Source organism: Siphateles boraxobius, unplaced genomic scaffold (genome assembly GCF_051911475.1).
Source record: "Siphateles boraxobius isolate OS27281-9 unplaced genomic scaffold, OSU_SipBor_1 7, whole genome shotgun sequence".
Classification (NCBI taxonomy): domain Eukaryota; kingdom Metazoa; phylum Chordata; class Actinopteri; order Cypriniformes; family Leuciscidae; genus Siphateles; species Siphateles boraxobius.
The window spans coordinates 11,509,264-11,627,074 of record NW_027509197.1 but is presented as its reverse complement, the minus strand read 5'-3'; the positions used below and the strand labels follow the sequence as shown (position 1 = coordinate 11,627,074).

The following is a 117,811-nucleotide window of genomic DNA, read 5'->3' as shown; positions in this document are numbered from 1 at the left end:
TGTGTGGAATAGTTATTACACTGCTAAAACTTAAAAAGGTAAGTGTTTGTTCTGCCTTACAATTTTAAGTTTAGTCAACTCAAATATCCAAGTCACTTTGTACAATTTCACATTTCAAGTTGACTAAACTTAAAATTTTAAGGCAGCACGAATACTTATTATTATTATTATTTATGTTTTTACAGTGTATCAATGTATCTGCAAGAAGTGCCCTCAATGACAAGAGGCAGAGAAAGACACAAATTTATCAAATTACTTGCCAGAGGAAGTTACAAGTCTGTTTGAGGGGCGTTTGTTTATTTCAACAAACTCTCCATCATGCCAAATCGACCTCTGTTCTGATGCCATTATTGTATGCATGTCTTTCTGCATGTTTGTGTTCATGTGTGCGCATGGTTTTTGTGTTTTTTATTCATTATAGAGCTCCAGAGAGATCAGAGGGTAAAGGGGAATTATGCTCATGAGAGATCTGGTCGTGTCTCAGGGATCTGAAAGACACATACCATCTTTACTAACTTTTCATCACCATGACAACCCAGATGTGCATTTAGTCAGTGATATCTCAGAATTTCCTTTACATAGTTTGAAAGTCTGCACAGAGGACGGAGGTTATCCCTAGTTACAGCAAAACACGCATAGAACTTCCGTGACAGGAATGCTTCCTAAGTTGTTGAGTCATTTTTCTTTCTGTCATTTCAGAGGAAAACTCCAACATATAAAAAGAAAGTGGCTGAGGTTTTTGGGCGGAAGTTCCTACACTGCCCTACACCCCTGAGATTTGTGAGTCAGAACAGAATCTGCTAGTGGTTTGCGAATGGGCTATGGTCTGTCCATTCATTCTTTAACCCTCATGTTCTGTTTGGACTACCTTCACTGTCTTATGTTTGTGTCCCAGAGACCCCAAAAATGAATTTGCAAATATAATTTATAATGCATTTAACCAGACATTTTTTAAGTTTTAAACCTCTGTTACATCTAATGCAATTGTCAATAATGTCTGTTATCCAATTCAGGGCCGTCAGTATGGTGGTGCAACTAGTGCGACTCCTGCTTCGTGAAAGGACAGAGGGGGGCACCACACTCCCATTCCCCCCAGAGGGCGATCGTGAACGAGGGGGAACTCGCACTGTCCCATGCCTGAAAGGGTATGCTATGAATGTCTGTTTGGGTTAAATTTGACCATATTGTGGCAAAATACAGTAAAGTTTTAATCAACCCCCATTGCAAATCAGCTTCATTGGCAAAATTTACAGACTTTCAGCTGTTTGCAACGAACAAATCAAACAAAAGTAATTGAAATAGCTCAACACAACACATGTTTCAAGTGGTTTCCCCAAATTCAACTGAAAATGCAACTTTTAATGACTAATACAGTCTCAAAATTATTCAGACCCATGAACAGAATCCATCACAACAGCACATATCTGCAAAACAGATGTTGTCTCAAGCACACCTCATGCAACTAATCAAGGGCTTGATTAGTCGCACCAGGCCAGGTGTGCTTGAGCTAGAACACTTGAAATATCTAAACTGGCTAGGTTTGTTGAGTGTCACATTTGACTGCATGTTAAAAATATGGCGAAGTCAAAAGAATGGTCCAAAAAGTTAAGAGAAGACTTTCACAAATAAGGAACAGAATACAAAAAGATACCGAAGGCACTAAATGTTCCTAGAGACAGAGTTGGAAGCATAGTTTGCAAGTTTAAAGTTAAAGAAACAGTGGTTACACTACCTGGACAGGGCAGAGAATGGAAGCTATCAATGGCTGCAACCAGATTTCTGAGAAGGCAGGTTCAGAAAAACCCTCAAGTGACTGCAAAATACCTGCAACAAGACTTGGTGGCAACAGGCACTGAAGTCTCAGCTTGCACTAGGTGCATACTAAACGCATGCCAGAACTCTAAGATGTAGCCTATACCACTACTGACCACAAGAAAATTCAGCTCCAATTTGCTCAAAATCATATAAATAAGCCACAGAGGTTTTAGGGTTCTGTTCTGTGGAACAATGAAACAAAACTGGAACTTTTCACCCCTATGGATCAGTAGTATGTCTGGAGGAAGAAGAATGAAGCATATGCTGAAAATAACCCTCTGCCTACAGTTCAGCATGGTGGTGGCTAGGTGATGCTCTGCGGCTGCTTTGCATCCTTTGGAACTGGAAACCTGCAGCATGTGGAAGGCCAGATGGATTCATAGAAGTATCAGGAAATCCTAGGAGAAAACATCATGCTGTCAGTGAGGAGGCTGAAGATTAGTCGTCATTGGACCTTACAACAGGACAGTAAACCCAAGCATACCTCAAATTCCACCAAGGCTTGGTTGCAGAAGAAGTTCTGGAAGATTAAACAGTAGCCATAACAGTCACCTGACTTAAACCCCATAGAAAGTCAATGATGGGATTTGAAGAAGGCGGTTGCAGCATGCAAACCCAAGAATATTACTGAACTAAAGGCCCTTGTTCATGAAGAATGGGATAAGATTCCTAAGAAACAATGCCAGAAGCTGGTGTCTGGTTACACATCTCGTTTGCAGCAGGTCATAACAGCAAAAGGGTGTTCTACTAAGTACCAAAGATGCTTGCCATCAGTATCGCTGCTAGCCATTTTGGTGCCCTAAGCATAATTCCTTTATGATGAGATGATGTAAAAACACGTTTATTTTTGCCAGTTTAACTTTAACTTTTTAACGCGCAATCCAACGGACCACTGAGGCGACGGCGGCACCATCGTTACTTTCTAGAGCAATTAAATAGGCTACTCTTGTTCCACCTGTTTTGTTATATACATCCCTAAAAAGTACCTAATAGTATATCTATCCTGAAATAATATCGGCATTATAATTATTATGACTATGATATGATGATTGATTTTTCATTAGGCTATTTTTGGTGCCCCCTCATCACTTGGTGCCCTGCGCACAGTGCGTGATGCGCGTGGTGGGAGCGGCGGCGCTGCTTGCCATGAAGGGGTTGAATAATTTAGAGACTGCAGAAGTCATTGAAATTAGCATTTTCAGTTGAAATTGGGGAAATCACTTGAAATATTTGTTGTCTGTACACTTTGGCAATAAACCTGATTTACAATGGGGATTGAATAATTTTTATTACAACTGTAACATTTTTAAAAAAAAATTAAGACCTAAACAGAAGTATATTAGAGCAGTAAGTCAAGTCTAGTCACCTTCATTTATATAGCGCTTTTAACAATATGGACTGTTTCAAAGCAGCTTTACAGTGATAATAGGGAATTCAAGTAACAGAGATTGTTTTTGCTTTACAGCAGCTCTAGAATAAAGTTATTGTCCAGCTAAAGTTAGTTTTGATTGATTCACTTCCGTCGCAACGATCATTAGTTATTAACCTCTCATGACACCGTTCGAAAAGAAAATTCTTAAATGTGATCTGTCCGCTCATTTGCATAAAACAGTGCGCGGTGGCTCTGAGAATTTTTTATAACTTCCGCGTAGCCACGTGAATCGGAATTATCCCGACAATGTTTTATCAGTACAGAGGTAAAGGGAAGGAGGCCTTCACAAGGGAGAGACTAGTTGACACTTCAGGACTGCGTTGTCATTGTGTCCAGGCGCAGGTCCTTCATCAGATCCGGATCTGGCCTGGATCCGGCGGACTGCGGTAAACGTCGGGATAAACAGAGAGACAAATATTAGCATAGACGCAATCCTTCTTATGATGTACAAAGTACATCAGGATTTATGGTAAGTGTTCCCGGTTCCGGCTGATCTAAACTATGCAGCCTAACATTGAATTATAGAAGTCTATAATGTCTTATGTGTATGCTAAGCCAAAGAGATGTGTTTTTAGTCTAGATTTGAACTGACAGACTGTGTCTGCTTCCCGGACAATGTTAGGAAGATTGTTCCAAAGTTTTGGTGCTAAATAGGAAAAGGATCTACCGCCAGCAGTCAAATTTAGAGATCGCAATAGACGTGAACGAGTATAATGCGTTAAGAGCTCGCTCAAGTACTGGGGAGCTAAACCATTTAGTGCTTTGTAAGTAATCAGCAATATTTTAAAATTTATACGATGTTTAATAGGGAGCCAATGCAGTGTTGACAGAACCGGGCTAATATGGTCGCACTTCCTGGTTCTGGTAAGAACTCTAGCGGCTGCGTTTTGGACCAGCTGTAATTTGTTTATTAAGCGTGCAGGGCAACCACCCATAAGAGCAGTACAATAATCTAGCCTTGATGTCATGAAACACATTAACTAATTGTTCTGCATTTGTCATTGAGAGCATATGACGTAATTTAGATATATTCTTTAGAAGGAAAAATGCAGTTTTACAGATACTATTCATGTGACTTTCAGATGAAAGATTGTTGAGCGTGCAGCATGCAAGACATGCTGTTACTTTCAAAAGTAACAGCATGAAATATTGTTGATAAGACAAAAAGTTTCATTGTGATACTTTTGAGTATCAAAAGCATCAGAAATGTTGACTTGTTGAACATGGGGATTAATAAAGAGAGGTTTCAAATATATTATATATTATTCATTTCTTACAAAAGAAAAGTTGCACAACACACGGGGTGGAGTGAACAAACTGCAAATTCAGTGTTTTGCAACAATGGAAATGTTTTGTGGAAAGAGGAATGGGCGGAGGGGAAAACTGCTCAAATGAGGCCAGGGTGAATCCAACACCCTGCTGAGATGATAAGGTGATCCTTTATCCCTGAAGAGAGGCGCCTTCACCACTGATCCCAATCTCATCCCAGACAGTCCTCTTTCACAAAACAATGGTTGGCTATTTTTGTCCTGGCAGATGATCTGATATAGACAGGTCACTTTTACCCAGCACTACACCTATACCTGCTTTCAGCTACACTTAGTCCACCATTCCACCAGAGCTGCAAGCACAGCAAAATTAAGTTTGAGAGGAAGGGAAACAGTATTTGGCTGTGTTCTCTTCTGTCCTGTTTAATGAGCCTAAATCATCTGCAGATAAAAGCATGGGAGGCAGTTCTTAGAGTGCATTACTCTGGACCGACAAAGTAATGTTTGTCTATCTAAGGCATAAATCACACAATAACACTGATTAAGACTTTTTTTCTTTTTTATCCTGGATTAACTTTAATACCTATCACATATACAAGAACATCTTAACCTTATATAGTAAGGTGCTAAATGTAAACTGACACATGGTTTAGAGAAAAACATTTTACGAGAAGCATTTGAGTAAGGCACATTGAACATAGAAGTTGATATTACATACAACAATACATAACGACTCTTTCAAACTGTTTTATTTATAATTCAACTCATGCTGGCAAAGACAGCTTGCGCTGTGCGTATTGTGAATCGCTGGTGCAAACTGATCAATGGCAACTATAAATTAAAGTTGTGTTTAAAGCCCTAATTGGTGTGTAAGTACTTACTTGCTTGAGATTTATGAGTTTTTGGACCTTTAAGGAAAATCTAATCTTGTTAGTTCCTGGCATGTGGTATGGAGAGTTCCTTTATATGTTTTTGTTTCTCAGACGTTTCCCAGAAGAGTACTGCTAGATATCCCTGGGGGTTGATTTTAAAGGATAGTGAGAAAGATGCATTTCAGGAAAACTGGTATATATTGTAAAAGAAAAACAATGAGATTTTGAAACCGATAACAATAATTCAGTACAGACTCAGGCACACTAAACCCTATAAACTACACAAACCTTTGAAATGAAGGATGTGCATGAGTGGAACTATTACTCAGTGCCATAATTCAACCAATGTTATGTCATAGAACAGCGTCTGTGGGCAATTTGAATGGAAATCCTGAGACATGGATAAACACCTGAACGTCATTCCAGATGGTGCTGGGAATCTGCAGCGCTAGTAATGAGAGAATTTCCTTGCACTAGAAAGCCAATAGTGTAGAGTGACAGGCATCATGAGGAAAATTTGTGGAGTTCTTTATTGCTATAGTAATCTGAATCACTACATTTCCATCTTCAAAAGGATTCGTACACCACCCATAGGGTTGGAAAGTTGGATGAAGCTCCCAGAACGAATTTAATTCAAAATGACAAAAACATGGTTTATCTTGTCAATGAATCTCTCTGCGTCATTGTAAAATTAGAGAATGACATCATGTTGTCAACTGTTGTGGTGTGAGATAAATCATAATCACCCATCACATCTCTCCCGGCTCTCTCTCCTGTTACCGACCTCGCTAAACCACACCTCCCCCTCCACATCCCCCCACCGCCCGGGTCGGGGAGCCAACCGGCCTGCAGCCTCACCCCCTCCATTCCTGGAGAGGAAGTTAGCCTTTCCATCTGCGCCCCCGGCCTGTGGATCACTTGGAATTTAAAAGGTTGTAAAGCCAGATACCAACGGGTGATCCGCGTGTAGGTATCCTTCATAGGGTGGAGCCACTAGAGGGGTGCCTGGTCCGAACAGAGGGTGAATTCCCGTCCCAGGAGATATTATCGGAGGGGGAGAACGGCCCATCTGATGGCCAGACATTCTTTCTCAATGGTGCTGTACTTAGCCACTCTCTTAGAGAGCTTGTGACTAATGAACAGCACAGGCCATTACTCTCCCTCTATCTCCTGGGACAGGACCGCTCCCAGCCCCCTGTCCGACGCGTCATTCTGCAACAAAAAGGGGAGAGAAAGTCAGGAGAATGCAATAGTGGGCCGCCACATAGAGCAGCCTTTACCTGGGTGAAGGCCTGCTGGCACTGCTCCATCCACTGGACCGGATCTGGTGCTTCCATTTTTTTTATTCATTTAGCTGACGCTTTTATCCAAAGCGACTTACAATTGCTATATATGTCAGAGGTCGCACGCCTCTGGAGCAACTAGGGGTTAAGTGTCTTGCTCGGGGACACATAGGTGTCTCACAGTGGGTTCGAACCCGGGTCTCTCACACCAAAGGCATGTGTCTTATCCAATGCACCATCACCACCCGTCCGAGGAGATATTCCCGTCCCGTGAATTCCCAAATATCAACATTTGACTGCTGAACTGGGTCACTTTTTTGGACCTCATTTGGACGTCTATTACAGGTTTAGGAAATTTACATGATTAATATGCAATATTTTTTTTTATTTACAAATATCAACATTGTTGCTTCCTTTCTAGTGAAATCAGTCTGCGGGCTGGTGAGGTCCGAATAATTTGGTACAAACCTTCTATAATATCCCGCCAGCCCCAGGAACTGTCTCACCTCCTTTTTGGTCTTGGGCCTCTGATAAGTTGCAACTGCTACAGTCTTATTAATTTGTGGACGCACTTGACCATGACCCAAGTGGAAGCCCAGATACCTGACCTCCACTCGCCCAATCGCACACTTCTTCGGGTTGGCCGTGAGTCCGGGCACTCTCAGTGCTCTCAGGACGGCCCGCAAATGCTCCATATGATGTCATTTTCATTGCTATAGATCAGCGGTTTTCAACAGGTGAGGCGCGCCTCCCCTGGGGGGTGCCAAAGAGCCACAGGGGAGGCGCGAAATCGAAGAAAAAAACTCTGTATGCAGCTCTATTAATATCGCAGGGCTTAAAGTATTCCGGCACTGTGCCGGATCTCCGGCGTGCGGCCGTGAGGAAAAAAAGAAAAATTTTTTTGGGAACTTGCATGAGGTTTAATATTTTCATGTCAATTTTTCACCTTCCAATCATATGAGACGATACAAGCCTATCAGAAGCAGAGCAGGGCAGGTCCTGGCAACACAGTGTGATTGAGATCCACACGTCTCGTTAGCGTCGTTGGTGAAAGCATGAAGCGCAAGTTCATGAAGCCTGGGGATGATGTCCTACCCATGGGCGTAATTTCCTATGCGAACAGGGGGGACAAGCCCCCGTCAGTCTGGGGTCAGGATCAGGTCAGGATAATCATACTTTATGTCTACACCTGTTGATGTTAGCCTTACGTTGACTGAGGTAATGTTAACATACACTGCTGGTTGGTAACTTCAGACTGTTAACGTTAGCTAAATATTTAATGTAGAACATTCTGTGTAGCTTATTAAGCCTATTAACTTAGCTGTGTAGGTCTACCATGAAAACGTGTCCACTTTAAACCACAGCATTTTCTGTCATCAATGTATGACAAGTAGTGCTGTCAACGTTAACGCATGCGATTAATTTTTGTCCAGCTTTAACCCACTAAACATTGGATGTCGGATGGACGTGCAGATCATGTCTATATTGGGTCCGTCGGTCCATGACCAATTCTGGACATCTATTCGACGTCCAAACTAGGTCCACTATTTGGACGTCCAACCATGACCCAACTTGGACGTCATTTTGACGTTCAACATTTGACCGTTGAACTGGGTCATTTTTTTGGACCTCATTTGGACGTCTATTACAGGTTTAGGAAATTTACATGATTAATATGCAATATTTTTTTTATTTACAAATATCAACATTGTTGTTATCAACATGATTAATACATATGAATACAGATTATTTATAATTATTTAAGATCATTTTCCAAAAACTCCATTTGATTGTCGCAGCATCAGGTGATAACTGGAGACGCATATAAAGGTGCAATGCAGTAGCTCAAACAGTAGAGAGTTGGCACTTGCAACGCCAAGATCATGGGTTCGATTCCCAGGAACAGGGATGCAATGTAAGTCACTGTGGATAAAAGCATCTACCAAATGCATAAATGTAAATACATGGTACAGTAAACATGTCCTCCACCCTTTTGAAACATGGGACTACAGTTATAGAAGTTACTAAAATTATTCCAAATTTGATGTTGAAAAGACGTCCACAAACAACCACATTTGGTCCCAATGACGTCCACATTAGACGTGCGAAAGACGTCGAATAAATGCATCGCCTGGCGTTAAAAATCAACCCCTTCAGTGGACCGAAATTGGATGTCCAAAAATTACATAGAGAATACATCACTCTGACGTCACATTGCGCAGTGGGAACGTGTTAAAATATTTAACGATATTAATGGAGATTCTGTTCTTTCTGTCATCCTTTAGCTAGGGTTATATGATCACGCTCTTATTCACACAAATGCTTTTAAACCATTCAAGTGCGACAAGACAAAATATAACGCGCTGTCAGTGAATGTCCTCATGACACACACACACATGCACAAAAAGACGCCCGCCAGTATCGAGTTCTCTTTCGCGCTTCAACGAACAATAACACACACATTTATGTCAAAATGTCCGTTTTGTCGAGTATCTTCACAAGAACAGTTTTAAATGAGTTAAATAAAATCTTAAATGGAAGTAAAGAGTAGTGAGAGAATGAGATGCGTGAGATCCTGTCAGCAGCGGCAGATCTTAAAGTGACAGCAGCCACTAATTCTCTCTGTCAGTAAAGTTATCGAAAGAACAGAGAAAATTACTCACTGCTCTTGACTAAAGAATGCTTGTAGCTTTAATAAGGATTTATCTATTTTTATAATTTATACATTTTTAATTTATGCAGTGCAGACTTTTATATTCAATTTCTATATATTGCATACCTGTTAGACATGAAAGGTACAGGTAAATATGGCATTTATTATGGGTTTAAGTGAGGATTGTTTTAAGTTAACTTAAATTAAAAGTTGTTATATTTTTTGAAGCCAAATAAAAAGCGTTGAATCAGTATCAGCTGAAAATGTTATTGATGGAAAACTCTTCTCCTTCCCTGTGCAAATCCTAGAATATTTGCGATTATGTCTTTCAGCATTAAAATTTTACTTTTTACGTGTTTTGTTATGCTCAGTCTTATTAATAATTGTCAAGTCACCCTAATATAAACATATTCTCAGTGGTATCCCAGAATTGCAAACGTTGACTTCTAAAGTAGGCATGAAATGAAAATTCACTCTTTCTATTCTCTAAATGCATGTTATAGATCTCATTGTGAAGGATTAATTTATTTTCTTCAATAAAAAGATTTCTTACCTTGTATTTTTATAAAAATTTACAACTTGATTGTCCGTTGAAACGAATGACATATGCTGCCGTTCTCCAATCATTTTGTCTGCTCAGACCCCACCCTTTAGTAAGCTTGCATTTGGATCTGCCTCCATCCAATCAACAACTGATGGATAGAGCCAAACTAACTAAAACTATCCACATCCAACTGTGAGAGTTTTTTTATTTTTATTTAACCTTTATTTTAGCAGGTAGGCCGATTGAGAACAAATTCTCATTGACAACGGCGACCTGGCCAAGATAAGGCGAATAAATGTGCAAGACAACATAGAATTACATAATACGTACACATAACACAGAAGTGCATTTACAAATTAACACAATGTGAAACACAATACAGCAGTACAGGATCAAGAAAACAGAAAAAGGTGTATATGAATCCTGTTGAGCAGCATAGCTAAGGCACTAGAAAATATATTTTAAAATGTTTTAAAAATACAAAGTACAAAAAATATATATATAACATTTTACTGGATATACAAGAATTACAGTGGGTCTATCAGATAGGTCATTTGAGTGCATGATTTAGGTGACCACGATTATGGGAAAGAGCATTTGAAAAAGTAGTACAAGAAAGTCAGCAGGTATGACAGTAGTGCAGGTGAAAGAGGTCCACTGTGTAATACGGGCACAGGATAAAGTAGAAAAGTTGAAGATAATTAGCAGGTACATAAATCGGACAATTGTTCAGAGAGGAGTAATTTAAAAGCAGCTGGTGATATGAGTGTTTCAAGTTTTAGGGTTTTTTGTAATGCATTCCAATCATTGGCGGCTGCAAACTGGAAGGATTGGCGGCCGAATGTTGTGCAGGCTTTCGTAGTGACTAAGGCGATATACCTACTAGATCGTAAACTGCGAGTGGGTAGAGCAATGGTAACTAGACAGCTTAAGTACAGGGAAGTTTGAGAAAAGCAGCTAAATATATCACAGAAAGATCTCCCTAAATATGTTTTAGGTTTAAGGGACTAGGCCATTTTGTGTCCTGTTATAGGGGTGCCATGTTGTAGTGGGCATGCCATAAGGTCTTACAAATGCCATGCCAATAAATCATACAGAGACAATATTTTACATGTCAGACCTTATAATAAATGTGTTACCACCCAGTTTTTCACAGGTCTATCAAATAAGTATTTAAATAATTATTTTATAGTATAAATTATCTGTTGCACCATAGGACAGTTTTAGGGTTTAGCCTTGAAGACTGTTTCCCATATGTTTGCACAAACTGAGGACAAAATGACTGTTATTCATATAAATTACATGTCATGGAATTTCTTTGCATAGACACCCCTAAACACATTTGATTACAAATTCCATGGACCAATTTTGTGTAAAATGCTGTTATATGTGATTAGCTTTTATACATGATATAAAGTTTACTGTTTTGTTGTGTTTTTTGTGTATATCCAGTCATCATGGGTGTAAACGGCGATCTGTCTCACATGGCATTCGGATCACCCAAGGCGGATGTTAATACCAGGTGTACATGGGAGGGCCTAGGGGTCCTGGGCTTACGGGCCCACCATGTAAAGTGGCCTCGCCCACCTGTCTGTAAGGCCTTACTTAAACCTTCTTCCTGTTTAATTTATTACATGTTTCGTAAGATGCCTGCAGATGAAAGCCTCCGATATATTTTATCACCATCTGTTTGATGTGTGTGTGTGTGTAACACTGAGAGATGTTGAAAACAGACTGAGGTGAGGTGTGGTTGCTTTCTGATAAGCATTATTCAGTATTAAATTCAGGGATGGTACTGTGGTAGTGTGGTGTAGGGGTATAAGGTCTGTTTTTAGGCTCGAATCCTTCAATGGCAACCAGAAACAATCGCCATTGTCTTAAAGGGATAATTCACCCAAAAATTAAAACGTTGTTTAGTTTACTCACACTCATGTTATTCCAAACTCTTGAAAAGAAAAGTTCTATAGAACCTTCAAGGGTTCTGGCAGGTGCTTAGAAACGTTTAAGGCCAATTCATGCTTACCGACAGACACAGACCAATGCTGACAGTCACCAGAGTACAACATGCCACTTGTCATATAGTTTTAATTCATTTTTAATTTCAATTCAATTGTATGAATTATGCAGCTCTTAATACTTTATCACTAGAAAAAAAAATCAGTAGTAGACAGTTCTCCTTTTTAGCATAAATGTTTTTTTTTTTATTGAGTCAAGAACAACAGGGTTCTATACAGAACCCATTCAACCTTTTTTAATAAGAAATGCAGTAACTTTCTTCTGCTGAAAACAAAAGAGCATATTTTAAAAAATTGAAACATTTAAATCAAATTATCCTCTATTATGTTGCACAGGAGAGGGTATGTCATACAAGTTTGGAACAACATGGCACAAAACTGAATATTTGGGTGAACCATGCTTTTAAGCGAGACACGTTACTTCCAACGATTCTCACTTATGACAGTGAGAATCTGAAGTGTCGTCTAAATGATTTCTACCATTATAATCTTCCAAAATCATAAAGACTGGCCTTTCTATAGTGCCATTTTTATCCAACTGTAAAAAAAAATAATAAAAAGGAGAAGTGAAATTTACTTACACAACTATAACATTTATCATTATTTATTGCTGACGTGGTTACAGTGAAATCAGTAACAGTCATGTAAAATGACTTGAAACAACAGATGTTGTGGGCGTGTTTGCAGTACCTGATTTTTCTAATTGCTTTAGTAAATCAGGCACTAAAACAACACAGATGACCTATTATCATTGTCCCTTGTGCAAACACTTGCTCCAGGGGTGCTGTTCTTGTGATAAGAGTTCATTAGCAGGCTTAGACTTACTTAGAGTGAATAAGACCAACTGTCCTGCATTTCTCAGTAAATGCTTTCAGCTTGTGTGGTGTCCCTTTTCAAAATCATGCAAGCAAATATGCAGTTTAGATAAACATTTCCATGGTCAAGAACTTCAACACTCTCTTGTGGGGGTTTAAAACTGGAATAAATAATAACGCAAATAAAGAAGCTTGAAGGTTTAAAAACAAATCTGGGATTTGTAACTAGAAACCCCTGGTAGCCTAGAAGCCAAAAAACACACATCTGAATGACCACAGAGCAATGACCGCGATACAACAGACCACACACTAATGCAGTTTACACAATGTGCATACATGGATTAACAATGGTTTTGTCATTGCTCCATTGCTGTACATTTGCTTATGTTTGAGTGTATGGGCTAATGAAGTCCTTGCTATGATGCTAACTGTAAGCATTGCTCTTTATAGATGTTTTTTTATTTTAATTTTAACTTTTAAATTATGTTTCAGGAATTGTCAAAGAATTTTCATGAAACATTACCTGAAGGCTTCATCATCATTTAGGTGAGGTAGTGAACGCAGTTAGCAGGGAACATTCTCAGAACTGTGGCTAACATTCTGGCAAGGTTCTCTCCAATAACGTTAATACAACATTCGTTTAAAGTTATCTGGTCTTTAATAATGTTCTTACAACACTGATATTTACACTAGCTGGATGTTTGTTTAACATTTTTAAATATTAGGCTAATGCTTTTTCCGTAGTATGCTAAAACGCTAAAATTGGAGGGGACTTTTATGAGGGAACGCATAAAACCAAGAAAAGGTTTTTAAAACATAAAAAAGAATTATGTTTTGAACATTTGATGAACATTCTAAAATTATGTTTGCATAACTTAACGGTAATATTATTAGAACATGTTTTTGTTATCTGGGATAAAGTACAGAAATTGGTCGGAAATGCTCAGCATCGAGATATGCAGGAGTGAAGTCAGCTGAAATGGGCTATCAGGTAAAATAGGCTAAATAAGGTTGTAGCGTCGTATCTCTTTAAATTTTTCGATCACAGCCAATCACAATAACTGATCTTGCATTGTTTCTTCAACACTTGTTGACATGTAACAATAGTTTTGATTGGTCTGAGTTTTTTTAATGGGGGCAGCAGGGCAGGGCAGAGTGTTACAGGAAGCTTGTCAGAGAAATTGTAATGTAAGTGAGCCTGAAATTTCATTCATCACTAATAAGGGTACTAAAGCAATTATAAATAAGCTTACCAACAAAGCAAAGGTTTATGAACAATGTTTTGACATGCTTTTTCAAATAAAAAAACTTTTAATTGAAAAAAGAAACGTCGATTTTCAGCTAAAATGGGCACACACACACACACACACACACACACACACACACACACACACACACACACACACACACACACACACACACACACACACACACACACACACACACACACACACACACACACACACACACACACACACACACACACACAGACAGAAGAGAAGGGAAGGGAAAGAAGGGAAGATGTCAGTACAACCAGTGGAGAAATTACATAATGGGGGGTGCCAAAGGAAATGTTAAAGTTTTTTTTTTTTTTTGTCAAATATGTTCTAATCTTTGACAAATAGTTTGACAAATATTTGACAAGCTTACACACATACATGCACACAAAAGACACTAATGCACAGAAAAACACACCTACTGTATACAACATGATCAGTTCATTTTTAATTGCATTTTTTTTTATTAAATATTTGTTCAACTTTCTAATGAAATACATTCATGGTGTTGCTATAACACACTAAAGACAATAGTGTCAAATAACTGTTAAAAATAAAATGATTTCAGCAGAAATTACTTGTGTTGTTGTCTTTTTATATTGGCCCATTTTAACTGAACAGCTAGCCCATTTTACCTGAATGTTGTGCCGTGGCTCAAGAAGGCACCTGCTGATACTCTAACTCTCATCATTTTAAAACAATTATACTTTTTCACATTTAAAAAAGATACATATATTCAAGAGACCCATAGCTTATAAAAATATCAGTAGACAACATGCATATAGCTTCACTTATTTGCTTATAACTTCACCCTAAATAATGTGAAATGGGTGAGGACATACGTGTTTTCTAAAATCACCCTTTTTTGTCATCTGCTTATTTTCACCCATTTGCTGATTTTTCCTTTTTATTCCCAGGAAACAGCCCTCTGAGTCTATTTACTCACAGACCCAAGTGGATCCCAGCAGAGAGGAGAGCATCCACTGTGAATATTTGTTCTTTTAGTTTGTTATAAACAGCAAAAGGAAGAAGGGGAGGGAGCATTCTGACACTGTATGTCACGTTCTGACATGCAAATCTGATCGACCGCTGCAGATAAAGCCGGGGTGGGTTATATGAGTCCCGCTCGGCTCCCCTGAGGAATAAAAAACCTTTTCTGGCACATCAGCATTACCGCAAACTTCAAGGGCCAGTTCGGGCGCATCTAGATAAGCGCTTTGCAATTGCTGCTCCTCAGGGGATGAAAATGCAAGGCAAGCTCAACAGGGACTCCACCATATCAAGTTCCTGCTGCAGGGGCATTTCCGGTGAAACATAAACAAACTTGGTCATTTTTTAGTGCAAATTTGACTTTACATTTAATCTTAAAGAGATACTTGTAGAGGTTCAGAATAACTTGAGGTTGCGAAAATTATGACAGAATTGTGATTTTTGTATGAACTATCCCTTTAATACAGAACTGATAAGATACCTCCTAAAATGCTTTCAATTCTGTCATATTTTTCGCAGCCTCGTGTCATTCTAAATCTGTATAACTCTCTTTTATCTGTGGAACATAAAAGAAAACATTTTAAAAAACTGCTTTTGTCAATACAATGAAAGTCAATGAGCACCAGTGTTGTTTTGGACTCCATTGACTTTCCTTGTGTGAGCAAAAGGGGGTCATTTTCAAAATATCATTTTTTGGGGGTGATCCACAGAAGCAAGAAAATCATACAAGTTTGGAACTACATAAAAGTGAGTAAAGTCTTTTTTGTCTTGTAAAATCGTGATCCACCACAGTTGTGTGGCTTCTACTCTTTAAAAGAAAGCTATTCAGTGTTAATAACTTGCTTTAGTGAAGAGGAAATTTCACTTAATTTGGATTGTATTCGTTTGCTTTGTGCATTTCCCATGCTGAGGTAAATGGGCCTCATAAATCTTTTTAAAATAAAAAAAAAAGCACTTTCTCACATCAGTCCAATGCAGGGCCGTGATACATAGTCCCCGGGACAAATTATGAGGGTGGGCACCTACCCCCCTTCCCCTCCCCCAATATAATAGGCGATGTAATGACGCATTTGGTGGGTTCACCCTAGTCGAAGGGCCCAGGGCAGCATTTCCTGCTCTCTGCCCTTCATGAAGAGGGTCCAATTGATTCATACATCTTTTTTATTTTTAACCACCTTTGCATTACTAAATGTTTGATCTCTCTGTGAAGGAACTTAATTATTCATGCTCTCCTCAGGCTGTGGAGTTCCCCATGTCTGACTTAGGTGAAGGCTAAACCTCTTTTAGGGAACATTGAGATTAATCAAAAGGTCTTTACTGTAAACTGCTAAAATGAGCGATTGGATTACAAATCCAGAAAGAAGTGCAAAGGGTGAAGAATTAAAAAAAACAAAACAAGAAAGAACAGATCTACAGGCTTAAAGAGAGATTTTATTGTGTAAGATGAGCTATGAGGTGGTTCTCAGGGGACATAAAGAGCGGAAACACATAACACTTCATATCCTTCCCAGAGAATGCTGTAATTACAGATGTTTAAAGTCCATTCAACAAGGGATGAGTCGCTACATGTTAAGACACAAAGTGACCTGCTAAGAAGCAGGAATCTCTCTCTCTTTCTCTCAGGTTCTTTCTTTCCTCAGTATGTCCTCTGACCTTGACTTGCCTGACAAAGCCATGTTGTCCAAATGGGAAGCTGAGCAAAGATCAAAGGTCAACACACTTATGTGATAAATTAGCATCTGGACACTCCTTTAAAACCAACCTGTAAGCGCTTTAGCATTTAGAGTCCCACATGGAATCCACACCAGTCAATAGAGCCATTGTTAGAGATAGTTATTGATGTGACATCCAATAGAACTTCATCATGTGACCCCAGGGAAACTTCTAGAGTAATGTATGAGATTTGTATGCAATGGACTATAGAGACGAGGGAGACTGTGATTTATACTGGATAGCATGGCTCTTCTCCTCTAAAAATAAATATATGTTGAGTTTATCTGGAGGTTTGTACTTGGGATTCAAAATGGATAATAAAAGCTATTCAGTATCATTGATTGAAGTATATTAATTCCTGATGTACAATGAAGAATTTACTTTCTTTGTCCCGCTGAGAGACTGTTTGAGGATGCTCCAATTTATACTTTGAAATGGGCTATGATATTTTGTATATTATTGGGGCAATAAGCAATGTCTGGGAGTTACATTACATCCAAAATAAGCACATAAATAGAAAGTCATGTCTGACGTAGTGAACATTTGGTCTGAAACACTGCATCTTCAAAAACAAGATTTTCCATGGGAGATTAGGACAGGAAGTCCACCAGACATAAGTGGTAACCTCTGTGGCTTTTCCACATTTGGCAAAACTTAAGCACTTGTGTGAGACTTGGTGACCAACTAAAAAACAAATGAATCATATACAGTAGGAACCCCACTTGAACATTTACTGGCAATTTGCAAGACTGATATGGGTAACATTAGCTGATGCTAATGGATATTTGTTTTCTTTCAGAGGTGGCAAGAGAGTAAGCTGCTAAATGTGATAGCAAGCTCTGCGTGACTCATTCCATGGTGTTCAGACAGGATACTAACAGTGCCTGAAGTCCATCTTCAACACCCCCTCACTCTCCATGCACTTTTCCTTTCCTTTCCTTTGCCTACACCATGGAAAGCGCTGGCCTTTCAGGGAGCAGGTCATGGGTCTGTCCCTTTGGAGTTGGTGACCTTCAACTTCATCAAAATAGCATCTATGGAAAGTACCTCTATTCATTGTAATTAGAATGGGAAGTGTAAAACTTTTGGGAAATAAGATATTTATTAAACCCTAACCCCACTTTGGGTTAGTACTTTGAATTCTATCTTTATCGACTGAACTGATGAAGAAGAAAAAAATCCCTTTTAAAGAATGAAATTCTTTAAAAAATCAGAAAGAAAATCTTCCCTATAAAAGGGATATAGTTCACCCTAAAACGAAAATTATTTAATCAATTACCTACCCTCATGTCGTTCCAAATCCACAAGACTTTCGTTCATCTTCAGAACACAATTTAAGATATTTTTAATGAAATCTGAGAGATTTCTGTCCCTCCATTGAAAGTCTGTTCAGCCAAAACTCTGAAGGTTGAGCTTCCGTTTACCAACAAATAACATGAAAAAAAAAAGGAAATTATATTAAAGAGAGTGCGCTGGCAGACCCTCATGACTGTGTCAATGCCAGATACTTGATGATATTTATATGTTATATTTGCAAAAAAAACAAACTTTTTACCATGAAAAATATTGAAATCAACATATAATTTAAAACTTTTTGTGAAAATAAGGATTTAGATTTGTATTCAAGGTGTTAAGAAAATATATTACTTTCTACTTGATGGTTATGACTATTTTAGAGTCATTAAATGTAAACTTTTCTTGAAAATGGTATAAACAAATCCATTAAAGGTATAGTCCACCCAAAAAAAAAAAAAATCTTTCATCGATTACTCACCCTCATATTGTTTCAAACTCATAGGACTTTCGTTCATCTTCAGAACACAAATGAAGATATTTTTGATAAAATGTGTTTATCTGTGTTCTTCAAGCCGTCTTGGGTATTTTCATAAGAATGATGTATATAATGCAACGCTTTTTTCTCCATTCTGTCACCGATGGAGTTCAGGTTCCTTGGCGCTGACGGCTCAGGCTTGTTTTGTTGTCTCTGGCTTGCACTTAATATTTAACAATATTATTGATCTGACTGTACTGACGCTGTTGAACTGAACTGAGCTGGACAACGGCATTACTGTTTTCCTACAGAACTGCTTTATAGATGAAATTAACTATAATTTAATAGTTGTTGATCTTTACAATGGAACTGAATCAATGACTTCAGCTGAACAATGAATTTATTTTAAGAGCTGCTGTACTGCCGAAATGAACTTGAAAATGAACAGTTTTCCTGTTATCATCGTTAAGCTGATTTGAAACAATCTGTATTGTATAAAATGCTATATAAATAAAGGTGACTTAACTTGACTTGACTTGTAACTCTGAACTTAGGTATTTCTCCATAAAAGGTTTCCTTGTAGAACAAACTATTTTTACACCTTCCCATCACAGAGAACCATGTCTTCAGTTTGTTGCACATCACATCTGTTGACAGCATTTACATGAAGCTTATCAGACCTCAGTGCTATATGTTCCACTGCTGAATTCTGGGGCAGACCAAAGAGCCAAGGAGAGACATCAAACAGGCCGAAAATGGCAGTTATCAGCACACGTACATGGTGAGGAGATCTGTGCACTGGTGTGAAGTAAAATCATGCAGACCTCCTAATGAAGTACAACACACACAAAGTCATACTAAATGACTTGCACGTGTACTCAGACACAGCTGTCATTGACTGCCGTTATTGTTTATGGCGTTTCTATAATTTCCCACACCATAGCACAAGACACCCCTGCTATTCCTCTTATGAGGTTTCTGTGTCTATACACAGGATATTCTGTATTCTGCCCCACAGCGTCTCACAGAATGCGTGCTGGAGAGTGAAAAGACGAGGCTGATGTCATACATAAATATTTTCGGAGAGCGTAATAGACACAGAAAGGGAAGCAGTGGGTTTTCTTAATAAATAATGAAATATAAAGCGTGAAGGCCTGATTGCTGGCACAGAGGAGGGCGACCTCGTCTCTTTAATCGATTACATACAGGCTGTGATGAATGAAATGCAAGTAGAGGCCCTGTCTGCATGTCTACAGAGGGGTAAGGGGGTGGGGTGAAGAAAAGAAAAACGGAGACATAAACTAAGATGAAGGGGGCAAATGAAAAGAGACAGTGAAACTAAAGGGAAAGTGAGAATTGGAGAGGCAGCAAAACAGAGGACTAAAGGGGTTCAACTTGAAGACAAAGTTAGGAGTTTGGACAGTGGGAGAGAAAGATATGGCAGAGACAGAATTAGAGATAAAGAGGCGTTCGCCCTGATCCTATGGCAGCTGTGTGTGTGTGAGGGAAAAAACCTCTGTACCGGGATTACTGACTTTAGTCACGGACATTCTGCAGACTTTGGGAAATTCTTTGCAGAATGTACCAGAAAAAGTCAAAAGACAGACTCTTGGGCCTGGGTAATACTTCCTGTATGAGGAAAGTTTTGGCTCAATGCCTGTTGAGTCAGATGTAGAGTAAAAGTAGCCTATTCGTTTCTCTGGCTTTATATTTTTCATTGATAGTCTATTATTATTATTTATATGAGCTATTTATTAATCCTTCATGCATGTCCATCCCAGAAACCTCATAAATCACGTCACATGCAATGTGAGAAATTAAAGAGTGTTTAAACGATTAAAGGAATAGTTCACCCCAACATTCGATCATTTACTCACACTAAAATCAAAAGGAAAAATACTGAAGATTCTGATGGTCAGCTATTTCTGGATCACTTTTTTCCTGAAATGAAAAAAATAAATGCAAAGCATCTTGAGAGTTTCATTAAAGTGTTCAAAATTTGCACAATAGCTTTGAGTGGAATGTATGTTGTTATTCATTAATAATCTTCTGTTAACCGCTGGGAATGGCTCATTTAGTTGAAATCAATTTGTGAACTGTACAAACTGATTAAATGAAAAGACTTAAAAGATTGAAGTATCCTTATAAAATTACATTGCTCAAGAAGAGCTTGGGTGGATGTCAAGATTTTCAGAGAAAAAAAACTTACATTTTGGTTCTTTTGAAGTTTGAAAGCTCCAATCTTTATTCATTATAATTGCATGGAAAAGAGTGACCAGAATAGTCTTTTGTGTTCTTTCGAAGAAAGAAAGTCATGGGTTTGGAATGATGTGAGGGTGACTAAACGATGACAGAACTGTTTTAGGGTGAAAAAGTTCCATTAAGGAAAATTCAGATCAGAAGTCAATCTTTAAAATGAAAATGCAGGCATCGTCACATTTTGAATGTTAGGAATCTTCTTTTTAGATTTTCATTTTTTTTCACATCCCTTTTTGACTACACACTACCCTTGTATCAACTACTGAAGCCTTAGCAACATGGGTGTGTTTTATAACATACATTGACATACACACACACCCACTGCTGCCTGATGGGCAATCTTGACAAACATGTTTGTCTCACTTCCATTGGTATTTATAGATCGAACTTAACATAGCTGTGGCTAAAGTCTGAGAAAACTCCTCAAATGTGGTTGAGTTATAACCACAGAGCTCTGCAGGCTCCCTAAGCATCTCACCGGTCCCATTAGACCAGCATGTCTCTCATACGACCAAAGACTGTCAGTGAAGGGTTTGGCTGTAGTCATGGTTACAAGGATGATCATAGTTATGTGTTTTCCCCCTGATGTCATTGTGACCTGAGTCAAAGACTATTTCAGCTACCCGGTGGTCAGAATTTATATGGTAATGTGTGTAGCGGGCGTTTTAAGTAATGGATAAAGTGAGAGTTAAGATGGATACAACAGTTTGGATAGAATCAATGGTCTATGAAAGTTTGGACAGTGTGGGTTATGATTGTGGAATGTGAACATGTGGAGGGGAAGAAAAATACCAAATAAGATCTATTTTAAATTATAATTGTTTCTCCAAAACAGCAATGAGATTTAAAGGACAGTACAATGAGACTTTCTTAGAAAAAATAACGTAGTAACAGTGACGAGGCCAAACAAAGTGAGTGAATATTTGTGAAATAGGATGAACCTGTGTTCTGTGCCATTAAATGGCCGAAATTTGAATATTTTGATGTGTACCTCTTTCTTTAGACTTTTTGAGACAATATTTACCTTAATAAACTGGACAGTGATGTTTGTAATGCTAGAGGCAAGACTACAGTTCCCAGCATGGTAGTGCTATAGAAGCTACTTTGTAAGTTGCTTGTCAAGCAACAAGCTAATCATATTTAGAGGTACAGTTAAGCTATTCCTTTGAAAAAATACTTTGCTATAAAAGCTTAAAAATCTTACTATTCACAGCTGGAGAGACCACTGTTCAGGCACAAAGAGCGAAGCCATTGGACTGGGATGGTGGGTGGTAGCCAATGCAAACTGCCACTCTGTGCAACACTGAATGGGACTGATGAACACTGAGAATGGAAGGATGGTCTCAGGGTTATGCAGGATTATCAGACTCTGGAGAATGCATCCAGGAGAGAGTGTCAGCTTTGCTGTTCTTTGATCCTGGTCTATAGGTGACAGTGAATTGGAAACAGGTAAAGGAGAGGGCCCAGCGTGCCTGCCGGGATTGAGTTGGGTGGCGGAGAGGAGATATTCCAGGTTAGGGTGGTCCGTGATCACCTGGAAAGGGTGCTGGGACCCCTCCAGCCAGTGTCTCCTCACTTCCAGGGCGATTTTCATGGCCAACAGCTCCAGGTTATAGTTCATAGTTCTGCTGGGTGGACTCAAGCTTTTTGGATGAGAAGGTCCCGGAATGATACTTTTGGGGACATGGTGCTGAGACAACACTGCCCTTACCCCTGTTATTGAGGCATCAACTTCGACCACAATGGGATCTGGCTGTTTGAGGATATGGGCGGTGATGAAGTGTGGGTGGCTTCCGGTAGCCAGCTGAGTTCCTTGGGCTTGCTCTAGAGGAGATTGGTGAGAGGAGCATCCAACTTACTGAAGACATAAATAAAACGATGATAGAAGTTGGCATTCAAAGGAACCGCCAAGATGAGATGGCCTTGAACTTCCCTGCATCCATCTCTACTCTCTGTGGGCTGACCAGATAGCTGAGAAAAGGGATGATGGTGTGGTGGAAGATGTACTTCTCTGCCTTGAGATAGAGGTGATGGTGTCTGAGGCACTGCAGTACCTGTAAGACATGGTATACATGTTCATGGAGTGAGATGGAGTAGATGAGTATATTGTTTACATTATGATGAAACGATGAAGGAAGTCCCACAGCACCTCATTAACATATGCCTGGTAGATGGAATGAGCATTGACCAGGCCATACAGCATCACCTGGTATTTATAGTGCCCTGTGGGGGTGATGAAGGCAATCTTCCACTTCTCCCCCTCTCGAATCCTGGTCAGATCGTATGCACTGCAAAAAGATCGAGCTTGGTTTATATGGTTGGCCCACAGATAAGTTTAAAAGGCGGCAGGTACCAGAATAAGTGGGTACTTGAAATTGATTGTGCTGTCATTAAGTACTCTATAATCTATACGGGGCAGATACCACCCTCCTTTTTGGGCACAAAGATGAAGCCACTGGAAGCCACTGGAGGGGTAGAAGGACATATGTAGCCCTGGTAAAGAGCCTCCTCAATACATTCATCCATCGCCTTCTGCTCAGGGATAGAGAGAGAGGATAGATTAGCCTGAGGGGAATTCAAAGATAGATTTTAAGTGGGAATCCCTGGGAGGAGATCAATGTTACAATTCCAAGGGCTATGAGGGTGCAAAGCTCTTAGCTATTACTCTGCCACAGAATGGTCACCCTGTGCTCAATCCCTCTACGGTGGTTCTGAATACCTCCCGGAAGTTACTAATAAAGGCTCCAGATGAGTTAAGGACCAGTCTGTCCACTGAGGCGCCCTGCTGGTAAGATCGGAAGTGATATAGGCCACTTTTTCCTGCTCAATGGGGAACAAGGAGGGTTGCATTTCAAAGGCGAGCTTACACTCTAGCAGAAACCCATTGCATCCATCATGGGACCTGGAGTAGGAAGTTAGGATTAGCCATGGGACTGGCGTTGGCTGTCCCCGAGCCACGGGTGGAAGATGAAGGCAGCGAGGCTGTAGCAGACGCAGTGGAGGATGATAGAGAGGTGGGTGATGAGGATGAAGGCATGCAATTTTGTGGGCATGCTGTTTGACTGCAAGGGCGAGAGTGTATATGGTATCCTGCATCTTAGTTAACTCTGCTGGGTTCATGGTCATGGTCAAGTCTTCTGTCAGGTATGGGAACAGAGAGACTGACGAATGAAAATGTAGATCCCAAATGCAAGGTTTTGGGAGTTTTTCAATAAAATATAACTGAAGCTGAATCCAGATAAAGAGCATAGAAATAAAGAGGAACTGAATACAATTAACACACTTTTCAATCAGCTTTTCAATCAAGGGTGTCGGAAAAGAGGGATAACAACAGCTATGCACACGGTTTTGTGTCACATAAACACGACTTAACAAGGAACTGACAAAACTAAAGGCTTTATATATAAAGAGCTTGTGCAATAAAAATGTGACAATCAATCAGCGATTGTTTGGTTGCGCTAAATCTCTAATCATTGGGAAAATCGCTTTTTTCCTGGAAAAGCTGAAAGCCTAAACTACGTAATTTTATTTCTATCTTCAACAAATGGATTGCACAAAGACTAAGTTCAATTTCACCAGTCAATTTCTACCATTTTGAATCAGTCTGACAAATCATTTACTGAATGAACTCACTGAATCCATCAGTGAAAGCATTGGCAATGCATCATTACTTCAATGCAGATTAGGTTGTAATTACTTGTTGTGCCACCACCAAAGCAAAATAAAGGATTTTTTCTTTCCTAAATTATCTTTTTTGATTACATTTATAGGGGAACATGTCAGACACTGAGCTACTTGTAAGAGTATCTCTTCAGAACTCCATGTAGAACTCCATAAGAACGGGGATGTTTCTGTGGGGTCAACAGAGGTTTTTTTAGCCTCAGGCTGGTGATGTCAGTATGTGAGTCACTGTCTGACAGCTCAAGGTAATATAAAGCTGTCTATAAGATAAAAGTCGACAGGTAAAAGTCATGGAACAACGTCAATATGTGCCTCTGTCTGTCCCAAACACATGCCCCCTGGTGAAAGGCCACAGCACACAGATTAGATCTTGCTGAAAGACGTCATGCCTTGAAATACCACCTAATCTGTCTATGAAATCATCGCCATTTCTAGTAAAATACAGAAGCCTTAATGACTTTATAATAAGCTTAAAACAAAGTAATGGTATTGTTTTTATACATTTAAGCAAAAACTCAAAAGTAATTTATATAGATACTCTATCAGAATAAATGGGGAGGGTGTGAGCAGTTTCTCATTATCATTTAAAGAGACATGAACCGAAATGGGTCGCTGTGAACAGAACTGTTTTTTAGGAGGTAAAAAGGGTATTGTTTCATACAACCATTGAGGAATTTTAAAGGGATAGTTCACCCAAAAATGAAAATTCTGTCAGTATTTACTCACCCTCATGTTGTTCCAACCCCGTAAGACCTTCGTTCATCTTCGGAACACGAATTAAGATATTTTTGATGAAATCTGAGAGCTGGACCACTCCTCCATACTAGTCCATAGGCTTCTTCAGGGATTGAACTTGCTGGTCCCGAAAAGTTATTGAAGACATTGTTAAAATAGTCCAAGTGACTGCAGTGGCTCAATCTTAAGTTTATCAAGCTACGAGAATACTTTTTGTGCGCAAAAAAAAATAAAATAATGACTTTATTTCAACTATTCATTTCCTTCTCTATGGGCCTCTAGTCAGTTAACTTAGTGTGATTGCGTAGAGCTACGTCACACGTAGGCTCACTATTGGCCGACGCTGGTCATGTGGGTGATGCGTATGACGTATAACAACAGAAGCTCACGCTGTTAAACTAGTGAACTGACTCAAGGCCCACAGAGAAGGAAATGAATAGTTGAAATAAAATCGTTATTTTTTTTATTTTTTTTTGCGCACAAAAAGTATTCTCGTCGTTTGATAAACTTAAGATTGAGCCACTGTAGTCACTTGGACTATTTTAACGATGTCTTTAAAAACTTTTCGGGGCCCAGTGATCCAGCTCTCAGATTTCATCAAAAATATCTTAATTCGTGTTCCGAAGATGAACGAAGGTCTTACGGGGTTGGAACAACATGAGGGTGAGTCAATACTGACAGAATTTTCATTTTTGGGTGAAATAACCCTTTAACCAAAGTATGTTTCAAACTTTACATGAAGACCCTAAAGAATCATACCAACTTGTGGAAAATGGGCATCCGATAAACACTTTAACTGTTTATGCCAGCTCCAGTTGATTTTAGATGACCCAACCCCTGTCAGGACTTAAGATGATGCCAACTCTGAATCACCATACACAACTGCCAAATTTGTAAGTCATTATGATCACAACTTGTTATAATTGCTTTAATGAGCTCATTGTTTCTGCTTAAATGAATACATGATGAATACATATCTAACTGCATGATCTGTGTTGTCTTAGAACTGTACATTTCTGACATTACTTTGACACAGTCACCTCTGATAACAGATTACACTAAATTGTAATGTAGAAACATGCATTTTCTGTAAAGCTGCTTTGAAACAATATGTATTGTGAAAAGTGCTATACAAATAAATGTGAATTGAATTGAACTTCATAATAAAACAGACATTTGTTTTATATTTGACTGCAGTCGTAATGTTCCTATAAAGGATTCACTGAAGTATCTGGCTGAGTTCAGTAATTATCTGACTGTAATGTGCAGATGCTTTAATGTGTACAAATAAATCATACCATAAAAAGAAAGATTCCTCTTCAATTATAGCCTTCTATCCACCACACTGGGCTCCTCTACGGTCGACCTCTACCAGCCTGCCATCCCTGGGCGTTCACTCATAAATGAATTCAGCTGTGTATATGTCTGTGATATCTTGGGCCCTGTCCACACGGACACGGGTATTTTTATAACCGTGACTTTTTTTACGCGGTTCGGCCGTTCGTCCACACGAAAACGCACTGAAACCGAACATTTTTGAAAACCCCTGCCAGGGTGAGGATTTTCAGAAACGCCGGTTACAGTGTTGTCGTGTAGACAGTGAAACCGGGGTTTTTGCCTTGCGACGTCAGAGTGTGCGCCGTTATCAGCTGTGTTTGACATCAGATTTGCGCTTCTGATTGGCCAACGTGGCTTTAGGGTTAAGGTTTATATCACCGCTTGCTGGTGTGGCATGCTCTTGACCGCGCTTGATTGCGTGTTTTTACGTTTTCATGTAGACGGAGACCGAGCATGTGTGGACTGGATTTTTTTTTTAAAACGCTGTAGGAAAAACTCCGGTTATAAAAATACCCGTGTCCGTGTGGACATGGCCTTGGTGTTTCTTCAAATTGGGGCACTTTTATGTTCCCAAGGTTTGATTTTACATTTTTTGATTCAAACTTTACTTTCATTGTTATAGAAAGATGACATAGAAACTATATTGAAAACTTCTATGATGTTATTTATTTTTGTCATTGTTATAATATAGTTTTTGCTGTTGATTTGGTTATTTTTTATTTATTAATTGTCATTTCCACCACAGCCAACAATTTGTCCCTATAAATGTTAGTGTGAAAATACAATTTGTAAATTTAGGATATATTAAAATGGTATGAGGTTCCATTTTATTCATACAAATGTCCAAAATGTCATTTACATAACCATAATCTCCCAACAAACAAACAAATAAACAAACAAACTAGCAAGCAAACAAACAAACGCAATCCATTCATTTTAAAGGAAATGGTGACATAAATTAGATTTTGGACATTTGGAATGAATATCCATTTGCTTTATACACTCACCAGCCACTTAATTAGGTAAACCTTGCTAGTACAGGGTTGGACCCCTTTTGCCAACAGGGTGCTTGAAACATTCCTCAGATTTTGGTCCATATTGACATGACGGCATCAACCCTAGAGATGTCAAACTCTAGAGAAAATCCCAGTAGATCAGCAGTTTCTGAAATACACAGACCAGCCCATCTGGCACCAACAACCACGGCACGTTCATAGTCACTTTAAGAACCTTTCTTCTCTATTCTAATGCTCAGTTTGAACTTTAGCTGGTCATCTTGACCATGTTTACATGCTTAAATATATTGAGCTTCATTTGATACATTGAGAATCATTTGAACAGGTGTATCTAATAAAGGGGCCAGTGAGTGTAACTGTGTAATTCATTAATTCATTATTATATGGCCAATGGATATTTATTCCAAAAGTCCAAAATGTAATTAAGTCTGTCACAACAGGTCAGACAAGATGAAGAGCAGGGGATCTACAGTAATACAACTTTAATCATTACAAAAACAAAATAATCCTTACTTTTCAATCATGACAGCTTTGTAACACAAACACAACACCGAACAAAGAGAGAACCGAGCAGAGGATTTAAATACACAAGATAATGAACAAGAAACTGAAGAAACAGGTGGTGAACATAATCAGCAACTAAGGGAACAAATGAAAACATACTTAGAAACCATGGCTGAATCCGAAATTGCCCCCTAAACCCTCAATAACTATTCCCTACGTTAGTCCACTAATACTGTTCACTTGAAGGAGTGAATGAAAACGAGTGAATGAATTCGGACAGCCATTGAGCGTACATCGTCTGTACACTCGTTATGGTGGGATTGAATGAGTGCACTCAATAAAGTCCACTATGTTTTCAGACACCACTACAAATGGCTGTACCCTCAAATAATGCCCTATTTGAGGGTATAGGGGGCAGTTTCGGATGCAGATCCTGACAGCCAAAGAAACAGAAACTAAACAGGAAAAGGGAAATCAGGAGAGACGTAACTAAAAATAAACGTCAAACTAAGTGTCTCTAAACACAAAGAACCAAAACTGTGATGTCACTATCATTTCCTTAAAATAAAAATAAATATATCATCATTGTATGGGAACAGGGTAAAAAAAAAACGTCTTAAATGTCACAAAGTTAAATGTTTGTTTTGTTTTGTGTGTGCCTAGTGCTACAAATAGGTAATTAGACGTTTTTGAAAGGGCTCTTCTTTTTTTCCTGTTACGTGGCAGTCTGAATTTCTCCATTTCTTTCAAACACTTTTTATTACTGTCAGCGTGATGTTATTGTTATACGGGACGGTTTGGTATTTCAAGGTCACAGAGTCAGTTTTGGTGAGAGCCAGTTTTCCATGGGAACATACACACAATCAACTGAGCATTAGTTTTGCAGGGCAACTGGCAGTCAGATTAACATACCATAGATCAGGATGTATCAAACTTTTTTGAACCAAGTACTCCTTTCATAACTCGGAACTGTTCATTAATCCCCCTCACCTTAATAAAGCATTGTGAATTACATAACATAATCTGTAGGTATCCATATTTGTAAAGTTTTCTGTTTGAATATTTTGGAATTAACATGTCACATTCTAGAATTATAATAGATTTTAGATTGTTTCTTGCTGTTTTTGTCTTTAAAAAATGCTGTGATTTATCTCAGAGCTGATTGTAATTGGTTTGATAAATAAATAAATAAATTCCAAATGGAGACAATTAATGAGAAAAAATATACTACTGTTAAAAAGTTTGGGGTTGGCAACTTTTTGTGTGTTTTTGAAAAATATATATATATATTTGCTTATCAAGGCTGCATTTATTTGATCAGAAATACAGTAAAAACTACTAAAATACACTAGAAACGGCTACTGGAAAAATAAAGATTGCTGTTTTACTTTGCAATATTGCTTGTCACAGTTTTGCAATGAAATTTTGTTTACAATTCTGCTCACCATTTGCTGTTTAAGACTAAACTCTGGGGGTCCACAGACACATTAAAACAAACCTGACACATATCTCAAGCACATACCATGTGGATGCAAACGGCAGTAAAGCTTTCTCTTCTGAATGTTTATCTCCATTCAGAGGGCCTCTCTCTTAAACAAATCTCTGCTCACCTCTCTCTCCCTGAACGCTTGTGACATTACTGCACATTTCACCCTCTAAGCACATCTGGATTTCTGCTCTGCTCCAAAAAGACCGTTTCACTCCTCAAATCAGCTTAAACCAAACTGTTTAAATCAGGGAATAGCATCAGAAATGAAAAACACTGGACGAGTCAATGCCAGCATGCTTACGTGCAAAATTTCAGATTCAGTATGGTCCAGTCCCACGGGAACAGAGCATAATGGCTTTCATTTGTGGGCTACGTCAACTGACCCAAATAAGTCTAATGTTTCATGAGGGGCTAGTGTGAGCTTGGCCAAAGGGGTCCGTTTAGGTTGTGGTGAGATAAAGCAGAGTAGAGCAAGGCTGTAGATAAGGACACAGCACATGAGTCAACTGGATTGATTTAAAGCTGGTTATCCTACCTCAGTCTGGTGACCTGACCCTTCTGTTATTTAGGAAGGAAACAAGTAGATTGTAGATTTAACATGATTTATTTCCTCGGACAAAATACTTTCAACCAAATGTGTGCAATGGCACTGGACTGGGCTGTTAGAATGCATTGACATACATTTCGTACCATTCAGATGTAAAACCCATGTGGAAAAGACATGCACTTGTAGTGAGTGCACTTCAAATTTTAAAAGTATACTTTTTTTAAAACCTGTACTTGCAGATATTAATAAAAGACCACTTACGTACTTAATGAAAGTCATATTAAGTAAAAGACCACAAGTGTATTTAAAGAGAGTACACTTTCATAAATGTTCCTAAACACACTTTGTAACATTGTCAAAATAAAAATGTTTACTTTATAAGTACATTTTAAATCATTGTTTTAATAATATTTTGTTTTAATAATGCTTTAAAGTAGGCCTACACTCATTTTGATGTATTGACTAACATACTAAAGCACATGTAAAGTACTAAATTGCAAATTCATCATTATAAGTGTGTAATTATAAACACAAAACATAATTTTTTTTAACAAAAATCATATGACATTAAAGTATATTTAAGTTTACTATAAATGCATGTCAGTACATTCGGCAATTGAGTATTTACATACATATAAAGATGTACTTATGTCCATAAAAATACTCTTATGCTGAGATAATTCCATTTAATATGATATAATACATTTAAGTAACAAATAGAAAATAGAAGTTCAAAAACATTCCATCCAGTTCGTAGTTAAGTATATTATTTTCTAATATTCTAATATAAATACTTAATAATCTCTCTGTTTATTGCTAATGTATAGCTAAATGCTAAAGTACACTTCTTTTACAGAAGGGAATTTACATTAGATTTCATGATGGTCAGGTTTGTAAACATTCTCAATGGTCATTGTAATTATTCTACTGCTGATTTTATAAGTTATGGCCATTATTAAAAGTTTTTCCCATTTTTCTTTTTCCATTAAAAAAAGAAGAAAAAACTAAATCTGAATTTTCATATGATGAAGTAAAGAGTTCATTAAAGACAGCAGGCCGGGGGAAATAAGCAGAATATGGAATGATTTGCACATGTGATAAGCAGCATTTTTACTTACCTAGAGTGACCTTTCACCTTTTGCCCTCTGAAGTAATAAATCTGGATGTTATCCAACATGCCTGGGGCTACCTTTGCTTGGAGAGAGCCTTTCCCTTCAGCTTCCCACCATAACAGACAAAGAGCTGGTCTGAGGTCCTGAAACACTGCGTCCTGTCTACATAGGCACGGAGAGCGCGTACTGGACAGAGCAGTGCCAAGGCTGGGTCTGCCTCCTCCAGAGGCAGCGCTTGCAGGTTCACCACCTGGTCCCGGAAGGGAGTGGTAGGAACCTTGGGCACATGTCCGAGCCGGGGTCTCAGGATCACGTGAGAGTAAGCCGGCCCGAATTCCAGGCACGCTTCGTCAACGGAGAATGCGTGCAGGTCCCCTACCCTCTTGATGGAGGCCAATGCAACCAGGAGCGCTGTCTTCATTGACAGGAACTTAAGCTCCACTGATTGCAAAGGCTCAAAGGGAGCACTCTGCAGGGCAGTTAGAACCACTGAGAGGTCCCAAGAGGGAACGAGATTCAGTCTCCTCGCTCCTCTCAGGAACCTGACGATCAGGTTGTGCTTCCCAACAGACTTACCTTCGACCGATGTCATGGTGTGCGGCAATAGCGGCAACATAGACTTTCAGGGTGGAGGGAGACAGCCTTCGCTCCAACCCTTCATGAAGGAAGGAAAGCACGACACTAATCGAACATCTCCGGGGGGCTTCTTGGTGGTCTTCAAAGAGGTTCCACTTCGACGCATAGATGTGTCTCGTGGACGACGCTCTAGCAGAAGTGATGGTAGCCACCACCGCTGGTGGTAGGGTACTCAAACCTGCCTCGGCGCGAACAGAAAGACCTGCTCCTCGTCCTCCCTGACCTTGCGAGGGGGTCTGTGCAAGAAGGCTCACTGGGGGAAACGCATATTTGCGGCCCGCGGCCAGCTGTGCGCCAGTGCATGCGTGCCGAGCGTGCCCTCGTTCAGGGAATAATACAGGGCGCAATGGGTCGAGTCGTGAGAGGCAAACTGATCTATCTGTGCGTCCCCGAACTGGTCCCAAATAAGCTGAACCGACTGAGGTTGGAGTCGCCAACTGGTACTCGGAGGGTGCTGTGTTGCCATGCCCACCTCGGGACTCGGTCGCGAAGCCAAAGCTGAAGCGGTCTCATATGAAGCAATCCGAACGGTCCCTGTGTTCGCAAACCTGGTCTCGAGAGTAAGCTAGGATCAGCCGGTCGTCGAGATAGTTCAGGATGCGAACCCCCTGTTCCCGTAGGGGAACAAGGGCTACCTCGAAGACCTTCGTGAAGACGCGAGGTGACAGGGCTAGTCCAAATGGGAGAACCGCGTACTGATATGCCTGCCCCTCGAAAGTAAACCGTAGGAACAGTCTGTGTCGAGGGATAATGGAGACATGAAAGTAGGCGTCCTTCAGGTCGATTGCTGCAAACCAATCCTGGGGCCGCACACATTCGAAAATGCGTTTGGCCGTGAGCATCTTGAACGGCAGACTGTGAAGGGAGCGATTCAGAACGCGCAGGTCCAGGATTGGCCGTAACCCACCAGTTTTCTTCGGGACTATGAAGTACGGGCTGTAGAAGCCGGACCTCATTTCGGCTGGAGGGACAGTCTCGATCGCACCCTTCGCCTGGAGGGTAGCAACCTCCGCTCTCATGATAGGGGCATTGCCACCGAACAAGGTGGAGCGGACTCCCCTGAAGCGGAGAGGAGACCGCGCGAACTGAATCACGTAGCCGAGCCTGATCGTCCGCGCGACCCAGCGGGACAGGTGGGGAAGCTCTAGCCAGGCTCCCAAGAACTGTACCAGCGGGGTCATACGAACAACAGATTCCCCACCGGTGGTGCAGCAGGGCGGAATGACTGGCCCAGACGTCGACGGCATAGCGGCCTGATGTGGGGGCACAGTCATTAACCGTGCCCTGACAGAGGAGACCAGGGAAGGATGAATGTTCTACGGGGGTCTGCTCTGCCAGGGGGCTGGCGTCAGAGGCGGATGAGAGCGGCACGGTCCAGGGACGGCGCGCACTGTCAACCGGCTCTGGGACAGAAGAGGACGAGGGGTGCACGGCTCGGGGGCGGCGCACCGTGTCGTCCGAGAACTCTGTGTGCTTAGGGATGAACATGTCACTTCTTGCTTTAACCACATTAGGGTGCTGCCCACCCAGGGGTGAGCAGCGGTAAGTGGAAAACAAAGGATTCTCCCCCGGCCCTCCACCGGGGGAAGGAGTGGTCCTACTACCATCTCCTGAGAAGTGACCATCATCCCTGAGCAGCCCGTCTCAAAAGCGCTGCTTGGCCCGGCGTTTAGCGTGGGGCGGGGCAGGAGAGGGCTGTGGTGTCCCCCTGCGGCCTCCAGAGCCAGCCCGGGTGAACGGGCGGGGTGGGGCGCCTTCTGCGGTGGGCAGACTGAGGGATCTGAGCGGACGGCGGGCCGTCGGAGCAGAATATGCCTCAGTCTGCTCATGGGCGGTTGAGAACTGTTGTACAGCCCTGAACCGCACCGCCGAAGGGCTGACCTGGGATATGAGGGTGTAGGGCAGACGGGACCGCCGGACATCCTGCACAGCGGACAGGTTAAGCCACAGGCTTGAATGGTGTACATCATCTGACCCAGGGAGTATGCGTCCACTTTCGTCGCTCGGGAAGCAAGGTCAGTGGTGGCGCGCAGCTCAATGAAGAGCCCTGGGTCAGTCCTGCCCTCCTGCATGTCCATGAACACCTGGGCCAGGAAGACCAGCAGAATGGCCATGGCATGCAGTGAGGTGGCTGCCTGTCCTGGGCGCTATAGGATTTCGCCACAAGTGTAGACGAAAAACTACAGGCTTTGGACGGGTGCTTAGGATCGTGCCGAGAAGAAGCACTCTGAGGACACAGTTATTTTAGTATCACAGCAGAGCGTTCAACCGGGGGACCCCAGTGTACCCAGAGCAGCGGCCATGGGAAGGAAGGGCGGAGGAGATCAACGAGGGATCGCTGGAAGACATGGGGGTCTCCGAGGATTTCGAGATCTCCTGATGCACATCCGGGAAGAAAGGTATTGGGGTTAGACGGCGACGAGAGTCAGCGGCCACCCCAAAACCAATCGTACAGCAGCGAGCGGTCAGGACAGGGTGGAGGGTTCCACCCTAGTCCGATGCTCGCAGCGGCCCGGGAAAGCATGGCTGTCATCTCAGGATATGACTCAACAAATGCCATATGCACACCCGAAAGTGGGTGTGCATATGGCAGGTGCCCGCCCTGTGATGCTGCGATGGACAACAGATTCGATTCTGGAACTCAAAGAAAACCCGCGGGGGGTCCGAAGACGGGCCCGCGGGCGTCACGTGATCGTTCACGGGTTGCGTCAATGAAGAGGGGGGGCGTGGGGCACGGACGGATAGTCGACGCCTTGTTCCACACCAAGACCCTCAGGTCACCCTGGCCACCAGCCGAAGTAGCACCTCACGTGGAGAGTGTTAGATCGGGGTGTGGATGAGGGGACTCTCTCAAACGAGATCATTGAGTCTCGACCATAATGACGCGATGGTCACGTTCCCGATGGGAGAACGTGAGTCATCCACAAATGCTGCTCTAGTGTGATCAAGCCCAAGCACGCAGGACAGAGAATGTGCCCATCAAAATCGGAAATGAGTCAACCGCCACCAGTAAATGCACAGGCGAGCCGTCTTTAAAAAGACGTGCGGCGTGCGAGCTCTTTTGTGAGAGAAAAGAAACTCTAAAAGTGTTGAAGAGTGCCGGGGGAGAAACACACTCACTGGCAAACCACTGCACAGATAAGCAGGAAGCGCGCACTCACCGGGAGATCACGGTCACACCAACACCAAAGAATCTCGCTCGTCTGTCAGAAGCTGACAGTTCAGAGATGGCTTGTGGAGTGAAGAATTAACTTGGCTCCGAAGCGAAAACATATCTGCATGTTGCCGGCATCCTCCTTTTATAGCCACGAGGTGGGGCGAAGATACGCTATGCAAATTCCGCAGACCCATGGCATTTCTTTGCCATTGGCTCGTTTTGTAATACTCGAAGTTGATAAGCTTTCTAAGCGAAACCCCATTCGTCGTCATCTGACGTAACTCGCAGTGACAACGAAAGGGAACTAAATATAACTGGAGCAATAGCAAATGAAAAAAAAAAATGATACAAATGAATAAATTGAACTAGTAAACAAAGAAATAAAACTGCAACCTTGAAGACAAGCTAAAGAGAAAAATAAACAAAAGATTAGTTAACAAAAGCAAAAACAAGAGGCGAACCAAAAATAAAGCTTGGAAGAACTAGATCAAAATAAAAACTAGGATTTGACTAGACTAAAAATCAGGAACAAAGAAAAGACTAGGGGGAAAAAACACAATAAATACAAAGCTAAAACTGTATTGAAATGACGTTCAAGAGGAAAAAGAAGCTCACGTTCATTCATTTACAGAATTTTGTATCAAGCCATCAGACATTTTAGATGCAAAAAGACTAAACTAAAAAAAAAATGACCAGTGAGAAAATTATTTTAAAGGTTTAAAATAAAGGCTCAGCTGCGGTTTTGCTCCTGGTCTGTCTTCTCATCTAAAAATGTTGTATTTTCTTCTTGCTTTCTTGAAGGGGTCCTATTATATTATTTTACTAAGTCATGATTTTGGATCATGGATGTTCACAGGATGTTTCAGAGTGGTATGTTGTTTTTGTAATTTTCTTATAGATACGATGTTATCTACAATTTAACCATATTTGTCAGAAAATATGGTAATACATACAGTAATCGATCACAAAATCATGGATAATTTTCCTAAGGGACGGTGAACAGTCTTACAAAAGCAAAAGCTTACAAAAGCTAAAGTAAACACTACATCAATAGTGACATGTTGCTAGTGGAGGCAAAGCTTTGCCTTCGTTTATCATAGCTATCATGAAAACTACATAAAACTTATAATTGGAAATGTTAATAGAAAATACAACTGCAAATAATAAGACAAGTTGTGATCTATAAATTACAGATTGTCCCGCCAAAATGGGAATGGCTACGTCTTTCAAGAGATGCTTTTATGCGTATGCTGTTCTCTGTAAAATGTAGCTCACAGACAAACGTTGAGGTTATAATGCTCAGGAACATTGTTTAAAATACATTTTAACCACTCTCATCAGCCTTAGAACAGACTTTTCTGAGGTGGAAAAAACAGCGACAACACTCTCAATCTTTTTTGAGTATTCCAGTATTGAGTAAAAAAGTTTTGCATATTCCGTGGGCGGGGAATATATAAATGAGGAACATTATGACTTCATAAGATCTGGAAAAAGTGCATTGTAGTCCAAACAAGCCTTTTGTTGTAGTTCTTGAAAAGTGGATTCTGTTATATATAAATACAATTTCTGGAGTGGACTTTGAGCTTTGTAGCCTTGCAGGTATTTTTTCATGCTCAAACAGCCACATTATACGGTAACTAAAGTTGAAAAAGTGAAAAAGCATAGTAGGATCCCTTTAAACGAACACATTATGCCACTCACATAATCCCACACATCCTTATTATAAGGAAAAGGGAGAGATGTCTGGCTCCAGGTCTATTTACCTCATAGGGCAGCAGAGCAGCGAGTGAGAGATTGAGCGAGAGAGAGAGAGAGAGAGAGAGAGAGAGAGAGAGAGAGAGAGAGAGAGAGAGAGAGAGAGAGAGAGAGAGAGAGAGAGAGAGAGAGAGAGAGAGGTCTGGCTGCTCTCTTTGCCAAGTGTTCTTATGATGAGAAAACCATTCTCACATCCCCCATAGTCTGTTAAACGCACTTACATAGGCACATACTGGTATTATACACATATACAGTGGCACCAAAACGTGTCTGGACACTTTTGTTGTTGATGGTGCGTCTTCCATTATTGGGAGATTTGACAGTACAGACCTGCAGCATTTTTATTTGATCAATCAAGCACTGGTTTTGGTGCAGGAGTGTTGAGATAATTGTAAACTCTGTTAGTAATTTAATATTTTGTTTTCCTGTAAGAAAATAAAGTTTCCAGGGTTAGTCATACTTCAGCATATTACACATGTCATATCCTGTGCTGTGGTGTGTGATATGCAGGGTAATGTCAAAATTTGAGGCCAGATGGTACACTGCGTATATTCCATTAGTTAGCTTGAATGGGTTCAGGACGAATAAAAGCCATTAACCAACTTACTGCATTCACCTTTTAAATGGTATGAAAATTAAGCAATCATTTCTGTAATAATTCACCATAATAGCAGTGAGACTGGATGGTTGACTTACCTCTGCTGATTCCGCAGGCGCTGTCTGTGTTCCTCTGAAACCCTCTACCTCCCCCAGCTCCACCTGCCTAGATCTGCTACGGGACTTATGTATGTCTATGTATGCATCATCAGCATATGCTCACAGCAGCTTTTCTGTGTATCTAATGGCAGTAGCAAGTACACATTTGCTCTGCAGCAGCAGCATGTATAGCAGATCTTCTAATTTGAGCAACTTAAAAAAAAGATTTCTTGTACAACTGTGATACACGGGAAAAAAATATTCTGTTGTAGAAACAGTTTTCACTCAGAAATTCAGTACTCAGTAACTCTCAGTAAATTTCACAGTCAATTACAAAGAAACAGAAAGTAACACACTGAATCAAGTGGGAAATTTGAAGTAGTTGAAATAGTGTTTTCTTTTAAAACACTTTTTTTTACAGCGTATAGCAGTATAAGCTTGAATAGAAGAAGAAAGTACTATAGAAATTGTGGCAGGGTTTGAAAGGAAATAAAGAGAAAGAGAGAGTAGAAGTGAGAAGAGAGTGAAAAAAAGAGACAAAAGAAAAAAGGACAGGCATCCTGCTTTAGTTCTCCACTTTGACCCAGTTGTAAAGCTGATATGAAGTTGGACTCGTGCAATAATTACAGTCATTATGAAATACAATCACATATCCTTCATAAGGATAAAATGCTCCTATTTTTCTCTGTCTGTGAGGAGGTGAATGGGGGCAGATCATTTTTCATAGACAGATCCTGAGATGATGTAAGCTGTAGAGAGTTGGAACCTATCCTTTGGTCATGGATGAACATTTCCAGCAATTGCTAGAGGGACGGGACAACAAATCCAGGACTATCACACTCATACACATACGTACACTGTCATGAGCAGACGCACACACAAACACATAATCAGAACAAGGTGTTTCTGCTGGCCTTCAGCACTGCGAGAAAGCCAAGCTTGAAGACTCAGAAGATTTATAATAAAACCCCTCCTCCTCCTCCTCACACTGCTTTCTCAATCTCTCTCTTTCTCTGCTCCACATCTGTTTTTTGGCCCCTCACATCAGGCCCAGGAGACAACAATATGTAGGTCAACGTGCACAGCTGAATTTATGACCACACTCACTTATTATCTGATAGAAGGACATTAAACAGACATGCGTTGCATCAAGCAGAGGGTTACGAAACACGCTGTAGTCAGTCTTCATCATGAGATTTCTCATCTCTTCAAATGATTGGTGAGATCATGCTGGACAACTGCAGAGTGAAAAGAAAGTATTTTCAAATAAATAGGTTAGACTGACCTCTGCAGGCAAATCTGATGAAGTACATCTAATCACTTAAGGGGGAAATTCAAGTGTGTGTTCACTACTCACTGCTCCTAATGTGTGTACTTGGATGGGTTAAATGCAGAGAACAAATTCCGAGAATGGGTTACCATACTTGGCCTTCACGTCACATGAGATCACAGCAAACATCCAATCAATTCCTGATGGACAAAATATAGTCCCGCCCACTGTTGGGTGCATTAATAAGTAATGAATTACTAAAATTTATACTTTTCCCTTGAACAAAATGTAAAGTAAGGGATTACTCTTACTTTTTCTGTAATTGAATTATTGTTACTTCTAATGTAAACGCATTGAACACTGTATAGAAGAGTATTAAAAGAGTATAGAGTATTAAATACTCTATAGAACAACTCTATATAAAAACAATGCTGGATTTAGCATCCAAATTTAACATCTAATGATAAAATGTATGTTTGTAAAACAACCTTCTGCCTTTAAATACTTTGGTCAGTTCAAGAACAATTTATACAATTTTATATGATTTATTTGAAGAATTCAAAGAACAGCCCTGCCCTAAAAATCGTTATAGTTCAAAAAGCCGTTTCACAACTTATTTTCACTTTCTTTTCTTCACTTTATTAGGTTTATTTATTTATTTACTTTACATTATTAAAATTATAAGTAAATGTTATGTAACAATGTTGTTTTTTTAAGTTCAATAAATACACAGTTAAAAAGAAAAAGCTGTTTCACTCAAATATTTGTCACAATAGGGAAGAAAAGACTATCACAGGTTATGTTTCATGACGACTTTAATGTCATTCGATCTTAATTCATTCATTCAAAACATCAGTGTGTTTATTGATTGAAATAGTTAATGAGTAGCAAATGAGTCCAAACGCAAAACTTCCTGTCCATCTCAAGACTACATTTTTGGATATTTCTTTTTGGCCAACCGCATAAAGTCTTCAGCACTGTCCAGAGACACCAGGCGATCCTAGGAAATGATCATTACAATTAAAATGTTTCATTTATCCTTCAAACTGACTGAACTGCTTGTAAAACTGGGACAACCTTGATCAAGAAAAATATAATAATGTAGATAGCTCCACTGTAGATAGCTCATCGTGATGAGTAAATGTAATGTACACATACTTGAGGCTAAAGATTAGGACTGTAATTTATTATGCAGACATTAATTTACCATGACGAAGACGTATCTTTCGTTGTTGCTGAGCCCACAGGGGAAGAGGCTTGTCTCCTTTGACACTATGTGCAGCAGTTCTCTGGCCTTCTCCACATTCTCCCAGTCACTCCGAACGGTTTGTCTGTTCACTGTCAGTAAGGAGTCCACCTCCCTCTGGTAACCTGGATCAACAACATATAGATGCATTTACGTGAACGCACGTCTTCAGACGCCAAGGCATGCTTACACTCCACACAGCCATTGCATGGGCAAATAAGGGTCACGTTTGACTTGGTATTCTATTGCTATTATCCGCTGGCATTGTGCATTGTGCATTGTACATTTAAGGTCAAATAATTAACTGTTTTAAGCACACACTGAACATTGTTCTCGCTGTGACAAGAGATGGAAAAAAAGTATGCAAGAGAATTTAATAAGACAGAGAAATTTGAAAATAAAGAATAAATATAATATAAATAAATTAAAAAAATATATAAAAATACATACACTACCACCCAATGGTTTGTCTAAAGTCTGAATCGCTTATGCTCGCCCAGGCTTCATTTATATGATCAAAAATACAGTAAAAACTGTAATATTGTAAGATATTATTACAATTTAAAATATATATTTTTATACTTTTTGTAATACATACTTTTTGAATATATTTTAAAATGTAATTTATTCCTATGATGCAAAGCCAAATTTTCAGCATCATTACTCCAGTCTTCAGTGTCACATGATCCTTCAGAAATCATTCTAGTATGCTGATTTGATACTCAAGAAACATTTCCTTATTGTTATCAATGTTAAAAACAGCTGTGCTGCTTAATACTTTAGTAGCAACTGTAATAAATTTTTTCGGGGTTCTTTGATGAGTAAGTTCAATACAACAGCATTTATATGAAATATAAATATTTTGTAACAATGCATTTACTTTCACTTTAAAATCAATTTTGATGTGTCCTTCCTTAAAAAAAAAGTATCAATTTCTTTAAAAAAAAAATCTTACTGACCTCAAACTTTTGAACATACTGTATATAAAACAAAACATATAAAGATTATATAAATATATGAAATACATTTAGAAAGAATTAAAGAAAAAACTGAATATAAAATATAAATATATAGTCCACCTCACCCAGCTGAAGCAAGATCTTCTTCCAACGTGTGCCAACTTCTTTACGAGCACACCTCAGACTGTGGATATCATAGTTCAGCTTCTCCCATTCCTAACACACACACGCACGCACACACGCACGCACGCACACGCACGCACACACACACACACACACACACACACACACACACACACACACACACACACACACACACACACACACACACACACACACACACACACACACACACACACACACACACACACACACACACACTTCCATGTTTTCTGGGGACTTTCCATAGACATAATGATTTTTACACTGTACATCCTCTATACAAAACCTCAACAATGACTGGTATTAATATAATTGTGGGCACATTTGGTCCCCACAAGATATAGTTTACCGGGGACCACACACACACACAAATATGTTTTTATAGCACTATTCATATCCAGTCTATGAATCAACGAATCTGTGCCAATGCAACAGAAATGTACAAAAATAAGAAGAGCGGTCAAAGAACAAGACCGAGAGAACGCTCTGAAGAGCTTTGTGGACGGAGACGTAGTTTGCGTGGCAGAACATCACATATTGAGTTACTGTCAATTGACTCTAACAAGTTCCTAAGAACATTATAGATCATGTGCTCTTCCAACTGTCCAAAGACTGATAAACATGAGAAAAGTTAAAGCTTACTGATCCTGTATGAAGTGGAAACTAACTTCAGAAATGATAAATATTTACCCATGGCATGTACATCATTATTTTTTTTTTAATTAAAGTGCCCTTATAATCTTTTATCAAAATAACTTCCCCTCCCTCTAGCTGTGGCATCTCTTCTCTGATAACATGTTTACTGGCGCGACGGGCGGGATCAACCTGTCACTCACATGACATCACAGCAATAGCAAAACATAACCATCCAATCAATTCCCGAAGGACAAAATCAAGTCCTGTCCTACATTTTTTCTTGTTCGAGAAGCCGTTTCACTCGGATATTCGTCACAATAGGGAAGAAAAGACAACTTCTGTTTCATCTCGACTGAGTAAGAATGTACAGTATGCTGTGCTCATGTGATTTTGGTTTACAGTTAAAATGATTAAAATGTAGCGAGCCAGATCAGTGTCCTGCTGTCTTCACCTCACCTTAGCGTTGTGTCTGAAGTGAACTCTTCATCACTTGTCTTTCTGGCACCGTTGAGTGAACCGAATTCAATTTGAGAAAATTGGAAAATTACATCACCCTAAATTCCAACGTATTTACTTGTAGCCAGACTCTAATACAAAAAAAGTAAAAATCGCATCTTCTCTAAAACACGAAGCAGTACTTGATTTTGAATTAGTTCATGCATAAATATATAAGATACTCTGAAAATGTGTGAGCTGATGTTTGAATGCATGCATTTGAATGTGGTAAATATGACATGAGAGGGTAAAGAGGGATCCTATCTAAATATAAGAGGCAGCTGTGGGCTCATTTATCATTGAACTAAAAAAATACGACCTAAATTACTCACGAACTTCCCTAGATTATCGTCACACTTGACATTTCCCAGAATTCATTTTCAAGAATTGTGTATGCTGTCATTCATATTTAAGTGCGACTCACATAGAATTTAAGAATTAACTTGGATAACTGCAGTAAAATGTATTCACTTGCTTAGTTCTTTATTTGTCTTCGCACTTCGTTCTTACTGCATCTCAAAGTGCATGCGTATTTGTTCCTCACCTCAGTGTCTTTGTCCGCTTTGTTCCTCATCTTGATGAACGTGTTTAGTTCAGCATCTGATTCCCCCTCAGTAATGGAGATGGAGGTTTGAGTGTTGCTCCAGGTCCTCCTCTCCTTCTCTGCTCCAGATCTGCTGTCCCGCAGCTCATGACCCACTGCTCTCTCACTGCATCAAAATACTTTATTAAACAACACTGCTCAAACACATCTGGATAAAGTTCTGTTCAAAATTATAGTAATGCATTTGTCATATAACTATATATAATTATTATAATATATATATATTTATTCCTATAATTATTAAATATAATTAAGATATTCAACAATATAAATTATTATTATGTATTTATTTGTCATTATTAAATACTCAAAACCATTATTAACCATTTTTATATGATTTTAAATTATATTAAATTAATATTATATTAAATGATAAATTATCTTTCAATTATTTATACTCTTTACAAGAAAAATACCAATTTTATATTTGTCATTTTTACAAATATATAACAATAATTATTCTTAAAACTATTGAATATAATTAAAATATTCAACAATAATAATTATTTTGTACTTAATTATTTTTCCTTTTTAAATACTCATAACAACATTTTTTAATCACTCACTGCTTGTGGAAATTCATTTTTTTCCCATGATAAATTATTCTTTAACTACGTACTCTTAAGTCTAAACAACGAAAAACACCTATTTAATAACACATTTTATATTTCATGCATGAAAAGGGGTTAGGGGTGAAAAAGGCGAGAAGGATATATTACCCCTCTAGGGGGGTTCGGGGGCATGCTCCCCCGGAAGAAAATTTAAAATATTCCATATTTTAAAGCATCAATCTGATGCATTTTGAGATGCATTTTTTGCCAACCTGGGGGAGCTGGAGAAACTTAACTTCAGCCATGAGTCAAAAATATTATGGCCTCCGTAGCGTTTAGCTAATAATTTTCCACCGGAGCTTTAGCTAGCTGGCTAACATTGCGTTCTCTCCTGCTGTGTTCAACGACTCAATTCATCAAGGTAAGCCTATGTCAACAGAGCTCCTGGGTAACTTAGATATAGCCTACCAGAACATATTAGGGATGTCCTGATACCATTTTTTCTGAACAGGTCAAATCCCATACCAAAAATTCGGAGTATCGACCGATACCGATCCAATACCAGCGAAGTTTTTTTTAAATCAAGTAGAATTTCTATAACTCTGTGTGTTGAACTAATAATCACTCTTTTTTGTGTTAAACACAATCTACTTAATACATAACTTCATTATAAAGAAAAACAACAAATAAAAAAAAATATATGATCATAACCTATGACAAAAATTATATTATAAACTAGATATGGATAACTCAGTAAAATTTAGTCTAGAAAAACAATAATTGCATAAAATCTGAAAATTTAGTGAAGAACAAAGAGACAATAAGTGTAGCACTAAGTCTGGTAAAACGTTACACGTTGGTCTTTGTATTGTTTTAAAACGCATTCATGAAAAACAAGATTAAAATCAGAAAGATCAATTATTATATATAGTATAGTCTATTTTAAAATTAAGAGATGTTTTAAATGTATAGCACTGCTGTTTAATGAGGCAGCAACATATGATAGATAGGACAGAACAGAACAAAAAAGGCTATTAATAATTTTTCATTACGCAAAAGTATCATATGATTATGAAAGGATCCAACACAGTGCGGCACAAAGCGTTTATGCGCATCCCGAGCGCAGAATGATGCGCTTGAAGCAACACGGAGTCACAGCGCGCAGCGCAACGAGTCCGCATTGAAAAGTTCAAAGCACAAAGGAAATGCATATCGATGCATAGTGTGTTTATTGAGCCTTTTCTTTTAACAGTTTTAAATTTCAGAAACTGTGCGCGTGAAGAACAATTATAGTGGAGATCTCCAGTGTTGCGATCTAACAGACACGGTAGAAAGGAACATGATTAAGGTACAGCAATACAGTCCAGCAAGATAAAGTAATTTTATGCGAAACCATAGAGCTTTATCTACAGATAAAGTATAATAATAGTAACATTGAATCATCTTGGAGAGTTTCATCGTTGTAACGAACGGGACGCGCTGTTTGAACGCTGAATGGAGAATGACTGACAGCCGCAGTGGAGGGGAAAGGTTTACGTTAACTTAATATTTATTTCTATCTCACATTATACTATAGTATGGCTTCATATAGTATTCATAGATGCCACCTACGTCACTAGATATATTGACGACGATTGACGACCGTTCTCGCCCGGCGCCGCCCAAACTGCCCATTTGAATGAGAGAGAAAGACAGAGATAGATAGATAAAATTTTAATATTAGGCTCCGATCCTTATTTGTTACCCCCAGTTTTCTTTTGTCCTTTATCATCTGCCCCAGACTTGCCCCAATTTGCCTTCCATGATATATATATATATATTTACCTTGTGCATAACCCCTCCCCATACAGTGGGGATCGCTTGAAGGCTTTCAAAGAGTACAGACGCGTATCAATATGCTGTTGTTGGATGGGTTACAAAAGTAAAAGTGCGGCACCTGGTCACCAATGATTTACATTTAATGATGGGAAATGTTGGTATAATAAAAATAAATCAAATGTATGATTTTGGTGGTAGTTTGCTATGACTAGGTAGCGAGTTGTTAGCTAAGTGGCTCAGCTGGTAGCTTGCTAGCTGTTAGCCACGGCTAGTTGTCATTAATCTGGATTAGGCCTGTCGCGATAGTCAATAAATCAATTAATCGCACGATAAAAAATGAGCACGATAATATTTCCGGCCGCGATAATTTCCATTTGCATGCTTTGTTTTCCTCGTCTCTCTCTCTGTCTCTCTCTCTCTCTCTACACCAAAGAGACTGGAGGACAACCCTGTTTAAGACATAACTGACATATTTTACATGAATACTCTCCAAAACGGACATTTAAACATAAAGTTGTGTGTATTTCTATTTGTCCATTCAGACACGAAACAGAGCTCAATTCATTACTCGCGCGCTGTAAATTATACACAAATCCGGCGAAACACGGAAGTAAAGCAGCGCCGCCATTACTGCGGGCCTTGCTGCTAGCGGAAGTAGCGTTGGTCCCGTAGGCGGCTGTAGCAGATGTTAGCTGTACGAAATGTTATTTCTATGTAGTTTTTTTAGTATGTGTGCTATCCTGCCGGGAAGAGCTGGAACCACAAGAGTGTGGTTGGCTGTTTTAACAACAAATAATTCCGTCTGTGAAATTCACAAACCTTTGTTGCGCATTGACTGCCATACGGATTTATGGTCATACGGATTACACAGAGTTCCTGGTGCGGGCGGTAACGTTAATGCACTCACTCTGTGTGTGAATTCTGTATGCTGGCAAATCCTCTAATTATAAGAAACAAAGTGTATATATTATGAAATATTCATTGTGCAGTCAGCTTCATTGATAATAATAGAGATGTGTGAGTTCGCGATGAACTGATGTCAGCTTTTTAGGAATTATTAAGGGAGCGCACTTGCGCGCATTCAGACATACCAGACCATGCACGCAGTAGCCCGCTTGCTTTTATAACAGTGGTGTGTTAATGCTTTAATAACAAATAATTTATCAGGCGTATTTACGCTGATGTGTATGGTGTCGACACGTAGGCTAACTTGAAACTATTTGGAGGTACAGAAAAGTCTATTTGTGGCGGGAGAAAGTAACATAGAAAGTAGTTGCAGGGATCTCAAGTGTCACGCATTGAGCGTGACAGTCACTCATTTCGGTCTTTTGTCACGCTTTCCCGCCACACTGTATTTCTCACGCTGAAAAACTATTTATAATAGAGGGAATGCACGTGACGTCACCGTTGGCCGGAGTTACTGCAGTTACGCCCACAAGTGGCAAAAAGACTAATGGCGCTTTTCCATTACCAGTACCGGCTCGACTCGACTCGACTTGCCGGCTCGCCTCGACTCGGCTCGCTTTTCGTTCCGTTTTCCATTGCAGAAAGTATCGCCACAAATAGTACCCGGTCGTCATAGCGACGCCTTTCGTTCCGTTGCCCCATCAAGCTCTCGCTGGATCCTCTCTTCGGCAACCAAACAAAGGAATGTCTGCACCTCCTCGTTTGACCACGGCGTATTCTTATAATTATTAAATATAATTAAGATATTCAACAATATATATAGTGACGATTCTCTCTGACCAATCAGCAGTCGGCATTGTTTTCACGTCACATTTTAGTATCGCCTTAGCTCGCCTCAGCTCGCTTAGAACCTCGCCGGAGGTGGTACGAAAAAAAGTACCTGAAAGCAGATACAGGTACAACTTTTACACAGTGGAAAACCAAACAAAGGCGAGTCGAGCCGAGCCGAGGCGAGCTGGTACTGTGTAGTGGAAAAGCGCCATAAGCGGCAGCATTGGTTTTCAGTGTGAATGCTGCGGAAAAACACACAAAACGCGTCTAAAACGGGAAAGAGCTTTGAGACTGACTGTACAACTAGATTTGACAAGAAACATGAGGAATATTTTTACAGACTACCTAAAGCTACAGAACAGAGAAGCAAATAGATCGCTGCAATTCATAGAAACAACTGGACACCAGGCAGCGAAAGGTGGATTTGCAGTTATCATGTTTGTGTCAATATGCTGAATTTAGTGGTAAAATAATTCTCTATATATTGTATTGTTATATATTGCAGTGACAACTCATCAATCAAATATTTACCACTGTATATTCTGTATAATTTGACATTTTTAAATAAACACTGACAAAAAACTATACAAGTTTTAAGTCTCTAGACGATATGATGATATATACAGGTCCTTCTCAAAAAATTAGCATATTGTGATAAAGTTAATTATTTTCCATAATGTAATGATAAAAATTAAACTTTCATATATTTTAGATTCATTGCACACCAACTGAAATATTTCAGGTCTTTTATTGTTTTAATACTGATGATTTTGGCATACAGCTCATGAAAACCCAAAATTCCTGTCTCAAAAAATTAGCATATCATGAAAAGGGTCTCTAAACGAGCTATTAACCTAATCATCTGAATCAACTAATTAATTATAAACACCTGCAAAAGATTCCTGAGCCTTTTAAAAACTCCCAGCCTGTTTCATTACTCAAAACCGCAATCATGGGTAAGACTGCCGACCTGACTGCTGTCCAGAAGGCCATCATTGACACCCTCAAGCCAGAGGGTAAGACACAGAAAGAAATTTCTGAACAAATAGGCTGTTCCCAGAGTGCTGTATCAAGGCACCTCAGTGGGAAGTCTGTGGGAAGGAAAAAGTGTGGCAAAAAACGCTGCACAACGAGAAGAGGTGACCGGACCCTGAGGAAGATTGTGGAGAAGGACCGATTCCAGACCTTGGGGACCTGCGGAAGCAGTGGACTGAGTCAGGAGTAGAAACATCCAGAGCCACCGTCCATAGGCGTGTGCAGGAAATGGGCTACAGGTGCCGCATTCCCCAGGTCAAGCCACTTTTGAACCAGAAACAGCGGCAGAAGCGCCTGACCTGGGCTACAGAGAAGCAGGACTAGACTGTTGCTCAGTTTTGCATGTCATTCGGAAATCAAGGTGCCAGAGTCTGGAGGAAGACTGGGGAGAAGGAAATGCCAAAATGCCTGAAGTCCAGTGTCAAGTACCCAAAGTCAGTGATGGTCTGGGGTGCCATGTCAGCTGCTGGTGTTGGTCCACTGTGTTTTATCAAGGGCAGGGTCAATGCAGCTAGCTATCAGGAGATTTTGGAGCACTTCATGCTTCCATCTGCTGAAAAGCTTTATGGAGATGAAGATTTCATTTTTCAGCACGACCTGGCACCTGCTCACAGTGCCAAAACCACTGGTAAATGGTTTACTGACCATGGTATTACTGTGCTCAATTGGCCTGCCAACTCTCCTGACCTGAACCCCATAGAGAATCTGTGGGATATTGTGAAGAGAAAGTTGAGAGACGCAAGACCCAACACTCTGGATGAGCTTAAGGCCGCTATCGAAGCATCCTGGGCCTCCATAACACCTCAGCAGTGCCACAGGCTGATCGCCTCCATGCCACGCCGCATTGAAGCAGTCATTTCTGCAAAAGGATTCCCGACCAAGTATTGACTATTGTGTGCATAACTGAACATAATTATTTGAAGGTTGACTTTTTTTTGGTATTAAAAACACTTCTTTTATTGGTCGGATGAAATATGCTAATTTTTTGAGACAGGAATTTTGGGTTTTCATGAGCTGTATGCCAAAATCATCAGTATTAAAACAATAAAACACCTGAAATATTTCAGTTGGTGTGCAATGAATCTAAAATATGTGAAAGTTTAATTTTTATCATTACATTATGGAAAATAATGAACTTTATCACAATATGCTAATTTTTTGAGAAGGACCTGTATATATAACATTGATAAGTGATCACCTGGATTTAGACCTGCCTATTTTGTATTTATATAAAGCATTCACAGGCAAATTTTCTGTATGTATTTCCCTGGTGTCGAAATCAGGCACATATAAATGTCAGGAAACACGATTCCTGGCTGCATGTTAATATCCATGGATCACTGGATCTTTAGTAAGTTGTAAGGAACACTATATTGAGTCCAATCTTTAGTTTAAACTGATAATCGTTTGTTTTACTTGCGTTTTCGCAGTTTCCCCTATTAAATCCAGTCACGCAGCAGCTCTTCTGCCACTCAGTCCGGCTGAGGGGGCGTGTTCCGGCGGGAAAGTGACGTTAATGCATTCCCTCTATATGTAATATCCAAGCGGCAACCTCCCTGTCTCCCTCTTGAAACCAACACGGAAGTGAATTAAACTGCAATTCATCGACTGGCCGCTTGAGGCTGACTGCAAAAGTGAGCCAAATCTGTATCTCCCCCATGTTAAAATGCCCAACTTTACAGCCGAAAAAATTATGTTTACAGCCTGGTGCCTTAAGTTGTTTTGGTCTATACAGCTAATTTTGCCCTTCATGACAACTGTGAGGGGGGTGAATTTTTTTATAACTCATCCGTTTAAATTATATTAAGCATTAAATTCCTGCATAATCAAGGGCGTGGCCACTTGAGTGACAGGTGGATTGCCGCTGCTGTTATTACTAGCCGTTTGTCTGCTCTCTGTTAGCCATCATGTCACCTCAGCTGATTCCAGCTGCTGAACTTGTCATCTCTGCCGTGTTTGTACTCTTTTCGGGATTATTTCATACAGTTTATTACACGCCGCCCTTATACCTTCGCCCACGCCGTTGGATTCCGTCGTTGTCGAGTATCGAGAGAACAACCAGCGCTGTTCTTCAGTTGTTTTCCTCTGTGAACATGCACTCATGGATGTCTGACAATATCGTTGCTTTTTGGACTTCAGATTTAAAAACGTCTAAGGTATAGAGGCCACACTCGTTCTGCTGTAACTTACCGTTGATCTTACGGAGCAGATAGACTATGTTATAATATGCTTTTAGTGTTCAATAAAAAGTAACGTTACCGTCAGATTAAATCCTGCAGGTGTCAGTGCTTTCTTTTCGTCCCTTAAATGAGCGCGGATTTCTAGTGCATTACTTGAACTTCTTAGGTAATATCTATCAGAATTTAAAATTGACTGAATAAAGCTCTCTACGAACTTGACGTGCATTGCCGCGCTGACTGACATGTATGCGCATTTATCACTGTCACACACACACACTCAGAGCAAATATTGTAAGTTACTGCATGAGAATAATAATGCATCACAATACACGTTAGTCTCATGGTTAGTTATGTCTTTTAACTATTATAGTATTTCCAAGGGCAAAAACATAAACTTTAACTATTGGCTTTAGGTCTACTTCAAGTCAGCTGTCACTTTAGCGCGAGGCCAGTAGCACATTAGCTTAGCCTGAGCAAACTCGATCACGTCGAGCTAGGCGGGCGTAGTTTCAGCATCCAGGCACCTCAACACCACCCACGTCCCACCACCCACCACCGTACTTTTTGCCCATTTTCGCTTATCCGGGAGTGACGCACTGTGACGCGCTTCCAAGATGGCGACGTGTGACTCCGCCCACTTTAGGCTTCAAAAACGCTCTTCAGAAACCTACAGGTGACGTCATGGATACTACGTCCATATTTTTTTACAGTCTATGGTAATATCCCGCAGTGCCCAACATTTCTCTGGCCGCGCCGCTCTCACTGTGGAACCGGCAGGAATCAAGCGCGTCTCGAGGAAGTTCATGCAGTCGTGTCCTCATGTAGGCAAATAAACAGCTCGAGCGTCACACATGCTTCAGCGTGTGTGTGTGTGTTAAATGAAACTGCGCGTCGACTGCACCATTCATTCACACAGAACACGTAGGATTCGTATTTAAATAGTATTATTACAAAACAATAGGGGAAACACTGAGTTATTTGCAACTTGTGAAGCTTGTGAACATATTAGCAACACAGCTAGTAATGACAGCGTTCGGTTTTATTGTTGTCATCAATTAATACACGTCTTAATTACATTAGGTCATTTGGCTGACGCATTTTTACATTAATACAGTGTTGTCAATAAATTAGCATTATCTGTAAGTTTTGGCCACTATACCTGACATCCTCTACCCAATGTTCCCTTTCACCAGACTTTTTCTTTCATGAGCAGGATCCGCTTTCATTGAAATGTCATTAGAGCGCACCGGCAAGTGTCACCATAGACATCATATAGGATTAACTTTACAAGTGTTATAACCAGTGGTGTAGTCTACGTGATACGCAGGTATACGCCGTATACCCACTAGAAAATGTCAAGGATTTCCGTATGCCCACTAGGAAATGTCAAAGATCATTACCCACTTTAAAAAGCGTGAGGATTCGTAAACGTAACAACATCGTTTTGTGAAAGAACTTTCATTCATAAATTCACCTCGCCGTGACGTTTGTGTTTGCGCAGCGACACGGATCGAATCGCGGAATCCAGCAACAAATGTAATGATGTAATAAATCAAAAGTAATGATACAATGAATCAAATCTCGATATGTACTAAGTTTCCATGAATATTAAAGCTCAAAAAGACTGCTATTGAAATAAACTCTGAATGTTCTGCGTGTTTATACATGAATGTCTAACGTTACGGCTGCACGCTTCGGCTCCGGGTGTGTGCGCACAGAAAGATGAGACATGATACAATATTAGACATTCATACAATATGAGACATTTATTCTATCCTTTTCTTTTGGTATAGAATAAAATACCAGTTCGGGGTTCCTCTTTCGGCTGTTGTTGCAGCCAACTGCACAACATATTGCAGGCAGTACTGAGACCGCCGGTCGTCAAGATGGCGGCGCAAATCTACAGTGACGTCATGTGAACCGAACGAATAGTATACCTTCCCCCTCAACCCCCCTCCCCCTCTAAACATTTTCTCATCGAATCTACACGATTCACGTATGTAGTCACCTATTTTGGTTTCAAAACGGCGAATTTCGCCGAAAGGTGAGTGATTTTCATGTAGTCTATGATAGTTGTAATTTTTACAAATATATAACAATAATTATTCTTAAATATAATTAAAATGTTCAACCATAATAATGATTATATATTTATTTTTCTTTTGTAAATATTCGAAACCACCATTAACCATTTCTATAATAAAAAATATGCTCACTGCTTATAGTATTAATTTCTCTCTTTAATTCATAGTAAATTATTCTTTAATTATGTACTCTATACCAGCAAAAACACCTATATAATAACAATTACTGTATATTTGTCTTTTTTTTTTTTACAAATATATAACGATATTTATTTGTATATTAATAACAATATGTGTTCTTATATTATATAATTAAAATATTAAACCATAATAATATTTAAGTATTATTTTATCTTTTATAAATACAAAAGAAATAAAATAATAATCACTCACCGCTTGTTGTATTAATTTCTATTATTTTTACATAACAAATTATTCTTTAATTATGTATTCTATACAAAACAGAAAACACCAACATTTGGTCACTTACCTTAAAATGCAATCTTTCTCCTCAGTAGTTCCATGAATGGGACAGCAGCCAGAATAAAAGGCGCCCATTTAGAGCAACAAAAAAATGTTCCCGAGCTAAAACTCAGTGCATCATCATACTCATGGTCATTGTTATAGTAGAGCCGACATCCTCCATGCACTAGGACAGAAATGTGTGCTGCTGAAGTTATTTCTCACAGAGATACCCTTAACTTGATAATGGGCGACTCTGGCCATGTGACTGCACTGTTTAAATGCCCTTGGGACTAACTACAGGCAAGGTAGTCAGGTCTAGCACAGATTAAAAAAAACTGCAAACATCTGTGGCTTATTTAAAATGTATACATTTATGTCTATATATACTGTATGTATATATTTAGTATATATGTTTAAATGACATACTGTACTTCATGTGAGCCACATCTGTGGACTTTCTTTCTTACCAAATTGCTTCAGAATTCAATGGACTCACATTGCGCAACAAAAAGTAAGCATTAGTTGTTGGATACAGTTGATGGTAGAGACTCAGATAAATTACACCAGGATTGTCATCTTGAATACAGTTTAATACGAATCAGTCTCATGCATGTCATACAGTGATATTGAGTGTTAAGTTAAAGTGCGGTGTGGCTCATTACTGCTCTGGCTCCAGGTTTGAGACTGTGGCCTGGGTAGACATGTACAGGCTTGGGCTGGTCACTGGGGGGCGCAACAGCTCCTTTCTCTTATTAGATTCAGCACTGGACTGTCTGTTGGAGCCAAGGCTGTTTTTCCTACAGTACACATACATAAAATGAGAAATAATTTATTGGCTAATATCTCTTAGGCTATTCAAACAAGAGTCAATGCCACTTGAGTGCATTTCTTACAAAGTTTTTGTAAGAATTATAACTTTTTTAATCTGATCCAGATAAAGTGAGATTAAAATAAAATGTAGATGCCAGTAACCTGGAAGAGGAAGGCGGAAGAGCTATGATTCGCGGTCGTGTCGTCAGAACCAGCTCACCCAAGAAAGCCTCCATCATTAGGTTCTGCAAGGTGTTGAGCAAAATGCCCTCCAGCAGGTCACAGAACTCAGGAAACCTGCAGAAAAGAGAAAGAACTCACTAGGACTCACTAATGGGCATCCGGCTCAGCACACTTCCAAGGTGATCTTATTTGTTCTTTCAAGAACTGTCATTTTTTATTTAAGAACTTAAACCCACCGTCTTGGGAAATCTGGTTACTGTACAGTATATGAGAGCATTTTTAAAAGTGTGATTCCCAGACATGGAATAGTCATGGAAATTAGTTTTTTAATGTCTAGCTCTGAAAAATTTGATTTGGCAGAAATTGCTATAGAAAATGTAAAACACCAATACTGTAATCAAGTTTATTGGCCATAACGACTGTAAGTATGGAATTGAACTGATACTGATCATTTTAACTAGATATAGAAGTTTATCAGGAGAGCTTATCCCCAAAACATCCTTAGCCAACTATGGTTGCAATTTCCGTCATTATCAACATAGTTCAACGAATCTGTGAATCGCAGGTTGTGGTTGGAAGCATAGTTTCTTATTTGTATGACGTGGACAGATTGTTTAATTGTTAGATGTCGACCACCTGCATGACATCATAAACCAACATTGAACGACAAAATTTATAATAAATTCAATTGAATTATTTTACGTTTAATTTTAAGTTTAAAAACAAGCAGCTTTGTCAGTAGTACAGCAGAAATATACACATCAAATATAGTCTTGGACAGTGAACCACTGCAGACTCGCATCACCATGTGGAATTGCAAAACCAATTTTGACTGCTTTAAAACAGCACACCTGCGAATGGACTCCTGGACCTTCATCTTTGTCTCCTCCTGTAGTTCTTTCAGAGACTCCCGGTCACACTCACTCCTGGGTCTGTCTGCAGTGCTACAGTTTCTGGTGTAAGTCTTTGCTGGAGCGGCACTGGACGCACCGGACATTTCTACAGGATCCTGGCAGCCTGCAGCAGAGCGGGGTAGAGTTTGTGCGGGGAGGGCAGGAGCAGGAGCGGGTCGCAGCTGTGTGAAGTACAACACCTGCTCAGTGTCGCCCTCTACCAGAGCCTGCTGGAACTGAGGCTCATCTAAAAGACTCCTGTAGAAGACAGTGAACGGTGTGACCTCACATTGAGGAAGAATAGGAATGACAATTATTCCATTTAAAACGACAGAAGACGTGCAGAATGTGCATTACTATTCAAAAAATCGGGATTGTGTTTTTGAAAAAAGTCACATACTCATGAGGCTATATTTATTTGATCACAAATTGTGTAACATTAATCAAATATTTCTATTTTAAAATGTAATTTATACCTGTGATAGCAAAGCTGAATTTTCAGCATCATTACTCCAGTCTTCAGTGTCACATGATCCATTAGAAATCATTCTAATATGCTGATTTGACGCTCAACAAACATTTCTTATTATTATCATCAATGTTGAAAACAGTTGTACTGCTTAAAGGTAGGGTAGGCAATCCGTTTTGCTATACTGGTTGAAACTCTCTTCACATCTTGATAGCAATCAATAATATAAGTGGCCTAAATATTAAAACATGTACATCTTCTGTGAAAGTCTCAGGACAAAACATGTTCATCCAATCATTGCATTCGGTCCTCGGACTCTGATTTATGCGTTTCTCTGGCAACACTATTAACTCCGAAATGAATCTGCATCAGTCAGGTGGTACTACTAGAGCTCTGTAAAGTAGAGTAGTTTTTTTGTTCATTATTATTATAATGTTAAGTGCTTTGAGATAGAGTTCTCAACGGGCCGCGTCGGCCGCAGGTTCGGGTCGGGTCGGGTTCGGGTCGAAAATATAAGCAAATGACTCGGGTCGGGTCGGACCTCGGGCTTAATCTTTTGCGCTCAGTGAAAAAAAAATTATTAATCATCGTTGCTGTTCACCGTAAAGAAAGTCTGGCTGCTGCGTGCAACGTGCATTGCGGGGGCAGACCTGACGCCGCTGCGTGCACGCCTTGCCTGGAGAAGAAGATGGAGTTGGTGAAAAGTAAACTTGCCGCAGGTGAATTCACAGTCGCTACTACAGGAGTGGGAAAATCAGAGGTCTGGAAAGTGTTTGGAGTGGTGCTGGATTCTGATGGACATTCTACAGGGTATGTGCAATGCTCAAAATGCAAGGTGCTGATGAAATATGACAGCAAAAAAACAGGGTCGTCCAGAAGATTTTTATTTGAGGCATATTTAGTAGCCTATATAGCCTATTTATATTTTTAAAGTTTGTTTCAGTTGTTTGTATTGTTTGTAGGCTATTGTTAAAAGACGTGAACATTAAAGATTGATTTGAATTCCCGTCTGCTGGTCATGATAATAGCCTACGTGTATAAGAAAAAAAGGGAAAAAAAAGAAAATCGGCGTCGGGCCGCGGGCCGGGTTCAGGCAGATAATTCATGTTGATGTGTCGGGTTACATCGGGTCCGGGCTTTAAAAGCCACGGGCCGGGTCGGGTCGGGTTGTAATTTTCAGGCCCGTTGAGAACTCTACTTTGAGACACAATGTAATTTTACGTCTGCAGACTTTTGAAGGAGGCGTGGCTTTGGAGAGCGCACTGAAGGGAGGGTGGGATCTCATCCTTTGAATGCTAGCTTGCTATTGCTAGCCTCTCTGAAATTGCCTACCCTACCTTTAATGTTTTTGTGGAAACCGTGATACATTTTTTTCAGGATTCTTCAAAAGAACAGCATTTTTTAAAACAAAAATCTTTTATAACATTATACAATAATAAAAAATGTCTACTTTTGATCAATTAAGTGCATCATTTTTGATGAATCTGATTTCTTTCAAAAAACTTTTGATTGGTAGTCTATAAATTAGACGATGTAAGACATACTGTAGTAAAGAATTGAGCACGTGTGTGATGACGTCTCTCTCGAAACCAAGAGTCAGAGGGGGCAGGTTTGTAGAAAGATGGCAGCTCTCGCCTGTGCCTGACTGAGAATGCTTGGGCTGCGTAGATCTGAAAGAAATATAATAATAGACATCAGACTTTGTTTACTTTTAATCCTCAAATGAAATCCTCCAGGTTTCAATGAAATAAATTCCAGATCAATGCTGACTTTTGCACCCCAGTGTACCTGTTGATGTAATGAGTGTTGAACTGAGTGGGGAAATGTGTCTGGTACTCCATGAGGCTGTGAGAGCGTGCAGTAACACCCAAGTGGAGCAGTTTAGGGCAGGGAGGCTCGGGGCGTCTCCTACTTTCCTGGCCTGTCTGCTGCGGGACCCGCTGTTCAGCCCGACTGGGTCTCGCTGAGGGACCGCCCACAGCGTGATCACTGCTACGAATGTGCGGAAGGGCCTGCCACATGGGGAACCAATCATTAGTCTTTCATTTAGAAACAAAATGTACCATGTAAATTAAACAAAAAATTTGGGTGAATCACTTAACTTAGTCTTGTCTTTGTGGTTTACCTTATATTTTCTTGTGCCAGTTTTCTGTTCAAGCAATGCACCTTCCTGAGGAGGATAATTCGTTTTTTAACTTATTGCTTTGATATGGTGAATGGGATGCGAAAGGCTACTTGTCAGTGTTAAAGATGTGTGATTTCTGACCTGAGTGCATCTATCCAGTTGCTTTGTCTGTAGCAGGTCTTTCTCAGTGAGTGTAAACTCATATTTCTGTCTCTCTGTCTCTTCCTCCCACTGTCGCAGGTCTCTGTGATACTGTGCTAGCATATTCACAAGTGTTATCTGTCAAAAAGAGCCACAAACATTTAGATGTGTTTCCAGTTTACAGTGGCCCCAAAATAATGTATGTGGATATTATATGAAGTCAGTTCTCCTCAAATAAGTTCAAACAAGTGGCCTTGACTTGTGTTACGTAACTACTACTGTTTGGTGTCAGTAAGATTTTTTTTTTAAAGATATTAATACTTTTATTCAGCAAGGATGCATTATACTAATCAAAAGTGACATTATAGACTACATTGTTAAAAAAAGAGTTATATTACAAATAAATCCTGTTCTTTTAAACGTTATATTCATCAAAGAATACTGATGTACCACGAAAATATTAAGCAGTGCAATTGTTTTCAACAATGATATTAATAAGTCATGTTTATTGAGCACCAAATCATCATATTAGGATGATTTCTGAAGGATCATGTGACACTGAAGACTGGAATAATGATGCTGGAAATTCAGCTTTGTCATCCAGGAGTAAATTACATTTCAAAATTATATTTTAAATTGCAAAAATATTTCACAACATCACTATTTTTTACTGTATGTATGGTTTAAATAAATCTAGCCTTGGTAAACATAAAAGACTTCTTTCATAAGCATTGTAAAATAAAAATCATACAGACCCCAAACTTTTGAACGGAACCGTTTTAAATAAGCATACTGTATGTGTCTATGTGTGAATGTGTTCACTGGTGTATCTTTGTATTTGTCACCTCACAGAGGAGGTCTTGTTGGTAGAAAGCGGGGCTGCCTGAGGCCTGTATTGTCACGATGCAGAGAACACTTTCCCCTGGTGCAAGACGACCACTCACAGGACAGATCGTTACAGTCTATGGTCAACATTACAAACAAACACATGCGATCAACCATGTTATCTGCTCAATACACATTTTTGGAATGTCATCAGAATTTTCATTTTTGCATGATCTAATACCTAACATATACACACCTGCTGGCATTCTGTGCTTGTTACGTTCCACTTATACAACACTTGGTCTGTGTATGAGACATTGGTCAAAAAAAGAATGCGTGTACTTCGAGAGCACACGGGGATATCACCAAAACACACTCTATCTTCAGACAGGAACACCACCTACACAGAAAGAAAGAGAAAGAAAGAGAGAGAGAGAGAAAGAGAGAGAGAGAGAGAGAGAGAGAGAGAGAGAAATCCTACTTCCATTTATTGTGGAACACCTCTTATATATGGCTTGTATCATCAAGCACTCTTACTTGTCCAGGTACTGGGATTCTTTGAGTGCAAGGCACAGTAATATGCCCATCCTGTACATGAATGGATTCTGACTCTCTTTCGTCAAAGCCTTGGCCCTCAAATGTTACAAACATGCTGTCCCCCTCCACCACATGAATTGGAATGTCCACCTGTAAAACATGGAGTTGTGTACCTAACTCAGTAAAAAAAACACTTAATGTTGTGCATATTTAAGTTGTCAAGTTGTCTTTTCAGATAAACACATTGTTACTACATGGACTGTTTTTAGTAGCATGAACAGTAACACCACATTTTTTTTAAAGTAACTATGAATTCAAAACTGACAATTCTTATTTTCTATAGAAAATTGCAACATTTATTATAAAATATTTCTCCATACACATTTTTTTTAAATTCATGTGCCCTCGTAATCTTTAATCAAAATAACTCCTCCCTCTTGCAGTGACATATCTTCTATGAAGACGTGACGGCGAGACAACCTGGCAAACCACAACAATCTAATCAATTCCTGATGAACAAAATCAAGTCCCGCCCTACCAGAAGCCGTTTCACTTATCTATATGTCACAATGGAGAAGAAAAGATTTTTGCAACTTCCATTTCATGGCAACTTTAAGAGGATGTTATTGTGGAGTAACTAACACTGTATGTTTTAGCCTCCAGTGGGGAGAAGATCCACTCCACAAGGGCGGTGTGGCCTGGCTCGATCTCTCCACCAGGGTTCATACACTGTAAGATCGGGTGACTGAAGTTCTCCTCCATCAGCTCCTCCAGTGGAGTGGTGTCGAAGTGGTACCTCAGTGGGAGAGTGCCTGCATTATACAGTTCATACACCTGTGCAGATGAAACATTTTTTGACAAAGTTGGCAAAACATTCCACTTTTTGACCGATACACTTGCATGTCTTTTCCAGTTGTTTGTGATTTACTGGACTTTTTTGTTTTACTTATAATTTCTTGATTTTTAGTTGTTTAGCTCACTATAATACCTGTTTTGTCTTATTTAAAATAATTTAAAGTAATCTTGAGGCCCTATTGGCTGGTTAGCATGACCCTGTTAGCCCCTGCTGGTGATACTTTAAAATATACCAAATATATATTCTGAGGAAATAAAAATTTTGGCAAGCAACATATAAATCAATAATCCTAAAAAAATATTATAGTATAGGCCTAGTTGATGTTTTGTCAGTGACCTGAATATAATTTAAATATAATATAATATAATATAATATAAACATAATATAAAATGCTTATATGTAAGATTCTATTATAAAAAGAAAAAAGTTTATTATATAGACTTTCTTATGTATAAAAAAAAGAAGCGCTTTCAGGAAAAAACAGCAATTCAGGTAACCTATACCAACCTGTTTAGGGGGGCTGAACCCACCAATTGCCATGGGGGCAAAGATGTGCCGATTGGAGGAAAGGTGAATGTAGCGTCTATCTCTTTCCACAGTTGTTCCTGTAAAATTCAGCTAGAAGATTCGAGATTTATCAGCATGCATTGTTTGCTAAAAAATTCTGCATGCACTGTAATGAAAAAAATCATTTCTCTCACCAGTATCTCTCTTCCACGTGAAAGTTTCAACAAGACAGGAAGACGATCAGTCCCCACAAATTCGTGTCTGGAAGAGAAGCATATGCCTTCTAGTTTTCTGTGCATCATAAAACAACACTTCAGTGCAGAATCATTACAGTGCTTTTTATCCTGACCTGTATGTCAATTGCACTGTCCTCTGTTGGCCGGGTTGGAGTTTACCAGAGCGTGGGAAGATGGAGAAAAGCCTGTGCTCCTGAATCTTCATCAGGTGGAGCTCAGATGGACTGAAATCTCCAGTCTCGGCCCAGTACTCCAACTCAATCTGTTGGTCCTCTGGGAACAAGAATGTCCTAAAGGGAAAACATATTGATAATTCTTTATATTGCCGGTGTGACTTTATTTGCTACCGTAAACTATCGGCAGACCAAGTTATGGATGCTCACCACTCTACAGGAATGCTTCCTGGGTTTTTAAACAGAAGCAGAATACTGGTGGGGTCTGAGCCCAGGGGAGCAGCGCTGAAGCTAAAATCCATCATGGCTGAGGTAAAGATAGAGGGCCGATGTCGAAAACTGCAGAAGATTTTAATAGATATCAAAAGAAAGTTGTATAACTGTTTTAATTGAAGCAAAAAAACAATACTCTGTTCAAAGTATTGCCTGTGTCTAGTGGGCACCCTGAAGGTTAGCTCTGATGGGCTGGGATCTCTGCGTAGATAAGTGTTGAGTGCATCCAGATTGAAGAGACGCCAGAGCTGAAGTTTACTCAGCCCCTCCACATTGCCACAGCTACGGACATCCATCACCTCCATGGTGGGATACACTCCCTCAGCCTGTACATGGCATATAGATTGGGGCTTTCCTCCCATAGAGCCTGGCCACCAGAAATTTTTTTTTTACATTGTGATAATGTAAACATGGCATATGAACATTTTATATTTGAAAATACCAGCATGGTCCAGTTTAGTTTACGCTGGTTAGTGGTGGCCAATACTGGATTAACTTTTGGAAGGTTGTAGTATGCAAGGTGTTTCAATATTGTCTAATACACACACAGGAATCGCAGTTTGAAGCGATTATTTTTTTAGTACGCTACCAGAGGCATTGAGGATATGGTAACTGATTGTCCAGCGGTAATGGGCTCTGCGAGCCGGTCTCACTGTGCAGCGGATCGGTAGCCTGCAGTCGGCAGGTATGGTTCCCTTTACATTCTCCATCTCCAGAACTGAAAAATGAAAGCTTAATTGACTTAACAGACCGAACATTAATCATATGTACAAAATAAAACATCTACACTACCATTCAAAAGTTTGGGGTCTGTAAATGTTTTTTAATGTTTTTGAAAGAAGTCTCTCACCAAGGCTGCATTTATTAGATCAATAATACAGTAAAAAATAGTAATATTGTGGGATATTATTATAATATAAATATATTTTTTTATAAATATGTTTTTCTATTCTATTTTAAAATGTAATTTATCTCTGTAATGGCAAAGCTGAATTTTCAGCAGCCATTAATTCAGTCTTCAGTGTCACATGATCATTCAGAAATCTTTCTAATTTGTTGAAAACAATTCCATAATATTTTTCCTGCTTATTATTTTTGTGGAAACCGTGATACATTTTTTTCAGGATTCTTTGATGAATAGAAAGTTCAAAAGAACAGCATTTATTTAAATAGATTGTTTTGTTGACATTGTAAGTCTTTACTGTCACTTATTCAATTTAACATCCTTGATGAAAACCCCACACAAAACCGCCATCATTTGTATATAGCTGAATATACTGTAGACAGTGAATCATTTAAATGGCAGTAAACATATTTTTAGGATAAGAATAGTGAGTTACTGAGTCCTACCCAAAGGATCTTGAGTCATGTCCTCAAGGAGGCCTGTATCAGTGACACTTTGCTGTGTTGTCAGAGAGTAGCTGACGGCACAAGGGCTGTCGTTCAGTAGAGGAACTTCAAATGACTTACGGCTTTCCACCAGTACCTCACCCAGATCTATAACAGGGTGCTCTGCCTGGGAAAAAATCATTTTACAAAGTTACAAACAGTTATGACAATAATTTTCTTATAGAAAAGTGTGCATGTCCAACCCATTCAAACCAAGTTAACTAAGCAAATGTAAGAAAATCTTTATCATTGATAATGTTAACTCTGTTGTACAGATGGTCAGATGTTCTTATTTCCATTCAAACACAAGATGCTCTTTAGATCATTAGATCATCATCTTTATATTATCTCATGATAGCAAACATACATTGGAGAGATTTTGCAACGTGCATTTTCATCTGGAAGATGTCTTGATGAAGCGTTCTTTAACTGAAGTCTTAAGCCCGGTACACACCGCCATCGGGTAACGTCGGCCATTTTAAACACAACATTTTTGAACGCGTGTGTTCTGCACTGTTGGCTCTAGTCGGACACCGTCGGGTTTTTTTGGGCCGATTCAACATGTTGAACATGCGTAAGGCCATCGGTGAAAGAGGGAACTCTGATTGGCTGTTCAGCTTAGTGAACGAGTCAGTGCACGAGAATAATAGCAAAACAGCCAGCAAAGAAGTCAAAACGGTACAGATAGAAGGCTGTTCTAATGTTATGTCATCTTACCCAAGTGTTCCTTGGCGAATATTTCAATATTAACATGAGAGGAGTGGAATAAAGAAAGTGAACAGCAGGATTGATATTCAAAACGGTAACCACGCACTGCTTTGTTTACCGTTTGTGTATCTGCAGCCTGCGGCGTCGGTTTCCCTTTTTGAATGACGAATATAGAGGAATATATCTGTAAAAATAGACCGTTGTCTCATTTACACGCAGGCACAGAACGCGCATTCTAGCTGACAGTCGGCTGTAGTTCTCTTGGTGTGTTTAAATGCAGCCTTTTCCTCCGACGCGAGGTGACAACACAGTCTGCTTTCATCAGCTCTATTTCTTTGGCGTCGGTTTGGTGTGTCTCTACCTTTAGAGATGTATGATGATGATCTTCAGCTTTGTGCAAATGTAATCTAATGTAACACACCTGGAGTGAGCCTTTGGATGCCAATCCAACAGCTTCAATGGTAAGGCGGGACTTCTTGCATTGTGGTGTTTGGACAGGCCAGAATGTGAGACTAGGCTTCATGTTGTACATCATCTCCTCCTTTGGAGCAAAGGACCACTTCTGTACCTGAAAACAAACAAATGCATTCAATCAATAAGATTGAAACTACTATGGCCCAAAACACCACACTCATGCTGCAGCCTTACCTTGGATTCATTGGGCTGGAGAATGTCTGTGTTTGGCAGTACAGTCAGAACCCTTTGGTCTGATCCACAAAGCCTCCACTTGAACTCTACCGGCACCCTGCTCAGATTCTTCACCCGCAGCGTTCGCTCAGAGCAGGAGCCCACTGCTGTGGGCTGAAAGAACAGACTGCCACCCTCCTCCACGCTCATGGAAAGCTTCTCTGCTACAGCAACCACATTCAGTACCTACAAAAGATTCATTTGTAGGCTAAAATGGACCATGAAACCACTTTCCAGCTTTCAGTTTCAGAAATTCCTACTTTAGCTTTTTAATGATATTTAGAAACTTCCATTTGGCAAATGAGTGACTGAAACACCACAGAATAAGTATGTGAAGATTCTTGTTTTCATGATTCTAGATTATTCTAGTCAACTGAACGTGCTTGTCTGTCACTCAAAACGTTTCATCACTCATCCACTTGGCTTTAACCACTCAGTCTGGCAACTCACTACATTATGTTATTTTTTGTAAACATTATAGTGTTAACCTGTGCGTGATTGGGGCTGGCATTCAGCAGTAATGTCAAAGGGATACCGGAAGAGTGATCCGGAGATGGAGTGCATCTGAATGTGAGGATCAGGTGGCTTCCAGGTGGCACCAGACCACTGGGTGGCAGAACACATACTGATGGACACTCGTCTGGGTCCAGTCTGAAGATCACTGGCAGGTCTCCTGTATTCTGCAGGAGAATACTGCGGTATGCTAACTGTTTCAGGGCAGGGAATACCTGCAGGAAGATGGATTGTGTTAAAACCTTTCCATTTATGCTCTCTTACTACATATTGGTTGTGTCCGAAAGCTTAGGCAGCTGACTTGTTGCCTCACTGCCCTATCAGTTAGTGACTTTGCAAGCAGCCTTTGTGCAAGCAGGCTTCTGAGGCAGCGTAACGATTTTAATAATCTACAACAAAATAGAGAGATTTTAGGTGACAGCTAAGCCAATAATGAATTACTACAATAGTAACTTATCAATAGAAATTACATCAAAAATGGAAAAAGTTGGTCACAAAATGTAAATTTACACACAGTCTGACCACCAACTGCAACTTTCAGATGCCTTGTTTATTTTTTAGCACAACTTTCTAGGGATTGAAAGCACATAATTGTGGGATATCATAGGCATCAAAGGATACATCTATGCTGCCTTCTGAAATCAATCCGATGAAGAAATGACAGTAAACAGGATTTGGTATGAGCTTTGGATTCAGATGTGCCTTTCTACATTAGTATGCTGCTTGCAGATGCAGTGTTTTTCAGAATTTGGACACAGCCATTATTTTAAAAGATGTCACCATTATCAGACTTACTACTTGAGGGTGTTGAAGAGAGATGTTGGGGGTGAAGTGCTCTTTTCCAGGCTGAAACGAGTGACCGCTCACCCTGACTGTAAGGCACCAGGGTGGACACAAAGTCTGATCCTCCACATTTCTCTGATCCCTCAGAACCTGGGGATGAAAAAAAAAATTCAAGTCAATTCATACTTTGCACGTGACGTCACAAGTACTGGCTGGCGGGCAAGAACGTCGTTCTCTAGCAAGGAAACCCAGTAAACTAATCAAGGATCTTGCCAGGACGTCGCCAGTTTTAATATACAAAAGTTGTTGTTTTGAGGTGTAAACGACATGCCAGATAGTTGTTGTGCGATTGGATGCACTATTATTCAGCATAATCACGTTAAGAACGTGCATGTAAACGCGCTCATTCCATTAAAGTGAAAGTAAAAACGGACTGAGCTTTCAGCATCTGTCGCTGCATTAACGCCGCGTTCTCTTCTCTATCTTAATTTACTGGCTTAATATTTCTCTTTTGGACCTACATTAATGACATTAAAAAATCATTTCGTCATTTTAGTGATATTATTATTTAGTAATTGTATTGTTTTTAGTGTTATTAGTGTCATTAAACGTTTTGTTAATGTGCTATGGAAACAAAATAGCCTCACTATATAATTGATTGTAGCCTAGTATTGGAAATTTGCCGTTTTTTCAGCATTTGTTGCCCGCCAGGTATGGTTAGTTAGGGTTAGGGTTAGGGTTAGGCTAACCCATGGTAGTCACGTGACTGCAAAGTATGAATTAAACCTTCATGCTCAGAACTCATGTTCACGTTATGTCCCATTTACACTGACTGCGATTTAATTGCTGGAGGTCACCAAATCTATATACTACCCTGCTGAAGAATCCAGCATTGCTGGTCACCAGCATAATGTATTTTTGCATTTGACCAGCATGGGAGGCAGAAAGGTTGGTGGACCAGCTACACCAGCTCAGTTTTTTCTTGCAAACAGCATGACCATGCTAGTCCGCCAGCTAAATCAGCACTAAACCAGCTCTAACCAGTAAACCAGTCTAGACCAACATAGAATTCATGCCGGTTTATGCTGGATTTTCAACAGTTTTTGGTTGCAAATACTTTAACATTAATCATGCATTGTGCAACTAATCATGGCTTTTGAAAATCTGATCACAAACTAATATTCCTTATTATTACTAATATTGATGGTGAAAATAAGATGTTGTTCTACTTTAAACAGAAATCAGTTTTCTTGCTGGTTAAAATGAGGGGAAAACATTCGTATAAATTGCAGTCATACATAATGCATCATATCATGCACAAGAAGAACTTCTATCATGAATTAGATTGACTCAGAATGCTGAAAACTTCTACGCACAATTTTTAAATTCTATCACTGTGTGTGGACAGAGACCCTTTATATAGAACCATGACATTTCTCGTTGTCTACATTGTCTATTGGTAGGCGCCACATCTTAATAGGTAAACTTCCCTGAACTTGTTTGAGTTTCAAGACATTTTATCATTCCGCTAGTTGAAAATGAATGACTTCAGGTCCCTCTTTCACTGTGGATCACTATCGGTGTGAACGTCTCTTTAGTCTCATATTACCTTGTAAAAAGTGAAACACTCAAGCTGTGCTGCATGGAAGGTGTTCTGCTGGTTGGGACTGTATGTCACTCTGAAGGCTGTGGTCTTTAGAGGGCCTAGCTCACAGGAGAGAGGAGAGATGGAGAAAGGGGACTCGGCTTCATTGGACCACGTCAGACAGATCTTGCCCTTGGTGTGGTTGGTGATAGAGACTGACTTAGATGCTGGGCCGTCATAAAAAAGGAGATCAGAGGGCTGAACTGTAACATGGGGGACGGGGAATCGGGTGGAGTTTGAGGTGTTGTAAAGTTCTGTTTCCGCTTCAGGTGCCGAATTTACATGGAAATACTCCTCCATAGGACTTCGTGGGTTAAAGGGAGGTCTGGAGTTGCCAGTGTCCTCAGCTGGAATCTAATAAAAGTTAGATGCAAGGTTATGTGATGTGACATCCATGTTTTATTTGACAGGAAGATTTCAACTTTATTTTTTAGCTGTGGTACACCCTATTTTTTTGTGATTTGAGTATGATTTTGAAAATGAGGTTAGGAAGAGAATTTTTTAGGATTTTAAAGAAATGAAAGGAAATCTGACTTAACTCTTAGATGTCAGAGCATTTGTATGTTACACCACAGTGCAGATGGACAAACACACACCTCCTGCATTTGCAATGCTCCGCTATCATCCAATTTTAATCGGTGTTCTTCCAGCAAGGCACTCAGTAAGTCAGGAGGGTAACAGGTGAGCCCTCGTAGCAGATTTAATCTGTAGACACTCAGGTGTCTTGGCTTTAAAATGGCTGGCTTCAATTGCTCTGAGTGACAGGTGCCAATCAAATCCATAAACAGTGGCTCCTTTAATAAGAAAAGCAGAACTACACTATCAATCAAATGAAAACAATTTAAGAAAGAGTAGACATTCAACCAAGAAGCCGAAAAACAGATTGACAGACAGATAGAGATAGATAGATAGATAGATAGATAGATAGATAGATAGATAGATAGATAGATAGATAGATAGATAGATAGATAGATAGATAGATAGACTTACCCTGTGCAGCAGCAAACAGATCATTGTCTTGTGATAAGCTATAGGGTTTTGTGGTCTGAACTTCACATGCAGGGTGAGTTTGCTGCTGCCTGGCAGAGACCCACAAGGCTTATCAACACTGAACACACTATGGCTGCCAGTGTCCACATCAAACTGGTAATGAGCCAATACTGCAGAGGAGTTGATGATCTGAATTTTGTGTGTGACCTCTGTGCCCTCCTTAATACAGCCAAAGTCTAGTACAGAGGTACTTAGAGACACTATTGGACCTATAGTGCACAGAAGAAGACGTTCAAACCACGTTTGATATGTTTATTAGCAGATGTTTGGATATGTATTGTACCTATGCTGGTGCCTGACACTTTGAGCAGGTCTTCGCTTACAGCTCCAGGACAGGTAAGACAGAGGTAGTCCACACTTGTGCTGTCCACTGTGAGTGGGGAGAAGCAGACAGGGACTTTCAACACTGAATGTGGGGCGATCTTCCCTTCATGCACCTCACAGCTGAACACAGACTCCATGAGAGGGGGTCGTCTCAGCCAGGACAGACTGAATGTTGTGCTGACCTAACGGAGAAAGAGAGTGAATCTGAGAGAGAAATATCTGAGTGATGTCTAAAAATTCAATGAGCAAAGAAAGCAGGATGGAGGGAAACATACAGCGGAGAGGTTGTAGATCTCAAAGTGCTTTTCATGAGAGTCTCCTACTGCCACACAGCCAAACTCAAGCACCTTACATCCTTCCTCCAGTCCCACGCAGCTGATTTGGAGGTGGGGGTACTTGGCTGTGGAAAGGAACTTAAATGTGATGTGAAAAAGTACTTATTACCAGTTTAACATGCAGTGACAACAATGCAACACTGACTCAATGACTCAACCAATGCAATGAATTTGGAGCAGGATTATTTGTCTAACCAATGAATAGTCATTCTTTTTGTAATTACAGTGACACCCACATTTTAGCGGTCTTGAATTAAACTATTTTTTGTTTAAAAGTTTTTTCAACAATTAAAAGAATTTCTACGCCATCAACCAAACCAACCTCTGATATGAATCATAGCTTTGTAAAAGATTTTTTACAAGATTGTAAACTTTAAGAGGCAATACACTATAATCCCATAAAGCTCTTGAAATTACATAATTGAATAAAAAAGAATGGTCAAATTAAAAACTTTTGATTATAGTAAATGGTTACAAGTATAAAAAACAATATATTTTAAATGTTTGCAATATATATATATATATATATATATATTCATTTTGGGAGTGTAGGGAATTATGCTTATGGGTAGGGTCATTTTTTCTGGAATGTGGCTTTTAAAAACTACTATTTTTAATAAAGTTGAAATTTCACTTCTAAAATCATATATCATAGATTAACAACTTCTGAGCTCATGGTAGGTCTGCCTTTAAAGGTTTATAACGAATTGTTAAATATTTATTTCTCGACTGTATGTAGAAAATGAATGATTTTACAACTGAGAAATGTTAGAAAAGACCACAATATACCCTAAGTTGGCAGGTTTAGTTCAATTAACACCAATTCTGGTGTGATTGCTCTGCCCTGTAAAAACAAAAAGTTGCTGCTAAATTCGCTGTTAAAAACGACAGAGTGAACGCTAAGCAAACCAGGACTAAATGTATCATTTTCTTTGTAGATCCGGACCAACAGAGAACTGAGAGAACCAATCTACAAGTGTAAACACCCTAAATGTGCTTTATGAAATTCTTAAAATGTTGCACAACCAAATTGTAAGCATCATTATCTTCTTTGACATTTAATTGACATTTAGACTCCAACAAAAGCTTAGTGTACTCACAAAGCCCACGCAGAAGTACAGTACAACTGCTCTCCCCATCGTCTCCGAAAGCACAGCAGGCCTCGGCCTGGCATACTACAGCCTGCTGGGGCTTGAATTCTACTGTAACCCTGCATTCCTCTCCAGGCTTTAACTGTCCAGTCTCAGGGGACAGCTGGAACGGAGGATCCACAAACCATCTGAATCCTGTCTGCAGCTTACTAGTGGGAAAATGTGCATTCGAACGTCTTAAAATTCTGCATTTTCTTCACACTTTCTCCATAACTCAGTTGCCTTTGTGACAACCTAGTTTCCGACAAAATAATACCCAAAGTACAATACTGTGAGACACAGAGTAGTTGAAACATTCTTTAGGTGGCAGCTCTTTAGCCATGCAAACACAGCTTTACCTGGAATTACGAAAGAGGAAGCTGGTTTGGGAGCTGTGGCGGGCAGCACAGGGTGGCAGGATCACCGTGTCTGGAACCTTCAGGTCATGATGAGGAATCACAGCTCGCAGAAACACCTGAAACGTGCCTTCCTTACCCTGAAACTCTATAGTGTCCACATACTCACACTGGAAAGAGCAGGGCAAGAAAGAAGTCTATACACAAATCCAAAATTTATTTTTGCATAATCATTATTGTACATTATTGGTTATTTTATAAAAAGTTTAAAATTATATAACAGATAAGACATGCGAATTAAACTTTACTTTCTCAAGAGGATGAAAAGTAACTGGGAGTGAGAAAGATGTCCCTGGGCTCAGAAGGATGGTCTGAGTAAATGGTGTGTTGAAGAACTTGGACTCAGGAGGTCTGAAATTGACAAAATAAAACAAATTCGTCAGTATGATCCTGACCAATCTGGGGTCAAAAATATTTTCGTAAGGATGAAGTTAAATGTAATACTTTTATTTAGCAAGGATGCATTAAATTGGTCAAAAGTGGCAGGAAAGATATTTATAATACAAATTCCTGTTTCTAATAAAAGCTGTTAATATGAACTTACTATTCATCAGAGAATCCTGTATAAAAATGTATTACAGTTCCCATAACAATATTAAGCAGCACAACTGTTTTCAACATTGATAATAATAACATATTCGAACGATTTCTGAAGGACCGTGTGACAATGAAGACTGGAGTAATGATGCTGAAAATTCAGCTCTGCATCACATGAATAAATTGTATTTTAAAATACAGTAAAAAGTTTAAAATGACTGTTTCTAATGTTTTTGAAAGAAGTCTATTATGGTCTTCAACCCTACATATATTTGATTAAAAATATAGAAAAAACTATAATATTGTAAAATATGCTTACAATTTTAAATAATGGTTTTCTATTTGAATATGCTTTCAAATATAATTTATTTCTGTGATGGAAAGCTGAATTTTCATCAGCCATTACTCCAGGCTTAATTGTCACATGATCTTTCAGAAATAATTCTAATATGCTGATTTATTATTAATGTTGGAAACAGTTGTGCTGCTTAATATTTCTATATTACCTGTGATACTTTTATCAGGATTCTTTGATGAATAAAAAGTAAAAAAAAAAAAAAAAAGAGGAAAAAAAAGAACAGCATTTATTTAAAATAAAAAAAACTTGTGTAAAAATATACACTACCGTTCAAAGGTTTGTTGTCATTATTTTTCTATATTTAAAAAAAGAAGAAATTAATACTTTTATTCACAAGGATGTGTTAAATTGATGAAAAGTGATAGTAAAGATTTATATTAGAAAATATTTCTATTTGGACTAAATACTGTTCTTTTAAACTTTTTATTCATAAATGAATCCTGAAAAAACTATCACCTGTTCCAAAAATATATTAAGCAGCACAACTGTTTCCAACATTGATGATAACTGAGTATCAAATCAGCATATTAGAATGATTTCTGAAGGATCATGTGACTGGAGTAATGATGCTGAAAAATCACAGAAATAAATTATTTTTTAAAGTACATTAAAATAGAAAAACATCTGGTTAGCATCTGTACTTTTGATCAAATAAATGCAGGCTAGGTTAGCATCTGTACTTTTGATCAAATAAATGCAGGCTAGGTTAGCATCTGTACTTTTGATCAAATAAATGCAGGCTAGGTTAGCATAAGAGACTTATTTCAAAAACATTAAAAATAGTAATTTTTCCAAACTTTTGACCAGCACTGTATATTCAAATAGAAAACAGTTATTTTAAAGTGAAATAACATTTTACAATGCAGCCTTTAAACTAAAATGACCCCAAACTAATTAAGCTAGCATACTTGCCAGTACACTTAGCCTTGAATGCTTGTATGAGTTAATGTTTTAAGTGGACTGACCTGACGGTGAGTTTCTGGAGTTTTCCATGTATGCTTCTAAGGAACAGAGATTTGGTATACTCTAGCCCTGGCTCCCAGTCCTCCCAGACCAGCTCAGCACAGGTCTCCACTCCAAAGAGGCAGTTTTGGGTTCTCTTCTGAAGGCCCCCTGACCTAAGGCTTGACACCCTCTGAAAAAAAAGTAGGCACATCATAACGTCTATTGTATTTTTACACCAGCAGAGGGCATTGTCTTTCAGCAAAGCATTTTAGCAGACTGACAGCAAAAAGCCAATGCAAAATCTTTCAACTTATTACAACTAGTAGCAAACAATAGCAGAACAAATTAAATAGTTGACATAAAAGAATAATAAACAACAAAAATAAGAACTGAGGATAGAATGAATAGGAAATAGGAGCTAGCTGTCAAGTTGCAAAGGTAATTTGTATAGTGGAAAATTACAATGGTTTTATAGGTAGAATATATGTGTTGTGTTTAATTATAATTGTTTCACACAGTCTAAAAGGTTCCATTGTAAACTGTAACCCAATTAGTGTGACAACCTGCTATAGCCTATAGAGTGTGACATCTTTTTTCTGCACAATTAAAAAGAACTTTTTTGACTTTCAAAACACCTTACATCTTACCTTTCTATGTGGGTTGTGTGCGCCTCCAAAGGGAATGCCTGAGTTCAGAGGATTCACTGGATTATCCGTCAACATTGCAACTAAAACAAACCAACAGAGGTCAATAGTGCTGTATTCGTGGGATTAAACTATTTCACAAAGCTTTTGTATCAAATTAGATTAATCAGACATGGCTGTAGTAGTACTTGAAGGATTTGGGACTTTATCATAGAGGTTAGCCTTAATTTCTTGATGATATTATGAACATATAAAGTCCATACTGCATTAGGCAATATCTGTATTACTTTAAACAGCTGCATGCTAAAGTGATACATTTACATTTATTGCAAAGGCAGGATCTGCTATATGCCTGTCTGACTCTGAGGTTAACCGAGGCTGGTGTAAATGTATGACCCTGTCACTCATTTCTTTACCTCTCTATTAGCTTAAGTGATTTGCTTTATGAAAATCAGTGACAGCAAAGGTGACTGACTCAGACTAGAGGATCATCAAATGTAATGTTATTGATAAAGATAACGTTACAGTGGGTTTTCTGTTTTAGATTTATAAAATGACTCGCATCTTTTCTTTTAAAACTTGACAAGGCGATAAAATTGCATAAATTCTATAATTTTGTTAAAATCAATCATAAAATCGATTGCTAAACAATGAAAACAAATTATAATATTACGAGTATTACAGTCACACGCTAATATATTACGTTTGTTCCTTCTACTAACTAACTCGCGATATTTACATTGTAAAGCCTACTAAAATATAACTTACCACAGTAGATTTATTTAAAGCAGATATATCTCAAACAAGACGCCAAAACTGAATAGAAATGTGTCGATTTATTTGTTTCACCATGCTGAAAGTCCCAGTTCAGTTGTGTTCGAGCTCCATGACAACGCCGACGGAAACAGCTAAGGGACATTCTACATACAGCGAGACGTTTTTTTTTCTCAAAGACTTCAACAGTAGCCTCAGGTGAGATCGAAATGCAGGTGCAATTTTCCAAATGTGTGATAAATGTTCACAGTTTGCCACTTTGAGTGCTCGAGTTTCCTTTGGTTTGGCAGGGTATTTATTCCCGTCACTGCAATGCATTTAATCAACATATAAATATGTCCAATTCTAGCTTGACTGCACCTTCTCTGCTTTAATATTTAATTGTTGGCCTAACACCACACCCATGTAAAACTGCTCTTTTGGTCATTGAGGTAATTCATCTTTTCAAATTAAATGGCCCGGTGACATCAGCATAAGGAGTAGATTATTTTACTTTTCCTTCATTAACTTAATTATTTGCCTATCAGTAAACCCCCCTGAGTAATTCATATTTGAGAGGCTGTGGCCATAAATATCAGGGCCCTCGTTATTTATAATGCACTGTAGATTCATCTGAGCTTTAATCACCATCTCTGTCAGCTAGAGGTTAAAAGGGAGAGGAGAGTGGGACGATGAATATAGGATGCGGGTAATATTCATTTAGTTTTAAACCTTTCGCTCATGTGCCAGATGCATAAACAGAGCCTAAACTTTTATTTGTGTATGCACTGCAGCATTTTCACATCTTTAAAGAACAAAAAGGGTTCAATGACAGCAAGTGAGAGAATGCCTGAAACTCATCTTCAATTTTGTTTATTTCCCTCTGTCTCCAAGTACATATTTTACCAGCGTTCTTTGAAGGTCACACAATCCTTCAATCGGAGTCCTGATATCACGTTGAATAAATTAGATATATAATCTATCAGTTAAATAACATTAAAGACACCAACAGCAACAACATGACATAAACTAATGGACTAACTAATGAACCGTTCACAGTTTGCCCTTGTTCAATATTTGCTGAGGATTTAGCAGTTCCTCTGTGTTTCTTAGTCAATGGTTACTGGAAGAAAGCTGACACTGATGACCTCTGGACAATCTTCTGTTCCTCAGCATCCACTCGAACGAAATGTGTTTAAGAGACCTAGTCAGCCTGAGACTTTCAGTGGAAAGGCCTCCTCATTTGGTTCAACAGCAGCTTTGTTTGTTTGTTTTTTCAACCGAAATAGCCATATTAACATACATAGTAAAGAGTTTGATCGCATAAGAAAAACAAGTTAGTTTGAAATAGTGTACATTTGCAGTTTACAAGCAGCCTTCAAGAAAAAATATTAAGTGCAAATAAACTGGAAGACAATTATTTAAGACTTTTCGTCTATAAACGTCAATGAACTTAATTTTGACATCAACAGCTTTCAGTCTTGAGGTGTTGTATTTTAAACCTTGATGTAGTTAGCAGTCCAATTCATGAATGGACATGCAGACTATACAGCTGCCATTAATCCCTCATAACCCCAGCCTGATCTTTCGGTCTCCTCCGATCTCTTCCAGGTCGTCATCAGAGTAAGAGCCATGAGAGCTGTAGCTCAGCGCGGAGCTGTGCTGCAGGAAGTCCGAAGGGTGAGGTAGGCTCACGCCGACGTTAATGGATTTTCTGAACTCTTCCTCTTCTTCTTCTTCTTCTTCCTCCTCTGCATCCAGGTCCTCATCGTCATCGTGTGCACTGCAGCGACTCAGGTCTTTGGGCTTGTTTCCTCTTTTTCCTGACTTACAGCCATCTGTGTCCTGCTGTGCAACCTGCTCTTTAGCTTTACGGCTGCGCTTCCACTTCATCCGTCGGTTCTGGAACCAAATCTTCACCTGGAAAATACATAACAAACATCACAATCATTTACATAAAAGGTGATCCATTGGTATTAGCTTTTAGGAATATTTAAGGGCTTTTTATTCGAATGATTATCAAAATTATTTTGGTGTTTCTTTGTACGCAATATATTTTTTTTTACCTTATCCCTTCTTTCTCACAACCTGATTTCATGAGAAATCGTAACTATTTTACAAGGTGGTGATTTGTACGGTGTGATTGAAATACGGAAATGCATGATTTTACTTTTAAAAAAAGCATGAAGGTTCAACCCTTAAACCTAACCAGGCATGGGGCATATTGTACGAAACACATGATATTCAAATTCATACGAATTTGCTACCATTTCGTTAAAACATAAAATAGTTATGAATTGCCATGCACTGTAAAAAATTATATGATCAATAAGTTATGACAACATATGTTTTTACAATGCTTTAACTCAACAAAATAAGTTAAGCGCTTTTAAACTTTTTTTTATATAAGTTATACATGATTCAACAATTTTTTTAAGTCAGTTCAATGTAATTTAAGTTGAAATTACTTGAACATCCAAGTTGATCGTAAGAATTGAAGGTGAACTTTTCAGTGTGAGAGTGTGTTGCTTTCTCCTCACTTGTGTATTAGTCAGCATGAGAGATGTGGCCACAAATCCCTTATTTCTCCCAATCCGATTTCATTAGACAACTATTTTACGAAGTGACTATTTTCATATAAATCCAATGTGATTTGTATAAAAACTTATGATTTTTTAGAAAAAGGTACATGAAGGTGAACCCCTAACCTAACCTGCAGTGGGGCATAAGCAGCTTGTATGAAAATGTACGATTGAGATTACAACTACGATTTCAAATAAATTAGCGATCAATTCACTAAAACATAAAATTGTTATGAATAGACATGTGAGTGTGTTGCTTTCTCCTCACCTGTGTCTCAGTCAGCATGAGAGACGTGGCCACTTCGAAGCGTTTGGGTCGTGATAGGTACTTGTTGAGTTTGAACTGGTTTTCCAGCTCTAGCAGTTGCTGGCTGGTGAAAGCTGTGCGTGGTCTCCGGCACTTTCCAATCAAACCAGATTGAGGTGCCCCTGAAAAGAGAGTTTGTTGATAAAGGAGGTGTGAGACTTGTGCCAAAAAAACAAAGACATACGGTGAAGACACCAAGCAGACGCAGCAAAGAACATATTCACCTCTTGTTACTCCCCCCTAATAGACAATGATAACAGCTTTACTTCAGTTTATTGTTGATGACAGGGCTGGGAGATATTGCTTTAGCGGGACAATAAAACACCAGAGAGCACCATTAACTTAATGAAAATTCAATAGATGCTACCAGATAACTTTATTGATGAAGCTCAGGCTGTTTTAAGTGTTTCTTTATAGTTTTCCTTTCGATGAAGGCTGTTTTAATGGAGTTGTCATTTATGATGCTATGAAAAGACTGGAAATAAAAAAAGCTTACATTATAGTTCAGTTAGCAGTAAATACTGATTCAATTATGTTAGAGAATATTTATTGCATGTGAGTGCACTTCTTTGCTGAGAGAACATGAATATATTTTTGGATATATAAAGGTTTATAAATGTATTTTTTTTTTAATTATTTACTATGAAAAAAAAAAACCTTGTAGCAAACTTAGTGGAAATTAGCATAGTTGAAAAAATGCTTTAAAATTACATAGCTACATTATAGTGGCATCATTTAGACATTTTCATTGGCTTGACAATACTTTTTAAATTCTAAAGTATTTAAAAAGTAAACTTTATAAGAATTCTGCAGAAGGGACACACATACCGCTGTAGTCTGCAAGGCGAGGCATTATGAGTCCTGCCCGGAGCCAGTGTTCTAACGGAAATGAACCGGTCACGGCTGCTGCTTTCAGGTGCTCCGGGTACGGATGCGCAAAACCAGAATACGCGAAGGTGGGATGTTGCGCTCCAAATGCCGTGATGGAATACATAGGTGAGGGATACATTCCTTGCATAGACCCTTGAGAAAGTGACGTAAATCCCGGGTGAGAAATATTTATCATGCCTGGTTTGGGGATGACCCCTGTCTGAAGCTGAAAAGCGCGAGTAGGCGAGTTTTGTGTCCGTTTGCATGTTGCGGGCTCGATGTCAATGCCTTCATTGCACAGTCCCGGGGAATCCTCGCGAACTGTCCGCTGACAGCTCTCTGACAACAGAGCGTCTATTCGAAAGTTCTTCGACTTATCCATGGAGCCGAACTTTAAGTGTCAAGTAGCCTACGGTAGGAGCTAAAAATATGGTTATGAGTTTAAGAGTTCCTTTTTCCCCTTCACACTAGGCCTGCATTTACAATTAACTTTAAACGTCGGTAATATTATCTAATTCTTTAAGACAGTTGTAGATATTTTGTTACTGTGACTGAGTGTTTTCATCTCTATACCCGTGACGGAACGCTATGCCTGGAGTGCGAGCAGGCATCAGTTTTTGACTGTCTCGCGCTCTAGCACGCTCCTCCTAAACACTCTCTGATTGGTTCATTTGGATGCCCTTATAGAAGAGAATCTTCCAATACATTCTAATTAATTCACTACACAGGAATTTATTTCAACATCAAGCCATAAAATTCACATCTCTCACGACTTATCGGTCGATTGATAAAAAATATGAAATACTACAAATTGGCCACACAAACAATTACACAACTATTGGCTTTATAAAAAATAATTTGTGTCTACCGAATTATTTGTTATATAATAGGCTAATACCGAATTATAAAACCGAATTATAAAATAGCCTCATATTAGCAATCAAAATATCTCACAAATATAGTTACATATTCATTCACATTATCGATATGATTTCGACTGGATTCTTACTTCACTGTATAAAGATTGGGTTTACACGGCATGTTATGACAATATTTAATTTAATTAAAAGTGATTTTCCTCACCAGTAGCCTAATTCTTAGTGGAACAAAATGTTTAAGATTGATAGCCTGTGCAAGTAAGCCTTATTGAAAATCATTGATAATAATGTCCAATTAGGCTAGGCTATTAATTAAAATGGCAACGTTAGAAATATTTCAAATAGGCCTATAACCATTTTTAAAAAATAATTTGAAAGAATAGAATCGAAACCTAAAGTGTTTTTTAAAAATGCAAATTATAAAGAGATGAATGTCAAATGAGGTACAAAAATCTTGTAATCTGAAATATATTGGTTCTGAATAGCCAGTCGTTTATCTGATATAGCCCAATAGGCTATGCTCTTGTAATGTCACATTCAGATGGCAATTCAAATTTTACAAGGCTACTTGACTAAAACTAAAGTAGCTTATTTAAAGCATTGAAGATGTCTTCACAGTGCACAAAGGAGGAATTAAACATAAATATTCCACTCTTACTGAAATTAATTTTCATGGTTTTCCTGAATGGTGTAATAAATAGCCTACTTAAGGGTTAAATACATTTCTAACTTACACTAACCTTGACAAAAGGACAATGGAGGACAATGTTGACCTTTTCCACTCCGCGCGCTCGCAGGTGCGATGCCGCCTTACTTTTCTCACACACACTAGTAATGCGACGTGTTTGCATGACCAACCGCTCACCCCTATTTCTTCTTATCGGGTGCAAATATATAGCCCACTAATGCACAAATAAAAAGACAAGCATGACACGCAAACGTACACGCTGCAGTTGTGATGTTCTGACATTATCTGCCGGTAATTTGCTGCTTGTTTTTCCAGTAGCCTAACTAATGTCGAAACAACTGGGCAGCTGAGACCTTTGGAGATGATAACGATCTGACACTATAGTAGCGTGCCAACACGGAAGAAAGTGTAGTACGTTTATATATTAGAAAGAAAGAAATCATTGATTCAAAAACGAGAAAGATGCCAATATTATTCAGTACCTCAAAGTCATTTCACACCTGGAGACTCATTTTTTAAGTCGTCTAAATTGAATTCTCAGTTATTTGTTTTTCTGTGGATCGTTTTTTCTCATGGGAAGTCTGGTCATGCTCTCAGCACTGTCAGTGAGTTCCCAGACAAAACCTTGAGGTTATAATTAATCTCAGTTCATTAGGAAGATAAAGGTCAATTATTAGGCTTCTATGTCAATCATTAACACAGTAGTAGAGTTTACACAGCAGAACAGATAATACAAAGATCTGCCTTTTATTTTCTTTCATTTCTGGAAAGAAAAATAAATGGCATATATTTTGAAGTAACCTGTGATGGTAATTCAGTGTTACATTTATTTGTCTCCAACAGCTCAAAAGTGCTATTTGATGAAACAAAAGTTGCAATTGTGTGAATCCCCAGTTCTAAGCTCTGCAATTAATATATTCTTGCTGTCTGTGTCTTACTTTTCATTCAATCAGAAATTAAAATAATTAGATGACAATTTTAACATCGTTTCATTTTTTTCAGACTGAAATCTACTCTCTCCAATATCAATATAAATTAAATGAAAATAAATGAAATGGCATAATAAAATGTTTCAAATAATGATTTATGTATTATTATTATTATTTTAAGGTACTGAATCAATTTAGTTATCAAATACTAATATTATTAGTCAGTAGGATATAAATATTATACAATTAATACAACTTTTTTAAATCCAACATTGTGTTAAAAAGGACAGGGAGCACAAAGGCCTTAACCTCTGCAAACAATAAAATACAATAAGTACCACATTAAGTAGCCTATATATTTGGGGTTGGGGTAAGACAGCTGTGAAAATGAAACTAAAGTTAATTTAAAAGAAGTTAAATTAGAACAAATTGTATTCAATTGAAAATAATTTGTTACAAATAAAGGTATACAATAATATCAATAACTAAATTAATGTAGTAAATTAGATGCAGTGGTTCGCAAAGAACTAAATAAAAGACTCAAAAGAAGCCAGAACCACACTGTACAAATTATATGATCAATAAGTTATGACAACATATGTTTTTACTTTGCTTTAACTAAAAAAATAAAATAAAATAAGTTAAGCATTTTTCAATTTTTTTTATACATATATACTCATTTTTAAGTGTTTAAAGTAATTTAAGTTGAAATTACTTAAAAATCCAAGTTGATTGTACTTTTTGCTCCATGTGAAAACTCATCTGGGGTTTTCAAAAAGCATAATATTGAGTAGGTTTCTACCGTGAGTGACCCAAAGTGGTTATTGCTCAAAATTGCTTTACAAATGTGAGGACTGAATAAATATACAAATACAGATTTCTTTAAAAAAAAAATTACAAATATTTTACTTTATAATGATTTGATTTTAGTAAATTTGTACACTGAAATTTGGAGAGTGAGTAAAATGGTAAGACTTTCTTCAAGACAGATCTACAAATAAATGTCCTCTTTCTAAAAAAGGAGACCACAGATGCCTAACAAGACAGCCAAAAGTGCAAGCCCTCAGCATTCTGGCTGTCCAGAAGGGAGCCAACACTTGTATTCAAGAGACTGTAAAAGAGTCACTGAATAGACAGCTATTCATACACAAATGCAACATGGGCTGCCCCTTTCGTAACTGTCTGACCTCTTGCTCTAGGTCAGATGTAAAAAAATAGCAATGTGCTATGCTTGTGTAGGTTTCAGTGACAGCTTTAAAGCTAATGTGCTGTCTAATTTCCAATTCCAGCCTTCCTACTCAGCGAATTTAAGTCTTTGTCCAGACCTACCAAAAGTTAAAATTGCATGCTGGATTCCACTGAATTGTTGCATCTTATTTTAATTTCCATTCAGAACCATCCCATTGTTGCACTCTTGTGTCCTTGTGATTGACCAAAGGGGAATTGAAAACTTCCTCAGTAACCAGGGCTGGGCGGTGCAGGTTAACCAGTTCAGGCCTGCGTTGAATCGTTTGATTAATGACAGCTATGTTGCAGAGACATCAAGACAATGGCTGAGGCAAGAGGGGTGTGTTTCTGGATAATTACTGGTAAATCCTACCGTTGCTGAGTTAAAGCATAACAGAAAGTTCAACACACACGTGCACGTACTGCAGAGAGGATGACAGGGATGGATAATTAGTCCCGCAGAGCTGCTACAAACATCTGTTGCTCCGGATAAAATGGTGGCAACATCAGGAGCTGCTGGTGCATCGTGGGTGGTTCTTTTGCTGAGATAAAAAAACAACAACACAAAAACATATAATTCTCTGTTACCAATTGAGACATTTCATAAAAAATATGCCATAGTAATTATGAAATTGTACATTTCATAAAAAAGTAAATAAATAAATAAACGTGCAATACCAATTATGGAATTACATTTTATAGTAAAAAAAAAATGCAATACCAATAAGGATATTTTTAATTTATTTTAATGAAATGTATAATGTCATAATTGGTATTGTACTCTATTTATTTATTTATTTATTTATTTTAATGAAATGTATAAAGTGGAATATCAATTATGACATTATAAATAAATGAATAAAAGAGAAATACAAATTATGGCATTATACATTTCATAAAAAAAAATGAAAAATACAAATAAAAGTGCAGTACAAACATGACATTATACATTTTATATAAATAAATAAATGTGCAATACCAATAATGGCATTATACATTTCATATAAATAAATAAATGCGCAATACCAAACATGACATTATACATTTCATATCAATAAATAAATAGAATGCTATACCAATCATGACATTACACTCTAAAAAAAATTATAAGATCAGTAAAACATGGAAAACTACACTATATTGCCAAAAGTATTGGGACACCCCTCCAAATCATTGAATTCAAGTGTTCCAATCACTTCCATGGCCACAGTTGTATAACATCAAGCACCTAGGCATGCAGACTGCTTCTACTGTACAAACATTTGTGAAAGAATGGGTCGCTCTCAGGAGCTCAATGATTTCAAGCGTGGTACCGTGATAGCTTGCTACCTGTGCAATAAGTCCATTCATGAAATTTCCTCACTACTAAGTATTCCACGGTCAACCGTTAGTGGTATTATAACAAAGTGGAAGCAATCAGGAACAACAGCAACTCAGCCACAAAGTGGTAGGCCACGTAAAATCACAGAGCGGGGTCAGCGCATGCTGAGGCGCACAGTGCGCAGAAGTCGCCAACTTTCTGCAGAGTCAATAGCTACAGACCTCCAAACTTCATGTGGCCTTCAGATTAGCTCAAGAAAAGTGCGTAGAGAGCTTCATGGAATGGGTTTCCATGGTAGAGCAGCTGCATCCAAGCCTTAAATCACCAAGTACAATGCAAAGCGTCAAATGCAGTGATGTAAAGCACGCCGGCACTGGACTCTAGTGCAGTGGACACGTGTTCTCTGGAGTGACAGATTCCGCTTCTCTATCTGGCAATCCGATGGACAAGTCTGGGTTTGGCTGTTGCCAGGGGAATGGTACTTGCCTGACTGCATTGTGCCAAGTGTAAAGTTTGGTGGAGGGGGGATTATGGTGTGGGGTTGTTTTTCCCAAATTTGTGAGAACAGTTTGGGGATGGCCCCTCCCAACATGACTACGCACCATTGAAAAAAGCAAGGTCCATAAAGACATGGATGAGCGAGTTTTTTTTTTGTGTACAGACCACAACATTGTCAAAATGATCCACGTTCACACGGATCAGCAAAAATGACTAAAAACACTGTTTTATTATTAATGCCAGGCCAGTAGTTGGTGCTGTGACATTGTAAAGTAACACTATGCACCTATAGAGAGCCTAAGTCCCTCCCCTCCGCTTCCGGCTAATGGGACCTTATTTCGGAAAAAATATGTATGGTAGTCAATGGCGAGAGACAACTTATCTTTTTATACCGTCTGAACTGTACCCTGAATTACACATATGATGTTTGTCAATTCAAAAGATAATTATGAAAGTCAAGAAAGTCACAGTTTGCCAAAAAACAGAAGTGTAACATTTAGTTTTATGTGAAAATCGCACAATGAACTACATCTCTCGTCTCGCACTATGTACATCAACAAGCTCGTATGTGTGCAGTCTGGTACAAAACACACAGGCATGATGGCGTAACGTTACGATTATAACGTTACTGTACGTTCAAACCGCCGCCGACTTGAGCGACAAAGAAGCTCCGTCCGCCCTGTCAAGGACGCTTGTCAAAAAGTATGGGGAAGCTTGTTGACGCTTTGGTCGCTCTGACGTAGCAGGGAGAAGAGAAGTGTCACAACATGAAATGTCACATGAGATTGGTGTTTTTCCATTCCACTTAACTGCTTTTCTATATAACTATGTAAACAGGCGCTAGACTGTGTGCTCAAGCTTCGTGTCTTTTGCCGCGTCTCGCGCATGTCACAGCATTTTAAAAAACGCGTCATTCAAGTTAAAATAAGTTCAACTTTAAGAACAAAAATTCAAACTATCCCAGCTATTTTAATCCCATGCCTCGTTCTTTTGTAACTGGTCCTTATAAGCAAACAACGTCATATCATAAATAATAGGAAACTCAGCAACGGCGATTATTAGCTTCTTCTCCATTTTCTCTGAACTAATGTTTTGGTAGGAACGAAAGTTTACATCGTGTGTTTCTCCGGAAGGGGAGGACTTAGCCTCTCTATAGACTGAACATGTAATACGCCTGTCACTGTTTTTACAAATTCGCGTTTTTGTAGTTTACACGGAGACATGATTTCCATTACACGAGAGTAGATGTTAAAACTTCATGCTGATTTGTACTCGGCTTTCGCCAAGATAAGCACCAACTAAGACGTAGCTTTACAGTAACCTATGCTTCTCCATTCATTTACGCTTCTTTCCATCTGGTGACGTGAATCTCCTTCTGTCTGGTGTTAATAGTGTATTTGCGCGTCAGCACACACAACGGCTGCAACCACAGTGCGGTCCCCCCATAACAACCCTCTGGATTGAGCGGAGTAGGGAACATCTCTAGGGTCTTCAAGTGGGCACCTTCCGTCCTCAGTGTTTCGTCGACTAGCCCACGACACCTCAAGAGGGCTCGACAGTGACTCTGGCGTCCCAGAGTCACCCCCTCCGTCCCCCACTCAACTCAGCCCAGCTTACTGACCTCTACTTCCCTCTTGCTGCTGAGACCTAACCACAATCTCACAATCTCTCCGCAACCCAACCATGCGCGCCAACCCGTTTGACTAAGGCTGTCGATACAATAACAGTATCAATTTTACTATGAAAGCCGTTTTCAAAAGTTTAGGTTTTCAGCCCCCTGAAACGTTATTGTCTAATGTATATGAACAGCCAAAACGCATAAAAAGTTTTCCATTTTTAGTTGAAAACAGTGTCATGTAAATGCTCCCTTAGTTGAAATGACTTGCACAGCCAATTTGATTATACTTATAAATTAAAGGCAGCAGCTGAACTTAAGTTTATAAGTTAAAATAGGTATACGTTTTTTATTTATTTTAATGAAACATCTAATGAAATGTATACATTTAATTAAAAAAAGAATAGTAAATAAATAAACTAAATACATGCAATGCAATCTCTTTCCAGACATAGAAAATATTAAAACAGTTTAATCAGTGCATTTCTTTGGGGTCATTTCTGCTCCTGAGCCACAATAATTTATGGGATATCATTCCAGATTCCTGAACCACAATGTAATAACGTTCAAAGTATAGCCGTATTTTTATATGTCAGGGTGAAATTTAATTAGCAAAGCAAAAATCAAACAACATGCACAGAAGCCAGGGCTGAATTGCCGTGGCCTTTGTGTACGGGTATGTGTGTGTTTGGTCAGTCTGGAGGATATATATAACAGGACAGGTATGATGGATAACTACCACATCTAATCAGGCTCTGTGTTTATCTTCCAGGATCATCCTAGTCAACTCACAGATTCATCCAGGGATGTATGTGTGTGTGGCTGTCAGAGGTGAGCAAATTAAATATTGACAGTTCAATTAGCCCTGCTTGCACCTAATCCTGCTGTAGGATATGCAGCCCCACCCACCAATATATATGTTTTTTAATCAGAGAGTCCTCACTGTGGCAGGAATGAAGGGACCACATGCAGCCATAATTCAAAACCACCTCACATTTCTGAATTGTGCGCCCTTTCCATAGTTCACATGCCAAGTAATGCTTTCTTAAAAATAAAAGAATGAGATATGCATATCTTAAGTAGAAAGCAGAAAAGCAAAAACACTACAAAAAACGATAACCTTTAGCTTTTAACCCCAATCGAAATGTATAGCTACACACCATTAGCCATTTGAATATCTCATGAATAGACAATATTTGAATAGCCATCGTGAATAACTCTGAAACAAATATCTGTGTACAGCCTGCGATCCATTTATGTACTGATTATGTCTGTGCTTTTATATCATAAACCTGTCATTCATAAATTACAGCATCGGATTTCCATCAGGAATTCATTAAATATTCTCTTAGATGATGACATGCACACATTAAATCTCTGTGTTTGTCTGGAAGGTTGTCGTTAAAATTTAATATTTGCTTTGCAAATCTATGCCAATTTGCAGAGTGACTGCATAGGCTGCGAGGTGTATTTAAATGTGTGATGATCTATAAGGGGATCAAGTCTAGGGGGCACAGAAAGGGTCCTAAAACGCATGTTCTCATCCAGAAAGAAATCTCACTTGAGAATAATTTTAGTATATTGAACATTACTGAAACTGTACTGTACAGGCCTGCTGCACTTAAGGTCAATGACAATATCTGTTTCCATCCACCTAATTTTGATTATTTTGGGATATCGCTGGAATGGAAACAGCAAGACGCGAAACAATTCTACAAATCCTCATTACAAAAACCTATGCACTAAAAAAAATGTATACGCCTTTTGTAAATGTATTATCCAATAAGAAGACATGCCTTATACTACGATGGAAAATAATTAATAAATACCTCAATGTGCAACAAACAAACAAACTTGTGACTTTGCCTCAACAGTGGATGTGACTGGATAAGTGGATTAACCAGCGAACGAATTTTATTGTACAGCATTTCTCAAATTTTGGTTTGATCATTCTGAAATGCCTGAGTCAAGGTTCCAAAAGGGGGTTTTCACAGTGATGCCATAGAAGAACCATCTTGTGTTCCCAAAAGAAACTTTCAGTGATCAGTTGTTAAAAGAACCACTTTTTTCTTAGTGTAAAGAACCTTTTAATAATCTGAAGAACCTTTGTTCACTATAAATTCATACTGTAAAATTCACTATAAAGAACCTTTTGAGCAATGAAAAGGTTCCATGGATGTTAAAGGTTCTTCATAGAACCATAGATGGTAATAAAGAACCTTTATTTGTAAGAGTGTACAAGCATGGGAATGCAAGATAAAATGGCAGGGTTTATTGTGTTTTGTCTGGATACTCTGAAACGCAAGTCATTTATGATGTAGGAAAAAAGAGCCACAATGGCTTTCTCGATTGCAGCAACTTACTACAGATATTTTTTGCCAATTTCCCAGGAAGTAATGAATTTGTTCTCTTGAACACATGGGATGGAAACGCCTTATTCGCAAATGTTTTATGCGATATTACAATTTTGCGCATAAGTTAAATTGGCAACTTTGGATGGAGACATATGAAGAAGGTTTATATAGAACTTATGCGACCAGAGAAACAAGCGCGCAGCGGTTCAAGTAGAATGAATTCATACGAAATCACCACCAAAACAGTTACGTTGTATGCATGAGATGGGGTTTGTATAGCTGCATCTGTGTAAAGCGGCATGTTGCCAGGTCTACATATGGCTTCAGCCCATTAAGGAAATGGTCTTGGACCAGCAGTCCGGACCAGGGAGGCCTAAAAGAGGAATTAGCAATCCGTTAACTGGCCGTTCTGTCAGAGGTTCTGACAAGCTGAAAGGGAGGAGCTGTCAAAAGCTAATTTATCTCCTATGGAACCCAACATGAAATTTCATTCGCTAATTAGAAACCCCCCACCCTTTCTGTTCTAGCACTTCGTCACCTCTCCTCGATCCTTCCGCCTCTCCGTCATCGTCCCGAGGGCACAACATCACAGTGACAATGCAGCATTATGGAAATAAATAGTTCCATTATGCCGCATTGTGTAGTGGAATTGGACTCGCTGCACTGCTTTAGTGATGGAGGAGGGTTCTACTTTGATTAAGACGGATGATTTATTGAGGAACGGTCGCAACATGTTTGGAGTCAAATCTAGCAAGGTCATACATTGCATACATGCATTCTAAAATAAGACCATTATGCTAAAGCACACTATTCCAACCATTTTCATTTTGTCATTCACTCTTAGATCAGCCTTTTATGCAGAATCAATTTTAAAAGCACAAGCTATTTTAGTGCATGTATTGCAAGTTAAAGGAGTAGTTCACCCAAAAATGAAAATTTTGTCATAATTTACTCACCCTCAAGTTGTTTCAAACCTGTATGAACTTCTTTCTTCTGCTGAGGATATTCTGAAGTATGTTGGTAACCAAACAGTTGATGGACCACATTGATTTCCATTGTATCCCCTCCCCCCATATTCCCCATATTATTTAAAATATCTTCTTTAGTTTTGTGTTCAGCAGAAGAAAAAAATCTTAAAGGTATGGAACAACTTGAGGGTGAGTAAATGATGACTATCCCTTTAACTGGGAAAACTACTGGTCTCCACCACTGTTTTTCTCCAAATAAGAAGTTTTAGGCATTATTAGATGCACAATCCTTATGAACAACTAATATATCTTGATGTTTTTTCATAAGTGCCTGATAAATAAGAAGATTTGTTTTCTCTAATGTGTGACTATAGCTGAATTTGTTTTCCTGTGAATTTTCCACTTGGCATCAAGAGAAGCTAATGCCACCTCCGAAAACAAGCTGAAGTGTTTAACAGCTCATCATGTTAATAAAAGCAGGGGACACTGCATCACAAAGGGTGTACAGCCACTTAAACAAATGCAGCCTGCGATGTCCTTTTCAAGCAGAGTCAACAGATGTCACTTAGTTGCTTTCTACTGAATAGGACTTGAGGTCAATCAGGCAGATAAAAGATTACTGTTTGGGAATCTCTCAATTATCGTCTCACTGACTGACCCCACAGAGACAAGATGGGGGGCAACACAGCCAAAAGCTTGTATTCAGTGAAAGAGGCCATTTATCAGGCTGCTTAACCCTTAAATGCGCTGGTGTGGTTGAAGGGTTGGACACTCGCTGCAATTGGACTAATTAAAACACTGCAGCACTGCTAAATGGTACATCTGGTCATGCATTAGTGAAATGTCCTGCTGTCCCTATACTGTGATTAATATGTCCTTTGCAAGCACTGATGAATCCCTAGTTTAATGCATTTTACTAATATAAAAACATTTTGCATAAAAAATGTACAATGCAAAAACAAAACAAAATAACAATTTTAATTGGAACTTGCATGCAACTGAAATGGCCAGACAAGGATTTAAATTTAAACATTAGACAGATGCTCCAAATTGACTTACAGTATATTTCAAGCACACATTTTATTGGTGTGAGAATCAAACCTGTGACCTTGGCATTGTTAGCTATACAAGTTGTACTACAGGAAAGACATTTACCATTAATTCAGTCTAATAATACAATATAATAGTGTATAGTAGTATATATAATAGTTTATATATATATATATATATATATATATATAAGCACAGTATCAACTGTTTTTTTTTTCTTTCTTCCTTACAGACAAAGAAAACTTGAATGGGGGATTAATTTCTATTCATTCCTTCAAGTTTATTCAGCAGCAGTTAGATCATCTAAAATGGTCTTTTGAATAAAGAATAAAATGACAATGAATGCTCTATTAAATCACAAGGCCTCACCCACAAATTTAATCTTGCGTACTTGTGTCTCTGAGTTTGTTTGTTTATGCTGTTTGCATTGGTAAAGAGCCATACTGCAGTGTGACTCTTCAATGGGAACAGAAGTCCTCAATTAATAAGCATCAAAGGACAGATTGTCATTTGTCTTTGGAAATGGTTGACATTTTAACACCTGGTATTGTTTACAGGTCAATGAAAACAAATCACAGAGAACTTTAAGTGCGTATGAGGTATTAAAGGCTCTCAGCATAGCTAACGTTATAGAATACATAATCTGTCTTTTATTATATAAAGTGTCAATAATAGAGACCTGAGATTAAGTTCAGAATTGGACTAAAATGCACTTTGATTCAGGATTCTTTTCAAATTTTCTTTTCCTGTTCTGCATATCTAGAAATTTATATTTCTGTTTCTTTGACTAAACGTACCCTGACGAAAAAGAAGTTTAAAGTGTCGAAGTGTGGTATGCTTCTTTTTAACTAAAAATAAGAAAGTGTACTTTCAGTCTACTTTTTATGTAATTCTTAGAAATAAACTTAAAATTGCACTTAAGTATACTTGACTGACTTATACTGACAGAAAGGTCTAAGTATATTTGGACTATACTAGTAACTCAATCTTTTGATCGGGATATTCATAAAAGTATAATGAAGTATTCTAAGCATACTTGGCTTGTAGTCATGTTTACTCTTTTGATTAAGTATAGCCTAATTAAATACTTTTTCACGTAGTTTTACACACTGTTTTATAAACATACATTGTTTGAAAATATTGATTTATAAAGAAAACAGATTTGTTACTAATTCTGAGTATTTTAATTTTTGTGGCTAGTCCACTGGTAGTGTACATTGGAATTTACTGAAAACATACTTTACTATTTCCCGCCATTGACAGAATTGTCCAGCAATCCATGTTTTTTACTGTTATATGGTAGGGGGCGCTATTACGCATCTTCTGAAAGAATCTCCGGATCCAAACACAGGTGAAGAAGCAAAAACAAGTGAAAGAAGATTGCTTACGCAAATGTAATGTTTTATGAAACTTAACCACATTCAAGTGTTGATAAAAAGGATGCATGAAGCTAGAATAAAATGTTTTCAAAATGGAAGGAGTTAAAGTACAGTTAAAGGTGCTATATGTAGCTTTTCTTCTAAAATGAATCCTTTTTTGTTGCCTGTGTGTGAAGGGGTTGTAATCACACATTACAATGATCCACTTGTCGGGTTTTGCTATTACCTCTGAAGGCCAGTATTCCTATTTCTATGTGAAGGCTCCGGGTCGGATTTACCGCGAAATCCATCGGATGTGACGTGCATGCGCGCTCCCGAGGCTCTCTCGTTGTTATATACAGTCTATGCGACGGCACTGCAGCTAACTCCATGGAGTCTGATAACACCAAAAAACGACCTGCCTCCAGCACAACACAGACTCCAACACAAACTCCACATAAATATAAAAAACAAAAAAAGTTTTATCTGCTGAAGCTCGTCATGCCAAACGTGAATCGAATCAACTTCGGACGAAAACACGGATCAACATCGGCAGAGCGTTTGAATTATGGAGAGACCTTTGCTTTGTTTTAGGTATAGGTATACATTTAGGTATATAAACAGACCCGGAGTTGGCTTTCATCCCTATTGTGATGCTTTCTCCGGTGTGTTGAAAGTCTCAGTGTGGCCGGTACCATGCGTGCTCGCTCTTGAGTTCGAGCACGCGCACTAGCGCTCTTGTAAAAATTGGTTGCAATCTGAAACATCACCGCTAGAGGCCGCTAAAACTACACATAGCCCCTTTAAAGGTATATTTCAAGTATAAAAAACCTAAACCTAACCTAAATAGGAACATATTAGTACTTAAAAGTGCTAAATAATATACAAATAGAAACTATAAGTATGATGTTATACTCACTTAAAGATATATATATATATATATATATATATATATATATATATATATATATATATATACACACACTTTATACTTGCAGTATAAAACTACTAACTACAAGTTTGCTAAGAGGATACTTCAAAGTGTACTTTAATAAGATAAAAAAATGCTACAAGTATTAAAATACTAAACCACTAGTTTACTTATAGTTCACTTGTAGTACAGATGCAGTACAAATGAGAAATGTAGTTGTGAACTAGTTGTGCACTTAAACTTTACTACTGTTATACTTAAACGTATAATTTTATATACTAAAAGTGGGCCACTTTAGTCACAAGCAGTATTTAAATAGTAAACTTCAAGTTTACTACTGTTATACTTATAGGACACTTAAAGGGGCTATGTGTAGTTTTAGCGGCCTCTAGCGGTGATGTTTCAGATTGCAACCAATTTTTACAAGAGCGCTAGTGCGCGTGCTCGAACTCAAGAGCGAGCACGCATGGTACCGGCCACACTGAGACTTTCAACACACCGGAGAAAGCATCACAATAGGGATGAAAGCCAACTCCGGGTCTGTTTTTATACCTAAATGTATACCTATACTTAAAACAAAGCGGAGGTCTCTCCATAATTCAAACGCTCTGCCGATGTTGATCCGTGTTTTCGTCCGAAGTTGATCCGATTCACGTTTGGCCTGACGAGCTTCAGCAGATAAAACTTTTTTTTGTTTTTTATATTCATGTGGAGTTTGTGTTGGAGTCTGTGTTGTGCTGGAGGCAGGTCGTTTTTTGGTGTTATCAGACTCCATGGAGTTAGTTGCAGTGCCGTAACATAGACTGTATATAAAAAGGAGAGAGGCTCGGGAGCGCGCATGCACGTCACATCCGATGGATTTCGCGGTAAATCCGACCCGGAGCCTTCACATAGAAATAGGAATACTGGCTTTCAGAGGCAATAGCAAACCCCGACAAGTGGATCATTGTAATGTGTGATTACAACCCCTTCACACAAAGGCAATAAAAAAAAGGATTCATTTTAGAAGAAAAGCTACATATAGCAACTTTAAACGTATAATTTTATATACTAAAAGTGGGCCAAAGTCGCAAGCAGTATTTAAATAGTACACTTCAAGTTTACTACTAGTACATTGATATTAGTATACTTACTACATAAAGTATTAGTATGCTTAAGTATACTTATTACATACTTGCTACATAAAGTATTAGTATACTTGCTACATAAAGTATACTTGCTGCATAAAGTATTAGTATACTTCCTACATAAAGTATACTTACTACATAAAATATACTTGAACTTCATAAAATTAACTTGAGGTATACTTCTTTTTCGTAAAGGTTATCTTAGGCTACTCTGAAAATGTCCATTTAAATCCTTGAAATGAGGAAATTAATTCTCAATGGTTCCATCTAGGCCAAACTCAGCTTTTATTTGTAACCTTGAGTGTGAGAACTAACTATAGATTAAGTGTAAAAACATTTGCAAAAAATTTGGTGCATTTAGATGCATGCTCACACGGTTAAATATCAATATTACAAATTTTCTGATAAAATATGCAACAGTGTAGCAAAGTCCTGGTGTTCCAACACTGCCTGTCCATTTAATCAACATGAAGGCTTGTCTACTGTATGTCACTGTTTCAGGAAAATGAATAAGGTTTACGGTAAAAGGACTCTGGAGGGTGTGTGTGTGTGTGTGTGTGACAGTGAGTGAGAGAGAGAATGTGTGCCAGGGAAAGAATCCCACTGAATTATTTCAAAAACTCACACAGAAGGAGGGAACAGAAGTGTGTGTGTGTGTGTGTGTGTGTGTGTGTGTGTGTGTGTGTGTGTGTGTGTGTGTGTGTGTGTGTGTGTGTGTGTGTGTGTGTGTGTGTGTGTGTGTGTGTGTGTGTGTGTGTGTGTGTGTGTGTGTGTGTGTGTGTGTGTGCGCGCATATGCCCAACCCCTCTTAGTCTATTGACATGATAATGGGTACAAATTGATGAAGACTTTTCACTCTCACTCTGACAACAGTGTGGAAGAATACACAAATGTTCCACCACCCACTAACAGGAATAAATCACGATCCTACGCCTCCTCCTAGGCCTGCCATTGTAGAGGCTCCTTTAATCAACTAATTCCCATCGACACCCCTAACTCGTGCTGCGTCTCCTGTTTTGTCTCATCTCTCTCACGGCCATACAATCCCATCAGTCTTAATCTGTTTTAACAAGGCCCTAATCCACCAATTAGACCCTCACGTTAAGACATGGCTGATAAATTACCAGCGTGCTTTAACTGTCACAGGATTAAAGCATGTTACAAATTCTGTAAATCCATTAGTAATAAACCATGATCAGAACTTTGAGAGACCGTATAAATGGTCAAAACCATAAGCCTAAAATTACACAAACAAAAATACCAAGAACAGATGTCTTGAGCCTAACAACCTAGATTGAAATAATTCCTTGTGTAGCCGATAAGACAAAACTACCATTTTGTAATGTTTTAAGAACATTTTCCCTGGTTATATGAACATTAATTTTCTCGTTATGCAAACATCCTGCCAATGTTCTCAAGGAAATGATGTTAAGTGAGATATAGTGCTAAAATATACGGTTTCATAACAATAAAAAAAAAAATTGATTACATAACAGAGGCCAATAAAGCTGATGATTCATTAACTCGTGAATGTAAATTTTTAATTAAAAATTGTCAAACTGGTCGTACCAATATTTAAATAATGTTACTCTAACAATGTGTTAGTAGCATTTTCATGCTAATGTTTTGAGGAAATGTATCTTTAAATCTAACATTTGCATTACCGAAAGAACATTTTATTCGTAATTTTGAGAGAACCTTTACAGAATGTTTTAGTCAAAGTTCTGAGAAGTTTTGCTGAGAAGACTGGACGTTTTTGTAAGTAGCTAGTAATGATTAACATATCAAAAAGAGTTTGTCCTTTGCAAACTTACATAACTAAAAACAACACAATGACAGCTGGCGTGTTATAACTGACTATTTAAGATATGTGAAGATATGAGATATGTGAAGATATCTGAATTCCACATTAAAGGCCAGTTCACATCAAGGATGATATATACATAACTATACTGATAAATATTTAGTTCTAAAATTATTCTAAATGTCAAAGAATAGCAGAGTTTACACCACAACTATAACGATAACGGCACAGAGAAACAATATCGTTGGAATCACTTGCAGAACTATTTTTTCCCAGCTGATGAACGATAAAAACATAGACAACATCAGAACCTATCAGATTCCTGCCCTTAAAAGAGCTCAAGCATTTAAAGAAGACGACGACAAAACTGTAATGTACGCATTTAGAATAAACAGAACGGTGACGTCCGATGGTGTGGATGCAGGTCTCATTATAGTTATCGTTCTTGGTGTGAACAGGACTTAACAGTGTCTTTTTAGGCTGCTAAACAGTTTTTAGATTAAGATCACTGCCCACATGCCAGTGCAGTGAAATGTTATTACAATTTCAACTCTCAAATAGATGATGATATGTGCAAACGATACTTTAGTAAATATGCCATGTTGGCAATTTCATATTCTAATTGCATAAGTGAATGAGGAGAAAGTTGAGTGTGTAAATGAATTAAATCAATAATTATCTGCATTGATCCATGTCCGTATTGATTATCCCAAAACGCTTTGCGTTTTCCAATCTTCTCAGTGGGATTCAGAGTCTACAGAAGGGCTCCGAGCTCAAAGCGTTTACATGGAGATGAAATGCTCACCTTCAGGAGAGAAGTGACTGGAAAACAGTCACAAATAAATGGAATCAATGTAATCAGCTAACAGCTGAACGCCATTGCCAGTTTCACACCATTTGTGTTTTAGTTGCTCCCAGGGGCTCCATCTAAAACCAGCATGGGAAATATTCTTAATTAGATTACATAGGAAATATAATTTCTTAATCACATAGCATGCTTCGTTGAATTGTAAATAAGAGACATTTTTCCTACTCTAAGTTTTCCATCAAAAACAGCCTTCATGTTGTCTTATGCCACCAAAAACAAAAAGTGGCAGGGGAATGCATGAAAGACAATCAAATACACTGTAAGCATGAGACCCAGGGTTGTTGACGAGGACGTAACTGTGGCAAACCTTAATCAAAGTGTAATTCATTCCTCTGCGTGTGTGTATGAGCTACAGGGTTAAGGTCACTCTAGTGATTAATTTAGACATGGAAAGAGGTACGACGTCACTTTGAGCTTGCTGACCTTGATGGTTGTAAATCTATTGGCCAACATATTTCTTTGTGATGCTCTGAGACCTGTTGGCCACTGCTTAGTGGATCCTTTGCCTGATTTCATAAGCTGCATATTACAGTAGGCGAAGCAGCTGATTCTCAGAATGTGAACCTGGAAACGAGTTTATGTGTTCGCAAATAATATATAAAAGTGGAATGCCATAAATTGTTTATGTCGACATGAATTTTTCAATGACTAATTCCAATTTCCACTTTTTAACGTTCCAATTTTTAGCATTTGGTTCTACTTTGTCCCACTAGACAATATCCTAATTTTTGTGTATTGGAATTTGTAGTGTGTAGTGCATTTTGCTAAATGTATTCATTCATCAACCCAAGATCCATAATAATAATGGTTTAAATGTTTTAATTCCCATGTTTTTAACATAGTACATTTGGGGCTGCTGGAAGTCATGCACTTTCAATTAGTCTTTTATTCATAGTAGTTTATTTTATTCATTATATAAACTCTTACTAAAACTATATCATCTCACAATGAAACTATTCTCCTCACCACATGACTTAGAGTTATACTGTCCCCTAGTGGTGTTTTTGCAACAATGCACAATGGATCAGTTATCTTCAGAAACATTTATAGCCTACATCGTTGTCCGTTGATGAGCATTTTGCTGAATAAATAAGCTTTTTTGTGAATAACAAATCAAACTCTCTCAAGCAAGTTGCAATAGTTTACATTTTCAAACCAATCTTAGTGTGCTATCTAAAGCGACACAGAGGAATAGGCCTACTGAACAATTCAATATCATTACAAATCACTTATTAAAAGTGTAATCGTATTGTTTTTCCATTTATATCTACCACTTTAAAGATAAACATACCAATAACAGAGGGTTCCAGACAAAGTTGGCTTGCGGGACAGGGGACACATAGCCTACTGAAGAAACACCCCAAACGTTTTACCTCTGGACACTCGCTTTGCCCACATGGACAAATAGCCTATACAGAACAAGAAAAGAAGAACAAACTAATAAAATGAAAGTTTGTTGGTTTTGTTCTGGCATTTAAATGCATTTCTAATGAAGTAACGTTACTGTCACCCAGCAAACATTTGGACGTTTAATGCCGTCCTACGGCGAGACTTCGGCAAGTTAGGCTACAGTCGGTCCAATGTTTGCTGGGCATTTAAATGGGCCCTATACCAAAATGTATGACTTTTTTTATTCCACCCACATGCACTATTTGAAAACATAAACATATTATAAATAAATACCCAATTACACCATGTGATAAGCAGTCGGATGCTGTCATAAAGACATCTGATTTGTTCTGTCTGTAAATAAATGACCTGATTTGAATGCCCTAGCTGCTTTTAAATTCTATATCCAAGTAAGATGTTTAATACATATTAGGGAAATTAACAAAAATGTTGAAAATATATTGTATTGGATTTGCATATTCTATATTTCTATGCCATGTTCGTCGTTTACATTTTACAACCGCTAGGAGCCAGTATAACTTATCCCATCTTTGGAGCTCAGCCAAAGCGTTAAAGGGGTGGTTGATGATGATTTCACTTTTCTAACTTTAGTTAGTGTGTAATGTTGCTGTTTGAGCATAACCACATCTGCAAAGTTACAACGCTCCAATTTCAAAGAAAAGGGAGATATTTTCGTTCAAAGAAATAGCTTTTTAAGGACTACAACAAACAGCTGCAGGGACTACAGGACATTCCTCCCAGGTAAGTGACAACACTAACCCTAAAATTTACATAAACCCCGCCTATGGGAACGCGATTTATAGATTATCATGACAGAATATTAGCCTGGGAAAACCCAGACAACTTCCGGTAAAATTAGATTTGCTCTGAAAGTTAGTCTGGCAAAGAGCTCATTCAAGCCCATTTCCAATCCGTCGAAATCGAGGCACCAATCAGAAACGTTGGGGCGAGCTTTACATGATGACGACAGCGCTGGGATTTTGAAGCAGATTTTGTAGCTTACATTATAAAGATGGATGCTGCCGTCGAGCATCACTCGTTCAAATCAGCTATCGCGTCTGTTTTACGCGCTTTTGTGATTCTGTGTGAGGTTAGGTAGGCTAATAGGGAGCCTAAGTCCCTCCCCTCCGCTTCCGGCTCATGGGACCTTATTTCGTATAAAAAATATGTATGGTAGTCAATGGCGAGAGACAACTTATCTTTTTATTCCGTCTGAACTGTACCCTGAATTACACATATGATGTTTGTCAATTTAAAAGATAACTATGAAAATCAAGAAAGTCACAGTTTGTCATAAAACACAAGAGTAACATTTAGTTTTATGTAAAAATCGCTCAATGAACTACATCTATCGTCTCGCATTATGTACTCACCAAGCTCGTATGTGTGCAGTCTGGTACAAAACACACAGGTATGACGGCGTAACGTTACGATTATAACGTTAGACTATAGAAAAAATGACAGCTTCTGTAAAGTTAGCTTCATTCATTGAGAAAAGCTTTGATGTCACTTGCGGGTCTTTTGGGTTTGCGGTCTTTGTTAATTACTATTTTCACAGTCTTCAACAGTTTTACATTAAACTGTGACTTTCTTGACTTTAAAATGTAGCTATCTTTTAAATTGACAAACATCATATGTGTAATTCAATGCACATATTCAATCGGGATCCAAATATTTGTTTTCTCGCCATTGACTACAATATTTTTCCGAAATAAGGTCCCATGGTGGTCCACAGGAAGGGGAGAGACTAAAGCCCAATTTATACTTCTGCGTCGAACTCGCGCCGTAGCTACGTCGTAGGCTGTGTGTAGCGCGCGTACCCTTCGGCGTACCCTGACGTGCACCTCTCCAAAAATGTAACAACGCGTCAATTCTACGCGGACGCAAGCTGTGATTGGTCTGCTCAAACCGCTCCCTCGGGTTTCACATGCTCCCTCTGCGTGCGTCAACGTGGACAACGACGCAGAAGTATAAATTAAAACCAATGCGTAGTCTATGGCGTAGAGGCTCCGGCGTAGTTCCGACGCAGACGTATAAATCAGCCTTTAGGCTCTCTATAGAAGCTGCTAAGGACACAAGTTGTTGTGGGTCCGCCGGGAACAGCAGCACATTTGCATTTAAAGGGACAGACACAAAAACGGCGCGTATTTGCTCACCCTCAAAAAGTGACAACTTCAACATGCTATATAAAAATGTGTGTTGTATTTTGAGCTAAAACTTCACTTACACACTCTGGGGACATCAGAGATTTATTTGACATCTTGTGAAAAGGGCATTATATCACCTCTTTAAAGTTGAATGAGGTTAGCATGTTACTATGACTCCCATAGTAGGGGTCCATCAACTGTTTGGTTACTTACATTCTTCAAAATATCTTCTTTTGTGTTCAGCAGAAGAAATAAATTCATACAGGTTTGAAACAACTTGAGGGTCAGTAAATGATGACAGAATTAACATTTTTGGGTGAACTATCACTTTAACATTGCTCTGGAGGCAGATACTTTCGGAAACAGATACATGTAGTCACAGAGACAGAGCAGTATAAAATCCTCTTAATTCTGTTCAGTTTCTGAACATCACAGGCTCTGCCATCACAGCAGATACTCAGGTTACAAGAAAAAGGATGTAACATGCGCTTTCATGCTAGATTTTCTCGGAAGCCACATAAAAGGAACATAAGGTATAGTTCTCAGCATCTATACAATTAAATCTGAGCAACTATTGTATTACTATTTTTCAATCTCCTGCAACAAACCTCATTCAGAGCACACACACACACACACACACACACACACACACACACACACACGCACACACACACACACACACACACACACACACACACACACACACACACACACACACACACATACACGGTGTCACATTACTCCAACTCTCTGAAATAAGAGGATCCATTATTAATTCATGAAAGTAGCTCCTCCACATGAGTTAGCTACAAATTATTTCTTAGATATAGGCTTCTTTGTGTTGAGAATACATGAAAAAAGATTTTGCACACATAAAGGCAAATAGTTTGCTCAGCTGTGCTTTTGTCAAAATGTTCCCCAGAGGATCAAAGAAGGTTTTTGTAATATTGTTCACCAGTCTATTCATTTTTATATCTTCCCCTAACAATAAACTAGTCCTCTGAGTGTAGGAGGCACTAACCTCATTCTTTTTCGTTTTGTCTTTGTTTTTCAGCCTGAAGATAGTATCGACATCAGTGACTTCTCTTATTACAGTGAAAAGTTACCGCATGATGCTCCGGGTATAAATATGTTTGGTGTCAGACTTTGACACATTAAGAGCTTCGTTCCGAACCCTGAGCATCGGCTGGAAGACAAAATACAATATGGTAACTCATAACTTTTTTGTATTAGACATGATTTTAATATAATATTTGGTCTTATGGTTAAATCAATATGAAAGTAAATATTTCTGATTCTGCAGCGTGAGTGCATTTCCGTTCATGTTGGCCAAGCTGGAACACAGATTGGAAATGCATGCTGGGAACTTTACTGTCTGGAGCACGGTATCCAGCCCGATGGACAGCTGCCCAGTGATAAGACAATAGGAGGAGGAGACGATTCCTTCAACACTTTCTTCAGTGAGACGGCTTCTGGAAAACATGTTCCACGTGCAATCTTTGTTGATCTGGAACCCACTGTGATTGGTATGGTATGGTATTTAAAATAGCATGTGAATACCACAATGATGAAAAAAAAAATCAGACTGAAACGTTCAGCTTTCTATGAATGTAGATGAAGTACGGACAGGCCCCTACCGCCAGCTCTTTCACCCAGAACAACTAATCACTGGAAAAGAAGACGCTGCTAATAACTATGCCAGGGGACACTACACCATCGGCAAGGAGATCATTGACTCAGTTCTGGATCGTATTCGCAAACTGGTAATATTTTTTGGTCTGATTTAGTTTGTAAAATGACTGTAGAAGTATGTATGGTAAGCTTGCTTTCTCCTCTCTTCCAAAAGACTGATCAGTGCACTGGCCTCCAAGGTTTCCTGGTGTTCCACAGTTTTGGTGGAGGTACTGGCTCTGGCTTCACTTCCCTGCTGATGGAGCGTCTCTCTGTCGACTACGGCAAGAAGTCCAAGCTTGAGTTTGCCATCTATCCTGCTCCTCAAGTGTCCACAGCGGTGGTGGAGCCCTACAACTCCATCCTGACCACCCACACCACCCTGGAGCACTCCGATTGTGCCTTCATGGTGGACAACGAAGCCATCTATGACATCTGCCGTAAAAACCTGGACATTGAGCGTCCGACTTACACCAACCTCAACAGGCTCATTGGGCAGATCGTGTCCTCCATCACGGCCTCGCTGAGATTTGATGGAGCTCTGAATGTGGATCTCACCGAATTCCAAACCAACTTGGTGCCCTACCCACGTATCCATTTCCCTCTGGCAACATACGCTCCAGTGATCTCTGCTGAAAAGGCGTATCATGAGCAGCTTTCTGTGGCTGACATAACCAATGCCTGCTTTGAGCCGTCAAACCAGTTGGTGAAATGTGACCCTCGACATGGTAAATATATGGCCTGCTGTCTTCTTTATCGTGGAGATGTGGTGCCCAAAGACGTCAATTCTGCCATCGCTGCTGTTAAGACCAAACGCACCATCCAGTTTGTAGACTGGTGCCCCACTGGATTCAAAGTAGGAATCAACTATCAGCCTCCAACGGTGGTTCCTGGTGGAGATCTGGCCAAAGTACAGAGAGCCGTTTGCATGTTGAGCAACACTACAGCCATTGCTGAGGCCTGGGCTCGTCTAGACCACAAGTTTGACCTGATGTACGCCAAGAGAGCCTTTGTGCACTGGTATGTGGGTGAGGGAATGGAGGAAGGAGAGTTTTCAGAGGCCAGAGAAGACATGGCTGCTCTGGAGAAGGATTATGAAGAAGTCGGCACTGACAGCGTGGGATATGATGAGGATGGAGTGGAATTTTAAATGCTGTTTTTGTAATCTCAGGGTAATCAGATATTTTAATCTACTAAAATGAGTTTTAGCGTGTTCTTTTTGGGAGGCTATTCTTTCGTTGGTATCACTTTATAATGCTATTCTATAAGTTAACATTAGTTAATGCAATAGGCACATAAAATAACAATGAACAATACTTGTACAGCATTTATTAATTTCTACAAATACAAATTAAATATATTTCTTTATATATATATATATATATTATCAATGAACATGTTAATGAATTATGAACAAACATTTGAACAACCAATAAATTAATAAATGCTGTAAAAAAAAAAGGTTTATTGTTTGTTCATGATACCCAACGCATTAACTAAATGTTCCCAGTTCTTTTTCTACATTTAATTTCTCATGCAAAAGTTAAATCAATTAAAAAGCAAAGATTAATTGGAAAAAATACAATAGAATTAAGCAGTCAAATGTCTTTTTAAGAAAAGTTGTTGTTATAAAAACCTGCACTCTTTTCATGATATACTGTTGGACATGCCATCTGTTTAAAATCTATGTGTATTTGCACATGCAAAAGTGATAAAGGCCTAAAGGACAAAACAGAAAATCTTCCAGCATGACACCCCTCCCCCAACCGGTGTCTAAGCAGCACAAAAATGACCACCTGCTGTAGCTGTTATTCATGATTCAGCTGTTTGTTCATGTCATTGGGCATCAGTATGAAATGCTTGATATTGTCTGTGCTTTCACTGTAGCACAGAAATTAAAGTCTGATGACAATTGGGCCTGTGTGTTCATTTTCTTCCTGTACAGCAAGAACCATGTTAATAGAAAAACCTTAGTCTGTAATGCTCTTTTTGCTTTGTAAACACTGAGAAACAGATATCTGTTTTCAAATACAGGGCTACATTTACAGTACTTCGACACAAATTTTGTCTTTCACACAAAAGACTTGTGAAGTAATTACATATATGAAATTACAATTTCACCCTAAAGCATTTAAACTTGACTTTCTTCATGCAGGAATCACAAAAAATAGTCAGTATATCCGTTTTCCAGCAGTTGTTATGCAGCCTTAACACATGAACATGAAGAACTTTGACTTATAGCCTGTAAAAATCCTTGCTGGCATCTTTTCAAATACCCAAAAAGCTAGTATAGGGGGCAGATGGTTTTCACAGACCCCAAACTCCCAAGAGGGAGCGAGACTATGCTTCTGTAGGAAGGACGGCCCTTCTGAATGACTATCCTCACTCCAATGGGCGATCCCACTTCCTGTTAACCCCCTCCCTTACTCCTCCCTTTCTATAAAAACCCCACCTCTCCTTTCTTCTCCACATCTGCCTTCTCTATTCCGAATCCTCAAGTCGGCCTGAAGGGAAATCTGACAAGATGGTAAGTTCTTAGTGCTTGATCGATTCTTATTTCTAATCTTTTCATTAATCACTGACTTAAAATCCACATGTAAATTTTTTTATTGTACATTTTATGCACTTAAGGGATGCTAGGAGCTTTCAGTAAACATTGACACGTTGATAATTCTCTTACAATAATGTGTTATTTTTTGTGTCAAAGACAAAGTTAGCAGCAATGTAGTTAAACTATCGAAACTCGTTTTAATGATTAAGAGTGAAGCATTAAGCCATGCAAGGTTTCAGGCACAGAGCTGGCCTTTCATTACACAGAGGATGTGGCTACGGCCTTCAAATCCTGATCCCAGACTATGACACACATGTCAGCAGGGAACTCCAATACTTTGCTTTTTCTGAATATAACATTTATCTATGTTTGGTGGATCTGCAGTCAAAATAGCTCACTTAACCTGTCAACCAAAGAGGAGAAAAAGGGGAACTACACCATGAAAAATGCAGTTGTTACTCACAGAATGAATGCATTCATGTCTTTTTGACATATAAAGAAGCATTGGTAGATGAGATCATGAGTGACAAAATCCGGAGCATAGCAGAATAATAGATAGAACTGTTCTAGTGAAAAGGCCGAGAGAGATTTATCTGTGTATGACACAAAGAAGGGTGTACAGCTGGTACGGGGGGTGGGAGCGAGGGGGGGGGGGGGGGGGGGGGGGGGTTGTTAGTGGGGGGAATACAGGACGGGACTGAGGGTAAACATGCATGTAAATATGATAGAAAAGAAACTGAGTTTTACATTGAACAAAATAGGTCCAAAAGAGTAGGAAAATGCATGAATTTTTGAGCTTTGGGTGTAACTTTAAAAATTGCTCATTCAAAACAATAAAAGAAAGCATCTAGTTCAGTGGTTCTCAATCTTTTTGACTCCAAGGCGCCTCATTGTCCACAAAAAAACACGAAGGCTTGTTTTCAAAACGGTAACACTTTACAATAAGGTTTCATTTGTTAACATTAGTTAATATATTAACTAACATGAACTAACAATGGGGAATATATTTGTTACAGTATTAATCTTTGTTAATGTTAGTTAATAAAAAATCCAGCTGTTCATTGTTTGTTCACAGTGCATTAACTAATGTTAACAAATACAACATCTGATTTCCATAATGTATTAAAAAATGTTATAATTAACATTACCTAAGATCAATAAATGCTGTAGACGTATTGTTCATTCTTAGTTCATGTTAACTAAAGTAGTTAAGTAATGTTAACATATGAAACCTTATTGTAAAGTATTACCTTCAAAACCTATTTTAAAGGGCTAAATTCTATAAAGTATAAGAAGTAACTAAAATAATTATATTAAAAATAAATCATTATAATGTCAGAATTTCAGAGGATTAAGGAACAGAACGTTCTTCAGGGTTCACACTCTTTTTAACCAATGAGTGTCCATGACTCTTCCAGTTGTTTATGATTTCATGGATAATAATGTTTTAAAAATATATTTCATTTTCTGTAAAATAAAATATTTCATTGCCACTGTTCAACCTGAAGAGGGCAGCATTCAGACGTTTTTACACCATGTATTCGTTTGGGTCACATGACGTCACTGTAGCTTTGCGCCGCCATGTTGACGACCGACGGTCTCAGTAATGCCTGCAATATGTTGTGCAGTTGGATGCAACAACAGCCGAAAGAGGAACCCCGAACTGGTATTTTATTCTATACCGTAAGAAAGGATAGAATAAATGTCTCATATTGTATCATGTCTCATCTTTCTGTTCGCACACACCCGACCCGAAGCGTGCCGCCATAGACCCCTATTCAGTGCGCTAGTAATGAATTGAGCTCTGTTTCGTGTCTGAATGGACAAATACACACAACATTATGTTTAAATGTCCGTTTTGGAGAGTATTCATGTAAAATATGTCGGTTATGTCTTAAACAGAGTTGTCATCCAGTCTCTTTGGTAGAGAGAGAGAGACGAGGAAAACAAACAAGAATGCAAATGGAAATTATCGCGGCAGGAAAAATTATCGAGCTCATTTTTTTAACATGCGATTAATTGATTTATTGACTATCGCGAAAGGCCTAATACAGCCACGGCTCACAGCTAGCTCAGTTGTTAGCTGAGCCACTTAGCTAACAACTCGCTACCTAGTCAGAGCAAACTACCACCAAATTATTTTTATAATACCTACATTCCCCATGATTAAATATAAATCCTTGGTGGCCAGGTGCCGCACTTTTACGTTTATTACCCATCCAACAACAGCATATTGATACGCGTCTGTACTCTTGAAAGCCTTCAAGCAATCCCCACTGTATGGGGAGGGGTTATGTACAAGATAAAATATATATATATCATGGAAGGCAAATTGGGGCAAGTCAGGGGCAGATAATAAATGACAAAAGAAAACTGGGGGTAACAAATAAGGATCGGAGCCTAAATTAAAAATGTTATCCATGTATCTCTGTCTTTCTCTCTCATTCAAATGGGCAGTTTGGGCGGCCATAACGGGTGAGAGTGGTCGTCAATATGGCGGTGTTCTATTTCTAGTGACGTAGGTGGCATCTATGAATAGTAGAATTAAAACACTTTATACCAAATGTCAAAAATTGTACTCGAATCAATGAACAGCATTAATAAAGCCCCAGTCTTACAGATCATTAATTAAAAAAAAGTTGTTTTAGGGTAAAGGTACCCTTTAATTGAATATTCATCATAAAAATGCCAATTGCATTTTAAGATTTTAGTAATTAAATATTTTTCCAGGTCTAGAAATCCTAAGGAATACTTTGATTTTTACTTGTTTTAGCTTATTTAGATTCTTTTGTCTAATGTTAAGTCACCTTGAGGCCCCCTTGGAAATTTGATGAGGACCTGGCCCCCTGATAGTTAAATATTTGGAGCTACCATGTTACTGTATCTTTAATTTCTTAGACAGCCATAATATGTAAGAGTATTTAGCAAATATACGTACAGCTGACACCTATATTCATATATTAATATACTTTACCCTCCTTCTCTCTCCAGCGTGAATGTATCTCTATGCATGTTGGCCAAGCAGGGGCCCAAATGGGAAATGCATGCTGGGAGCTTTACTGTCTGGAGCACGGTATCCAGCCGGATGGACAGATGCCTAGTGATAAGACAATAGGAGGAGGAGATGATTCCTTCAACACTTTCTTCAGCGAGACAGGAGCAGGGAAACATGTTCCACGAGCAATCTTTGTTGATCTGGAACCCACTGTGATTGGTAAGTTGAACCTGAGGAACAGAATATAATGAATCTAAATGATCATGAAAACATTTGACAAAATATTGGAAAAGCAACATATCTTTCAAAAAATGTATTTCCTTATAAGAAGCAATCAAATACAAACTATTATTGGATTTCCCATTAATTATTATTTATTTGCTATTTAGAATTAAAAAAAAGAATAGGAATTTAAACTAGTTTTTTTCATCTTCAGATGAGGTGCGCTCAGGCACATATCGCCAGCTGTTCCATCCAGAGCAACTAATTACAGGCAAGGAAGATGCTGCCAATAACTATGCCCGTGGTCATTACACTATTGGTAAAGAGATCATTGACCTAGTGCTGGACAGAACTCGCAAACTGGTATGGTTTATAAAAATTTGACTTAGAAGCATTAATGATTATGAAATGTAATTTCTAATAAGCTGATTTACTATAAATCCAACAGGCTGATCAGTGTACTGGCCTTCAAGGATTTCTCATCTTCCACAGTTTTGGTGGAGGTACTGGCTCTGGCTTCACTTCCCTGCTGATGGAGCGTCTCTCTGTCGACTACGGCAAGAAGTCCAAGCTTGAATTTGCCATCTATCCTGCTCCTCAAGTGTCCACAGCGGTGGTGGAGCCCTACAACTCCATCCTGACCACCCACACCACCCTGGAGCACTCCGATTGTGCCTTCATGGTTGACAACGAAGCCATCTATGACATCTGCCGTAAAAACCTGGACATTGAGCGTCCGAGTTACACCAACCTCAACAGGCTCATTGGGCAGATCGTGTCCTCCATCACGGCCTCGCTGAGATTTGATGGAGCTCTGAATGTGGATCTCACCGAATTCCAAACCAACTTGGTGCCCTACCCACGTATCCATTTCCCTCTGGCAACATACGCTCCAGTGATCTCTGCTGAAAAGGCGTATCATGAGCAGCTTTCTGTGGCTGACATAACCAATGCCTGCTTTGAGCCATCAAATCAGATGGTGAAATGTGACCCTCGACATGGTAAATACATGGCCTGCTGTCTTCTTTATCGTGGAGATGTGGTGCCCAAAGACGTCAATTCCGCCATCGCTGCTATTAAGACAAAACGCACCATCCAGTTTGTAGACTGGTGCCCCACTGGATTCAAAGTAGGAATAAACTATCAGCCTCCAACGGTGGTTCCTGGTGGAGATCTGGCCAAAGTACAGAGAGCCGTTTGCATGTTGAGCAACACTACAGCCATTGCTGAGGCCTGGGCTCGTCTAGACCACAAGTTTGACCTGATGTACGCCAAGAGAGCCTTTGTGCACTGGTATGTGGGTGAGGGAATGGAGGAAGGAGAGTTTTCAGAGGCCAGAGAAGACATGGCTGCTCTGGAGAAGGATTATGAAGAAGTCGGCACTGACAGTGTGGGAGATGAGGACGAAGAGGGAGAAGAATATTAAAGAGTTTGAAACAACCAAGTTCTACTTAGCTGCCCTGCAAATATAAAATCTGATCATTAAGGTTTTGCATAAGTAATTACTTGAAAATTCCATTTGCATTACAATTGGTTTTAAATTAATAAAATATGAACAATAAAAAAATTATTATTTTGTTTGTGTGTTTTCTCACTCATCTCAAGACATAATACCTCTCTTATTTTTTTCAGGTAAGCGGAGCTTCTATCCCTTATGTGATTTCTGTCCCGTCACTAAAAATAATCAGGTGGTCGAGATAAAACAATCATAAAATAGCAATTGAAGTAATTAGAGAGATTGAATGACTTGCATGACAGCAATAAAAAATAAATAAATAAATACAAAAATACGCTTTTGGCATCAACTAAGTCTATAATATATGGAGAGGACCATCTTTTTGCATCCCTTCACTTAAAGGCAGTTTCACAGTTGCACTAAATTATTTTTCTTTCTTGTTTTTGTTCAGTGTGACTGATTACTCTGTGTTTGAAGTTTTCTTTATATTTGCCACATTCAGGGTAAAGTGCATTACACTACACATATATGTGAAGCATCAAAAATTTTGACAGTGGTAAAACATATACTACATTTATTCATTCAGTATATACAGATACATTTGAATAGCTGACAAAGGAAATACAATGGGATGGGCAGTTAGCCAATGCTGGTAGATGCTGCAACTACATTCTGTGGGCAAAAAGTCTATTTCTCCATTGAAATGTGTGTAATTTACTTATTTTTTCCCTGAATGCTGCAAAAATAATTTTTTTCATGGCAGTTACATTGTATTTACAGCTCAGTTGATTAGCTAAACAAAAAAAAGAAGAAAAAAAAAGGCCAGAACCATATTCTGTACAAGTCTTATCCTGACACCTAGTGTTATGAATGCAGCAGCATGCAAAACTTTAGTGCCATTTACCCATTGTAGAATCTGGTGGACACTCTGATGGACGTAGCAAACAAATAAAGTAAATGAGTAACAATACAGATACGCTAATGAGATATATCTAATAAAAGAGTAAGTGCTCCTTTTATATTTTACTTTAATACATTTTTTTTATTTAATTGTAATGCATATAGTATTAAAATTACAGATTTATGGACCGTTGTATTATTTCCCCCCACAATTTTACATGCTCCTTAAAGTGGGATCTTAAAACTTTAAGTTAAAACTCAAATTTAAGGAGAGAGAGGTCCATGTTCGAATCTAGACACACAGATAGGATTAGGCTTAAATAAGTTTTCATTCAGTCTGACATTAATATCAGCTATTAACAATTAGTCATCAGAAGTCATCAAGAATGATTTGATAACTTAAAAGATTAATTCAACACACAGATTCACTCATTAACCAACCACTAACGTAGAGAAGTTCCTAATAGTGATTTCTTAGACACCAATACACCTACACACACATAAACACATTATCTATCTATCTATATAAAATGTTTTTTGTTTTTTTTTTAATGGAGAAACATATATAGTCCAGGTGATAAGTGAAAAATTTTCACTTTTTCATAAAAGCATGAAACTTGGTACACATGTACAGTTTGCGGCCCTTGGCATTTTCAGAAATGGAGCCATCGCAAAAAATGCTTCGTGGCGGCCATGGCGACCATTTTGCTTTCCACCATAACTGAATTATGTATTTTGTATTAGATCTCCTGAACTAAACATGATAACATGGAAAGTATGACATCTACCCCTATGTTTTGACGGTCAATGATTACAATGATACCATATACAACATCATAAAATGTTCAGGTGAATAGTTAATGGTGAATTTAGTGCGAGAAGGATTACAATGAAATCACAGTATCTGAGAATATCATCAGAAGCTGGGGCCACCACACTAAAAGATTTTTAAAATCTTATAATTGTTTCAAAATGTGAGACCACAAACATGATTCCAACAAATTCCATTCACAGACAACAGAGTGCCGTCCGTGAACAAGGGGAAAACTAGTAAAAATTTCTCACATCAAACGTAACTTTAAAGTAAACAAGCATGGCACACAACTGGCACGAAGAAATGGTGCTTCTAGTGTATGGATTGCGTTTTAAGCCAGAGACATACCAAGCCGGTCGGCCAGTTTTTAATCGTCGGCCAACTTAGGTTTTCCGGTGTGTTCCGCACCGTTGGCTCTAGTCAACACAATTGGCTTTCATTAGCGCTCGTTCTTTGGCGTGGGTTGGATGTATCCCTACCCTTACAGAAAATGTGCGGGGGGGAAAAGAAAAAAAGTTGTGAACATGAACTTTAGATGTTACAGCATGAGCTGGAGGGGAGTCTTCCGTCAGTTCGCTTTCTGATTAGGTATTGTTTCGTTACACATGATAATCTCCAGAGCATGCGCACGTTTGTCCTGGTGGTTCCCCCAACACAAAAGGATTTCTGATTCGATATCAGCGACGTTCTTCTGAGCAGATCCGATCACTCTTAACACACCTCACACCAGATGAAATTCTGATAAGATAATTTGTAGAACCATCAAGATAATCAGGACTTTACCTGGCATTGTCGGAAGGGGAGAAATTGGTTCAAAATCACCCCAAATATCTGGTAGTGTGTACCAAGCATACCAAGTTATGAGTTTGAGAAGGGTGTCTCTGAAAACAGACATCATGAACAGGCCAAAAGTGTACAGGTGAAATCCAAGACATTTGAGTTGGTTGACGTGATTGAGGAAATGGGAAACCCCTTTGCAGAGGACAGCAACAACCTTCTGAAGCTGGACTCAAGAGAATTAGCAGACCACGCTGTTGTGGATGCTTTTCGAGTTGCAGAGGATGGACCAAGACAAGAGCAGTACAAACTCTTTGTTGCAAAGAGGATGCAGGGTACAAAATGCATCACTGCCCATTTGAAGAGGTTCAAGCTTCCTCTTTTTTAAAACATAAGAGGACAGTCCAAGACAAAACTCGCTAAAAAATGACTGTGCACTGTTTTCCAGACTCTACATTGCCTGTCAGACCCGTGATGGGAACCAAGAAAACGTCTTCAAAAACAGAAATCAGGCCTACCCCTCCATCACACTCACTTCATGGTGGTATACGTTTGGGAAGCAAGGCAGATCTGCCTAGAAAAAAGTAAGCAGTGCCCCAGACAGTGAGGTCTAAATATTACGGGTCAGCAGTCATCAACATGCTGAAACCAGGCATAGCTAAAACCTTCAATGACTTTTCCAGTAAGATCTTCATACCTTATATTAAAGAGAAACTTGAAATGGTCAACAGAGTGGAAGTTGTATGGGACTGCTATGAAGTTACCATCTTAAAGTCCCAGAAGCGGGGAAAGGGGACAAGAACAAGAGTGGATGGAAAAAGACAAAATTAACAAACCAAGGGGAAAGGCTTCCTGAGAGTGGATAAAAACAAAAAATCTTTTACTTTCTGGCCAGAAACCTTCTGGAAATGTCGACTACCAAACAATTTGTTTACACTTGCGGACCCAATCATCTCACCCACAAGAATCAGATCAGATTACACTTTGCACACATGAAGAGGCACATACAAGGATGCTACTCCATGCGGTGGATGCTGCAAGAAAAGGATTTAAAAATATCACCCTGGGAACTGTGGACCAACTGTTGTGGTTCTAGCCATAGCACATGTGTCAGAGCTGGGCATTGAGGAGTTATGGGTGGCATTTAGGACTGGCAAGAACTTCAGATACATACCTGCCCATGAGATTACCAAGTCTCTGGGTCCTGACAAATCCAAGGCCCTTCCTGTGTTCCATGCCTTCACTGTGACAGTCTCTTGATTTGCAACCGGGGGCAAGAAGACAGTATGGGATACCTGGAATGCAGATGAAATGGCAACATAGGCCTTCATGGCTCTGTCAAAGTCTCCAAAAAGCATTCCAGAGGAGGTCATTTCCATTGTTGAGCTCTTCACAATTCTCCTCTACGATTGCATAAGCAGCCAACTCAACATTGATCAATCTTGTCTTGGAGGAAGGGAGTAAATCTTAGTGTTTGACATTCTTTTTAAGCTATGTTGCTAAGGTCATATTGAATATTCTACTTTTTACAGTCACTGTATTGTCAAGGTTAATTAACAAAAGGATTAAGCTTTTTAAACTCTACACAGATGCATGCAACAGACATGATTTTATAAAGTCTAGTCTAGGATCTCAGATATTGTGATTTCCTTCTCACAACCCTGAATTCACCATTAACTATTCACCTGAACAGCTTATGATGTTGTATATGGAATCATTTTAATCCTTGGCCATCAAAACATAGGGGTAGACATCATCTTTTACATGTTATTCAGGAGATCTGATGCAAAATACATAATTAGGCTATGGCGGAAAGTAAACCACGAGACGTTTTTGCGATGGCTCCATTTCTTAAAATGTTCCGGGCCCCATACTGTACAAGAGTACCAAGTTTCATGCTTTTATGAAAAAGTGAACATATCACCTGGACTAATAAGAAGGCGACATGTAACAGAGCTCATGCTACTCGAATAGGCTTAATGCCGTGCACTTCCGTTCTGGTGCTTCCCTATTCTTCAGCCAGCTTCAGTACTTCCGGTTCACGGTAGCGTACGCTGTAGCTATGTCGTTTTTTACGCAATCGCTGCAGAGTATAACGGCAAACGATGTAGATCGGATCATCCAGACCACATCGAAGACACCAACATCAAAAAAGGACAAAGGTTTTAAATTGTATGTGTCCAGCTTTATAAACAACTACGAAGGTAAGTTAACAAGCCTCTGTTTTGAGTTTACCAAAAACGATACATGCTAGCTCATTGGGTCTTTACTAGCCAAAGATAGCACAGTGAGGAAGCAATGTTAATAATGTTAGCAGAGTGATAGGTTAAGATCATGAATATTTTGTGTTTCTGAAATGCAATACCCTAACCTCTATGTTAATCACAGTTTCAAACAAGGAGTCAGGAGAGGTCACGGTTAGGTCTGAGTGCTTCAGATCTATGAGGAAAAGCCAGAAGCCTCACTGTCTGAGTGTAAGGGAAAGTCATCCTGCAGGTTCAGTTCAGGTTCAGTTCAGAAGAAACAGGTTCTTTTTTTGTCAAAATGAAGTTTCTGTGAGCCATATCATTGCTGTGAATTAGATCCAGATAAACACCATCATTGCACTATATGAATCATATGGTACCTGAGATATCATGTGAAATATGAATACAGGGTGTGCCAGAAAGAATGTAAAATTAATGGCTCCCATAAGCAAGATTTTGTTAAGAGTTTTTATAATTTCTTCATTACTTATTCTGCACTGCTATTTTAAAATGAGTATAGTGAGATTAATCATGATATATTACATCTGACATGGTCAACTATAGGCTAAATAAATTGTAACAATCCCTGTATCACTTTGCACATTTTAAAGCTCACTAACAGATTTTTGCTAACAGACGTTCACAAATTTAGTGTGTAAAAGGCTGTCTCTTTAATTGCAGTTGTAGCCGGTACAGTTTTCTAACAAATATTTGTTGTTGTAACAGATTGTGTTAAGGGATTCAAAGCCGGTGGTGTTACTGAGATGCCAGTGTACCTGTGTGGCAGGTACAGCCTTGTGCAGTCATGTGGCAGCTCTACTGTACCAGACGGCGCACTACTCTCAGCTGAGGCTTATATCAGTTCCCCCAGTGTTCAGCTGCACAGAACCTGAACAAAAGTGGCACAAACCAAGGACCATGGTAGCAAGCCTTTTAATGACTCTTTCATTTTATGTATGGATATCTCTTGAATGTTTCTCAAACATGTTTTTATTTCGTTGCAGGGTATTAAACCTGGTCCAGTTAATGACATGGTCATTATATCAGCCAGACCAAAAGAAAGGAGACTTGCAGAAGGAATCAGATATGCTGTTATCTATACTAAACACACACAACAAATCCATTTGCACACATACATTTACGCACCCTCAGAAGTACTTACTTGCTCAACCCTTGTGCGTCAATTAAAAAAAGTTACACATAGGTCCATGGTGGACAAAAATGTCTGTCAAAAAAATAAAAATAAAGCTTGAGACTTAAGTGTGGTCTCATTTATAAGTAGAAAAAAAAAGTTTAAAAAGTGAAGCTAAAAAAAGGTTAGAGGTTTAAGTTTAGGAAATTGATTTATGAACATTATTTTATATAAACTGTATATTTATACATCGATATTCGATATGTGATACGATAATGCGTATCAGAGTGTGTAAAATAAACGTAACTTATCTAAAAAATATATTAAAAATTAATTATATAACCTACATACTTGTTTCACGTTATTTTTGTGACTAGAAAACATCCCTACAACTTCTGAAAGTGAACATCAATGTTTTACAGTAGCATAAGAAGTCATCAGTGTACATAACAGGGTTTAGGTTATCCTACGTTAAGTTTATTTAACAACAGAAACTGAATAATCAAATGAAAAAATAAAACACTGCTTAGTTTTCACTGTATGAATTAAATATATACTGATTCTTATTAAAGCTACAAAAATTATTCAGCCCAGAGCAGTGAGTGATTTTCTCTTTGTCTTTTGTTCATGACCGCAGTTATTGCAAGCCGTTGCGATATGCATATTGCGATATATATACATTTGCGATCTGTCACACGCACAAAACTCATTGCTTTGCACATGTACTTCTTTATTCTAACACATTTGTTTGTCTTTTTTCCACAGAAGCAACTTGTATAAAGGAGTTAGCTGCCCTCTGCCAGACATCTCCACTCTGAAAGTTCCGGAGGCGTACCATGGACTTAGTGCAGACGAAGCTCCCATGATCACAGCAATGGCTATCTCGAGTGATGTACCTCTGGTGGAGTCCATGTTCGGTCCGGTGCAGGAGGGAAGTGTGCTTTCCTATCAGCTACTAGTATTGGCTGTCCCCAGTACCCGTCCACACACAGATGCCCCTTCTCCCCCACAGCTGCCACTCTTGGATTACAGACTGGGACCCTCTACCTGTGCATTTGTGTTTTCTGAACATCAGCACCATCATCTGGCATCCCTTGCGACATCTTTTGAGATGGCACACAAAGTTGAAAACAGCACGCGAGAGCAGAGTTCCTGCGCTGAGTGGCACCAACTAAGGAGGTGCCGCATCACCTTTACTAAATTTAGAGAAGTTTGCCACACCAGGGGGGAAAGCTCTGCTGAAAACCTGGCAAAAAGGATGCCAGTCAAGGATGCCCTGGATGGGGTCAACACCTGATGGGCTTGTGTACGATCCTGAGGGGCAGCCAGTGTTTGGCCTTTTAGAAATTAAATGCCCAAATGTAACTAGCTATGTGGACTGCCCTTATGTTATGATAAAGGAGGGTACACATACACTGAGGCGAAACCATCCTTATTACTGGCAAGTCCAGGGACAAATGTTGATTTCTGGCTGTGACTGATGTGACTTTGTCATTTACACAGAAGATGACATGTTCATTCAGAGAATTCCCCGTGACATGCAAGTCATACAAACCATTAAAGAAAAAGTTGACTATTTCTTTTTTTATTTCTACCTCAATGCCTTCTTGGCCAATTAATGGCTTGATTGCAGTGTAAATACATTTGACAGTTAAATGTTTTTGATTGTGATGTAATGGTTTTGATTGTGATGTAATGTTTTTGATTGTGATGTAATGCTTAGGGTAAGTAATAAATGACTTGATAAATCTAAGCATTTTGGTGTTTTGTACGGCTTAAATTTAGTTTTAAAAGGTAAGAGACAGGAATTAAAAATGAGAGACCAAACAAAAGCAGATTACTAACAATTATTTTTAATATCACAAAGCTTTCATAAATCTTTCATAAAGGCACTGCATATCAAGCTTTTACTCAGACGTCCCTCATCAGTGCACTGCACATATAATACATAGTTTTGATGTATGGTATGTGCAATGCCTTGTTGAAGGTCGTCTGTCTGAAAGCCTGATATGCAGTGCCTTTATGAAAGTGTATAAATATACAGTGTGGTTGCACGTTGGAAATCCTCAGATCTCAGGCTTCTTTGCCCAGGCCGTTACCAGTGGCCCATTTTCATAGTTTGTAAGGAGACAAGCCACCGTGTACAGTTGGTTGATGCTCCCAAAAACCCGTAGGGGAATCGCAGAATCGAAAAACTTGTGCTCTTTGATCCGGCGAATGAAGCGCTCCACATGCACCCTTAGACGAGCTATGGCCTGGGTCTCCCTAACCTCAGATGCAGACATTTGAGGCCTGCCAGAGAGGAAGGCTGGCCTGTAAACCTTGCAGGGCACAATGTCATTAATGAGGAAACCTCTGTCTACCATGACAGCCATCCCAGGTTTGAGCAGACTGAGGAGACCAGATTCACGGGTAATCTGTTTGTCGCTGATAGACCCAGCATACAGCGCAGACACAAATGTCACTGGCCCATGTGGCGCGATCCCAATGAGCCGCTTCAGAGTGCAGTGGGACTTGTAGGAGGAAAATACCTCACTTTGGAGGAGAGGGGAAGATGGGCATTGACACCTCAGCTCAGTGCAGTCAAGGATGACTGTGGTGTCAGGGTAGTCCTTGAAGTCTGCAGGCAGTTTTCTCTGTATCTCCTCTTCAGGTATCCAGATCCTCACTGAGCCGACTACTGTGAACAGGAAGTTGCTCCATGTTGTAATGATTCTGCTGACCGTGGACTGATGAATACCATACCGGTCAGCAAGGTCCCGTTGCTTAGACCCGAGGGCAAGGTAATTCAAAAATAGGAAAAACTCGTCAATGGGCTGCAGGGAATGGGTTGTAGACTTTGACTCTGTGAGAGCTCCTCTTTGTGCTTGTCGAACACTGACCATGGATGGTAGTGAGTTCGCAATCAAGCCCCAGAAACGCTTCAGTAGATCATATGATGCAAACCTAAAGAAATGGAATACAGATACACTATTAATAACGGTTCATAATTAACTACACAAAATGTACACACATAACTTTAATTAAATGTATTTGTGCAAAATTTAAAACACTAAGCACATTGTTTATCAGGCATTTTGGGAGACAGAACAATGAATAGGGAAATAAGTTACATATCAATATTCCTAATAATTATTTAATATTATTATGAAAATGTTGCCAATCAATACTCCCATTATTACACTTTTTTGGGATGGAAAATCATATATCAATCAATTCCATTATGTCTTTCATAACATAGTTGAGAATTATCTTTAAACAAAGTTTGGTCAAAAAAAATCCTGAAAATTAGAAATTGATTGGTGAATTAACAAAAAAATTGTTTTTACCTATGCATGTAATTTCATGTCATTTTATTTTTTAAACAACCTGGTGTTTTCTACAGAGGACATAGCATAAAATATAAATAAATTATAATTTTTCATTTGTTTCTTATGCTCTAAACGGTTTAATGACGTAAAAAAAAAAAAGGTGAATATATGGTGAAATATGGTGAAATATTCTTGGTGGGGGGCGTCTCTTCCAGTCCAGACCCCTGTGAGCTTTTACAGCTGGCAGTTGAAATGTAAGTCAGGTTAGATCACACTTACAGCTGTATCTCTGCCAAAGCTCAAAGACCCACAGGTTTGGAAGAGCGCTACTTGAAGAACGCTGCGGTCCTTCCCGACATCCGTTCAGCTGTCTCAGTCTCTCCAGTGGACGTGTGTCAGCAGGAAGAGTCTGTCTCCATCCACGGCTACAGCGTACAGGCCTACCAGAACATCTACAGCTCTATGGTGGAGCCCATGCTGAAGACACGCATGCTTTGCTATGTAGTTGTCTGGATGTTTTGAGTGGTTGGTTGATATGGTTGCTTTTAAGGCAGTTACTGTAGGTTAGGGAAGGTTAGGGTCCCTCACATGGTTTGCAGCTTGACGTGCTGTGAGGGCTTGTGTGCATCTTTGATGCTGAGAGCTACGCCACTGGTACTTCACAACTACTGATAGGGTCACCCATAGAGGACAGGTCTCAGCTGAGATGCCAGACGAAGACAAACCACCTAATTCTGGACAGCAGACGATTGACCTGATCAGGGTGGGAATTATGTAATTTTAGGGGCAAGGCCATTTGGCCTCCACCTTTTCTTTTTTGGGGGGGGGGCACAAAGGCCATATGACAGGGCACGAAGGCCATTGAGTACAATTTGATGGTTTTCCCATTCAGATTGATACCATAACATGGTAATTCCCTGTGCATCATGGTGAGCCTGACTGGCCTTAATGCAATGGATTCAGAGAAATCAAATTGTGCAATTTACAAGAACACAATCGCATTGGGAAATGCACATGTGCTGGTCTGCAATGTATTGTCTATGGAGGCCTATACGCTTGTACAAATACGAAAATTCAGCTTGAGATCAGGGCTTGTCAAATTCAGCAACCCTTGAATGTATTGAAAGAGGTCTCTGTTTCCAACCACAACCTGTTAAGCTGCAACCCCACTTTTGAAAAATCCCCAGAAATGTCATACCCAAACTGAAACAGATACAGTTCATGAACCCTTTGTACTAAAAGCACAAGTATGATCTAATTTGAAATTTGACACCTAGTAGTTTATTGTAAATGTAGAATTAATTATTGTCATAATGAAAAAAATAGTTATAAATAGATTTTTTTTAAAAATGTTATGAGAATTTTTCTTAATGAAACATCTTCATGAAAATAAATTTGAAGTTGGCATTGTATCAGTCTAGAAATGCATTGCAGCTAAAGCCACATGTCTGACCATGTTATACTTAAAATCTGAAGATGATATGTCTAAAACTCTGTATTTATGTAAATGTTTTTCAAGATCATGTCATATGACTTTATTTATTAGCTTAGCACACCATCAATACACAACAATTTATGAGATTAAAACCATGTTTGTGCTCCAAACTTACTTTATAACTCAAGTTGAGTGTTCTAAATAACCTTCTGTGATCTGATTTGGCTTCAGATAAAAAAATCAGACAGAAAATATAGTATTTTATGTATAATGCAACGATAATAAAGTCTATCGATTAGCATAACATTATACATATAATCTATTATTATGAAAATGCCTGACATGGCTCGAAGAACACAGGTAAGTCAAATATCATTGCAAAAATGTTTATGGTCTTCAAAACGACATAATCTGCATGTTACAGTGATCTGTTAGCTCTGTTTGTGGCCGGGGATTTGGGATTTCCTGCATTGTCGAACGCTCTTCTTCATGTGTTTCAAATATGGACT

The 117,811-nt window shown here is 38.8% G+C and overlaps 5 protein-coding genes across 5 annotated transcripts; 2 read left to right on the top strand and 3 right to left on the bottom strand.

The window, feature by feature from the left end:
* Window positions 1-39,440: 39,440 nt before the first annotated feature.
* Window positions 39,441-52,816, bottom strand: LOC143723821 (melanoregulin). Its single transcript, XM_077216622.1, has 5 exons — window positions 52,641-52,816; window positions 42,686-42,851; window positions 40,974-41,064; window positions 39,851-40,014; window positions 39,441-39,643 (listed from the first exon to the last, which is right to left on the bottom strand). The coding sequence occupies exons 1-5, from the start codon at window positions 52,706-52,708 to the stop codon at window positions 39,572-39,574; spliced, it is 561 nt and encodes a 186-aa protein (XP_077072737.1). The 5' UTR covers window positions 52,709-52,816; the 3' UTR covers window positions 39,441-39,571.
* A 368-nt stretch (window positions 52,817-53,184) lies between these two features.
* cfap65 (cilia and flagella associated protein 65) lies at window positions 53,185-73,004 on the bottom strand. The gene is made up of 33 exons (XM_077216619.1): window positions 72,876-73,004; window positions 72,111-72,190; window positions 71,484-71,653; window positions 69,872-69,974; window positions 69,567-69,733; window positions 69,178-69,377; window positions 68,018-68,142; window positions 67,702-67,924; window positions 67,359-67,627; window positions 66,965-67,162; window positions 66,333-66,722; window positions 64,736-64,873; window positions 63,916-64,155; window positions 63,389-63,613; window positions 63,162-63,308; window positions 61,994-62,159; window positions 61,233-61,361; window positions 60,797-61,010; window positions 60,581-60,709; window positions 60,311-60,487; window positions 60,156-60,222; window positions 59,962-60,072; window positions 59,241-59,432; window positions 58,599-58,748; window positions 58,318-58,461; window positions 58,082-58,198; window positions 57,237-57,374; window positions 57,096-57,140; window positions 56,759-56,982; window positions 56,515-56,640; window positions 54,460-54,759; window positions 53,588-53,722; window positions 53,185-53,412 (listed from the first exon to the last, which is right to left on the bottom strand). The coding sequence occupies exons 2-33, from the start codon at window positions 72,183-72,185 to the stop codon at window positions 53,274-53,276; spliced, it is 5,373 nt and encodes a 1,790-aa protein (XP_077072734.1). The 5' UTR covers window positions 72,186-72,190; window positions 72,876-73,004; the 3' UTR covers window positions 53,185-53,273.
* A 722-nt stretch (window positions 73,005-73,726) lies between these two features.
* On the bottom strand, window positions 73,727-77,280 carry mnx2a (motor neuron and pancreas homeobox 2a). Its single transcript, XM_077216832.1, has 3 exons — window positions 76,578-77,280; window positions 75,711-75,871; window positions 73,727-74,780 (listed from the first exon to the last, which is right to left on the bottom strand). The coding sequence occupies exons 1-3, from the start codon at window positions 76,999-77,001 to the stop codon at window positions 74,427-74,429; spliced, it is 939 nt and encodes a 312-aa protein (XP_077072947.1). The 5' UTR covers window positions 77,002-77,280; the 3' UTR covers window positions 73,727-74,426.
* Window positions 77,281-98,851: 21,571 nt separating this feature from the next.
* On the top strand, window positions 98,852-100,772 carry LOC143723120 (tubulin alpha chain-like). Its single transcript, XM_077215101.1, has 4 exons — window positions 98,852-99,000; window positions 99,096-99,318; window positions 99,407-99,555; window positions 99,639-100,772. Exons 1-4 carry the CDS (start codon window positions 98,998-99,000, stop codon window positions 100,611-100,613), a joined length of 1,350 nt encoding a protein of 449 aa, XP_077071216.1. The 5' UTR covers window positions 98,852-98,997; the 3' UTR covers window positions 100,614-100,772.
* Window positions 100,773-101,920: 1,148 nt separating this feature from the next.
* LOC143723820 (tubulin alpha chain-like) lies at window positions 101,921-106,798 on the top strand. Its single transcript, XM_077216620.1, has 4 exons — window positions 101,921-101,990; window positions 105,006-105,228; window positions 105,446-105,594; window positions 105,680-106,798. Exons 1-4 carry the CDS (start codon window positions 101,988-101,990, stop codon window positions 106,655-106,657), a joined length of 1,353 nt encoding a protein of 450 aa, XP_077072735.1. The 5' UTR covers window positions 101,921-101,987; the 3' UTR covers window positions 106,658-106,798.
* The last annotated feature ends 11,013 nt before the right edge of the window (window positions 106,799-117,811 follow it).

Bases quoted from the DNA above. Each gene is read 5' to 3' on its own strand.
- LOC143723820 (XM_077216620.1), top strand. The intron at 105,229-105,445 runs GTAAGTTGAACC...TTTCATCTTCAG, and splicing joins TCTGGAACCCACTGTGATTG to ATGAGGTGCGCTCAGGCACA. The intron at 105,595-105,679 runs GTATGGTTTATA...TAAATCCAACAG, and splicing joins TGGACAGAACTCGCAAACTG to GCTGATCAGTGTACTGGCCT.
- LOC143723120 (XM_077215101.1), top strand. The intron at 99,319-99,406 runs GTATGGTATGGT...CTATGAATGTAG, and splicing joins TCTGGAACCCACTGTGATTG to ATGAAGTACGGACAGGCCCC. The intron at 99,556-99,638 runs GTAATATTTTTT...CTCTTCCAAAAG, and splicing joins TGGATCGTATTCGCAAACTG to ACTGATCAGTGCACTGGCCT.
- mnx2a (XM_077216832.1), bottom strand. From the start codon at position 77,001: ATGGATAAGTCGAAGAACTTTCGAATAGACGCTCTGTTGTCAGAGAGC. The intron at 75,872-76,577 runs GTATGTGTGTCC...CTCTCTTTTCAG, and splicing joins TCGCCTTGCAGACTACAGCG to GGGCACCTCAATCTGGTTTG. The intron at 74,781-75,710 runs GTGAGGAGAAAG...TGTATTTTCCAG, and splicing joins TCATGCTGACTGAGACACAG to GTGAAGATTTGGTTCCAGAA.
- cfap65 (XM_077216619.1), bottom strand. From the start codon at position 72,185: ATGTTGACGGATAATCCAGTGAATCCTCTGAACTCAGGCATTCCCTTT. The intron at 60,710-60,796 runs GCAATACTTTGA...AATCTTCTGCAG, and splicing joins AGGGTGCCCACTAGACACAG to TTTTCGACATCGGCCCTCTA. The intron at 56,983-57,095 runs GTAAACCACAAA...CCCATGTGGCAG, and splicing joins CTGGCACAAGAAAATATAAG to GCCCTTCCGCACATTCGTAG.
- LOC143723821 (XM_077216622.1), bottom strand. From the start codon at position 52,708: ATGGGCGCCTTTTATTCTGGCTGCTGTCCCATTCATGGAACTACTGAG. The intron at 42,852-52,640 runs GTAAGTGACCAA...ATTTTGATGCAG, and splicing joins GAGAAAGATTGCATTTTAAG to TGAGAGAGCAGTGGGTCATG. The intron at 41,065-42,685 runs GTGAGGAACAAA...TGTGTGTGTTAG, and splicing joins AAGCGGACAAAGACACTGAG to GAATGGGAGAAGCTGAACTA.